The sequence below is a fragment of the Myotis myotis genome, unplaced genomic scaffold (genome assembly GCF_014108235.1).
Source record: "Myotis myotis isolate mMyoMyo1 unplaced genomic scaffold, mMyoMyo1.p scaffold_m19_p_2, whole genome shotgun sequence".
Classification (NCBI taxonomy): Eukaryota; Metazoa; Chordata; class Mammalia; order Chiroptera; family Vespertilionidae; genus Myotis; species Myotis myotis.
The window spans coordinates 7,720,838-7,844,529 of record NW_023416324.1 but is presented as its reverse complement, the minus strand read 5'-3'; the positions used below and the strand labels follow the sequence as shown (position 1 = coordinate 7,844,529).

General features: G+C 53.2%; 4 protein-coding genes and 1 long non-coding RNA gene across 13 annotated transcripts; 1 reads left to right on the top strand and 4 right to left on the bottom strand.

Annotated features, from left to right (window-relative positions):
• Positions 1-41,012: 41,012 nt before the first annotated feature.
• On the bottom strand, positions 41,013-63,116 carry FBLIM1 (filamin binding LIM protein 1). 4 transcript variants are annotated; one of them, XM_036351964.1, is made up of 9 exons: positions 63,031-63,104; positions 62,245-62,392; positions 58,650-58,917; positions 52,889-53,073; positions 51,643-51,760; positions 49,950-50,119; positions 48,337-48,515; positions 46,965-47,103; positions 41,013-42,498 (listed from the first exon to the last, which is right to left on the bottom strand). In XM_036351964.1, exons 3-9 carry the CDS (start codon positions 58,897-58,899, stop codon positions 42,385-42,387), a joined length of 1,155 nt encoding a protein of 384 aa, XP_036207857.1. In that variant the 5' UTR covers positions 58,900-58,917; positions 62,245-62,392; positions 63,031-63,104; the 3' UTR covers positions 41,013-42,384. The 4 variants fall into 4 exon arrangements, with proteins under 4 accessions (XP_036207857.1, XP_036207855.1, XP_036207858.1 ...); XM_036351962.1 differs by lacking the exon at positions 62,245-62,392 and having other exon boundaries at positions 63,031-63,116; XM_036351965.1 differs by lacking the exon at positions 62,245-62,392 and having other exon boundaries at positions 46,965-47,082; positions 63,031-63,116.
• A 1,688-nt stretch (positions 63,117-64,804) lies between these two features.
• Positions 64,805-68,730, top strand: LOC118676646. The gene is made up of 3 exons (XR_004974174.1): positions 64,805-64,926; positions 67,302-67,409; positions 68,501-68,730. It is a non-coding gene; the product is annotated as an uncharacterized LOC118676646 (long non-coding RNA).
• Positions 68,731-70,877: 2,147 nt separating this feature from the next.
• On the bottom strand, positions 70,878-74,750 carry TMEM82 (transmembrane protein 82). Its single transcript, XM_036350871.1, has 6 exons — positions 74,627-74,750; positions 74,421-74,493; positions 74,044-74,218; positions 73,189-73,606; positions 71,758-71,945; positions 70,878-71,237 (listed from the first exon to the last, which is right to left on the bottom strand). The coding sequence occupies exons 1-6, from the start codon at positions 74,715-74,717 to the stop codon at positions 71,148-71,150; spliced, it is 1,035 nt and encodes a 344-aa protein (XP_036206764.1). The 5' UTR covers positions 74,718-74,750; the 3' UTR covers positions 70,878-71,147.
• Positions 74,751-75,431: 681 nt separating this feature from the next.
• SLC25A34 (solute carrier family 25 member 34) lies at positions 75,432-80,111 on the bottom strand. Its single transcript, XM_036352483.1, has 5 exons — positions 79,346-80,111; positions 78,125-78,190; positions 77,881-78,033; positions 77,419-77,553; positions 75,432-76,775 (listed from the first exon to the last, which is right to left on the bottom strand). The coding sequence occupies exons 1-5, from the start codon at positions 79,763-79,765 to the stop codon at positions 76,614-76,616; spliced, it is 936 nt and encodes a 311-aa protein (XP_036208376.1). The 5' UTR covers positions 79,766-80,111; the 3' UTR covers positions 75,432-76,613.
• A 1,245-nt stretch (positions 80,112-81,356) lies between these two features.
• Positions 81,357-116,833, bottom strand: PLEKHM2 (pleckstrin homology and RUN domain containing M2). 6 transcript variants are annotated; one of them, XM_036348184.1, is made up of 21 exons: positions 116,623-116,833; positions 96,506-96,612; positions 96,036-96,145; positions 95,391-95,490; positions 94,750-94,909; positions 93,811-93,997; positions 92,064-92,123; positions 88,886-89,111; positions 88,317-88,505; positions 87,375-88,220; positions 86,817-86,886; positions 86,603-86,693; positions 86,262-86,326; positions 85,845-85,933; positions 85,141-85,273; positions 84,821-85,011; positions 84,382-84,447; positions 83,496-83,655; positions 83,022-83,201; positions 82,827-82,943; positions 81,357-82,359 (listed from the first exon to the last, which is right to left on the bottom strand). In XM_036348184.1, the coding sequence occupies exons 1-21, from the start codon at positions 116,680-116,682 to the stop codon at positions 82,225-82,227; spliced, it is 3,342 nt and encodes a 1,113-aa protein (XP_036204077.1). In that variant the 5' UTR covers positions 116,683-116,833; the 3' UTR covers positions 81,357-82,224. The 6 variants fall into 6 exon arrangements, with proteins under 6 accessions (XP_036204077.1, XP_036204078.1, XP_036204079.1 ...); XM_036348185.1 differs by having other exon boundaries at positions 88,871-89,111; positions 96,023-96,145; positions 116,623-116,778; XM_036348186.1 differs by having other exon boundaries at positions 88,871-89,111; positions 94,750-94,837; positions 96,023-96,145; positions 116,623-116,778.
• Between the last annotated feature and the right edge of the window lie 6,859 nt (positions 116,834-123,692).

The following is a 123,692-nucleotide window of genomic DNA, read 5'->3' as shown; positions in this document are numbered from 1 at the left end:
GCCCTGGCGGCAGAGGTCCCCGGCGCCGGCCTGGAAGAAGAAAAGAGAAAGGGGTTGGTTGTGACAGGACTGGGCATCCCAGCGGCCGCCAGGCCCCTCTCCTCGCAGGGGCCGGGACACCCACCCCGCGCCCCCTTGGGCCAGCTCCTGGCGGTTTCCCGGCACTGGGATGCCCGCCTGCTCGGGAAAGCGTCAGAGCAAGGCCGCCCTTCCCACCGCCGGTTAAACAATGACTCCAGAAACCCAGCCCTCCCAAGAATCATTCGCTTGTGATGTTAAGCAACTTCATTGTACATAGGATCTTGCGAAACTTTTTGCAAGATCTTGCTGATCCTGATGGTAGACGAGGAATAAAAGTGAAATGAGATAGATGGTCACGTGTTTACTATTGTTCCCCTCAGGATTGACTATAATTTAATATTTAAGCAGAGTAAGGGACTGGACCTCTGGTCCTTCCAGGCCTAAGGACTTTTAAAGCCTACAGTTGAACTTTTAGATAAAGGCTAGTTTACAGAACCGTGGGGAAAACACACAAAATTAAGACAACTGTATTTGAGTTCAGAAAAGTTGAATTGTTTAAAACAGCAACTCAATTTTCTTTTCCATTTTTCATCTATATATATAAAATAGCAGGTGCTTCCAAATTTTAAACATTTGGTCTCATCCACTGTCTCTTAAATACAAACCATCTTACCAAACTTGAATTGGAAACTGTGATCACCATAATCAATAGCACTAATACATGGGGTCACCTCTGCATAATTAAATTGTTTCTTTTGCTCCAGGTGGTAAAGCTCTAAGTAGTTTTTGTTGTTTGTTTTCTGTTGTAATCTGTGTTAAGTTTCTTAATGATTGTGTCAGAGTCTGAGAGTCACATCAGATTTTCTTGTATTTGGTGAATAGTCTCTACACTGTACTTTATTAATGATCTCAGCAAGTCTGATCAGTTGAGATTCTCTCTCTTTCCTCCTCTCTCAGGACTTTCAGAAAGCCAAGCAAGCCCCCAACCTAGACAGTTGTAACAATGACAGTACAAGATGTGTAATCTTACCATCCTTTGAAATGCTTTTTGGGATTTTGACAAGTTACTTCTAAAAATTATAGATTCTGAATTTACCCAGGTAATTTGTTTTCTGTGCTGTATTCCTCATTTATGTTTACCTTATCCATTTCAACACACCTTTTAATTTTTTTGAGAACGCTAGTAAGAGGCAGAAACAGAGCCCGGCTGGTGTGGCTTAGTGGTTCAGTGTCCACCCATGAACCAGAAGATCACTGGTTTGATTCCTGCTCACAGCACATGCCCAGATTGGGGGCTCCATCCCTAGTAGGAGGTGTGCAGGAGGCAGCCAATGGATGTTGTTTCTATCTCTCTATTACTCTCCTTTCCTCTCTCTCTAAAAACCAATAAAATGGATTTCTTTTTTAATGTTAAGAGGCAGAAACAGAAAGAGGAGGTCAAGAAAATTTAGAAAGAGAAAAAGCACAACCACAATACTAGCACTCATTCATAATTTAGTTAAGGTATTTTTTTTTTAGTCACATTATTTTAATTCATCTCAGACAGTGGCTCTCAGCAAAAAGCTATTCTTTACATTTTTGTGATTTTTAAAATTATTTGAAAACATTATTAGCAGATAGAATTTTTGCAAGTAGAATTATTATCCTTACTGCTGGAGAAGTTTTTTTTTCTACTTTTTTTTATTGTCTAAAGTTTTATGTAAGTCTCCTTTTTCCCCAACTGACACCCCCCACCCCCGTCAGTTAAGGTGTTTAGTGCCACCCCAGAGGTTCACCTTGTCTTCATGCAAATCAGTTATTAAATGAAATGGAAAATTTTGTTTTGAAAATATTATGGAATTGATTCCTACCAGGTAGTTCAGTGGTTAGAGCGTCAGCCCAAGCAATGCAGGGTCTTGGGTTCGATTCCTAGTCAAGGGCTTGTACCTGGGTCGTGCAGGTTCGATGTCACATTGGGGTGAATTCGGAAGGCAACCAATCAATGTGAGAGACATGGATATTTGTCTTTTCTTTCTCTATCTCTCTCTCTCTCTCTCTCTCTCTCCCACCCCCTCCCTTTCACTCTCTAAAAATCAATGAAAAAAAAAATACCATCAGGTGAGGATTAACAACAACAAAGTAAAAACAAATCAATCTTTTGGACTTTTACATTTGGCCATTGTTCTGTTTCAGCAATGATCATAATAAGGAATGTCAGGCCAGCACACAATTACCTAAACTCATGAACTGTATAGTTCTGTATATGTGCCTGCAATTAGAGTTGAACTGAAGTGCATTTTCCCAGGAGACATGAATTTCTTTTCCTTTTTTGAATTTTTATTGATTTGAGAGAGAGAGAGAGAGAGAGAAACATGATTTGTGTTCCACTTACTTCTGCAGTCATTGGTTGATTCTTGCATGTGCCCTGACTAGGGATGGACCCGAAACCTTGGCATATCCACAGGATGCTCTAACCAACTGAGCTATCCGGCTGGGCAGCATGAATTTCAATATAAGCAACCACGATATGAAACATATTTTAAAATGTGATATAAATGACTCATTTAAAACCTCAATTAGCTGAAACCACTTGGGAAAGACCAAAATGTCACCATGAAGAACAGAAGAGGCTTGGCTCAATTGCATTAAAAGGGGCAACTGACAAAGAGGATTCAAAAAACATACCTTGCAGTTAGAGAAACACAGGGTGAATCTCGCCTTGAATGCAGCTGTCAGCTAAAATCAGGCTGAAAAAAATTCAAGAGCTGGGAAAAAAGGGGGGAGCCTTTTAGAAGCAAAATTATTAGGAGAGACTAGTTATAGTTAAATATGGTATTTGGTATCTGTGACTCCCAGGGAACAACAAAAGGATAAACTAGAACAAAATAACCAACTAATATGTACTTCTGTTCAAATCTTAATGTGCTCCTATAATGCCAAAAAAATATTACTCTAATATCTTCATAGCAGATTCATTTGAAAATAGCTCACATACAAATGCTGAGTTCAAAAGAGCAATTCAGGTGGGAATTCTATCCATCTCTATAAAGGATATTTGCAGGTTGAAAAAATGTCCATGCTCCTTAATGATTCTTTCAGCATAATAAACACTATCTGTCCTTGAACTTTGGAGGACACTGAAAAACACTAACTGTGAGAATGAAGAACATTAGGTATTCTAATAAAGGAAGTAACCCTGGGTTAAGAGTCAAAAATTCGCCGAGGCCGGTTTGGCTCAGTGGATAGAGCGTTGGCCTGTGGACTGAGGGGTCCTGGGTTCGATTCCGATCGAGGGCATGTGCCTTGGTTGCGGGCACATCCCCACTGGGGGGTGTGCAGAAGGCAGCTGATCGATGTTTCTCTCTCATCGATGTTTCTGGCTCTCTATCTCTCTCCCTTCCTTTCTGTAAAAAATCAATAAAATATATTTTAAAAAAAAAAAGAGTCAAAAATTCCAGTTCCACTTTAGTCACTGGCTATATGGCCAGGCAAATCAATTAAATCCCCCAAAGTCTTACTATCCTTATCTGCAAAATGAGGATAAAAAATCTGTTTTCTCTACCTAGTATGGTTGCCAGAAGTATTGAATAAGATAATATATGTAGCCCAGCTGGTATGGCTCAGTGGTTGAGGGTCAAACCACAAACCAAGAGGTCACCAGTTCAATTCCTCGTCAGGGCACATGCTGGGGTTGCAGGCTTGGTCCCCCAAGGGGGGCTTTCAGGAGGTAGCAGATCAATGCCTATCTCATGAATGTTTTTATTTCTCTCGCCCTCTCCCTTTCTCTCTCTCTGAAATCAATAAAAAAATATTTTTCAAAAAAGATAATATATGTAAAAATATTTGGAATAAAAATATCATGAATAATATTGACTATTAATTTCATATTAATATCAAAAGTATCCATTGAAATTAAAAACATACCATTATCACCCTAGCTGGTTTGGCTCTGGTGCATAGAGCGTCAACCTGCAAACTGAAGGGTCCCAGGGTCAATTCCAGTCAAGGTCACATGCCCAGGTTGTGGGTTCGATTTCCAGCAGGGGACGTTCAGGAGGCAACCAATCAATGACTCTCTCTCATCATTGATATTTCTATCTCTCTCTCCCCTTTCCCTTCCTCTTTTGCACAGCCCCAAATCAAGTGTTTGATTTTCCTCAGTGATTTTCATTTTTATTGGCAATGTATGAGGAAACACTGGAGAAGCTTTTTCTATTTCTGACCTTGTTACAAAAATATTTACAAGGGCAGAATTTCTTCATAAGCATTTATCTTTGTATGTTTTCAATAGAAAGGCAACTCTGTTATTCTCTGATTTTTAATTTTATTTTCAAAAATTATTAATTCTTGAAAGTAAAAGATAAATTGAAAAAGATTTTTAAAAAGGTGTGACCTCTTTTTTCCATCTATTATAACTAGATGTTGAAGTGAATTTTCTCATTTGAGTATTAAAGATAATTCAGAAAGGTGACATTAAAGCAAAGCTATTTGCAAAGGAGAATTAAAGTAAATGTGTTTTTAATTAGGTCTTTTCGAAGACTGTGAGGAGCTCCCATATTTTGTATGCTAGAGTTCAGTCATGGGTAAGGGAAGCCCAGTTGGGGAAAGCACTAGAGCTTTGAATGCTAACCTAGCCAATAGAGCAGTGGTTCTCAGCCTTCTAGCCCTTTAATACAGTTCCTCATGTTGAGACCCAACCATAAAATTATTTCCGTTACTACTTCATAACTGTAATGTTGCTACTGTTATAAATCGTAATGTAAATATCTGATATGCAGGATGGTCTTAGGCGACCCCTGTGAAAGGGTTGTTCGACCACCCAAGGGGTCGCGACCCACAGGTTGAGAACCGCTGCAATATAGCAAATAAATCAATATCACCCTTTAAAGAGGAGAACAGGCCCTAAACCGGTTTGGCTCAGTGGATAGAGCATTGGCCTGCGGACTCAAGGGTCCCAGGTTCGATTCTGGTCAAGGGCATGTACCTTGGTTGCAGGCGCATCCCCAGTGGGGAGTGTGCAGGAGGCAGCTGATCGGTGTTTCTCTCATCGATGTTTCTAACTCTCTATCCCTCTCCCTTCCTCTCTGTAAAACATCAATAAAATATATTTTAAAAAAAAAACAAAGAGGAGAACAGAATAATTACCAAGTTCTGAACATGAATTTGGTTACAGATCAAGACCCATGCTACTAAAATTAAACTGTTTCATGAGAAAACAGACTTAAAAATATAAGCACCTAAACAAAAAATAATAATAAAATAAAATAAAATATAGGCACTTGCTCTTAAAGGCATTATGTAAAAATATATTAACTAGTTCTAAAATGATCAAAGCCTCTCCCTGGCCGGTCAACCAACTGAGCCACACCAGCCAGGGAGGATATAGATTTTTTTTTTAAGTTTTTAATACATATATATTTTTTATTGATTTCAGAGAGGAAGGGAAAAGGAGAGATAGCAACATCAATGATGAGACAGAATCATTGATTGGCTGCCTCCTGCACACCCCCTACTGGGGATCTAGCCCTCAACCTAGGCAAGTGCCCTGACTGGGAATTGAACTGTGACCTCCTGGTTCATAGGTACATGCTCAACTAACTAAAGTACAGCCACGCTGACTGGGCTAAAAGTTTTTATTCATCAATATTTTCTAAGCTTTTCTTTAACATGTATTGCTTTTATAATTAGAAAAAGTTATAATAAAGTGACTTTTGGAAGTCAGTATCTGGGTTACTTTATTTAAGGATTCCTTTGAAATGTTGATACTTGATTACATTAAATCAATACATTTATGTTAACTGACCCCACATGAACAAAATGTTATTATTCTCTATGTTATTATCCTCTATCAAAATACTGAGTTTAACTGTCTAAAGCCTTAAAAATAATTCCAGTGAAATTATTCTGGTTCAATGAACCAGATATTTCATTGAACCTTTTAAAACTATATTGCTAATTCTCATGTGAAAAAAACCTCTTCACTCTAAGTTATATACATTAGCCAAAACATTCCAGGTCTAGGAGATTGTAACTTTTAAACACCAGGAGGCAGAATATAAATAATATAAGTCAAGCTAGTGGTTACTTCTAAGACTATCAATGGAATCTGTTTGGTAACTTGTTACATATGCATTGAAATTTTCAGATTTAGAGTTTTTTTCTTTTTTCATGTTGCTTTGCTTTTATTCTTACCAGTTATGGTGTAATGAGATTTAGAGTTTTAAGTTCCCCTACCATTGCTTTCAAAGGCCTGGCTCTAGTTAGAAGTAGAAAATGCAAACAAAAAATTATTTATGTACTCATTCGAAATGTTTTAAAACTGTCTCCATTTTAAGTCAGTTGTTGCTATTTAATAGTAATGCTTCATTTATTTAATGTTTTTATTGCTTTTCAGAGAGAGAGGAAGGAAGACGGATAGAGAGATAGAAACATCCATGAGAAACATCATCAATTGGCTGCTTCCTGCATGGCCTCTACTGGGGACAGAGCCGGAAACCAGGCATGTGCCCTGATGGGAATTGGATGAGCGACCTCCAGGTTTATGGGTCAATGCTGAAAACCATTGGGCCACACTGGCCCGGGCAGTAATGCTTATTCAAATCACATAACTGCCTCAATATTTGACATTAATCTTCAGGATAGTAATGATTGCTAATTTTTTTTAATATATTTTATTGACTTTTTACAGAGAGGAAGGGAGAGGGATAGAGAGTTAGAAACATCGACGAGAGAGAAACATCGATCAGCTGCCTCCTGCACACCCCCAACTGGGGATGTGCCCGCAACCAAGGCACATGCCCCCGACCGGAATCGAACCCAGGACCCTTGAGTCCGCAGGCCGACGCTCCATCCACTGAGCCAAACTGATTAGGGCATGATTGCTAATTTTATGTAATATTCCATAATTAGACACTTGAACCCTTTGGCTTAAAATAAAACCACATCCTATTTAAAGACTATGATGGATTTCTGAATTAAATACTGGAATTATTTTTAAGGCATTAGACAGTTAAAATCAGTATTTTGATAGAGGAGATAGAGTTTTTTTTTTTTTTTTAAATATGTTTTATTGATTTTTTACAGAGAGTAAGGGAGAGAGACAGAGAGTTAGAAACATCGACGAGAGAGAAACATCGACTAGCTGCCTCCCGCACATCTCCCATTGGGGATGCGCCCACAACCCAGGCACATGCCCCCGACCGGAATCGAACCTGGGACCCTTCAGTCCGCAGGCCGACGCTCCATCCACTGAGCCAAACCGGTTTTGGCGAGATAGAGTTTTTTGAGGTCATATATTACAAAGGGTTGGGGATATCCCTTACACTATTTGGAAAATATTTTCACTGAAAAGATGGACTGTCACAAGATAACTCTCTATAAAGATGCTGGATTAACTTAAAATGGTTTTTCTAAGAAAACAGAACCGCCAAAAGTGATAACTAAAGATTCACTGTATAATGTTAGCTGGTGAGAGGGGCATGGTGAGATAGATTTCTATTTTCCCCACCCCCACAACATAAACACACTCAAACCTTTTACTTTAAAAAAAATCACCTGAAAAGGTGGCTTTAGGCCAGGACACTTCTGTCCTTCATAATTTTCAACTTTGTTTCCCTCAAGATCAGTTTCCAGAGAGTCTATTAGCACATAAGAACTCCGATTTTATTTTATTTTATTTTTTTAATATATTTTATTGATTTTTTACAGAGAGGAAGGGAGAGAGATAGTTAGAAACATCGATGAGAGAGAAACATCGATCAGCTGCCTCCTGCACATCTCCTACTGGGGATGTGCCCGCAACCCAGGTACATGCCCTTGACCGGAATCGAACCTGGGACCTTTCAGTCCACAAGCCGACGCTCTATCCACTGAGCCAAACCGGTTTCGGCAAGAACTCCGATTTTATATCTATTCAAAATTATAAAACGTACATACTCTATATTTTCTTTCCCTTATCTAGTAGTGTTATCCTTGCTGTTGGAACTTTGACTTTAAAGACTCTCATTCACCATAATTTGTTAAGACAATCTCTAACAGAAATTCTGTCAATTCCAGGGACAGTTGATATGGTCATTTCCAAGCTTCAAATTATAGTCCTGTTGCGGGGGAGGGGGGAGAAATTGCTTACTTGTACTTCAACGGCCTCCAGATAACTTTTATGTACTGAGGTTCCTGTTGACTCTAGCACCAACTCGAAATTCCCACCAGGAAGAAAAATCTCCCTTCCTTGGGAGTGGCTCCACCCAGGGTGATAACCTGGGCTGACCTAGATTCCCCTGGGGGAGCCGGGACGGTGCTTTGGCACCTAGGGACAGGTGAGCACCACCAAACAACTTCAGAGACAAAAATTCGGCTCGCGATTATCAAATTGCAACTGCCACCACGTAAGTCTTTAGGAGCCCCCAAGGTGCTTTCTTTGCAAACTGGCTCCCTCTTTTAAACCCTACTTCCATGAGGGTCTAAAGGTACGCCTGTATACAGGCTAACTAACATAGGAAAGCAGTCACTCCGGAGCGAGGAAGGAACTTAACAAAGAAGGGTGGCTCAGGCGTGGCTCCGTGGTTGAGCATCGACCTATGAACCAGGAGGGCATGGTTCCCTTCCCCGCCAAGGCACAGGCCAGAGTTTGGTGCTGGATCCCGTGTGGGGCGTGCAGGAGGCGGCTAATCAATGTTCTCTCTCATCATTGATGTTTCTATCTCTCCCTCCCTCTCCCTTCCTCTCTGAAGTCAATAAAAGTATATATATATGGAAGGGTGGCAAGGAAACAAAGCTCAGACTGGAGAAGAGGCCAGCTTCTGTGCCCTGCCAAAGGAACCTTAATCAACCTGCTGCATTTCAGAAGCAGGGTAGGAGAGCAGTGAATTACTTGGCGAGGTAAAGCTTTGGGAAAGGGGGCCGGGGGTGGGGGTGGGGGGGTAAAAGAACCCACAACCCTGCCAATAATGGCCACCGCAGTCCCTAAAGGACGGAGGGAAAAGGCACCTGAGGAAGGGGGAATAAAAAAGAGGAAACACGGTTACTATGGTTACCACTCTTCAAGCTCAATTCTGCTAAGGGAGACAGAACTGTCGCCAAGGCCCTTTCTTTGTCCGCATCCACACACTGAGGACAAACCTAGCGGCCAGCCCCGCCAACCCGAGCAGAGGACCAGGGGCAGCTTTCCAAAAATAAAAATAAAAAAAAAGGACACCTTTATTTTGGCTTAGCGAGAACTGCAGGCAGCGCCTCATGGAAGCCAGCCTGGCCAGCACCACGCAGTCCCTCGGCCATTGGAGAAAGCGTCTCCACACTCCAGACACCGAACCCCGGCAGGAGCTTCCAAATATGACGCGGGGAAGGGGGCCAGCCAGACACGGCCCAGCCTCGGCCCGGAGGCACAAAGGGCAGGCTCAACTCCAGGAAGCCCGCGGGAGAAGGAACCACCCCTCGAGCAGCGGCGGACTCCGCGAGCGGGAGGCGAGGACACAGTAACTAGGGCACCACGGCGACGGCCGGGCGCACCGCACATCAAAGACGCTACCGCACACACCGTGGAAAAGGCCGCCGGGCGAAGGCGACCCAGTGCGCAGGTGCGCGGAGAAACGACGGGCGCTGGCGGCCCGCCCCGCCCCGCTTCTCTCAAAGGCCAGGGGAGTCGCCCCAGTGCGCTTGCGCAACGACAGACAGTGGGGGGAGGGGAGAAAAACCTGTTCCCTTCATTGTGACCACACCGCCCGCCCATCCCGGCGAGCGCGCACGCGCGCGCACGTCCCACTCTCACACGCGCGCGCCGAGCTTGCCGCCCAGTCTCTCGCGCATGCTCTGGGAGGAAGGCGGTGGCGGAGCTTGAGGCTTTTTGCTGAGTTTCCCTGACAAGTTTCTAGAAAGACGGAACCCTGGGGAAGCTGGGGGATGGGCGGCGCAGGGAAGCGGCATATGAGCGAAAGAAAGCGAAAAATCCAAGTACACCCGCCACCGCCCTGCCTCCGGCCATCAAGCCAGGGTTCCAGCAAAGTCCAAGGCCATCAAGAGCCTCACGCCGAAGGGAAAAGCTTGGGGACCTCGGCAGCCGCTCCTCCTTTTGTCTGTGCCCAGCCCCAGGCCCCTTGGCACAGGGAGAGGGCGTTGGTCATGGGAGGGTGGCGATGGAAGGCCTGAGACGACCACTGGATGTTCGCGTGGTGGAGTGGATGCCCGCGCGCTCCTAGGCCACCGCACGCTTCGGCTGCGCTCTGCGTGTGGGCTCAGGGCGTTGGGATTGCACGCGGCGGCCGAAGGACTGGCCTTTGGGCTCTTGGACCCCATTTTCTTTCCTTTAACTTGGGTAGATCGTTTGATGCCCCCCCCCTTTCCTGTCTTCTTTGGTGACCTGGAGCTGCGACTGTGGGCATCCTAAGGAGGCACGCTTTTTCCGCCTGGCCGTGAGGTTCTGGGCTCAGTTCCTTACAGTTTTATCCTGTTCGCAAGCGCCTCCTGGACATGGGGGTACTTGGAAGAGGAAAGGCAGCGCCCGCTGGCCTGCGAACTGAAGGGGCTGGTGTGGGAAGGCCGAGGATGGCCGGGCAGCTGGTACGGTGCGCAGAGCTGGAGGGGGCCACCACCAGGGCGCAGCTCGGGCTGGCATGGCCGCGCCGAGGGAAGGAGACCGTGGCGCCTGTTTTGTCTCGGCGAGCGCCCGCTCGTGACCGTGCCCGGCTGCCATTTTGTGGCGTGGCCGCCATTTCGCGCCGCCGAGGGGGGCAGGACGACGGGGGAGGGGCGGCCGCTGCCCGCGGAGGTGTGGGGGCGGGGCGGCGGCCGCGCCCGGGCTCCCCGCCCCGCGCGCACCGGCGAGCGCGTCCCCTTTGTTCTTGGCCTTTGGGCTGGACCGCGGCCCGCCCCGGAGGTGCGCTGGTGGAACCCCGGAAAAGCCGCGGAGAGGCGCGCACATAGCCCCGATCTCTGTCCTCCACGCCCTCCCCAAAGTGGGATCTGCCCGCCCCACCCTGGCTGTGTGAAAGGAACACATTTTGTGGGGGAGGGCTCGGAACTCCACCGTGGGAAGCTGGAATGTCACCCTGAGAAGGAAGGCGCGCTCTGCCGCGCTGCGCTGGTGGAAGTCGCACCGCCCTTTGTGTCCGCTGCCTTGAGCCATGATGGCGCTCTGCACCGAAGTTACTAAGCAGCTTCGCCCGCGGGAGACCAACAAAGGTGCTAAAGCTAAACACTGGTGTGACCGAGAGGTCGGTCCCTTTAAAAAAAAAAAAAAGTGGTGCCTTTGAAGTGCTGTCAGCCTAGGGGAGTGGGGCGGCGGCTTCTCATTGGCTGGCCGCGAAGCTCGCACTGCGCCACTGTTTTCAGATACGGTTTTATAGTCCATTATTTATATCTGAGCCATAAACTGGAACAATAGTTGAGAGTATCTTATTTCTGTCCGTTGAGGACTTCGGTTTAAATTCCCTTTTTTAATTCCCTTATGAGCATGTAAATAGCAAGTTGACTCAATAAAATCTCTATTATGTGCCTTCCAGTGTCATTTCAAATCGTGAAAGAGCTATTGTTTTCCTGACTTCAGGGGAAATATTTAAATGGGAATCTTGGCATTTTGATGTTAACTTTGCGGCTGGACTCCACAAAGCCAGGAAATTCAAGAGTAATGCCGCTAAATTTGTCTTCCAGCCTTGCTTCTTGTGCAAGCAATTTTGTTTTGTTTTAATTTTTTTCCTCACAGCAGCATATGTTCATAATTGAGCCAGCCTTGTGTGTGTTTGTGTGTTTTGGGGGGTGTTTTTACTACGTGTAATTATTGGGGGTTGGTTGTCTGTGTCAGTAATGGGGGAGATTACACTCATAATGATGGGATGAAAATGTAAAAATATTTGTTGTTGAGGACACAGATCGGGATTTAATGACTTCTAGATAAAACGTCTCAGGAGTGTTAGAGTCCAAATTTTGTTTTTGTTCAGTTGGACTAAAAGCATTGCATAGTTTTAATATTTTTACTCTCCCAAGATTCTGTAAAGCACAATACTGTGCATTCTTTTACTAGTGAAAGTTTGTGAAATGTGCTTTTCTGCCTGCACAACCAAAATTAAATAATATGAAACTATTAGTTTTATTGGGAAATGAGGAGATGTTATTCTAATACAGACAAAATATTTTGCCCCTAATGAGCCAGGCACTTGAAATTCAGAGGATTGCACAATCCATCTTTCACTTTGTACAGATGGAGAAGGATCTGTTTAAACAATTCTAATTACTAGCATTTGTTTTTATTTATAAAATGTATACTTAATTCACACCATTATTACATTTAACACAAAAAGCACACCATTTTTTTGCACAAGAAATGTCTGCAATATGTATTTTCTTAAGTGGAGGTGGTATTTTGCATAATTCACCTCTCCCTTATGACTAGTGTCATACATTTGCAAACTAGCTGAACAGAAATTTGTAAATAGCCTACCTCCCCCAGCCTAATGTTGGCCTCAAAACATTTTCCAACTTCTAGGCCAAAAGCCCAAACACTTAAACAGGTGGACTTTAGATGTGCAGAGAGCCACGTTCAAATAAACAGATTTTGAAATAACCACAATCTCAGATTTGTCCCAGAAGTGAAAATGCTTTTGTGTATGTAGTCCAGTTTGTCAAGCCAGGCAGGACTAGTGAATTCCAAGATTAGCAGTAGTTTTTCTTATTCTAAAACTGAGGTTCTGAATTAATTTGTACCAGTTTGTGTTCCTTGAAAAAGATTAGGTATTAACCAAACCCTTTAATTATCACCAGATTCTTAAGGCAGCCAGTGTAAAATAGAAGTGGTATGTGCTAGGCCCCTTTGGCTCATGCCTTTGATTTCATTATTTTTTTTTCTTTATTGCCTTTGATTTTGTTTAGTTTTTTAGTGTTTGGTGAAGCTTATATGTACCTTTTCCTAACAATATATAGAAATCATAAATATCTCTTTCCATTGTTCCAGGAAAGGACAGCTTTTCATGCCAAACCCTATAATAGGAGGGAATTTAATGATAACAGTCACCTTTTCCTGGTAAAGATAAATGAGCTCCCTTAGAGACTTTAGCAATATGGGAAGTCCTTCAAAACGTTTTTGGCAGCAGCTAAGCACTCCCACATGCTGTAATAGTCTTTTCCCCTTTGAGCCAAACTCAGAAGTTCAGCACTTCAGAAGTATTGCAGTTCAAAGAACAAATCCTTTCAGCCAATGGCGTTCCTTGGAAAAAATAGAAACACCTATAAAAATAAAAAAACACTCCTGGAACAACCCAACATTTGTTTGTCCTACCAGAGTACAAATGGTCTACCCTTAAACAAAATTTAATCCTGACAATTGTGCAGATTATGTGAAACCTGTAAGTTTATAATTTTGGCATCATGGTTTAAATGGCCTAGGTAGACAATACATTAAAAAGACTTCTTAAAGTCAAGATCTTTACATGTTTAACAAATAATTTTTGAGCATGAACCTTGTGCCAGTTCTTTATTTTTTTCTAGGAAAAAAAAATTTTATTTAAAAAGAACTTTAAATTTTATTTTTCAATTACTGTTTACATTCAGTATTATTTTCAGGTGGACAGCTTGTGCCAGATCATATTCCAAGCACTTGGGATACACCGCTGAATAAAACAGATCCCTGTTCTCATGGAGCTTATCTAGTGGGAGGTGGGGGGCAGGGTTTGTGATGGGAGAGAGAGAAGAGACAATAAATATAAGAAAAAGTAAATTATTAGGAGGAGTAAGTGCTATGGTGAAAATACAGAGAAGAGAGATGAAACATGTTGCAATGTGGTCAGGGTAAGCTTCATTAAGAAGATATTTGAGCCGTAACCGGTTTGGCTCAGTGGATAGAGCATCGGCCTGCGGACTGAAAGGTCCCAGGTTTGATTCCGGTCAAGGGCATGTACCTGGGTTGCGGGCACATCCCCAGTAGGAGATGTGCAGGAGGCAGCTGATCGATGTTTCTCTCTCATCGATGTGTCTAACTCTCTATCCCTCTCCCTTCCTCTCTGAAAAAATCAATAAAATATATTAAATAAAAAAAAAAAAAAAAGATATGTGAAGACTTGAAGGAGCTAAGGGCACAAACTGTGTATCTAGGGAAGAGGTTCCAGGGAGAAGGAACAGCAAGTGCAAAGGTCCTCAGATAGGAGCATGACTGGCACATGAAAACCAGTAAGGAAACCAGTGCGGCTGAACCAGAGCAAGGGGGAAAATACAGAAGACAATGGATGTTGGGTAAGGGAGGGGGAGTCAGATCTACAGAAACTGGAGGACTTTGGCTTTTCATTGGCACGGAGACATTGATGTGAAATTACTTTGGTTTTGAGAGGTATTGAGAGCAAGAGGCCAAGAATAGAAGCAGGAGCTCAGTGAGGGAGACTATTTCAGTAATCCAGATGGAAAATAAGATGGCTTCCATGACTAAGGGATCCTTGACATTTATTTTGAAGGTAAATCCAAGAGGACTTTCGGATGGATTGAGTGTAGAGTTGATAAAAAGAGCCAAGGATGAGCCCAAGGTTTTTGACGTGGGCAACTAGAAGATCGATTTTTAATCAACAAGTAGGGAACATGGGATAGAACAGTTTTCCAGGGTGATATCAGAAGTTCAGTTTGAGATAGTTATTAAATATTCAAATGGAGATATTTATTAGATATTCACTAGGTAAGCTGTTGGATTTGAGTCGAGTTCAGGAGGAAGTACTGAAGATACATATTTTTTTTCTTAAGATATTTTTATTGATTTCAGAGAGGAAGAAGGGAGAGAGAGAGAGAAACATCAATGATGAGAATCATTGATTGGCTGCCTCCTGCACACCCCCTACCAGGGATCAAGCCACAACCCAGGCATGTGCCCTTGACCAGAATCAAACCTGCGACCTTTCAGTCCTCAGCCACTGAGCCAAACTGGCTAGGGCTAGATACATATTTTTACATGAAATTCGGGGTCCCTAGTGGCCGGTACTCCCTCCCTTACCCCCCCCCCCCCCACCGCCCTGTTCCCTGGTCGAACTCCCAGTTGAGTGTGAGTTGTCAGCATATAAAAGTCCAAACTGAATGAAATCACCTAGGGAGTTAAGTGTAGATACAGAAAGAAAGAACCAGGAAAGCCCTGAGGCACTTCACACTTATAAGATCTCAGAAGTGAGGAACTTGCAAAGCAACAGAAAGAGCAAACAGTTAGGTGGGAGGAGAACCAAGCAGTGTCTCAAGGCAAGTGAAGAAAGTGTTTGAAGGAGGAGGAGTGACTAACTGTGGAATGCTGCTGAGAGGTTAAGATGAGGCCTGAGAATTGACTGTGGGAGCAACATGGAGGTCATTGGTGACTTTGACAAGAGCAGTTTGGTGGAGCATGCGGGCAAAAACTTGATTGGACTTGGTTGAAGAAAAAAATTAGTGACTCTTTGGAAAAGTGGAGTTGAGCCGAAACCGGTTTGGCTCAGTGGATAGAGCGTCGGCCTGCGGACTGAAGGGTCCCAGGTTCGATTCCGGTCAAGGGCATGTACCTGAGTTGCGGGCACATCCCCAGTAGGAGATGTGCAGGAGGCAGCTGATCGATGTTTCTCTCTCATCGATGTTTCTAACTCTCTATCCCTCTACCTTCCTCTCTGTAAAAAATCAATAAAAATATATTAAAAAAAAAAAAAAAAAAGTGGAGTTGAGGAAGATGCCAGGAACTGGAATGGTAGAAAATAACCTTCAGTTGAAAAAAGTTCCTGGATCAGCCCTAGCTGGTTTGCTCAGTGGATAGAGTGTTGGCCTGCGGACTGAAGGGTCCTGGGTTTGATTCTAGTCAAGGGCACATGCCCAGGTTGAGGGCTCAATCTCCAATAGGGAGTGTGCAGGAGGCAGCCAATCAATGATTCTCTCTCATCATTAATGTTTCTATCTCTCCCTCTCCCTTCTGCTCTGAAATCAATAAAAATAAATAAAAAGTATTTTTTAAAAAGTTCCTGGCCGGCCGAAACCGGTTTGGCTCAGTGGATAGAGCGTCGACCTGCAGACTGAAAGGTCCCAGGTTCGATTCCGGTCAAGGGCATGTACCTGGGTTGCGGGCACATCCCCAGTAGGAGGTGTGCAGGAGGCAGCTGATCGATGTTTCTCTCTCATCAATGTTTCTAACTCTCTATCCCTCTCCCTTCCTCTCTGTAAAAAATCAATAAAATATATTAAAAAAAAAAAAAAAGTTCCTGGATCAGCCCCACTGGCTAGCATGGCTCAGTGGTTAGAGTGCTGGCCTGCACACCAGAGGGTCTCAGGTTCCATTCCAGGTTAAGGGCACATACCGGATTGCAGGTTTGATCCCTGCCCTGTGGTCAGGGCACATGTGTGAGGCAACCAATCAAAGTGAGAGAGACACAACTCTCTCACATCAATGTTTCTCTCTTTTCCCTCCCTTTCCCTTCCCTCCCATTCTCCCTAAAAACCAATGGGAAAAATATCCTCACTTCTCCTTGGGGGTGAGGATTAAAAATAAACAAAAAAGCCCTGACCAGTGTGTTCAGTGGTTAGAGCATCAGCCCAAGCACCGAAGGGTCCCAGGCTTGATTCCCAGTCAAGGGCATGTAGCTGGGTTGCAGGTTTGCTCCCCACTCCTGGTCAGGGCCTGTATGGAAGGCAACCAGTTGATGTGTCTTTCTCACATCGATGTTTCTCTCTCCCCCTCCCTCTCTTCTTTCCACTGTCTTTCTGAAAAGCAATGGAAAAAATATCCTCACAAGAGTATTAACAACAACAACAAAAATAATAAATAAAAACTAAAAAAATAAAGAGAAAGTTCCTGGATCAGCCCTTACCGGTAGCTTAGTTGGTGAGATCATGATCTGGATTTGCCAATGTTGCACATTTGATATTCGTTCAAGGCACATACAGGAATCAACCAATGAATGCTTGAGTGGGTGGAACAACAAATCAATGTTTTTCTTTCTCTCTCCCCCTTCCTCTCTAAAATAAGTAAATAAATAATTAAAATAAAATTTTTTTTAAGTTCCTAGATCAGTGCAAGAATCAGAAACTTGAAACCTTTAGGCTTCTGGAAGAACTGTTACACCCTCAGGATATGGTCTGTTTCAGCCTTGTATCTGTTCCATCATGACATGAATAATAGACGATTTCTTTGGAAAAGAACACTACTTCCTATAAAACCTGAAAATTCTGAACATGGAATTTGGTCAGTACTTGGAAGAATTTGGTCAGTAGGACAAAGAATCTAGTACAGAGATTCTCCTGGAATTGAAATAACCCTCAATGCTCACCAGTGGTCTGAGGTGATTCAGCCAGGCCTGCCGTGCGTAGAGAGGCAGCAAAGCAGACTTTGTCCTGGTTTCTCAGATGTATACCTCAGTAATCACTGAGGACTTGGCAGCCTTTGTTGGACTTCCTATAAAAATATTAGAACCATGGGCCCTGGCTGGGTAGTGCAGTTGGTGAGAGCATTGTCCCGATACACCAAGATTGCAGGTTTGATCCCCAGTCAGGGCACATACAAGAAACCAATGAATGTATAAATAAATGGCACAATAAATATCTCTCACACACAAATAAAAATTAAAAGTATGTATTTAATTCAAATATATACATATACATATATATATATACACACACACATATATCTATCTACACTAATAAAAGAGAAACATGCAAATTGGTGTCACTCCGCTATGCCCACCAGCCAATCAGGATGAGTATGCAAATCAACCCAACAAATATGGCGGTTAATTTGCATATGCAGGCTCAGAGCGAAGACTGCAGGCTCTGGCCCAAGCGAAGACTGAAGACTGAAGACGACTGAAGACTGAAGAGGCTTGGCTTCTCTGCTGCGGCCGGAGCAAAGGCCTGCGTCCCGGGTGTCGGAGGAAAACGGGTGCCGGCAGCCAGGGGAAGGAAGGCCTATTGCACGGACCTCTTCATGCAGTGGTCCTCTCGTGTATATATATATTAGAACAATAATGGCAAACTGACTGCATCACAAGAAAGGTAATGCCCTGAGAGTGAAGACCCCAGATGTTTCCTTTTGACAGGTTTTTATCACTTGTCACTATCAGCCTGGTCTAGTGCCACCAATCCCCAGTGAACATCAGGTAACTAGTTTGCCTATACAGTATACTTCATTTGAAAGTGTACTTATCGCCCTGGGTTCAAGCTCCGCCTCTGAATCCTGTGTACTGATATAGAAGTTAAAGTGTTTTTGTTTTGATTTTTTTCCTGCAAAAAGCTTTATTGTCTCATTTGGTCCAATGTATGGGAGAGGGCTCCAGGGTGGTCAAAAGAATGACTAGTAGTTTCGGGGAGAGGCTCAGGTAAAAGCCAGAGACACCAGGGGGATGCAGAGGGGGCCTCTGAAAGGCCTCTGGGCTCCAAAAGCTCCTAGTTGTGCTTGAGGGTGAGCCTTTCAAAGAGACAGTCGCCCAGCCCAGCCTGAGGCGGTAGCCTGCGGACGTGAGTCAGGTGTCGCCCATCTTTTTTTTTTTTTAATATATATTTTATTGATTTTTTTACAGAGAGGAAGGAAGAGGAATAGAGAGTTAGAAACATCGATGAGAGAGTAACACCGATTCAGCTGCCTCCTGCACACTCCCTACTGGGGATGTGCCCGCAATCCAGGTACATGCCCTGGACCAGAATCGAACCTGGGACCCTTCAGTCCACAGGTCAACGCTCTATCCACTGAGCCAAATCAGTTAGGGCTCGCCCATCTTTTTGATGAGTTTCACCTCCTCATCCAGGAAGTGGTTCTCCAGGAAGTCACAGAGATGAGGGTCTGCACGGGTAGAACCCAGGGCATGCAGCTCCAAAAGGGCCTGGTTCAGGTTCTTCTCCAAGGCCAGGGCGGCTTCCATGGCGTCCTGAGTTTTGCCCACTCACCTTGGGAGGCTTCAGTATGTCCTGGAAGAGAATGTGGCCGTTACAACGTTAAGAGATGTTCAGTGCCCTCGTGCTTCTTCTCCGCCAACTCGCGGAAAAAGTGGCCCACACCCTCCAGAGCCACATCGTCAAAGTCGAAACAGTAGCCCAGAGGTGGGTGTAGGAGGCCCGCAGATGCAGGTTGGCCAGGCGATTGACCGCAGCCTCCACCTCGGTGGAATAATTCTGACGAATTTGGGAGCTCATGGTTGTTCTGCAATAAGGAGTTAAAATACAAAAAATCCATTGTGTTGGCTGGTCCTGGAGGTGGTTCTGAAGGTGGTGACTGGCTGAGACGCAGGAGAGTGGATGGAGGCTGGAAGAAGGGGTGTCCCTGGGTCTGTTCCGTCCAAACACTGTTGAAGCAAGAGGCAGATCCAGGACCGAGAGGGCACTGCCAGAAGTTAAAGTTTTTTATCTTCAATTGTATTACTTTATTCTTTATGGAGCAAGTGATAAAATACAGTTAGAGTATCTCATGTATTTTATCTTGAAACATTGAAACAATCTTTATTTTGAATACCAATTTGGATGAAGCCTTTCATATTATGTAAAGTTTATATATTTTAATTACTCATGAAATATTGCTCTCTCCAGCTAATTTTAGACTCATTTTTAACTTTTTCCCTTGACTCAATACTCACTATACTTCAATCAGTAACTCTCATACTGGTAGTGATTCCTTTGGGGATTGAAGAAGACTTTCTCCCTGGAATGGAATATCAGATGTCCAGGAGAGCCCTGGCAGGTGTTCTCATGGGTTAGTCCGCGGCCTGCACACAAGAGGGTCGGGGGTTTGATTCCTGGTCAAGGTCACGCACCTGGATTCCAGGTTTGATCCCCAGTAGGGGGTGTGCAGGAGGCATCCAATCAATGATTCTCTTTCATCATTGATGTTTCTATCTCTTTCTCCCTCTCCCTTCCTCCCTGAAATCAGTAAAAATTATATATATATATATATATATATATATATATATATATATATATATATATAATCTCTGAGGAACAAAAGACCTTTTCCTTAATAAGCCAGTTAGCTGACTTGAGATGTATTTCTGATGGTATGAATGTATCAATTACCAGTGTGATGAAAATTCAACTTCCTTGAGAGGTCCAAGAATGCTACATTTTGAAAGAAAATATCTTCTCTCTTATTTGAAAAAATGTAGCATCCATTATATTGGATTTGGACAAATTGAAATTATTTATACAAATATGCTGAATGTTTATAACCATTGGTTATAGTTCTGCCTTTTGAAGAAATATAGAACCAGTTTTGTTTATTTGTCTGTTTTTGATGAGAAGTCCTCTAAATATTTGAACTTAGTTATCTTTATGTGAAACATCCCTGGTTCGTTTTATTAAGCATTTGTTCAATATTTAATTTAACTTAATTTTTAAAAAGTATTTTTATTGATTTGAGAGAGGAAGTGAGAGGGAGAGAGGAAGAAACAGCAATGATGAGAGCGAATCAATGATTGACTGACTGTCTCTTGCACGCTCCCTACTGAGGATCAAGCCCGCAACCCCGGCATGTGCCCTGACTGGGAATCGAACTGTGATTTCCTGGTTCATAGGTTGATGCTCGACCACTGAGCAACACCGACTGGGCTGCTGAGGAGTTCTTAATGTCCCCAGATATACTGGATTATATTCATGGTAAATCTACATGGTGTTCCCACATATTATAGGACTGATCTGGACCAAAGTTCTGGCTGAAAAAAATAAGAAAAACAAAACCCCATTCAGTGCATTTCCATTTTCTTAGCATTCCAGGGACTAAAGTAAGTAATGTAGTTAATTGCTGGAGTTTGAGAGCAATTTCCAATAAGCTGAGGTTTTATTCCTAGGAGAAACCTTTATCTTTGGACCTGGTGGAATACCTACAGGAAGTGAATCCACTCACTCAGGCCATCATTTTCAAGTTTTCATCATTATCACTGGCAGTTAGTACATAATTAACCGAGGTCATATAAGAGGATTCGGTGGAGCAATTTAGGATTAAATTTAGGAATTATACATTAGGAGCTCATTGGGACTCCCATAAGTGTTTTTAAGTGTTGCAGTATGGGGACGCTTAATTAGGCAACCAGCCTAGTTCCTGCTGCTACCCAGCACCGGGTCTTTGAGGATTACTTAGGAAAAATACTCAGATCTCGGAAAACCCCAGAAGTCAAGCTCAAGCTGAGGAAAGAAATTTGCTGAGTCATGCAACCCAGCCCCCTTCCTGGTAAGGCCGGAAGTGCCATATGTGTTTTTCTAATTAGGCCCACAAGACTTCTTCTAGGTGTGATTACGTGTCATAAAGCTGTTAACGTAAAAAAAACAATGAAACCTGTAAAGAATTTTTGTGAGTTTATTTGAGCCAAACTGTCGACAGATGCCGGGAAGCAGAACCTCAATGAATTGAGATAGTGCTCCGGAGAATGGAGGGTTACATCTATATTTATACATTGCAATCAAAGGAAAGGGAAGTAGGTTGGTTACATGAAATCCATTGGTGATAGACTAGAGAGGCGGGAGAAAGCAAAGCAGGGAAACCCCTGGGATTGGATAAAAAGTAAAATGATAGACACATACTTAGGTGGGTGCAGGAACACTTAACATAACAATGAAGGAATTTGTGGTATCTGTCCTGGAGCCCAGGCACATTAGATTGTGCCCCAAGGGGTCCAGAAAAAGGAAAGTTACAAGTTACCCAGACATTTCAAGGATATGTTATCATAGATGCAAAAAGACAGAGAGGCTCAGTTAAGGTAAAGGTTGACCTTGTCAGTGAAGATACCGGCCTAGGATGTAACTGCCCACCATAACTGCTTTTAGTTAAAGTTTAATTTCAGACCATCCTTTGTGATTACTTTAGGTCTCTGAGTTTGTAAGACCGCCATGCGGGCCTTCCCTGAACTTGTCAGGTCAGCATGTGGCCCCTTTCATCCACATAACTATTGTGCCTGGGGGGATGTATGCATTCTCAGAGAAATTGCTCTACACCGGCTGATGTGATAGTCTGCCTTTTACAGGTTTCCTGCAGCCCAGTTCTAGGTCATGTCGAAGGGTTGTGCCAGCCGGTCTTAACCTACTTACTCCTCCTCGCCCCCCACTGACTCAGTAAACAACAACAGTGGTGACACCCACAAAATATATCTGCCCTCGCAGTAACACCAGTCCACCTTGCATCTTGCACAGAGCACCTTTTAATCTGAAGGATCTCAAAAGCCCATTGCAAACATTAATTATACTTCATAAATCACCTCATTGATACGAGGCTGCAAGCTCCACTAGCCCCATTTTATTATTAGGCACCCCAAATTGAAGAGACCAAACCCCCTTCTCCAGCCCACACAGAACAGGAACAAATCTGGGTCATGAGCACAGCTCCAGTTCACCTACTTAGGAAGGTCCCTAGCAAGAACTAATTTCCTCTCCGTGTTCTCCCAACACTCAGAGAAGAGGTGTGTTTTTTTAAAGATGTGGGTGCTTTTGTCTTAAATGCCCAGCTTTCTTTTGTTGCTGATTTGGCTTCTGTACCTCCCATTCTAGCTAGATGTGGGGATGTTTGGGCTTGAATTCACCTTTGGCATCCAAACAAAACAAAAAAATTGAAAGTATCTTACATCTACACTAGTGTTTATACAGACCATCAAAACATCAAGAGTAATTCAGGCCCAGTGCTGTCTCTCTCCGGGGCATGCCCGTCCCCATTCTCTTCCCACCAAGTGCCTTCCCTTTACCTTACCTTAAGTTCCCATGACCCTTCTTTTGCCTCTGTAATTTGTTTCTTGAGCCCATTTCTTTCTTTTTTTAATTTTTTTTATTTTATTGATTTTTTACAGAGAGGAAGGGAGAGAGATAGAGAGTTCGAAACATCGATGAGAGAGAAACATCGATCAGCTGCCTCCTGCACATCTCCTACTGGGGATATGCTCGCAACCCAGGTACATGCCCTTGACCGGAATTGAACCTGGGACCTTTCAATCCGCAGGCCGTCGCTCTATCCACTGAGCCAAACCAGTTTCGGCCCATTTCTAATATGACTCACTACTTCCAGCTCAGTGACTTTCTAAATAAACTTTCTCTTATTATATATATAAAAAAAAAAAAAAAAAAAAAAAGCAATTCAGGCCCTTTATTTCTTTTTCTTTTTTTAGGCCAGGACAATATGTCTATTGATTCTATTTTGGTTGTCCCTCGGATAAGAGGTTGCACTCTGGAGTCACCCTAGTCAGTGCTGCCCTCTGCAGGTGACAGATGCAGCCGCCCATTCTGAAACCTAGAGTAGGCCTGTGTGTGAGAATGAGCAGAGATAAAGCATATTAAAGGACCAAGTGGTCATTGTCACGACACACTGAGAAACTTGTTTATCTGCTTCTATGCAGTAGTGTAGTGAAAAGAGCACTCACAGGGCACCACAGAGTTCTCATTTCAGCCGCTGGCTGGCTGTGATCTCAGGACATTTTCTCTTTGTGCTTCAATTCCCCAATTGAATAGGAGCTAGTCCAGGCTTCAGCCAACTTTTTCTTTAAGAGGCCAGATAATACTATTTTGGCCTTGTGGGCCATATCGTCTCTATGGCAACCACTCTACTCTGCCGCTGTAACTCAAACGCAGCCACAGACAAAATGTAATAAGAGACTGTGGAGGCGTTCCAATAAAATTTTATTACAGACACTGAATTTTGAATTTCATATAGTAGTCATATGTCATGAAGCATTATTCTCCTATCAGATTTTTAAAACCATTAAAAAATGTAAAAAGCATTTTTAGCTCTCACACTATAGAAAAAAAAAAACAGGCAGTGAGCCAGATATGGCCTAGGGCTGAAGTTGGCGAACTTCTGGTCTAGGTAATTTCAGAGAACCCTTCCAATGTAATTCTCTACAATTTTATAAGTTGATTTAACTGTAGGTCCTTTTCATTAACTTTCCTTGGCAAACGACCCAGTCCAAGCTTATCTAGTGTGATATGAGGGACATTAGAAGATACCTTGCCCCACTTTGGCCAGGTAGTTAGAGCATTGTCCCAAATGCGAGGTTGCAGGTTCGATCCCCAGTCAGGGCGCATACAAGAATCAACCAGTGAATGCATAAGTAAGTGGAACAGCACATCTGATAGTCAGCTCCAAGGGAGTGCCTCAATGGGTTAAACCCACATACCTCATACCAGTCACCATACCTTGCAATGTAATTCAAATACGCACGCAATGCTTATTCCCACCACAGGACTTTGTCTTTGCTGTGTCCTCTGCCTGTAATGAATGCTTTGCCTCAAGATTTGCATATCACCCTGGCTGGTAAGAGTGTTGGCCCTCGCACAGAAGAGTTGAGGGTTGCATTCACAGTCAAAGGCAAGGAAAAATTAGCCTACGGTGAGGATTAACAACAACAACAAAATTAAACCAGCAAAGGATTTGCACATGGACGTCTTCTTGACATTGATCAAATCTCAAATAGTACTTCCTTAGGCTCTTTGTGACCATCAAGAACAGCCCCCCCCCCCAAAAAAAAAGAACACCCCCAGTACCTATATCTTTCACTTGCTTTATTTATTTATTTTTGCCCTTGTACTCATTTCTGCCTGCAACTGTTGGGGTCCAACCCCATCAGGTCCAGGGGTTACCAAAGGTGTGGACGGAGTCGGCGAAGAAGGAATGACACGGAGACAGCATTCAGTTGATCAGCAGCCTAGCCAGGTTCTGTAGCCAGGATCTCCAGCCAAGTTCTGTCTTTTATTGTCTTACTACATCTGTATTCATACCAGTTTATTTTAATCCTATCAATTTCTATTCCAAAGGTTAGGGCGTTTCTTATCTCCATTCCAGGGAGTAAAGATTATGTAGCTTAAGCGTGATTGTTCGTAGTTAAAGTGATTAATTACCCGCCTGGCACTTAGTTAAGGGGTTTTATTCCCTCCCTAACTTCAGGGAAAAATCCCTACCTGGGGAAACAACCTTTCTCAGAGAGGTGACCTTGGTTAAAACACAGCGCCAAGAAGGGGAGCAAACATATTAAGAACAGTATGCCATATACGCCAGGTCCCTTGAAACATATGCTGTGCAGATGTTTCTTCCCTGCAGCGACTGTCAAGCAGCAAGGATGGACCGGCTTCCGGCAAGCAACCTCTTGTCTCCTTGTTTTTGTCTACACCTCGCACTGAAACATAGGCTCCATCCAGTGCCTAGAACAGCCGTGGGCAAACTACGGCCTGCGGGCCGGATGCGGCCCGTTTGAAATGAATAAAACTAAAAAAAAAAAACAAAAAAAAAAGACCGTACCCTTTTATGTAATGATGTTTACTTTGAATTTATATTAGTTCACACAAACACTCCATCCATGCTTTTGTTCCGGCCCTCCGGTCCAGTTTAAGAACCCATTGTGGCCCTTGAGTCAAAAAGTTTGCCCACCCCTGGCCTAGAAGGTCTGGCAATAGGCACCCAGTTCAGTGAGTCTCCCCAGCCTTCATTCTCTCGGCTTCGCCACCGCCCTCCCCGAGCCAGACCAGCCTCAGTGCTACCCCAATGGGGGTGCCTGGGGTAGGGCGGGGCCTCTTCAGGGTGCCCAGTCACTACTTCTATCACCATGAAATATACATTTTCAGTGATCCATTTGTTAGATGCTATATTAGTCAGAACCGTTAGGAGAACCAGAATATAATCTAAGTAGTTCAAATAGAAGTGGCTGTTCTGTAGACAATCGGTTGCAAAAGGGTGGAAAAGGCTTGAGGAACAAAAGGAAGACCACTCTTGTCACGATGCTGACAGGCCACCCGGGAGCCAGGTTGCCAACCTCAGGGGATCACTGCCCTGAAACAAAGAACAGGCCACTTCGTTGCCCCTACAACCAGCCGGTTGCGTCTTGAAGGAAGTCACTGGACTCTAACCAAGATGGTATTTCAGAATGTCTTCAGGAAAAGAAGAAATCCGCCCCAGAGATGCACTCAGGAAATGGCTGTTGCGTTGAATTCCTAGTGTCTGCTGATGTTGCCTGTTGCCACTTCCCACAATGTATTCTCTCTTCCCCTTCCCCCTTCCAATTCTGCTCACCTGGCCAGCTCCACCTACAAGAAAGCACCCCTCTCCAGCCCCCACTGGCCTCTGAGGTCCTGTAGCATTTTCTCGACGTCACTCATCTTGGCCTTTTTTTCTACACAGGTTCCTGTTGTTCACGTCTTATCTTCCTAACTAGATGGTACACTTCTCGAGGGCAGGGAGCCTTCCACACAGAACTTCACACTAGGAAGGATCTTAGTGTTCCTCTAGTCCAGGGGTCCTCAAACTTTTTAAACAGGGGGCCAGTTCACTGTCCCTCGGACCGTTGGAGGGCCGGACTATAGTTTAAAAAAACAAAACTATGAGCAAATTCCTATGCACACGGCACATATCTTATTTTGAAGTAAAAAAACAAAACGGGAACAAATACAATATTTGTATTTGCACGTGGCCCGCGGGCCGTAGTTTGAGGACCCCTGCTCTGGTCCAACCTCTCGTCTGACGCCCGAGGCCCACTCCCGGCATCTCTGACAACTTCTGATTTGGTCACTTGAAGGCCTCCAGTTGTGGGCCTCTCCCTCCCCAAAGAAGCCTGGCTCAGCGCAAGGGGGTAAGAAGACGCTAAACACAAGGCTGCTGGGTTCACGCTCCTTCTCCCTGGAGACTGAGGCAGCCCTGGCTGGGGGTGGGATGCAGAAGAGGGAGAACGCCGAGGCCTGAACAGCTTTTTGGCTGAAAATGTTGCGGAACGCTTCCAACGAGCTCTGTCCAGGCTGTAGTTCCTGTGTTGTGACTCAGCCCAGTGTTATTTGGGGTAAGTGAGTTATAAAACTTACACTCAAATGCCTCTTTTTTCCTCCCTTTGCAAAGACCCTGGGGAGTAACCGTGGGGGATGACCTGCATGTAGAGGGCTAGGCAGACATCCATGGAGCAAGCTTTGACAGGAGCTTTGCAGCCTACAGAGCCCTTTCCAAAAGCCGGCTCATTAGAACTTTTGACGGAAGCAGCATTGCCCTAACTTTGTAAAAGAGGACACTGAGACACACAGTGAGGCCTGAGGGCAGCAGACCCAGCGCTCAAACTCGGGTCTTTAGGGCTCAAAACGTCTAGTGCTTTGTCCATTTTCACTAACGTAGACAACCATTCACCTAAAAGTAATAAACTAATAATAATTCACCACTAGAGTTCTCCCTGCTATATTAGTTTCAAGGGCTGAATGTGTCCCTGGAGAAAGAATCAGGGTCAACCAGTAGGGATGGATGCAATTCCCTACCAATGGTCGGGAAGCTGCGGCTCGGCAAACTATGGCTCGCGAGCCACATGCGGCTCTTTGGCCCCTTGAGTGTGGCTCTTCCACAAAATACTGACTTCTGCACATGGGCCATGAAGTTTCAATCGCACTGTACGTGCGCGCCCACATGTGGTATTTTGTGGAAGAGCCACAGTCAAGGGGCCCAAGAGCCGCATGTGGCTCGCGAGCCACGGTTTGCTGACCACGGCCCTAGACTCCAGGAATCCCGAATAAATGGCAGGGGCCAACCCAATACTTCTCTAGTCTTCCCCTCCCCAGTCTCCCCCTGGTCCAGTAGAGAAATAAATAAATTCCTCAAATTACCCGTCCCAAATGCTGTGAAACGTGGACCTGTGTGCCAGGACCAGGGGGTGGGTCCAACAGGTGTACCTCCTGGGTGGCATGATTTCAGGGGCCCCTCCACGATGATGCTGGCCTCCTCCCCCCTCCTCTCCCCTCCTCCCCCCTCCGTGGCTGCTAGCTCAACTGAGATGTCACTACTAGCCCTTCCCTCCTTTTGCTTTACCTGCGAACCCTGTTACATTGGAAAGACACCTTGGGAGTGATATCATTTTAACACCATCAGCCATCACCAATCTGAGTGAGTGAATTCCAGAGGTTTTCCCGGGAGTAGGTCCGTTTGTTTCTCACAGAAAGCGGAACGGATGACACGAGCAATAAGCCATTATAGAAAGAGAAGCCTCCCTGGTAGGACAGGAGAGTCCCGGAGCAGATCCGCACCGATGGGAAACGTGACTGCGACGCGTGGCACTGCCACCATGGCGAAGGGCGAGCCGGTGAGGAGACGGCACTGGGATAATCCCTACCCGCGGGGAAAGACGTGCGATGGGTCTCCTCTCACTACACTGGGGGAAAAAGCAATCCAGATACTAAGTATGAAAGCAAAACTCAGAAAAAATATGGGTAACTGTTATGAGCTCAGTGTAAAGAAGGGTATGTTAAGCACAGGCCGGTGGGTTCAGTGGTTAGAGTGTCTCTGGTTCGATTTCTGGTCAAGGGCATGTACCTGGGTTGCAGGTTCGATCCCGGCCCCAGTTGGGGCACGTGCAGGAGGCAACCAATTGATGTGTCTCTCTCATCTAGATGTTTCTTTCAATGGCTGCAGGTCCCAGGCAGGAATGAAAGATATCCATCAGATGACCTTAATCTTGCATCCCATTTCCAGGCCACTCAGCCTGTGGTCTGTCATGCATGAATATTTTTATAATTCCTACAATCTCGTGACTAAGCTTAATTGCATTGTGATTTGTATGTGTCTTAAAAAGTTTCATGTGTTTAATGAAGCATTTAAAATGTACTGATAGTCCTGGCCGGTTTGGCTCAGTGGATAGAATGTTGGCCTGCCGACTGAAGGGTCCCAGGTTTGATTCCGGTCAGGGCATGTGCCCGGGCTGCAGGCTCGATACCCAGTAGGGGGTGTGCAGGAGGCAACTGACCAATGATTCTCTCTCGTCGTTGATGTTTCTATCTCTCTCTCCCTCTCCCTTCCACTCTGAAATAAAATAAATAAAATGTACTATGATTTTTACAAACCTATTTTAGCATTGCTTCATTTGGTATTGTACTGGGGACCCCAGAATGGAAGCATTCCAGGGCCCTCTTAGTCTCATAGGACCCTCATTCGGAGGCACTTGTCTCTTTTAAATTGTGACTATCCATTGTCAACTTTTTGAAGGCAGGAGGCAGTCCTAATGTTCTGGCCACAGCTGCACCGATATTCGTCGGGGAGGTCACTGTCAAAGGAGGTCACCACCATGCCTGCGGCCTGCGTGGGATAATGAGGCAGGTATGCCACCTACCAGAGAGAGCCGGGCTTGGGACTTGGGTCTATTTCCCCACAATGCTCAGAGAACACCCCCAGCTCCCCACTCAGGCATTTTCTTTCTCCTGTCCTGACCGTATGGCCCATGAGCCAGAGACCCCAGCATCCAGAGACAAACTCACATGCTGGGAAGTGACAGGCTGAACTGAGGGACAAGCCTCTGGTGTTATTATTATTAAGGAACCAGCATAGAGTTGGGCATTTATGAAAAATATTTTTTTAATTATTCTTATTCTGCAGTTCATTTTTTAAAAATATATATTTTTTTATTTATTTCAGAGAGATAGGGAGAAGGAGAGAAAGATAGAAACATCAATGATGAGAGAGAATCATTGATCGGCTGCCTCCCGCATGCCCCGCACTGGGGATTGAGCCTGCAACCTAGGCATGTGCCCTTGACTGGAATCGAACCTGGGACCCCTCAGTCCGTAGGCTGACACTCTTTCCACTGAGTCAAACTGGCTAGGGCTACAATTGATTTATTGATTTTAGAGAGGAAGGGAGAGAGAGAAACATTGATTTGTTGTTCTGCTTATTTATGCATTCATTGGTTGATTCTTTTTTAAAAAATATGTATTTTTTTATTGATTTCAGAAAGCGAGAGGGAAAGAGAGATAGAAACATCAATGTTGAAAGAGAATCATTGATCGGCTGCCTCCTGTATACCCCACACTGGGGATCAAGCTTGCAACCCAGGCATGTGCCCTGACTGGGAATCAAATCATGACTTCCTGCTTCATAGGTCAATGCTCAACCACTGAGCCACACCAGCCAGGCCATTGGTTGATTCTTGTATGTGCCCTGAATGGGGATCAAACCTGAACCCTTGGTATATCTCTAACCAACTGAGCTACCCGGCCAGGGCTAGAGTTGGGCATTTGGTCTCTAAAGCAGATCACCTATTTCCCACTTCCGGTCGCAGTTGTCAGGTACTGTTTCCACCGCTCACGTGTCGTGGTAGGAGGAGAAAAGACTAAGAGGCTCAGCCAGGTGCAGTGGCACCTGGACTGTGGGCCGGAGGGAGGCTGCCGCTGGCCGCTCTGTGTGGTAAGCCAACCAGCCTACACATTGCCCTCTTGTTGTCGTCGTTTCATTTAAACAAATACACGTTTGTCTTGGTCCCTTCAGGCTGCTGTTACAAAATACCGTAGACTGGGTGGCTTATAAACAAATAAAGCTATTTTCTCATAGTTCTGGACACTGAGAAATCCAAGATCAAGTCTCTGGCAGATTCGCTGCCTGACCAGGGTCCTCTTCCTGGTTCACAGGCAGATGTCTCTTTGCCATGTCCTCACCTGGTGGAAGGGGTGAGGGGGCTCTCTGGCATCTTTTTTTTTTTAATTTTATTATTATTATTATTTATTTATTTATTTATTTATTATTGCTTCAAGTATTACAAAAGGTATTACATATGTGTCCTTCTCCCCCTCCCCCCGACCTTGACAATCCCCTGGCCTCCCCTACCCCCCAGTGTCTTATGTCCATTGGTTATGCTTATATGCTCTCTGGCATCTGTTTTAAAAGAGCAGAATCCCAATCGTGAGAGCTCCGCCCCCATGACTCATCACCTCCCAAAGGCCCACCTCCAAGTACCATCACCTTGGAGGTTAGGATTTCAACATAGGAACTGGGGACATAAACATTCAGTCCATTGCAATGTTCACTGTAAAAAATTTAAAACATATTTTAAAGTGGGCAAATGGTCATCTCCAATTATTTCTGCCTCTATAAGTAGTGCTGAAATAAATATCCTTTTATACCCATCCTTGCATACATCAAAAGGAATCTGGATGATTAATTTTTTTGTCCTGGTTGGTGGGTAGCTCAATTGGGTAGAGTGTCATCCCGATACCCCAAGGTTTCAGGTTTAGTCCCTGGTCAGGGCATATACAAGAATCAACCAATGCCTGGCCGGAGTGGCTCAGTTGGTTGAGCGCCATCCTGTGCACCAAAAAGTTGCTGGTTTGATTCCAGGTCAGGACACATACCTGGGTTGCAGGTTCAGTCCCAGGTAGGGGACACACTTATGAAAGGCAACTGATCGCTGTTTCTCTCTCACATTCATGTTTTTGTTTTGTTTTTTTTTCTCTCTCTCCCTTCCCCTCTAAAATCAATAAAAATATATTTCTCTCTCATCGATGTTTCTAACTCTCTATCTCTCTCCCTTCCTATCTGTAAAAAAATCAATAAAATATATTTTAAAAAAAATATATATGTATATATTTTTAAATATATATTTTATTGATTTTTTACAGAGAAGAAGAGAGAGGGATAGAGAGTGAGAAACATTGATCAGCTGCCTCCTGCACACCTCCTACTGGGGATGTGCCCTGCAACCAAGGTACGTGCCCTTGACCGGAATCGAACCCGGGACCTTTCAGTCCGCAGGCCGATGCTCTATCCACTGAGCCAAACCAGTTAGGGCAATAAAAGTATATTTTAAAAAATCAACCAATGAATGCATAAGTAGAACCACAAATTGATGTTTCTCTCTAAACTCAATTTAAAACGTTTAAAGCATTTATTTTTATTATTTCTAAAGAAATGTATGCACATAGTAAAAAGGTCAGAATGAAACCATGAAAAATGGGAATCACTACACCTGATCAACAGTCCCAGTGCCCGAGATAATTAATAGCTGGTCTTACAAACTCTTCTCTACCTGCATTCCAACCTTTTAAACAAAAACAGAATCAATCCATGTATGTGCCATTCTGCAACTTGCTTTTTCCCTCGCGATCTCAGAATATTTGGGTTCATTCTTTCAAATGCAGTGCTCTCAGGAGATAAGGGCCCAGCAATGGTCTTGCCTTCAAAGGATTTACATGCAGGTGGAGGAGACACAGACAGAGAGGAGAAACAAATCAACAACTAGTAATGAAAACCAAGAAAGAAATGGCAGGTGACCAAAGTTCACAGGAAGGCGGCGTGTATGGCGTCCTGTCATCTTTTAGTAATTCCAAGGCTTGCCATGGGGTTTCCAGCTTTTCTCTGTCATAAATCATGCTCCGAGGAACATCTTAGTCATCTTAGTAAATTTGCATGTCTACAGGAGCAGATCTTAGAGCTTCGATATCTGACACCCTTTTTCCACCTGGGCTAGCAGCTGTTGCCATGGCCACAGCTGAGGGGTGGCTCCCCTGAGCAGCAGGGGCTCAAGCACCGGGTTTGGAGTCAGACTGGAGAGCACCCCACAACACTGCCATTTGCCACAGAGGGACAGGACAGCCTTCTCACCTCACAGGACTATTGAAAGGGGTAGGTGACCCTGTTTCTCCTCAAATGCTTCGCTCATCTACTCATCAACAACTCTGAGAGATCCATCCACATACATGCAAGAGGGTCAGATTTCCCTCAGAAACAATGGCAAGAACTGGGGGCCCCTGGGTAGAAAAGCTAGAACCCTGCTATTTAAATTTCCGGTCTCAGCACCAGCAGCATTGACGCCGGCCACGGGGCAGCTGTTAGAATCACAGAATCTCAGGGCCCACTTCAGACCTATTGGTTCAACATTTGCATATTAACAAGGTGCCCGGGATTCTGTGTGCACATATTAGGCAGAGAGAGAGAGAGAGAGAGAGAGAGAGAGAGAGAGAGAGAGAGAGAGAGAGAGAGAGAGAGAGAGAGAGATAAATGGCCCATAGAGTTAAATAAATAGCGATTCATCTCTATTAGGGATCGGAGAGGGTGTGACCTAAAGCATTCTGGGTTTAATTTGGCCTTGTTGCCTAGAGACTACCAATATTATGGTATTTATTCTTCAGGGAGAGAAGACAAGATCATGTCCTTCATCTGCCTCTCTAACCAGGTGTGGAACCCACCTGCCTCCAGAGCCTGAGCTGTCAGGGCTGGGAGGGGCCAAGTGGTCTTCATTCCAGCTCAGCCCTCAGAGGCTGCCCTGCCCACCCCGGCCCGTCTCCACTCACAGGTGGGGCTCTGAGAAGGGTGGTAATTTGCTTAAAGTCACATACCAACCGGGTGCTGGCCTCCTCCAGCCCCGGCTCCCAGCTGGTCCTTATCTCTTCCCGATCTCAAAATCTGGGCCATTATTTTTTTCTATGGATTCTGCTGATCTTTTCAGAAAAATTATTTATTAGAAAATGGGCATATAGTAAAATAAGTATGTGCTAATTATAAAAAAATTCATTCCAATTCATAACAATGTAAATATTGACCCAACAATTCCACTCTTATGACATACCAAGAGAAATAATATGTCCACACAAAAACCTGAACATGAGCGTGTACAGCAGCATTCCTCACCACAGCCCCCAAATGGAAACCACCCAGGCCCCTCAGCTGACAAACGGATAAGCAGAATGCGGTAGGTTCAGACAATGGGACAGAATTCAATGATGAAGAGGAATGGAGAGCTGACACAAGCCACAGCCTGGAGGAACCTTGGAAAGGCATTAGGCGAAAGAAGCCAGCCACAGAAGACCAGGTCTTGTATGATTCCATTTCTAAAAATGTCCAGAATAGGCAAATCCATAGAAACAGGAAGTACATTAGCGGTTGCCAGGGGCTGGGGGGAGGGGACCTGGGGAGTGACGCTCATGGGTTTAGAGTTTCTGTTTGAGTCAATAAAAATGTCCTAAGATTAGATATAGTGATGACTGTACAACTCTATGAATTTACCAAAAACTACTGGTAAAAAAAAAAAAAAAAATTTAAAGTGAATTTTGTGGTATGCGAATTATATCTCCATAAAGTTATTTTTTAAAAAAGAGAGAAAATAAAACATCCTTTAAATCACCCCACCCCAGATTTCCCATGTCGCCATTCATTTACTCGATGAATATTCACTGAGGGCCTCTGTGTAGCGGCTACACGGAGGCAAACTCATTAGTCAACAGAACCAAATATCAACAGTACTTCTTCAAAATAGACTCGCTCAGGCTGAAAACCGACTTCTGCGCATGGGCCACGAAGTTTCAATCGCACTGTACGTGCGCCCGCACGTGGTATTTTGTGGAAGAGCCACACTCAAGGGGCCAAAAAACCGCATGTGGCTCGCGAGCTGCAGTTTGCCGACCACGGGTGTAGACCATCCACTGGGGACACAAGCAACATGAAACAAACAACTCACATCCTAAGCGCAATGGCACCCCAATATTCAGAGCCCCACGACCAGTGCCTGCACTGCCTGACCACTGACCCTCACCTCCTTCCTTCTCTTGACTCCGTCACCTCCAGCAATCAGGGGCTCACTGCTGTCGCTGTCCCTCAGCCCCTCATTCCTCACCGCCATTCCACTCAGTCGCTCGCCGCTGCCACAGCCCTCTTCGTACCTCGCATCCCCAATCTCACCTGACAAAACCCCCACACTGGTCAAAGGCAGCTCTCCCCCTGCTCTGCACTTGCACCTGGGTGGCCGAACGTGGCTGGAGAAAAACACTCCATCTTGCCCACCGTCTCACTTTAAATTCACGACATGCGTCTCGAGTGGGTCCTTAATGCTGCCCGATGTCCTGGTCATGGTCCTTCACTCTCCCCAGGTGGTACGCCCTTCTCCCTCTATAAAATGGGACAGTAACGTTTCTGTACCCTGGGGCTGTTGGCTGCATTAGCACTGGGCACACAGTAGGGCCTCAACCACTGATAGTCACTGGGATTATCACCTCTGATTCTCAGTCCAGGGGCCCCCTGGTGGCCCGGTCTCTGAGCAGACCCACCCTGCGGTCAATTATTTTGTCCACTGGCTGGGCAGCCCTGGGTACTTTGCCATATTGGGTGCGGAGGGGACGTGGCACAGGGCAGCGAAACGCATGGCCACGCTCAGTGGTAAGACAGGGAAGCTTATGACTTCCTGCAGCCGATGTCCCGTGTGATGGGCCGAGCCTGAGTCAGACCACAGGGCCCAAGCGGAAAGTTACCAGGGCCTCCGAGAGGGAGGGTGGAGGCTCGCGGGGTGCAGCCAGCCAGCATGGCAGTCTGAGCAGAGCAGGATGGCTGCCCCCAGGAATCCAGGCTGCACCTCCCTCGGGGAGCCGAGATCAAAGCCCAGAGGAAGGAGGAAGTGTGAGCCCCAGTGACTCACTTCTTCCATCTGGGGCGAGTCACCTCTCACCCCTGCAGGCAGCCTGCCGCCTGCCTCCGCACCAGGCGGGACCATCCGACCTGGGTCTGTCTATTCATAACCCTGACCTGATTCACCCGCCCGCCCCCTGTTCCGCCACCTCCGTGTAGACCTGCTGAGATGTTTGCAGGTGGCAGAGCCTACAAGTAGGTCTTGGAAAACGAGAGAGAGAGAGAGAGAGAGAGAGAGAGAGAGAGAGAGAGAGAGGGAGGTGGGAAAAGCCCTGCTCTGAAGGCAGGACACCTGGGTCGTGGTTACTGACCGCTGTGTGAGCCTGGCAGGTCTCACACCCCCTCTGGGCTCCAGTCTCCACTTCTCCAAGAACGGGCAGCCCGACTCCGTGTCCTCCTGGCTCCTCGGCTCTGGAATTCTACCAGGGCTTGGGGATCCTCCCCTCACATTGCCCTCTGGGAAACAGTCCTACAGCCTAAGAGGCCCTGGATGGTTTGCTGCCGCCACACCTGCACCTCATCCCTGGTGATTCCCGCACCCCCAGCAGCATTCAGCGGTGCCGGCTCCGGCTCCGCACGCACAGCCCGGCTCTCCACGTGGTGCTTCAGCCCGGGCTGAGCGCTGTCCTCCTTGGGGCCCAGCTCAGACGTCACCTTCCCCGCTGCCTTCCTCTTCCGACCTGCCAGCCGGGTGTGCCCCCGGCAGAGGCCGTTTTGTTCCTCTTCCTCATTCAACCGAGCTCTGGGCCACGGGCAGCGACTGGCACACAGAAGGGGTCAATAAATACGTTCCGAATGAATGACCAAGTGGAAGCTCCCAGGCAAGCTGGAGCGAGCCATGGTTTGCTTCCCTCACGTGGGCCCTGGTGCGAGGCCACCCCTGAGCGCTGCCCTCCGGAGGTGGGGGTGCTGGTGGGAGGGGTGTAGATTTCCGAGGAGGTTCCAGCTGGGCTCCAGCCATGCCACAGCCCCAGGCCGCCTGGCCCATGACTCACAGGCCCCAGACAGCTTTCCTAACCCTCGCTGGCCTCCGCCAAACTGCCGGCTGGTCGGGCCTTCAGGCTGATACCTCTCCGGTTTCTCTCCAGCTGGGCCAGCCTCTCCCTATCGGCTTGAAACGTCCAACTGCTTAAAGGGCCAGCTCCAGACTCCTGGGCTGTATTATGTCTTCCCCAGAATCCTTTCTCTGTTTACCGAGGGGGGAAAAGTTGCCAGCTACCCTGGCTAGAAGTCATCCTGATTTTCTGAGACCCTTCACCACCTACCTCCTAGTTGGCATTTGTCTAGGGGTTGCGGGGGTGGAGGGGAGCCCCAGCACTTCCCCCACCCCAGCATTCCCACGCTCAGGAGGCCCCAGGGTTCGGGAACACCAGCCCCAAAGCTCTGGTTTCCACTGGCAGCCTGACGTTGGCCATCGGGGGCCACCAGGGGCTTGCTCCAGTCCCGGGAACAGTCAGGAACCCGCAGAAACTGGCTGGGTCCTGCATCTCCCCTTCTCTGCCCTCTCCTCCCTGCGTGGACCCCCTCCCCCGGTTCCAGACATTTTCTCTCCCGTGTCCCAGTTTGCAGATAAGTATCTGGTGGCCTCCTCTAGTCCTGTGTCTTCGAATCAGTGAGAGACAGCGTCTCCTGGAGATCACAGGCCCGCCCCTTTATCCCGTTACTTTTTATTAAAATAAACTTTTAATTTTGGAATAGTTTTAGATTCACAGAAACGTTGCAAAAGGTCACACAGTTTCCAAACACCCTTCCGCAGTTCCCCTTCTGTGACATCTTACATAAGGACGCAGGAACCCCAGCTGCATTGAGTCAGAAGCTGTTGAATCTCTTCCCATGTGTTGATAATGGTAATTATCTCAGATGAAGGAAAGAGCCTGGGAGGTGAGTGCCTTGCCATAGGCGAGGGCCAGAGGCACGAGGGGTGTGACCTCGAGCCCTGTCTCCCAGCCTGAAGGGTGGATCAGAAGCAATTTCTTCAAGGACTACATGAGATCACGTCTACGGGCATCTCCCTGCCCCCGAAGTGGCCGCTGTGGTCATTGCTGTCGGCATCATCATGACTAAGGAGCCTACATCACTTAAGGGTTATGTTTGAATAAGCCCCCCGTCCGGGCCCCTTCGCTGGGGAGCAGGACGGGCCATTTCAGACCTTGCTCTGACCAGGCCCTGAAGACTGAGCGTTAGGAATCCCAGGGTGCAGTCCCATGTGGCCACTGGCTGTGGGCGAGTCACAGCCTCTCCCTGAGCCCCCGTCTCCTCACCTGCAAGATGGGGATGATCAGAACCTCCCACGCAGAGGTGTTGGGAGGGTCCCGGGAACCAGCATGGAGAAGCCGGGACCAGCCCCCAGCAGCTGTGAGTGTGGCCCTCGTGCCCCCTGAGGGGCAGGCAGTCTGGGTACCTGAACGGGCAAGCTACCCAGCCCTGCTGAAACCTGCTTCTTGTCAGGAAGAATCAATCAGCGGACTGCTCTAGCCTCACCCCACACAAGAACTCAGGAAATAAAAGTCAGTTTCTACTGTCCTCAGGCCTAAAGGGTTGTCTGAAGGTCAGGTAGCTGGTTACAGGCTCAATCAGAGAGAGCGCCTAGGATGTGCTAAGACCTGTGGCTCCCCCTCCCCCTCATTCCCCCTCTTTCTTTTTTTTCCTTTTTTTAAAATATATATTTTATTGATTTTTTTACAGAGAGGAAGGGAGAGGGATAGAGAGTTAGAAACATCAATGAGAGAGAAACATCGACCAGCTGCCTCCTGCACATCCCCTACTGGGGATATGCCTGCAACCAAGGTACATGCCCTTGACCGGAATCGAACCTGGGACCCTTGAGTCGGAAGGCTGACGCTCCATCCACTGAGCCAAACCGGTTTGGGCTCCTTTTTTCTTTTTAATATATTTTTATGGATTTCAGAGAGGAAGGGAGAGAGAGAGAAACATCAATGATGAAAGAGAACCATTGATTGGCTGCCTCCCACATGCCCCACAACTGGGGATCAAACCCACAACCTGGGAATCGAATCGTGACCTCCTGGTTCATAGGTCTATGCTCAACCACTGAGCCACCCGGCTTTTGTCTGCTGCTTCTCCAGGCTCCTAAACACCACCTCTTCTGGCCTAAAGGAGCCACCCATACACATCCGATGAAGGAAGCATCACATTTTTCACAAAGAGGTAAAACCATGACTCCCACACGGATATAAAATCAACACATGTTACACATTTCCTTTTGCTCCTGAGACAGAGGTGGGGAACGTCCGGCCCGAGGGCCACATAAGCCCTCGAAATCATTTGGTCTGGCCCTGCCAAGGCCACCACAGGCGGGACTCGAAATTCAATAAATCTAGGAGCTTTTTTTCATAGCAACAAACATGAACATTAAGTGAATGATGTTAAGAGGACGATGTTATAAGTGTCCAAATGGTCCCTGGCAGAAGAAAGTTCCCCACCCCTGTCCCAGGGGAACCGGGTGGACAAGTTATGAATGACCAGCTCCAAAGGGCGACAGAAGAACACGCCGTGTACAGGTCAGGAAGGAATATCGAAATGAACGTGCAGATGGGTTGAAAGTGATTCCCCCACAAGGGGCTGAGGGCTGCTTCCCAGACGGGACAGAACTGACCAGTGGCCCGCAGTTTACATTGAAACATAGCTCAGAGGCAGCGCCCGACTGGGCTCCAACGCCCAGGAAGGTCTGCTGTGGACAGCGTGTAGTTTTCCACTGACGTGCACGCTTCCTTGGCAGCAGGAAGGCCACCAAGAGGGTGCGCTCCGTGGCCTCTAACCTGATGACCGCTCACGAGGTCAGGATGACTCACACTCTGGGTACAAAGTCCTTTCCGAAGGAATTGGGGAAGTTCATCTCACGGGCAAGCGGGAGGCCTACAGCCTAAAAGCAGCAGCATTTAAGAAGAAGGGTGCACGGCAGTTATGTTTTTTCAGCTGGATGTTGGCATCTGGAACATTCCGGAAGGTACGTGTTTGTGACCTGAGTTGGTGGCAGAGGCCTGTAGTTTTCACTGCGCAGCCCTGGGTGGTTACACCACTTCTCTGATGTGCCCTGTCCCTGTCTCTGAATCGGGGTAGTGATGGTACCTACATCATAGATTGTGAATATTTTTAATGAGCAGCTATTCACCTTATGAGAAGTGTATTTTTACATTGATCAGACTAACCACATTTCTTTGACAATGTGGTCACTGGGATATTTTCAGATCAGCCCAGCCTCCTCCTGTCCCCTGTGGGCTCCCCATGAAGTCCTTATTTCCATCCCCTGTGTTCCTAGCCGTGTGGGGAGCAGCATTCAGCTGCCATGGACACATGCTGGTGTGAACTACACCTTCGAACACCTGGGTGTGGCCTCAGGTAAGGGGGCCCTGGGCAGGGGTGACAGACCAACACAGGCCTCCCTCCAAGAGGGTGTATTCTGGCTGCAGCAAGGCCACAGTTTTCGTCTCTCATCCTCATGGCAATCGCGCACAGTAGGCGGGCAGGAAGTATTCCCCTCTTGCATCTGGAGAAGCCTGCCCAGTTCGCTAGCCCACGCTGCCCTCTAGTGGCTGTGCGCGGTAGCCCAGGTCAGCCGGCAACACCTCCCTGGGTTTGCAGGCTGCATGACCAGCCTTCCTAGGACCCCAGTCAGGGGTACCTATCTCCCCTCTCAGGACTCCTACATCACTTTATCAGCCCCTCTCTGTCCCTGAGCATTAAATATACATATTTAATTGTCGTAAAATATACATAACAAAATGTAGCCTCGTGACCATTTTTAAGTGGCATTCGATTCACACTATCGTACAACCATCTCCCCATTCATCTCTAAACTGTTAATCGTGCCAATTGAAACTCTGTACTCCTTAAACAACTCCCCAGCCCACGCCGCCCCAGCCCACCTTCCGAAGGGCTCTCCACACAGGACCGTCTACTTTCTGTCTCTATGAATGTGACTACCCCTGATGCCTTATCTAAGTGGAATCATACAGCACATCTTTTTGTGACTGGCTTATTTCTCACTGCAGAAACCCCCCTAGAAGTGTCCCCTCTATGAAGTGGTGTATAAATGTGCAGCCTGGAAGACAAAAGCACCCCCCAGATTTCATCCAGACCACATCCCTCCAAAACCACCAACCGGGCACAGGCTGGGCCATAAGCAATCACAGCACAAGGGTATAATTTAATGGCAGGAAAAACCAAGCCAGTGGCCCGACAACAGGGAGCTGGCCTGGCCCTCAGAGTTGGGCCTTGGTGGGCTCCAACCTCACAGCTCACTGTGGCCACCTCTGGGCCCGCTGCAAAAATGACCAGCACCCCATCCTCCGAGCACTGCTGCTTCCCCACCAAGCACAGCTGTAGGGCCACACCCTCGATATAAAAAAAAAGCTTCTCAATCATAGCATTACCCCTGCTTCCGGAGAGCACACACTCAGAGCAAACCCCCACTTCCTTAACTCCTCTCCCAATTCCTCAGCACCTGCCCAAGTCCTGTGAGTCCCTCCTAACGCGGGCTGTGTGCCGCAGCAAGCACAATGAACCCCACTTTATTGCCTGGGGCATGTCTCTGATGGATGGGCCTCAACAGGGTCATTGAGGAATGCTGATACAAGGAGTAATGACCAAGTACTACTGGCCAGTGCCCCAGAGAGAGCAGGTGACTCGGTTAACTAGTCAGCAACCCGCCAGCCCAACATTCTGTCCATCACAGCAACCTTATATGATGGACAGTAAAGTTGTTCCCATCTTACAGATGAGAAGATCAAGGCTCAGAGGATTCAGAACTAGTCCACGTTGTTGAGTGTCAGCACCAGGTCTGAGATCCGAGTTGCTTGCTAGGCATGAGTCCCCCGATCTGCTGTGCTGAGCACCTCTGCAGGGAAGGATGCACTTACACTCGTGTCACTGTGAACAGACGCCCAATGAGCATCGTCCCAAGGCTACTCCAAAGGTTCGTGTCTAGCTAGGCGAGATCTTAGACGGAACACAGATAGACTTCTAATAGTTACGCATTTATTTCCATGTATAATAGGAAAAAAATAGAACTAGCACATCAACAGTGACTGCATGGATATATTGTTTAGCACAAGACTAAAGTTGGGAGCAAAAAAAAAAAGTATGTTGATGTTTAAAGAGAATATTAAGGAAACGAGAGGATGTAAGGTCTTTGATGATCCCCGTTGTGGCCCTGGAGTCTGGGACCCCTCCTCCCAGCTTCAGGCAAGAAGCTGTGCTCTGCTCTGAAGCCCTCAGGGCTCTACAGACAAGCTCTCGGAGCTGGGGGCCCGGGGCAGCCTCCTAGGAGCCTGTGGTGCATCAAGACCCCAGGGAGCAAAGCACGTCTTCATCTGTTCATGTTCTACAAAATGCCTCAGGTTACAAAGCAACAGAAGTGATTTTCCTCAAAAGGGAAGATGGATCTTCTAGGTGTGGCCTTGAAGAGGCAGTGGTCACAGGGCAGCCTGTGGGAGGGTCCAAGTGGGACTTGGGGAGATAACCAAGGGGCTGAAGGGGCAGCCCCCCCTGGCACTGTCCTGAAGGAGGGTAGGTTTTGGGGGGGGGTGCACAGCCTCCATCAAGGCTGCAGGAGGAACACGCAGAGCACCTGCACCCTGTTCCCCTGCAAACAACAGGCACCCGGTCAATGTCAGCTGACTGGCACACAGGAGCACCAGGCGGCAGGGTGGAGCATGGCCAATGTCCTTGGGTGTCGGCACATGTCACCCTTTCCTTCTGCCCCCGTCCTAGGTTCACAGCCGGTCCTGGGCCCCATGTCCCCCGGGTGAGAAGGCCACGGCCATGCACCACCATTCTTGTCCATTTATGAACAAATGGGAGACATTTCCTATTAAGATACAAGCACCCCCAACAAAAACAAAATCCAAAGAATGTTTCCCATCATTTAACTTTTTTAAAAAGCGGTTTTTAAGGAACCTTGGAGTTTTACTCAAATGGCTCAGTCCTGCAAGCCAGGGCTGATCTCAGCACCTTATGGGACAGCTAAAGTGTCATTGCTAGGGACCCAGGGTGCCACCCGAAACTCGCCCCAACTCACTCCTGGAAATGGGGGGTCAAGGCCAGCACACAAGAGCGACCAGAGCCTCGGACGTGAGCACCCAGGTGTGATGCTCATGGTATAGCGATGCCCCGTGCCCAGAGGATGGAAGGAAGAGGCGACAGTCTGAGGGGCACCGTCTACAGCCACCCATCGCTGAGCTAGGAGGAGGCTGGGGCTGGGGTGGCTCAGCCCTGCACCCCAGACGGGATGGGCTGGTCCCTGTAGTGGCTCGGAAGGGAACTGTGCAAGAGCAGGCCAGGATGGGAAACTGAGTCAGGGAAGGGACCCCGACCGGGGCGAGCGGTGGGTGCTCTCAGCAGCACCCCGCAGCGCTCCGCTTCACGTGGCACGGCTTACAGAAGAGACGGTCGTTCAGCGGGTAGCAGCCTTGGTCCGTGGGCTCCACGGACAGGAGGATCCTGCAGTCCTGTGGGGACAAGAGACATGCGGGTGGACCCAGGCCTGAGGCAGCACGGAGCCTCCCCAGGGAGGGGCTCAGCCAGTGAACAGACTCCCTGAGGGTGAGGAAGGCGGCGGCTCCTCCTTCCTGTGCCCCCAGCACACCTGGGCCAGGTCTCCATCAGGGAAGACAAGGCACGCGGCGCTTCCCCCCACGCGGGGCTGTGAGTGATGAGCAGCATCAGTTGAGGGGACAGCTGAGGACACTGGGTGACGTCCCTTGAGGGGTTACGGAAAGAGCTAGAAGAGGCTTAGCCACCACCCAGCAGCCCTTTAGGATGTAACCTCTGTGAAGCAGTAACCCTACTTCCTGCTGGATCCCGCCCAGCCCAGAGCCTGGTGCGCCGTGGGCTCACAGTAAGCAGGTGCTGAGTGAATAACTAAACCAGCCCCGGCCTTCAGCGCACAGGTGGGGACACTGAGGCCCAGGGAGGGGTGGGGCTGGCCTCAGGTCCCAGACTCAGGGTCCAGAGGGCTTTCCATCGCTCCACTTCCTGCACAGCTTCAACACTGGCACATGCTTTAAAACCCCAATTTTTCAAATCACCGAAGGATGTCAGACCAGGAAGATGGGGGTTTGGAGCCCCGCCTGCTCAGTCCACCCGGCTCGTAAGCCCCTACCCCATCTGAGCTGCACCAGGGCACATGCTGGGGAGGAATGGGGACGATGAATGCCGGCGGCCTCGGTTCGGGGCGTGGCTGGCATCCCCTGGAAGCTGCATTCATCAGTTGGTCCCCACAGACAACTTTGGGCACATGGGTGCCCTTCGGACCCAGCAAGGCCAGCAGAGGGCGCCCTCGTGCGTCACTTTTCTGCAACTGCACCTGGAGTCTCTCAAGGACTATTCAATGCCGGGCGGGAGCCCTGTTATTCCCGTCTGCCGCTTGTTTGGCACTCTGAGAGCATCAGTGCCAAACACGCAGTCCCCAAGGGGCACATGTGACCTCTTCTAAATTAGAATCAAGTGAGGAAACATCTCCACTATGACCGAGTCACACGGCCTGGGAAGGAGCTTTGGGTGGCAGACAGCTGGCTAGACCTGGTCCGGGCGAACAAGGATTGGAACCCCTTTTCTCAGCCTCAGTTTCCCCATCTTAAATGGAGACAATAACTCCCTTCTCGCAACATCGTCATAGTTGATTAAATGAGGCGACGTCCACGAAAACATTTTATAAACTAAAAAAACACGATCCAGGTACAAAAGTATCGTTCCCCTCCCAGCAGTGGAAGTAACGGGGACCATATTGAACAGGGCTGACGAGAGGAGCGTGGACGGCACCTCGAAACCCGTTTCCCTTCCTGGAGAAGCAGCACCCCGATCAGCTCCAGGCCGCCGTGGTCTGAGCCTTCCCATCTGGAGCGTAACTGCTGGAGTCCCAACTGACGTTCTGCAGCAGCAGCCCGGGACGCCCGGCAGCCCTGGCCATGCTGACCAAGGGCATGCAGGGAGGGGTGTTTGCTCACTGACCGGGCCCAGGGAGATGAGAATCAGCCCTGGACCTTAGGAGGGCTGTGGGGGTGATAACAGCGCTCGACTTTCCTCATCGTTCTTTCAAGATGCGTTATCAGTCGGACTTTGGACTCTAAGCAGCAAAGACAACATGATTATGCAGCGATCTGTCAACTTTCGGACCAAGCTCCCTTGTCACACTCCGTGAACACAGCCTCTTGGTCCCATTATCTGCATGAACGAGAATTACTCACTAGCTGATTAAGAGGTTTGCCCTGGGAGCTCCCACTTAGGTGACACCCATAAAAGCTGCTACCATTTGGACCCATCACCGGAGAAGACAGACACCTCAGTGGCATGGAGGTGACCGTGGAAGGAAGGGGGGACTTTTAGAGCCTCCCCAACAGGACTGACTATATAGTTTGCAGGGCCTGGGGTGGGGGGGGAATGAAAACTCACACCCCTGCTCAAACATGAAGCCTGTCATGGATGGTAACAGCAGAGCTTCAACGTGTCTGAGTGTGGGGGCCCGTGCGACTCCCTGGGCATGTCTCGCTGGGGCGACGGCACTAGCTTCCAGACAGCCTTCCGTCTCAGCCTCATCCCTGCCTGCAGCCCGAGGCCCAGGCTCCTTAGCCTGGAACATGGGGTCCTTTCCTTCTCCCTGACCACACCCTCCCACACGCAGCACTCCAGACACAGCCAGGAACTTCCACTTGCTCCGACCCTTCAGGCTTGCTCACGCCAAAGTGGGTTTTTACAGGCCTTGCCTCTTTCTGGAGGTCCTTTCCCCTCTCTGAATACCTGACAAACTCTTATCCCGCAAGACCCGCAGTCAGCATCACTTCCTCTACCACCACCCTGGTTAGACGCCATCGCTGCCTTTTTAGTCCCCATGCTTATTGATTTGTTTATGTGTTTTTAATTTTTTAAAAATACATTTTTATTGATTTCAGAGAGGAAGGGAGAGGGAGAGAGAGAAACATCAATGATGAGAATCATTGATTGGCTGTCACCTGCACACTCCCTACTGGGGATCAATCCTGCAACCCAGGCATGTGCCCTTGACCAGAATCAAACCTGGGACCCTTCAGTCCGCAGGCCGAAGCTCTATCCACTGAGCCAAACCGGCTAGGGAAGTCTCAACGCTGATTTAAACGTGCTCTTTCCCAGCACCCAGAAGGGACATCTGTGGCGTGAGTCTGCCCTGCTTCCCTTTCTTCTTCCTTCCTACAGTTGCATCAACTCCTGTTTCATATGGTTCTGCCTCTGGCCCCACAGCCCCTGGCCAGTGATTGTGTCAGGGGCAGAATTAGAATATTAGGGACTCGCTATAATTGTAAGAAATATACACCATGCTCTGGTGTCCGTGATTATTCTGATCAGAGGAAACACGTTCTCACCTGGCTGAGAGTAGTGCGCCCTGGGACATGGGGGCTCACATCGGAATGCAGTCCAGCCTCCTTTCCCGAGAACCGCCTCTCGTTACGGAAAGATTTACAACCTCGTGGCTGAGACAATCTAGTCCCGGAGGCGCCCGCCCTTTGCAGCTCCTATTGCCTGTATTCCTGTTTCTGAGGTGCCCGGAGGCACCCGCCCTCTGTGACCCGCCAGCCCACATTGCCTGATACCTGTAACCATTATACCTTGCCTACTTCCCACGCCTGTAATTCTTACTCTCCCACGTAATCCTTGTCCTGCCCTGTATCAGCAGCTGGCTCACGGGGGTTGCAGAGCAGAGTTCTGTGGATGACCCTCTGCTCCCCCGAGCTGCTGGCAGTATTGGAATAAACGCTCATATATGCTTCAACCCTGTCTCTGCTTAACTGGCTCAAGTAGTGGCAGGCAGCCTGGACCCCCTGAATGTCCAGTTACAATTGGTCCAGAATAGGCATGTGACCCACAATGAGCCTATCAGAGGCCTTCTTGGGGCTGAATGGGATCCCGGATGTGGTTTCTAAGTTAAAAGGACATAAACCTGGCCCATGCACTGCATCCGCGTCCTTACAGAGGATGCCAGCCCACAGGAAGAGAAGATGAAGCAAACACATAAAAAAGGGCAGAGAAATGGAGAGAGAGAGAGAGAGCGCCCTAACGATATCATTAATGATGTCACCATGAGCCTCCCCATGGTTCCCTTTCTTTCTTTCTAAAGTTTTTCGTTGATTTTTAGGGAGAGAAGTAGGGAGGAGAGAAACATCAATCATGAGAGAGAATCATCAATTGATCAGCTGCCTCCTGTGCAACCCCTAGTGGGGATCAAGCCCACAACCCGGGCACGTGCCCTGACCAGGAATTGAACCTATGACCTCTTGGTTCACGGGTCAAAGCTCAACCACTGAGCCACCACAGCTGGGCCTGTGGTTCCCTTTCTTGCGGAAAGCAGATTTAGTTTCTATCATTAATCCAAAGAATTCTGATTAATAGACTCTATTTGTAACTATTTTCATTCTCTTTAAAAAAGATATATATTTTTACTGATTTCAGAGAGGGAGGGAGAGGGAGGGAGAGAGAGAAACATCAATGATGAGAATCATTGATCGGCTGCCTCCCCCACGCCCCCTACTGGGGGTTGAGTCCACAACCCAGGCTGGAATCAAACTGGGGACTCTTTAGTCTGCAGGCCAACCCTCTATCCCAGGGGTGGGCAAACTTTTTGACTCGAGGGCCACAATGGGCTCTTAAACTGGACTCAGAAGAAGGAGCTGCGGCCGTGTTTCCCGACGTTGCCATGTGAACACTGCTGCTGGTGAAGGAGCGGAGGGGAGAGCAAGAGAACCCTCCGCTCTTTCGGCTCCGCGGGCCGGATAGAACAGCCGACGGCTGCTCTATCCACTGAGCCAAACCAGCTAGGGCTTATTTCCATTCTTATTTATTTTTGCTATTGGGCAGGGGGCCGAGCCCGACCCTGACCTGTCCCAGCCCAGGGCCCGGGCGGTGGCGGACAGAACCCACAGCGTCGTTAAATCACCGCTCTACTCACCTCGCACCTGTAGCAATTTTCATGGAAGTTTCTTCCCATGCACTCGATTTTAAAGGCATCCTTCCCGTCTCGGGGGATGATGGGATTCTCACAGATGCTGCACACAGGGGCGAATTTCCTAGAGGGAAAGGAACCCACGCTGGGGAGGCGCTCGCGCCAACCACAGAAATTAGCTGTCAGAACGGGGGCTGGCTCTCAGTCAGCTCCCAGTGCTATTTCAGACCTGTTGCTATGTGACTGCACCTGGAGTACAACCGCAAAGGCCTATTTCTTCCTGGCAGGAGCGGCGGAGAGACGTGTGTAATTAGACCCGGCTTCCCAGGGTATAATTAGCTGGAGGCAAGGAAGTGACTAGGGAATGTCAGCGTTTGAGAAAGCAGAGACTTCTCACGTGAGTTGGGGGGGTGGGCCAGGGCCCATTTCATTGGTCTTGTATTATAGGACACTACTTTTTCTTCTCTTCTTTCTTTTTTTTTAAATGTCATTATTGATTTCAGAGAGAAGAAGGGAGAAGGAGAGATAGAAACATCAATGATGAGAATCACTGATCGGCTGCCTCCTGCACTCCCTCTACTGGGATCGAGCCCTGACCTCCTGCTTTACAGGTCGACACTCAACCGCTGAGCCAGCCCCTGGGGCTCGCTGCTGCTTCTTAAGGCTCCAGCTCCGAGGGAGGCACTGTGATCTGGAGGTTGAGGGCAAGGCCCCAGATTCAGGCTGACAGGCGTTTGTTGCAGCTTCCATACCCACCAGCCAGGAGACCCTGGGCACTTACCTGCTGCGTGCCTCAGTTTCCACATTTGGTAACATGGAAACCTGAATAGTACCTGCCCTGCAGGAAGTGATGTATTTGTGCTTCGTGGCCTGATTCAAATGGAGCTTTCTGTTCTTAACTTACTCCTATATTAGTTTTGAGGATGAAATAGCCTAACCCGCGGGCAGTGCCCGGCACAGTGTAGGTGCTCACAAAGCCAGCTGCAGCCCTGGCTGGTGTGGCACAGTGGATAGAGTGTCGGCCTGCGGACTGAAGGGTCCCGGGTTCGATTCTGGTCAGGGGCATGTGCCCGGGTTGTGGGCTCGATCCCTAGTGGGGGGCGTGCAGGAGGCAGCTGATTGATGATTCTCTCTCATCAATGATGTTTCTCTCTTTCCCTCTCCCTTCATCTCTGAAATCAATAAAAATATATTTAAAAACAAAGGTAGCTGCAATCAGGTACCTGGCCAGGTAGAGGGTGTGGACCAGGCAGACCCGGTTCCTGCAGGAAAGCTTGGACCCAGGACTCAGGCTCAGTTCTGCGCTTCTGCCCGAGTCCCACCTGTCCTCCCTGCCCCACCCAGAGCCCAGAGCCCAGAGCCCAGAGCCCCCTCGTACCGATAGAAGTCGTCCAGGCAGTACACCTCGTTCTGGCTGTCCAGGGCGAAGTTCTCATCCCCGATGCACCGGGCACACATCACACACGTGAAGCAGGCTGGGTGGAAGGCCCGGCCCAGGGCCCTGATGATGTGCTCTCGGACCACCTCGCCGCACTTGCCACACTTCTCCAGGGTGTCCTGGGACAGAGGGCCCATGCCTCAGAGCCATCCCACACATGTGCCCACGCCTTGCCACAAGGGGCTTCACACCAACTCTGAGGCTGACCCAGGCCAGGGGTACAGGAGAGGAGCTCGAATCCATGCAAGTGACCTATAACTACGGCCCACTATTCCCTAAATGGATCAACAAACCTCCACTATTCCCTAAAATGGATCATGCCTGGGCTTACAGTAAGGAATCCTGCTACGAAGCGATGGCTGCAAGTTTTGTTACTAGGAAATGCTGAGGCCAGGGTCCATGAGGGCCCGTAGAAGAAACTTCTCTGCAACCTCAGAGTCAGGAAAAGGAAGGCCGAGAGAAACTGGTGTGCTTTTTTCCCTTATGGACGATAAACCTTGAAACTCTTCCCCTTTTCCCTTTGGCCACTCGGAAGCTCAGGGTCAAATGCCATGCTCCACTTTTAGGAACAACGAACTGTAGGGGTCTTTTATGCATATATGCAGATTACCAGGTGCTGCCAATTCAGGAGGACAAGGTGAGGCCTCCGCACATCCAGGTGACGCGTCTGTGAGTGGGGTGCACACCACACTGTAACCACCACCACACCCCCTCGCAGAGTCAGCAATTCCAATACCTTGGCACCCAAACCAGCGCTCCCAGACTGTATTCGGTGCCCGGAGGTGACACCGACTCCCCCTTTAAGTCATGCAGCAGCACCTCATGGCTCTCGGTAAGAGCGGCCAGACCACAGGCGGGCCCCAGAACTGGATGGGCCTGGGTAGGACCCCAGCTCCACCGCCGTCTGGAGCGTGACCTGGTGTGAGAGGTGAGTGACAGCCCCCAAGACACCCAGGTCCTCGCCCCTGGAACCTGTGACTACCTCGAACGGCAATGTGACTGAGTTCAGGCCCCTGAGATGGGGAGAGCACCCAGCGTTATCCAGGTGGACCCCAAATGCCATCGTAAGTGTCCCCGTCAGAGGGAGCCAGAGGGAGACTTGACACAGGAAGTATGGTATTGAAGCAAGATGCTACCCTGCTGACTTTGAAAGTGGACCAAGGAACCCAGGAATGCGAGGAATGTCAAGTTAGATGCTGCAAAGGGCCAGGAAACGGATTCTCCCCTAGAGATTGGGGCATGGGGGTAGAGCTCAATACTGATTTTTGACTCAGTAAAACTGATTTTGGACTTCTGATCTCCGGAACTGTAAGAGGGTAAGGGTGTGCTGTTTGGTGCCACCAAGTCTGTGGTGATGTTATATTAGTCACAGGAAACTAATATACCTTGGCTGAGCTCCTCCCCGCCTCTGAGCCTCAGCTTCCTCATCTGTGAAATGGGTCAGTAGTGCCTACCTCCCAGGGTTGTTGTGAAGGAAATAATATAACGTCTCCCAAGCGCCCAGCTCAGTGCCTGGCACCGGGGAGCTGCTGCGGGCGGGGGAGGGGGGGTACCTGGTAGCAGGGTTCGCAGAGGGGCCTCCCGTCCTTCTGGTAGAAGCGCTGCCCGGCCAGCTGGCGGCGGCAGGTGCGGCACGTGAAGCACTGGGCGTGGTACTGCCTCTTCATGGCTTCCACGGCCAGCTCTCGGGGGGACACAGTCTTGTGGCAGAAGGCACAGACGTCTGGGGTGGAAGGGACACAGGCCATGACCCGCCCAGCCTGGGAGCGCTGTACCCGTCACCACCCACACGTGCCCGAGTGCCAGGTCTCTGCCTCGAACCCCGGGGGTCCTGGTGTGACCTCGTTCCTGGGGAGGGTCATGAGGATCAATAGAGAGCAGGGCGAATGGCCTTTGGAAAGAGACACAGTGTCAGGGCAACTGGGTTCTCATCGGCAAAAACAGTAAAGTGGGGGGAGGCCTCCCTCAGGACACCTCACACCCGGATCATCCCAAATGTGTGGAAGATGTGGAAAGTGAAACCCCAGGACACTAGGAGAAACCAGAGGAGATTTAGTTCAGAAGCCTGGAGTGGCGAAGGCCTTCTGGTGCGTGGTAAGCACTGAATGCTGTTTATACAGTGGGGCCTTGACTTACGAGAGTCCCGACTAACGAGTTTTTCAAGATACGAGCCGTCTCTCGGCCAATTTTTTGCTTTGAGTTGCGAGCTAAAATTCGGGTTACGAGCCAGCTTCAGATACCCCACCGCTAGTTGGCGCAGCAAATGTCACAGTGAACGCACAACATCAGCCCAGCATCACCTGTCTCACTCGTTCACTTTTGATTTGACATACGAGTAATCTGAGTTATGAGCTCCGTCATGGAACGAATTAAACTCGTTAGTCAAGGCCCCACTGTAAAGTGAGTAACACCCAGCGCTGGAGAGGCTGTGGGCAAGCAGTCACGCAGACCTGCCGGCAGGAGTGTAGATCGGGCCGATCATGAAAGGCAATTTGGCAAAAATATCGGAGTTACAAATGCACCCCTCTCTGGCCACTGCACTTTCCCAGGAATTTATTTCACAAACTTGCACACAGGCCAAACGACCCACGTGCAAGACAATTCATCTTGGCCTCGTTTTTTACAGCAAGAAGCCACCTCGGCGCCTGTTCATAGGCGACTGGTTCAGTGCACATGGCAGGGCCACGCTGAGGAATATTATGCAGCCAAGAAAAAGAACAAGGAGCCACTTTCCGTTCCGATGTGGAATGAGCTCGAAGATGCCCGAAGGAAAGAAAGTGCAGAACAGCATGGAGTTTGCTCCTATTTGTGGAAAAATGAAGGGGGGGGGAGGTGGATACATATTTGTGTTTGCTTACATACACATAAAACATCTGGAAGAATATACAGATGTTAACAACAGAGGCTGTCGGGAAGGAAACGGTGATGCAGGGATGGGGCAGCGGGAAGAGCATGCTGTGTACCCTCTTAAGGTGAGGGTCTTCTGTACTCAAAAAATTAAATAGTGAGAAAAATTCAAGGTATTTTTGCTATCAGAGCAAATCTGGTGACCAATTTTAAGTGGGTTTTAGTGCTACAGGAGAAACAGTTCAGGTAATAAAAAAAAAAGTTGATGTACAACTATCAGGCCCGCACTGAACCGTGAGCTGGAGAAGACACCGGTGGTCCCTGCTGTCCTAGTTCCCACGTGGAAGCCCAGGCCAGCCCCCCGAGGGCCCCCCCTTCCCCCCAGCCCTGTGCCCTTACCTGTGGACGCCTCTCTCTCCGGGAAGCCAACAGGCTCCTCTGGGGGAGGCGGCAGCTCCTCCTCTGCAGGCCTGAGTCGACTGGGCCCAGGCTGGGATGGAGGCCCCTCTGCCAGGGACTGTGGGGACACAGGGGTGGGGGGTAGGAGAGAAGTCATCCGGGGGGGACCCCACGCGTCCGCCCTCGCAGTTCCGCTCCTGATCTGGTGGCTCCAGGCACCATGAGCCCAGGGACAGAGGAGGAAGCCGAGGCCCAGAGGAGCGAGTGGCCCAGCTCAGGCCACGCAGCAGGAAGGCCACAGGGGCGGCTGGAGCCCAGGGCCTCCAGCTCCTGGTCTGGGTTCCCCGGACCCGCAAAGCCACTTCCTTCTCCTTCTAAGGAAGCTCCTGGAATCAGGATTTTCCTTGGCCCAGAGCACCTCCCATTTCTACAGTGGCCTCTGTTAAAGGCAGAGGATTAAAAATGGGTTTCACATGGAACAGAGTGCGGAACCTCAAGGGAAGGCAGGGAGGGTGGGTGGGAGGGAGGGAGGCCTTGTGTGCATATATGCATAACCCATGACACAGACAGTAGGGTGCTGAAGGCCTGGGATGGGTTCTGGGTGGTCCCCAGAGGGACGGGGGCGGGTTGGAGGGGGCCAATGGGCGGGGGGGAGGGACATATGTAATACTGTCAACAATAATTATAAAAAAATAAAAATGGGCTTCAGCCCAGCCAGGGATGCCTCAGCGGTGAGCATCCACCCAGGAACCAGGAGGTTACCGGTTCGATTCCCGGTTGGGGCATATGCCTAGACTATAGGCTGTCACCAGTGGGGGGTGTGCAGGAGGCAGCCGATCAATGACTATCACTCATCATTGATGTTTCTCTCTCTCTAAAAATCCCACTAGATGATACAGCTCAAAAGAAAGGCAAGACCCCGTGTAACACATTCATTCTCCCTTCCTCTCTGAAATTAAAAAAATACACACACACACACACACACACATTTTTAAAATGGGCTTCATATGTAGCATAAGGGATGTGGGTTAGACCCAGGGGAACATCTTCTTAGAGCTGAAGGCGCCTGATGGGGAAAAGGGGGGCACAATCACTTTTACAGCCTCAAAGAGCTTCAAAGAGGGGCTGTCTTCTAACAGGAGAACGGACCGAACAATCTCCAGGCTTAAAATCCCTAAAGGCCCAGGAAACTCAGACCCTCCCTCCCCTGGCCCATGGGGCTCCGCCAGGGTCAGGGGTCGCATACCTGTGATGGTGGTGGCGGTGGGGACAGGTGTAGCTGTTCTAAGTCAGAAATGAGCGCGGCCCCCACGGGGGCTGGGAGCTCGTCCTCAGGAGGCAGGTATGCTGGTGGGGGCGGCGGAGGTGGGAGCAGGTCCAGGTCCGGGAGTGCGTCCTCGCCATCCCGGGAAGGAGGCGGAAGAGAACGGCCTGCAAGCGGAAGCAGGGGTTATGCATTGTGGTGGCCGAGGGCTCAGGCCCAGGGGCACCCAGACCTGGGGTCCATCTGACTCTGCCACTGGCTTGATGCGATGTGTCCTCAGGCAGAAGCCTTAGTCTCTCCGGGTCTCAGCTTTCTCAGCAGGAAAATGGGTATCAGTTGCCAAGGATTGTTATGAACACGATGAGATGATGCAGGCAAGGGCTTGGCATGTGGCACAGGCTCAGAGAACAGCAGCTGTCAAAGCAGCCTCCCCCACAACCTGGGTGCTAGTGTGCCCCGAATCCCTGCTAGAAGGCCTTGTGGGGATACAAGCAACACCAACCCCGAAGGCTGTGGTTCTCAAAGACTGGCTCCTGGACCCACAGCACCTGGGACAGCGAGACTCGCACCCACACCACAGCTTCCCTCCTGACCCCCCGGTCAGTGTGGGGGAGAGGTCTTCTGCAGAATTAAGACACTTTAGAGGAAAAGGGCCACAGAGAGTGTTTACACTTGTCCTGTCCTATGACGTTGCCTCCAGCCCACACCGAGATGGGCTGGGACACTCAGGACAGAGAAAGGAATGTAAACTGCCTCATAATCACCTTTATGATCACACGCTGAAATGACAGTCTTTATATACTGGGTTGCATAATGTATTATGAAAAGTAATATCACTTAATTCTTTTACTTTTTTTCAATGTGGATCCTAGAAAAATTTAAATTACATACGATGCTTACGTTTGTGGTTCACTATATATATAGATATCTATATATAGATATATAGATATATATTTTATTGATTTCACAGAGGAAGGGAGAGGGAGAGATGGAAACATCAATGATGAGAATTATTGATCAGCTGCCTCCTGCACGCCCCACACTGGGGATTGAACCCACAACTGGGGCATGTGCCCTGACCAGGAATCAAACCGTGACCTCCAGATTCACAGGTCGAAGCTCATCCCCTGAGCCACACCGGCCGGGCACACGTTGTTTTTATTGGATAGCTTTTGTACAGACCTTGTTGGATCCTGATTCAAAGCATGAATCATCTCACTTAATTCTCCTCATTTCGCAAACGAGGAAAAGCTAAAAATCCCGCTAGATGATACAGCTCAAGAGAAAGGCAAGACCCCGTGTAACGCATTCATTCCACTACAACCCAACAGCTAAAGGGCATTTTTATGACAATTCAGGGCAAATGAGTTATGGATTGTGTACTAGATAATCATAAGGCATTCCTGCTGATTTTGTTTGGCCACGTGGTTACATTAAAAAAAAAAAAAAAGCCCAAATTTAGAGATGTATCCTGAAGAACGGGGGCTGAAATGACCGGATAACTGGAGTTTCCTTTAAAATACTTCAGAAAAGGAAAGAAAGGGATCGATATGACAAAAGTGGCGAAGTCTTAGCAATTGTTGCAACAGGATGTGGAGTACACAGGGTTCCTTGTGTTGCTCTCTCTACTTCTGTGTGTCTGAAAGTCTCATTAAACACACACACACACACCCCCTATCCAACAGCAAACACGCAGACACACGGGACAGGAGTGACATCGAGGGTGTGGTCCTCAGTCCATGCGCACAGCCCTGGCAGGGAGGGGGGAGGGGGCTGGCCAGTCACAGAGCTCCGGTCTCAGCCCCAGGCCCTCCCTGTCCAGCCATCCCTGAAGAGGGGACAGGCCAGGAGAAGCTGTGGTGGGGGGCTGCCGGACATGCCCATGAAAATCCTGTCACTGCCCCACAGTGTCCCAGCCCTCAGTCGGCTGGAGCATCATCTCATATACCAAAAAGTGGCGGGTTCAATTCCCGGTCAGGGCACATACCCAGGTTGCTGTTCAATCCCCAGTCGGGATGCAAACGCAACCGATCCATCTCTCTCTCTCTCTCTCTCTCTCTCTCTCTCTCTCTCTCTCTCACTCTGTCTCTCTTTAAAAAAAAAAAAAAAAAAGTGGCCCTGACCAGTTTGGCTCAGTAGCTAGAGCAGCCGTGGGCAAACTACGGCCCGCCCGCGGGCCGGGAAATGAATAGAACTAAAAAAAAAAGACCGTACCCTTTTATGTAATGATGTTTACTTTGAATTTATATTAGTTCACACGAACACTCCATCCATGCTTTTGTCCGGCCCTCCGGTCCAGTTTAAGAACCCATTGTGGCCCTCGAGTCAAAAAGTTTGCCCACCCCTGAGCTAGAGCGTCGGCCTGTGGACTGAAGAGTCCCAGGTTCGATTCCGGTCAAGGGCATGTACCTGGGTTTCGGGCACATCCCCAGTGGGAGGTGTGCAGGAGGCAGCTGATCGATGTTTCTCTCTCATGGATGTTTCTAACTCTCTATCCCTTTCCCTTCCTCTCTGTAAAAAATCAATAAAATATATTTTAAAAAAAAAAGTGGTCCTAGCTGGTTTGGCTCAGTGCATTGGTCTGCAGACTGGAGGGTCCGGGGTTCGATTCTGGTCAAGGGCACATGCCTGGGTTGTGGCTTGATCCCCAATGGGGGATGTGTAGGAAGCAGCCGATCAATGATTCTCTCATCATTGATGTTTTTTTCTTTCTCTCTCTCCTCCTTCCTCTCTGAAATAAAATTATATATATATATATATATATATATATATATATATATATATATATATATATATATATATACATATATATATATATTAAAAAGTGTCCTGGGAGAAGGGACACAGAGGCACTCTGCCCACCTCCTGTCTCGGAGGCACAAGGAAAGCCAGCCGCAGCAAGGCAGGGCCGCCCTGTGCCCAGCCTGAGACACTCATGGAAAAGAGGGAACGTGCCCAGGGCCCTGCCCGTAAAGACCTGGGCTTGGTCCAGGCTCTGCTAATTCCCCGGCTCCTCCCTGGGCTTCAGGATTCCCGTCCATTGGATGCAGATCATGAAGCCCTCTCCTTTGTCCCAAGGGCTGAGGGGACTGTACAGATGGGAAGCTTGTTCCAGCCCTGTGAGCACCCCACTACAGACTCAGGGGGGCCTGTTCAACTGCAGGGGGCTGTGCGTCCCCCCGGAGCTCCTGACCCAGCAGGTGAGGGGTCCGTTCCCCGAATTTACATCTTCTGCAAAGCTCCCCAGGGCTGGTTCAAAGGCCACACGCTGAGAACTGCTCTGCTAGCCCCGCATCTCACCTGCTCCATGCCTTCGGACCAGACCATAGTTCTCAAAGTGTGGTCCCTGACCGGAGTGTCAGCATTGCCGGGAAATGCGGAAGAAATGTGAATTCTTGGGCCCCACCGCAGACCTGCTGAATCAGACACCCGGGTGGGGCCCGGGCCCAGGAGGCTGTGTTTGAACAGGCCCCCAGGGATGCTGAGGTGGCTGAAGTGTGAGAACCTCCAGGGGACCTGACGTGAGTCAGGAGACCCAGCAGGAATGCTGCAGCCCCTCCCAGGACCTGCCTTAGGTTCTAATCTAGACAATGGGCCGGAAGGTGGACAGGTCCTGGCGGGGGCAGGAATGAGGAGAAGGCCCCAGGCCCAGGGCAGGCGTGCAGGAAGGGGGCCAGAGAGCGGGAGGAGGGGCAGCAGCCTTTTAAAGAGAAGCCAAGAGAGAAACTGACTTAGGAATAAGAGACTGGTGGGGCCGACCTAGGGCGGAGAGGGGAGGAGGGGGAAAGGGTGGGGCTTCTGTCAGGATGAAAGGGCTCCAGAAATTCGGGCGGATTCCTGCGGGGACACCAGATGACAGCCTGCGGTAGAGGTGGCTTGGAGCAGCAGGCAGGGCCCCAGGGCCGCTTTGGTGTCCGGTAGTCAGACCCGACTCATGACCAAGCAGCTCACTTAGAACTTACCTCACGTCTGCCAGGCTGAACCCCAAGGTCGCCCAACCAGCAAACAAGGTGGCTGAGCAGTCCCTGGGAATCCCCTCCCCCGCTAGCCACCCCACCCCCCACCCCGACCCCCGCTTCCTGAGGAAGGTCTGGTTTTATTGTCACACTCCCGGGATCTTCTGCCTACAATTCCCATAACCCATGGGAATGTCCAGGAAAATTTGGCATCTACTAGTAAGTGGTATTTCTGTCTTTCTTTTTCTTAATTCTCACCCCAGGATATTTTTCCACTGGTTTTTAGAGAGAGTGGAAGGGAGGGGAAGAGACAGAGACAAACTGATGTGAGAGAGACACATCGAGCCGTTGTTTCCCACACGTGCCCTGACCAGGGCTGGGGATCGAGCCTGCAACCGAGGTTCGTGCCCTTGACTGGAATCAAACCCAGGACCCTTCAGTCTGCAGGCCAACGCTCTATAAATGATATTTCTTGAGCTCCCTCTCCTACCCATAAGGGATATATTTTTTTCCCATTGGATCAAGTGTCCTGATGTGTGAATCTGGGTCACCAAGGTCCTGGCTCTGCTATTTGGAGAAGCAGCTGAACAAGGCTGTGTGGTTAGGCTGTGTGGTTGGGATGGAAAGATCAAGGCAGGAGGTTGCATCCTAATGAAGACGCATGCTACATGAATGTCCACGTTCTCCCATGTGTGTGCTCGTGTGGCCCCTTCTCTGGCCCCTTTCTGGCCTCCTGTACCAGTAATCGGCATTTCCTATTGGTCTCTGCGTGGTTTCCATGGTGATGGCTGCCCAGGGCTGCCCTAGGCTAGCAGGATGCCTGACTAGGCACCGGGGGATCCTGAGGGGTTCAGCTGCCACCCTGGAACATGGAAATGACATCTTGTTCCAGCTGGTGCCCTGACAGCGAAGGAGCCGCCCCCCTGCCTTGGGTCCCTGGCTTGTCATCCTTCATCGCCGCTACTAGGGCCACCTCAAGTTTGGGCAAAAAAACAGTCATTTACCAAGTATCCGTTCTGCAATGGATGCGTCACATACACGACCACATTTTCATTTTCCAGAGGACACCAAGCGAGGAGACAGCTTGTCTAAGATCACGAGACAGCGAGAGAACAGCAGAGCCCCAGAGAGAACATCGCCACCTTTCAGGTCTTCTGCCTGCCAAACCCATCCCTGCCCCAGGGCCTTTGCACTTGCTGTTCCCACTGTCCTTCAAGCTCTCCTGTCCCGCCCCCCCAAACTTCCCCCCAGCTCCACCCTGTCACTCAGGCCTTAGCTAAATACCACCTCCTTGGAGACTCCATTCTGACCACCCCATAAAAAGTTACACTTCCTTACCTCTTCACCGTGTTTTATTCCTTTATAGCACTTGCATTTTTATTATCTGTTTTCCCCACTAGGACAGAAAAAGTCTCGTGCAAGCTGACAACTTTGTCTCTTTATTCATGTCCCCAAGTGTCTGGCCCAGAAAAGTAACAGCAGCTAACACTTTTTTAATATTTGACACTTTCTATGTGATAGGTGCTGGGCTAAACATATGAATCAACTCATCTAATCTTCACAACAAACCTTTGAGGAAGGTACCGTCACATCCCCATTTTAAGCGGAGGAGCCAGGATTCAAACCCAGGCAGATGGGCTTCAGAGTCTGCCCGGCACATAGTAAGTGTTCGATGAATGAATAAATGAATGATCCATCTCAGAGCCCACCCTCTCCCCCACCCCGGTGCACCTCTGACCGGGTCTCCCGCCCAGGCCTCACCTCCCGCCCAGGCCTCACCGTCTTACCTCCGTTGGGCAGCTGAGAGGGGGCAGCTGGCCCCGTGGCTGCAGCCCTGCCAGGCGGTGTCCAGGGGCTGGGCCTCCCCGCCGAGCCAGCTCCAGGTGCCTTCGTGGGGGCAGCAGATTCCCAGGGGCGGCCAGGCCGGGCCTCGCAAGCTGCCCGCCTCACTTCCTCAGCCACAGCCTCATCCCGACGCGGGGGTGCCAGGGTGATAAAGACAGACGAGGCGACCCGCTTCTCAGGCTGTGAGGCCATTGCCTCGCTCCGGGGGGGCTGGGGGGGAGTGGAACGCGGGCTCAGGGCACAGGATACACTCCTCCTGGACACAGACCCCTCCCCGGGGCATGGAGCCTTCCTCCTCCTACAAGATGGCGCGGCCACCCCACCGGCCACCGCACCAGAGAGCCCAGCCCAGCTAAGGAAGGGGCTGGGATGTCCTTGGGGGCGGGCAGGTGTTCACCAGGTGACTTGGCTACAGGGTGGGACCCAATAGTCCTGACTGCCCCTCCCCCAACCTACACACCTGGGAGGGCAAAGGGCAACCCTGCCCTGCTCACCTCCCGGTGATTAATCTTCCTCCTGATTAATTTTCCTCCACGGAGAAGTGAGGAAGGAGCAGCTCCTCCAGCTCCCACCCAGCAAGCTGACTGCCCTCCCAGCCCAGGCCACACCCCCAGTTCCCTCCCTCACCCGGTCCGATTCCTGGGAGCGCTGAAGTCCCCAAGGGTCAGGCCAGCTCCCCGGTGGGAGGGAGACAGCCTGATCCGCTCAGAGCATCGGGGCAGCGGGGACAGAACCATCAGGCCGAGACCGACTCTGAGACCGACTCTGTGCCGTAAGCGCTTGCTGCCCATTAACTCATCAATCCCCCAACGCTGCTGGGGGAGGGGCACTGCTGCGATCCCCACCTTCCACCAAGAGGTGAAGAAAGTCACTTGTTCAGGGACATGCAGCAGCAGAACCTGGATTTGAACCCAGGGCCCAAGTTCTTGGCCACTTGGCTCTGCTGCCCTCTCCGGCCCAACCCACAGGCCAGCATCCTCTTCCCTACCATCAGTCTCCATATTCAATCAAAGCTGATTCTATTGCTGGAATCATAGCACCCTGTCCCATTTCCAAAGCTGCAGGTGCCCCGGTGGGCTCCAATGCTGCCTCCTACCCACTCCCTGGAGTAACCTTTCTAGAGTGTGAGGTTGTTTCTCCCCGACTCAAAAGCCTTCCACGGCTCCCGACCACCTTGAAGATCAAGTCCCCAATTCCCCTGGCCTCAACCTCTTTTTGACCACCTGGACCTCTCACCCTTCCTCGACTCTTTCTCCCTCACCTGCCTGGGAGTGTTTCCCACCACAAGGTGAATTTCAGTTTTCCTTAGAGGCTCAGCTCTAACATTACCTCCTCCCTGGGCAGCTGTCTGCTTCCATGGGGCGAGGACAGCCCATCCCAGGGCACGCTGGCTCACCGTCACCATGCCTGTCTCCCCCTTCCCTAAGTGACCGCATGTGCCATCAGCCGTGTCCGGGATTTCTGTGGGAGCCGAGTCCAGCGCACGGTACAGGCATCAAAGCATGAACCTGGGAGCAGGGCGGCTCCCCGACCAGGGAGAGCCCACCTTTCATTTCTTGGGTGGTTTTTGCAGACAGCAGCCTCCACGGCCAAGGCTGAGCTGAGGCCCCAGGGTGGCAAACCAACCACACTCAGCTCACACTCAGCTGCACTTGGCACCCTGTGGAGAACGTGCCCTTTCTCTCTCTCCAGCTGGGTCACCCTGACAAGGCCTCAGAGCCCAGCCCACAGGTTCGTGGGGAGGAGAGAAAATAGGGACCCAGAGAGCAAACCTCGAGAAGTGGGGCTGGGCGGGCAGGGCATGAGCACCGAGGGACCCTACCGGTGGCCTTGGAGCCCACGGGGCCACTCAAAGGCCTCCCTCCATACACAGTCCAACTGGCCACCGTGGGCAATCTTGGCGACTGACGTAGAATAATAATAACGAAAACAACACCATATGCTTGGAAATTCCTCTTAAATTGGTTTATGTGTTTGGTTAAAATGTATCGATCAGTCTGATAATAAAATAACCCTTCCAAAAAAGACACCAGTATATGAAGAAATCTTCAAAGGTTCTTTAAAGCACTTCCCTTTTGTTTCTTGCTTTGTATGCGCTGTTGGGAAGTACACTGAGTGGCCAGATTATTATGACCACCCTGTCAGTACAATGAAGTGAATTAGTTATGCAAATAATAATAATAATAATAATAAAACCTTGAGAGTATTTGCTTAGGAAGTTTTCAATATTCAGTATTCTTGGAAGTGTCAATGGAGTACTGATGGGGTGGTCATAATAATCTGGCCACTCAGTGTATATATGCTTATATTGGCTGTCATCGTCTTTGGTTTTACACCTTTCTACAAATTCATTACCTATTTTTATAAACAAGTTTCAGAGGGCATCTGAGATTTAAATCCAAGAAACGACAACAAGGGCACTGGCGGATAAAGTGCCCGCTGTGTGCCAGCCGCTGGCTGAGCTTTCTGTGCCTCAGCTCACCCAATTCTCACACAGCCCGTCCTGCCCCCACTTGACAGATGGGCCAGTGAGGCCCCACGAGGGTAAGTGACTTTTCCAAGCATCCGTGGCAGCCTCGGGATTCTAACAGAGAGAGCACCATCCGACGCGAGTCCACGGGGCATCCTTGGGCCTGACACACACTTTTCTTTCCTGGACGTCATGGGGGCCCCCAAATTCTCAGGCCCGTTCTCACCCCAGAATGGCCCAATCCGGGCCAATTATCTCGAGGCCGGGGCACTCTGGGCCGTCCCCAGAGCCTGCTGTGGATGCCCTCGGCCTCCTTCCCACCCTGCTCTGACCCCCATTCCACCCCAGGAAGTTGGATCTGCTGGTTTCTCAGAAAACATCCCAGGCGCACGTCCCAGTGCTGAGGCCAGATGTTCACAGCTGGGCACTCCCACCCTACACACACACACACACACACACTGCGGTTTCTGTAGGGACTTCAGGCCCCAGGGGAAGGGGCCCAGCTGGGGAATTGCAAAGCCTGGGCAGCGGGGCCAGCGAGGCCCCAGGAGAAGGCTCGCTCTCCTCCAGTCCCTCTGCCCCTGGACGGGGGTACCTGGGAGACAGCTCCCTGTGGGCAGCGTCCCGGCCAGCTGACCCCAGACCCTCCACCCCATCCTCCCTCCCGGCAGGATCTGAGATCCAGTTGGGTAAGCGGAGAAAGTGGGAACAAAGGGAAGGAAAGTCATTTCCTGTCAAGAGGAAGGAAGGAGGCTGAGATCCAGCCAGCCAGCCACCCAGCCCGGCGGAGGCTGCAGCCCAGGGCAGGGCCTCCAGGGGATGAGGGCCTCCAGGCAGCACCCCCTCCTGGGTCCTACTGCTACCCCCCTCCCAAAACTCTGGACCCCCCTCTAAGCTTTGTTCTGTGCTTGGTTCAGAAGTAAACTTCCTTAGCTGGAGGTGGGGGAGGCACTGCACCTCTCAGCCCCTGCAGGGGTCCCAGCAGCCTTCCATAGGGGTTCCCCCTCCCTCTCTCCCACCCCAAGAAAGGGGAGCACACACACAGGCTGGGTTCACAAGGGCCCCACCTCTTTCCTGCTGGGTGACCCTGAGCAGGTCACTGAACCTCTCTGGGCCTCGGTTTTTTTCCTAAAGTGAGAGCAATGAGGTCTGTCCTACAGGGTGGCTGGCTGAGCGGGTAAGAGAGAGGGCGCCCAAGATCCTGGGTCCTGGGTCCTGCGGGCAACAAGGACAGCTGGTTACTCAGCCCTGGAAGCGGAGGGGGGCCTGGGGGCTGGGCTCCTGGGGGCGAGGGGGGACCAGGACTTCGCTTCCCAGCTGACGAAGAGCCGGAATCTAGGCGCTGCCCAGCCTCTGCCCGGGTCCTCGGGTCTGGGCTGGGGCAGGACCCGGGCCAACGGGCACACACCTTGGGGACCGCGCAGGCTCGCCCCTTCCCAGCCCCGGACGGGGACCGAGGCCCACAGAGGGGCAGCCCTGCGCCCTGCCCTCCCTCTCCGACCCGGCAGAGTCCGGGCGCCGGGCGGGAGCGGGTCGCCGCGGGCGCCGGGGCTTTAACCCGATCCATGTGCGGGACGCGGTCCTTTGTGCGGGAGCTTCCGCGGCCCACCCGCCTCCGGCGCCGGCGCCGGCAGGGACCCCAGCCCTTCCCCCGCCCGGGACAGTGACCGAGGGGCCGAGACGGAAGGACACCCGCCCCCCCGCCCCGCAGGCCCCCCGGAGCGGGGGCTGGGGTCCCGGCTGGGGGCGGGGTGCGCCCGGCCCGGGGCTGCCCGCTGTCACCTGTGTGTAGCGGGGCCCGGGCGGCAGGACGGCAGGGCGGAAGGACGGGACCCCCACCCCGCTCAGCTTACCTGGGCCGCCGCGTCCCGCCGGCTCCGATCCGATGCCGGAGCCACAGAGCCCGGAGCAGCGCGGGCCGCCCGCCCCTCCGCCCTCCCCGCCCCCTGGCTCCCTCCGCCCCGCGCCCCGGCCGCCTTACCATAAAAGGTGAGGCTTGGGGGAGGGGGCCCGGGGCTCCCGCAGGGCGGAAGCCGCCCCCCTACCTGCCCCCCCACCTGGCTGGCCTCGCCCCGGGCCGCCCTCTCCCCTTCTCTTTGTTCCCGCGACCCCTCCTCCCTTCCCCGGGCCCAGGCCTGGAGGGGGGGGATCTCCCCCGCTGCCCACCCCCGTGTCCCGTGTGCACCCCGAGTGGTCTCTACCCTTCCCCTCCCTACATCCCTTGGGCTGGTGACCCTACCTGCCCAGCACGGGGGAGGGGTACTTACCCCTCAGTGTGGCCTGGAATTTCCCAGGTTCCCAAGAGTCAGGTGATGGGGTCCCAGGGCCATTCGCTCACCCCAGTGGCCCTGGGCCGTCACTCCATCTTCCTGAGCCTCAGTGTCTCGGTCTGTAAAACGGGGGTATGGCTGCCTTTCAGGGTCAGGCTGAGGACAGAAGATGCCAGTGGCGGCGAGGAGAACGCAGAGAGTGGGCACCACATGCGGGGCGTGGGCCCCCGAGGCAGGCCACCTGGACGTGTGTCCTGAGCGGGCACTGCCTGTCGGGACCCTTACGCAGGTGGGCCCCAAGGTCCTGGGGACAGGCCCCCCCAGGAGGCCCGGTAGGCAGGGCGCAGTTGGCAACGCATCACCTCCCTCCTCTCGCTCACCTTCGCCCAAACTGGAGCGGGTAGATAATGGCCTGGGGAGGGGAAGCTGAGCCGGGGCCCTGGGGCCGGAGATGGAGCCGGGATGGGCTGCCCGGGTCCCTGGAGGCCTCGGGAGCATTGCTGGGAAAAGGAATCTGGGTCTGATTCAGAGGCAAACAGATTGTTCTTTTGATTAAAGCCACAGTGGCTGGGGCCAGAGGAGCACTGGCCCCAGCGCCGTCTGGGGGGAGGCCAGGCAGGGCTGGCTCTCCTGTGTCGGGGAGCTACAGTCCACCTGCCGCGATGGCTCTTGGGCTGCTCAGGAGGGGCTCACGCTCCAAGGGGGTGGGAAGGGGGTGCCCACGACACTGTCCCATGCTCCTCCACCCCCACTACCACCTCCCTAATCCCTCACCCACTCTTTGTCATCCTTTTTCATTTGATCCTCACAGCTGACACTGAAGGTCCCTATGACTTCGATTACACTTAGTTTTAAACCCTAGAAATCATACACAGCTAAGAGACCTCGCCCCCCTTCCTCACCCCTCATCATCCGCCACCTCCAGGCAGCAGAAGACAGTAGCCAGGACTGACTAATGCCACACAGCCAGGACACAGGCGCAAGTTACGTTTCATCTTGACCTAAGTTACGTTTCAGCTCCTGAGCCCTCAGGTGGACCGACCCCTCTAGCCTTTCCCAGGAGACAGAGAAACACAGCGAAAGATCTCGGAACTGTCCTCCAGACCCGAAGAGATGATTTATTGCCCTGCCCTCACTCCCCACCAGCCAGCTCCCAGCACAACCCATCCCACAACCCACAGAGTCTTGTGATGGTGCCCCAAATGGTCTGGAACCGACACACCATTGAGGAGTCAGGTTTTTCAAGCATTGGCCAATTCAGTATTAACTATTTTTCTTTCTATGCAAACTCCTGCTCACGTGTGTGTCTGGGCCAGTGCGGGCAGGCAGGCTGACAAGGAGAAAACACTGGGGTTCCGGTAACAGGGCCACGCTGCGATCCCAAAGCAGACACAGCTGTTGCCGTTTGTGGGGCTCCCATCAGCCGGTGCCTGGCCTCCAGGCCTCCTTGCCGTTTGATCCCCAGGAAATCTCTGTGAGGTGAGACTGCTTTATTTATGCTTCACAGACGAGGAAACTGAGGCTCAGAGAGGCTCCAGGCTACACAAGGGGCGAGTGGCAGATCTGGATTCCAACCCAGACCAGTAGCCCCAGGGTGCACTGCTCTGCGGGTGCCAGGGCTGTGAGGCTGCCACCCTTCAGACTGGGGAGTGGAGGCTTGGAGAGGCGACCAGGGAGGGAGAGTCAGACCTCAGAAGCCTGAGCCTCTGGCCAGCTCCTTCCTGGCTGAGCAACAATGCCTCCCGCTTTGGAGTAAGATCCCCTGGCCTGGCTGGTGTTTCCAATGGTTAGAGTCTTCAGGACTCTCGAGTGCCAGCCCGCACACCGAAGGCTCGTGGGTTTGGGTCCAGTCAAGGGCACATACCTGGATTGCAGGCCTAGTCCCTGGCCCTAATCAGGGAGCATGTGGGAGGCAACCAATCGATGTATCTCTCTCACATGGATGCTTCTCTCTCTCTGTCTCTCCCCCTCCCTCCCAATCTAAAAATCAAAGGAAAAATATCCTCCCATGAGAATTAACCAACCAAACAAACAAACAAGAAAACAGCTTCCCTCTGGGACACCGGAGATGGGAATGACCATGGGAGGAAGGTGAGAACCAAGGGTGTTCAGACACTTTTGGCTGTAGAACCCCCTTTTCAAGTGCTCTGGGGCCCAAAAGCTTTTATTTATTTATTTTAAAAATATACTTTATTGATTTTTTTACAGAGAGGAAGGGAGAGGGATAGAGAGTTAGAAACATCGATCAGCTGCCTCCTGCACACCTCCTACTGGGGATGTGCCCGAAACCAAGGTACATGCCCTTGACCAGAATCGAACCTGAGACCTTTCAGTCTGCAGGCTGACGCTCTATCCACTGAGCCAAACCGGTTAGGGTCCAAAAGCTTTTAAAACAGAAAATGCAGCTGCCCTCCTTCATCTCCATGATACCCCCCAAGCCACCTCACTGCACCCCATGGGGGGACCATAAGGCACCAAAGGGTTGATTTGGGGCCTTGTCCAAGGTCACGCAGACTCTGGGACCCGGGCACCCTCACATGTGCTCTGGGCTGAGACTGGCTCAGGATGAGGGAAGGTCAGAGGGGAAAGTGGGGGTCCAGCTGCCACCACTTACCTGCCGCCCAGCACCCCTGGCCACCTGTCTCACCTCTGCCGCTGCTCCCAGGCGGAGGAGCGTCCTGGCCCAGGGTCCCCTGCCCCACCCCAGGTGTCAGTGTCACCTCAGCAAGTGCCAAGCTTCCTGCAATGGAAACCCAGGAAGTGCGCTGAATGAGAACACACGCCCTTTGTCCGCCGGCTCAGAGGCCCCGCTCCCCTCCTCCTTGCCTTCCAGCCTCGGACCAGCTTTCTTCCAAGCAATTCATGAAGGGGCTCCATCTTCTATTAGGGCTCAGGCAGCTGAGACGCTGGGTGGCAGGGAAGGGTAGAAGAGAGGTGTGGGGGCAAGACCCAAAGCAGGGGGGGCACTGGCTACTGTCCAGTCTGCGGGCAGCACGGTACCTGCTGCCGCCAGCAGGAGGAGGGCTTTGATCCAACAAGCATTGATGGGCACCGACTAGGAGCTCGAGGGAATCAGGTCAGACACAATCCATCCTTGTCCCCATGGAGCTTACAGAGAGGTGGGGGCGACCAACACATAATACCAATTAATGTAATTACCAGTGGTGACGTGTGCTCTGAGGGGATGAACAAGGTGCAGGTGAGGGTAGGGGTGGCCTCTGGGGGGGAGGGGGCGGCTGACATTTAAACGGAGATGAGGAGGGGTCATAAGAAGGTCAGGGAAGGGGAGGCAAAAGGGAAAACATGGGCTTTGAGGTCAGACTTAGGCTTAGCTCCCAGCTCTGGTGCTGGCTGTGACCTTGACCAAGTCCTTCCCACTGCAAGGCTCCCTCTCCTCACCTGTCACATACGGAGCTGGGCCGGACGCCCTGCAGCGGGGACATGAATGCTTCCCTTAGCAGAACCGCCGGGCACAGAGCCTCACGCATGGCGGGAGTCCCACTCTGTGAATGTAGCACTGGCTTTCTCCCCGCACCCTCGCCTGGTTCCGGAGCTCTCCGCCCACGTGGTCCACAGGCTCTGCAGCTAGATCCCAGCACAGGGACAGGGTTCCTGCGCTTAAGTCCTCGGGGCCCAGAGGCGGAGGAAGGGAAGCATCTGTTCAGCAGCCCTTCCCCTTGACAGGCTCTGCTGGGGCCAGGTCAGAGCAGATGTCAAGCCCAGCCTGGCGTGCCCAGGTGTGCAGCTGCAGGAAGCTATACATCCAGGTCAGGTGGGGGTTACCCACAAGTTAGCAAACACACGCCCCCCCGCGTCTCCCCAACCAGTTAAAAGCATGTTTCTTTTGCTTACAGTGGAATCGTGATGAAGACGGGTGAGACTCTATGGGTCTGGATCACCTTCTCCTGGCAAACTCTGCACCTTTATCACCGCCTCTGAGAAGCCTGCCCTGATTCCTCCAGGTAGGCTTAGGAGTTGTCTCCATCCCATGGCTATGTCCCCAGGCTGCGGGGTTGTACTAACATGCTTTCCCCATAGAAGGGGGACAGAGCTGTGTCTGATGACTCTCCAACTCCCAGCTCAGTGCTTGGCATATGGGAGGGGCTCAGTAATTCCTACAAAATGCACAAGTAGGTCTTAAGCAGCTGATATGCAGATCACGTGAGAAGTCTGTAAAATGTAGTGAGCTGGGCTTTGGGGTCAGACCCACTTGAATTTGGATCTTGGCTCCCTCACTTATTAGCACTGTGACCTTGAGCAAGTCACTTCATCTCTCTGAACTTGAGCTTTCTCCTGGGGAGAAAACAGTAATCAACTCCTGACAAGGTTGTTCTGAAGGCTGGGGGGTGTGGGCGGGGAGTAATGCAAGAAAAATGCGCAGCATGGGGTTGTAGCTCCTCAAGGAGGGTTGCCTATTGACAGCTCTCTGCAAGTGAAATGCAAATGTGCTCATCTTTCTCTGCCTGGGTGGGGACACACCGCCCCCACCCCCCACATCCTTTCCTGCTCCATCACCTGCCTGAGCCAGTGCCTCCTTCCCTGTCTCCTTACTCACATCAGAAAGGTGTGGTTGAGGCGGAGTTCCAGTTCCTTCTTGGGTGAGGGGCACTAGAGGCTATGGACAGGCTCTGGGTTAAGTGCCCTACTTCATCAGAGAGCAACTTGCTCAAGGTCACGTCCATTAGTAAGCTTCATTCAAGCCCAGGTGGTCCACCTCCAAACCCCCTCACTGAACAGGTCAAGTTTATAAGAAATGTTCAGAAACCCAGGGGGATCTAACTGGGCCATGGTGAGAGCCTCAGCGATAGCCTTTCCGTGGCTGACTCCCTCTGTCCATCCAGGCCTCCTCAGTGAAGCCCTCTGTAGAAGGCAGCTTCTAGGGTGGCTCCCAGGGATCCCCACTTTCTGCCAAACCCTTGTATAACCCCCTCCTCTCAAGGATGACTTGCTTCTAACCAACAGAACACAGCAAAAACAGTGGGAGGTTACAAAAAGATGGTGACTTTTGTCCTGCTGTTCTCCTCTCTCTCCCTCACTTGCTTGGTTGCTGAAGGGAAGCCAGCCATCAGGTTGTGAGCTGCCCTATAGAGAGGCTCCTGTGGGAAGAATGGAGGGAGCGCCCTGCCCAACAGCCACAGGGGAAACCAGGCCCACCAGTAGCCCAGGAGAAAGTGAATCCTGCCAACAGCCATGGGTGTGAGGTTGGGATTGGATCCTTCCCCAGTCGAGCCTTAGGATGACATCACAGCCTCCGCCAACATCTTGACCGTGGCCTGTGAGAGACCCTAAGCCAGAGGACCAGTCAAGCTGCACCCAGATGCCCAACACACACAAAAAGTGAGACAATAAATGTCTGTTATTTTAAGCTGCTTGGTTTTGGGGTCATTTGTTATGCAGCTGTAAATAACAAAATACCCTCCCTAGCCCTGTAGCCCCCCCATCACTCTATCCCCTTACCAGATGTTCAGTAATTATTTGTGAATGAAAGGAATGCGGGACACCCTGAGGGACAATGCTATAGCTCAGAAAAGCCAGAAGTGTGTGTGTGTGTGTGTGTGTGTGTGTGTGAAGGGGCTCAGGAGGGAGGTGGCTGGCTCGCCCCAATCCCAGCTGCCCCAGGGGTTGCCATCATGCCCAGGTAGCAGGGAGTGGACGCTCTGGTCTCCCACCTCCTTAGGACGCTGGTCAGGGCCCAGGCGTGGGCTCTCGTGGGCTCTGCGGGATCAAGTCTCAGAGTCATGCCCCAGCTCCAGGCCACCCCTTTGCATCTCCGCTGCCCTCTGGACCTCAGCCCTATTTCTCTTTGTTTGGAATGTAGATTTGCTAAATGCCTCTCTTGAGTGATCTAATGTTTATACCCTTGTTGGACTTTTCACAAAAATAATTGAGTAGATAAGAAAAGAATCCCATTCCAGCCCACTGGCCCAGGTTTTGTTTGGAAAATGGTCCCTGTGCCCATAAAAAGGAAAGGACCTCGAGTCCAGTCCCTCCCAGCCCGTCCCCACTGGGTGCTAGGCTATACGGGGCCAGAAGGTCAGGGAACCTTCCAGCAAAAACATCAGAACAGTTGGAACCTGGTGCCCAGTCTGGGTCCAGCAAGGAGCTGGCCCTGTGCCCACCTAACTGAGCCATTTCCTCCTAGACGGGGGCAAGTTTCCTGCCCAGAGGGAGCTGAGCGCACTCCCAGGCAGAAGGGGGCTGGGTCCTATATTGGCGGTGGAGGGGCCCATTGCCTTGTCCCCACCTCAACTACTCTGGGGCCGAGAGGACCCTTCTGGGGGCAGGACAAAGCAAGGGGTCAGAGGTGGGGCTCCAGCTGTGAGTTGGGTGGCCACTCCTGGAGGAGGCAGCATTCAGCCTGGGCCAGCCTGCCCTGTATCCCAGGGGTGCCCCAAGGTGGAGGGTGGAAAATCCTAGGCCGGACTGTCTGCTCCAGTGCAGCCTTTGGGTGACCGTGGCGGCCTTTGCTGAGAAGCCAGACCCGTCGGAGCCAGGAACCCTCCAAGAACCTTCTCCAGCCTTCAATCCCCAGAGCTGCCTCATGACCCCTTGGAAGCCCTGGCTGGCCGTCTCCTTTGCCCCATGGGGCCCCTGCTGGGAAAGAGCCCCAGCTCAGTCCTCAGGGAGCCAAGCTGCCCTATGGGGCTGGGAGTCTGGGCCAGGAGAACATGACTGTGATGGAGCCTCAGGCTACCCCGGGCAAAAGGTGGCCAGAGCCACATTCCAGAACCTGCCAAGAATGGACCTGCCATATTTTTCATGCCCACCTGTTAGTTTTTCTGGCTCCAATTCTTCACCAAGAAGAGGGTAGCAGGAAGCATGCAAAGCACTTGAGCTCTGGGGGTAGGCCACCTGGATTCAAACCCAGACTTCACCACTAACTAGCTGTGTGCCCTTGAGAAAGTTATTTAACCTCTCTGAGCCTCAGTTTCTGAATCTGTAAAAACTTGGGGCTGATGTCAGAATGAAATGAGATGATTAAAAAGGCATACAACCCATGGTAGCTGTTCTGATAGGCTCAGAGGGGGACAGCAGCCTACCCAAGGGTGCACAGCAGGCCAGCCGAGGGGTCGGTATTCAGCCTTCTGTACTCGCTGGAAAAGCAGGGACATGAGGCTGAACGGAGCTGAGACAGGAAGCATCCTCATGGGATTAGACAGGCCAGGGTGTGGTGGGGACCGAGAGGCCCTTCCAGCCTTGTGTTCCCTTCAGCTGTGCCTCAGCCTCAGATGGGACAGGACAGCACCGTCCCCCCAAGATGCAAGTGGGTGCTCGTGCATGTGTCCATCCGCCGCACCCGACCGCCTCCTCAGCCACCTCAGTAGCCGACTCCTGACACATATCCCAGGAGCCCGCCTGGCCAGGAAGCTGTGTGGTGGGAAAAGCCTTGCCCCTCTGCATGCTCATGATTCTAGCCACAGGGTGAGAAAAACACCTTTATTGTCTGAGGAGAGGACAGAAGGCGGTAGGGGGAGGCCCTGGGGCAGGTCTCAGGACTGTGTGCCCCTGTCCACCCCAGTAAAGGATGAACCCAGTGGCCCCAGGTGCCCCCTCCTAACCCCAAATCCTCCCCTCCCTCTCAGGGGCTCCAGTGCGAGTTCCAGGTGGGGCCAAACCTGCCCCCTGCCTCCGGGCACCGTTCTGGTGTCAGGCCTCCAGGTGAGCCTGGGTGGGTCCGGGAGTCCGTTCTGGGGGGCAGGTCAGGAAGGGGCCGTCCCCTGGGTCTGGGCAGGTGCCGAGCGCTGGGGCTGGCTTGGAGCTGACACAGTAGGCCTCTGGGGTGGAAAATCCTGAGGGAAGGCGGGGAGGAAAGGATGGAGGGTACCCCACCAATGCCCGTCCCCTGGGGGGGCTTCAGGCCTCCATTTATTCAAGGCCTTCCTCCTATTCAGGGCCTCTGGGGCACAGGTCAAAGGTTAACACCAGGTGAGAGAGGGGACCCGAGCTCCTGCCCCCACCCCAAGAGAGGTTTCCCCAGCTCACCCAAGGATATTTTTTCCATTGATTTTTAGAGAGAGTAGAAGGGAGTGGGGGGGAGACAGACAGAGAGAGAAACAGCCATGTGAGAGAGACACATTGATTGGTTGCCTCCCGCACGTGCCTCGACCGGGACAGGGGATCAAGCCTGCAACCGAGGTTTGTGCCCCTGACTGGAATCGAACCCAAGACCCTTCAGTCCACGGGCCGACACGCTAAGCACTGAGCAAACCAGCGAGGGCCCAGCTCTTCTTACACTCGGGCCCGTGGAGGCTCCCCGGCTGTCAGGAGCAGGCGTCAGTGTGTAGGGGACGCGCGGGGTTGGGTGCCCACCTGTTTCTGGCAGAGGTCAAGCAGGGTGCGGACGCCCACCAGGCACCAGAGCTCGCCCAGCAGGGAGATGAGGACGCCCAGAAGGTCCAGCCAGCGGCCCACGGTCAGCAGCAGCACGAAGAGGCCACCCATGCGCACCAGCACCGTCTGGACCTGGCTCTGCAGGCCAGGGTGCTGCCGCTGCTCCTCTGTGGGACACACCGCCTGTCACCGCCCACCTGCCGCAACCGGCACCCCAAACTGAGGTCCAGCTGGATCAGGCCTGGGCCTCCCTGCTCCGCCACCCCCTCCCAGTGAGAGCCTTCCCCTCCCTCCCCCTGCAGCCCCTCTCCCTTGCTTCTGGCCCCACCCCCACTCTTGGAGCCCCACAAGGCACCAGGTCCTCTGCCTCCCAGGCCTCAGTGCTCACCTGCGCCTCCTGCTGGTGTGCCCCTCCTGCGCTCCGGACAGAGCACGCCAGCCTGCAGCCCGACTCCTCTCCTGCACGTCTACGTCTCACCCCTCAGTAAGCCTGTCCACTCTGCCAAGCAGATCCCCACCCAAGTCGCCTCGCCACTGCACTTCCCACCCCGGTCCCGGCCACCTTCATCTCTCCAAGCAGCCTCCTTACTGGACTCCTGGCTTCTGTTCTTGACCCTACAATTCAAGTGTCTACTCAACAGCTCATGACCTTCCAAACGCACCAGTGAGAGGACGTCATTCCTGAGCGTGTCACCCGCCAGCACTTCCCGCCGCATTCGGAATGAGCTGCACACGCCTCACCTTGTCTGTGAGGCCCTGCTGGATGTCCGGTGCCCACGCCCAACTCATCTCATCCCTGACTCGCTCCCCTTTACTCAAACCCACAGCCACTCGGGTTTCTTTGCTGTTCCGCGAGCACCCCAAGCTCACTCCCACCCCAGTGCCTTTGCACCTGCTGCTCTCGGCCTGACTGCCCTTCCTTTTCCGGCCACCCTCACTTTGTCCAGCCCATCCCCACTCTGCAGCCAGGAGCCTCTTCCTAGAGCCCAGATCTGATCAGAACCACACACCCCGCCCCCCGCAGCCCTGCCCACGAGGACTCTCCATCAGGCCCCAGTGAACCGCGTCAGCTTCAGCCCCTCTTGGAGTGACAGCTACACTCAGCTTCTTCCAGTTGTTTGAGGCTGCCATGCTCTCTCACCTCTGAGCCGTGGCGTACAAGGTCATGTCCCCCTCGCCTCTCTCAGGGGCTCCTGCTTACCCTTCAAGGTCCAATTCCAGCACCATCTCCTCAGGGCACGCTGCACCCCTCTCTGAGTTGCCCCACCACTACGTGGCCTCTGCCACAGGCTAGGCGCCCTGAGGTGGCAGGGGTGGGGGCTAGCTTGTCAGTCTCCCGGGATCTAGAACAGTGCTGGGCCGCCAGACAGCAAATGCCCAGCGGGTGCCCAGCCCCCCTGCGGCCCTCACCTTGCATGTAGATGACCAGCAGGGTGTAGCAGATGGTGAGCGGCGTCCAGAAGCGCACAGCCTCCGAGGTGGTCATGAAGTCCCGGTTGATGAGGGCCACGGCCGCCAGGTCGCCCACAGCAAAAGCCACGACCAGGGCGCGGCCCAGCAGGCGGGGCAGGTCACACGCCCCGGCCAGCAGACCCAGGCAGACCCCACAGTAGTGCTGGCTGCTGTGCAGCTCATAGAGGCGGCAGATGTGGCGGAGGAGGCGCTGGGCCAGCGAGCTCAGCAGCGCAGCCAGCCCGAGGCCCAGCAGCAGGTTGAGCGTGCGGTGAGAGGCACCCTCCTGCAGGAAGCTCAGGCCGCAGCTCAGCCCACAGCCCAGCGAGTACTGGCCCAGCAGGTACAGCTGCAGCCTCTCGGTGCTCCCGGAGCCCTGGGGGGGAGGTGGCAGAAGAGGGGCCGGGATGATGGTCCCCTCACCACCAGGACACTGAGGGCTGGCAGGGTACAAACGCTTCAGTCTACAGGAGGCTGGGCCCCAAAGGAACCCCTCGGATCATTCCCCAAGAGGGAATCCTGCCTCCCGTCAAGCCCTAATGGGGTCATTTCTTCCCGCTTAATTTCCATCCTGGTTGTTACTGGCACCCATGTGCTCGCGGAAGCACCAGTGGTGGCTCGGAGCCTTGGAGGCCTGGGTTTAAAGCCTGACTCCACTTCCTGTGGGTCACCCTCTCTGAGCCTCAGTTTCCCCATCTGTGAACGGGGCTCACACAGACTTTCCCCCGTGCTTGTGAGGACCATGGGATGATGCACTCCAACGATCTAGCCTGCGGGGACAGCAGTGCGCACCCACCACCTCCCGGGCCTCACCTTGCCCAGGGACAGCAGCGTGGAGACAGCCCTGAGGGAGAACTCCAGCACCACCAGGGAGGCCACCCGGGGCCCCACGAGGGTCAGGATCAGGGCCAGCCCAGGCAGGTGCACGGACTCCAGCAAGGCCCACCGGGCCTGCAGCCGCTCCTTTTCCAGCCGCCATTCCGGGTTGCTGTGGGGGCAGAGGGGGTGTAGGCAGAGTGGCAGAACCAGCAACCTGGGCCCTGGAGGGGCTCCCGGGTCCCCGGCCACACTCCCTGGCTCGACTGGACGGGTGGTCTCTTGCCCCCAGTCCTCCCTCAGAGACCAGAGTCACAGCTGGGGGTCAGGGGCCTGAAAGGGGCTGGGAGTGGGCCGGGCAGGTGGACACTCACTTGGCACAGCCCACGAAGAAGTAAACCTTCAGGAGGCTGTTCAGGACGGAGACTCCGCAGGCCCCGATGAGGCCTGAGGGGAGGGAGGGAGAGTGGGCGTGCTCGTAGGGTTAGAGGAGGGGCAGCCTAGGGCTGGGAGACCTAGGGGTGGGGTGCACCCTGCACCACCGGAGCAGGCCCTGGAGGGGGCGGGAGGAGGCGCTCACCTGTCAGAACAGAGTCGAGGAGGAGGCCGGAGCCCCACTCGAGGGAGGAGAGGCCCGGGAGCCAGGAGGGGAGGGACAGCAGGGAGAACATGGCAGCCAGATCCAGCCCAGCCTTGGCCTGGACTGCTCCGGAGAGCTGACGTCACAGGGCAAAGGTGCCGGGCGAGGGAGGGAGGTGGGAGGGGTCAAAGGCCCAGGGCGGGAGGGCAGGGAGGGGAGCGGGAGGGTTAAGGGGCGATGGGACCAACTTTGGCCCAGGTGTTCCCCATCCGGGCAGCACCAGGTGAAGGGGCATCTCAGGGGTTGGTCTCTGTCCCTGCTCAAGCCTGGTGCCCACTTTTCTGACCCTCCCTAGGGCTTGCCTCACAGTGGCTTCCTGAAGCCCAGGCCTCTGTCCTGTCATCCTTTGTCCCAGCCTTCGGTCTGGGCTCTGTCCTCTCAGCCCAGGATCTGGAGGGCGGCATCTATTCCCCTACATTCCCGAGGTCAGGCTCTACTCTCAGCCCGAAGTCTGGAGGGGGCGTACATCCGCCCCCAGGCTTGAGGCTGGGATCTAGCTCTGGGCCCCACCACCTCAGCCACTGGCAGCGCCTTGACTATCCTCTCTGTGTCCACTAGGTGGCAGGCTTTCCTGGGGCCAGATGGGGTGGGGCTGGACCGCCCAAAGCTTTTGGACCCTCCTTCCCCAGACTGAAGTAGCCAAGGAAAGGGGTTCAGGGGAGGGGGAGACTAAGGTAGAGAGCCAAAGGGGTGGGGGGCTCGGGTGGGGGAGACTGAGGCTGCCGGCAGAGGAGACTCATTGAAGTAAAGAAAATAGAAAACTTTATTGATTTGGAGTGTTGGTAGGCGTGCCCCGGGAGCAGCTTTTCCAAGACTCGGGTGTTGGCAGGGAAGGCAGTTCAGGCTGCTGGGCCCGGGCCAGACCTCCCCTTTCAGGGGCCTGGGCGTCCACCTCCGTGGCACAGAGGTCAGCGCGGCCTGAGGGACACCCACGCGGGGAGTGTGGCTGCAGCTTGGGGGAAGCGCCGGAGGAGGATGCCTGGCTCTGCTACTCCACTTGGGCCAGCCACTCCCCCAGCCTGGCCTCAGTCTCCTCATCTGAACCACAGGCTTCCCGAGGGCTCCTTTCCAGGGTCGCCATGCGGATCTGTGCAAATGCCCGCAGTGCTGGGCACGGGAGGGCCTCAGTAGAGCCATCGTTGACGTGACAGGCTGAATTGTGTCCCCCCCGCACCCCGATTCATTATAACGAAGTCGTAACCCCAGGACCTCAGAGGGTGGCTGTAGTTGGAGAAGGGTCTTTACAGAGGTGATTAAGTTAACATGGTGGCCCTAGTCCCAAATGACTGGTCCTTATAAGATGAGATTGGGGCACAGACACGCACAGAAGGAAGGACACACAGAAGTCAGCCATCTCAAGCTAAGGAGCGAGGCCTGAGAAGAAACCAACCCTGCTGACCCCTTGATCTTGAACTTCTGGCTTCCAGAGCTGGGAGAAATCACCGTCGATGGTTATAGTCGCCTGGTCTGAGGCACTTTGTTCCGGCAGCCCTGGCGGACCGCCACGGGAGAGGACACGCCTCCGGGGCACCCAGGGTCTCCTGTGTGCAGTGATCCCTTGGGGACACTCCGCCCCTCGTCCTGGTCCTTGCCAAGGGCACAGTTCTGGGCTGGGCAGGGCTGCTCCAGTCCTGGCTCTGCCATCTCAACGCTGTGTGGCTTTGATCAAAGCTCTTCACCCTTCTGAGCCTCGGCTGGCTCCTTGGTGAGAGGGTTTGTCACCTCCCACTGTTGTTTCCGGTTGAAGCAGCTGATGCAGGTAAGCGACCCAGCTCATGGCTGGGCTCGGGGCAGTCATTATAACGATGAGACCCGGGGCAGAGCCTGGGCCTGTGGCTGGTGAGAGATGGCCGTTCCCAGCTGGAGCGGGGTGATGGGCTGTGTCAGGCTGTGGGGTGAGGGACGCCCTAGATGCCCTGGCCCCGCCCTATCGGGCCAGTTTCCGGAGCTCATCCCAGAAGAGCATGCTGAGGATGGTGTGGGGGCCCAGGCGCAGGTAGGAGGGGCCCAGACCCTTATAGAGCGCCGGGGGTCCCTCCTGCCGCCAGATCTTCACCAGGCAGTCAGCCAGGCCCCGGTACAGCCGGCCCTGGGGACAGACACAGGGTGGGTGTAACTACAGGGGCCATGGGGCCCTGGCTGGCACACCAGAGTATGTCTGTGTGTTAGGGCTTCTGTGGCACCTCGGAAAAGGCACCCCCCCCCCCAATCTAGGGAAATTACAGAATGAAGGACCTTTACATGGCAACATTTTAAAAGGAGTCTCTTCCTTCAGGCAGCCCCAGCCCCAGCCAGGGGCTCAGTTTGGCTAGTGGCACACAGGTGGGTTTCATTCCTAACTCAGCCTGTGGAGGGCACCTGCGTGTTGGGCACAGCTGCACCAGCGTACACGATGGCGGGCACCTGTCTGTGAGGCCGTGGGGTCAGGCCTGGATTCCAGTGCAGGGTTCTCCACACATAACAGCTGGGTGACCTCAGGCAAGTCACGTGATATCTCTGAGCCTCAGTTTCCTCATCAGGAAAATGAAGGTGGGTGTGAGGATGGAATAAGTCCCAGATGTGAGACTGCTTAGCACGTGCCTGGGTCATAGGTGCTCCGCACACAAGCCGAATGAATGCGTTTGCATGTATGTCACATGCCTGTGTGTCTCGGCTGTGTGTGTGTGTGTGTGTGTGTGTTGGGACGGGCGCTCTCCAGCTCCCACATCCTCGCCACCTGGTCCCCTGCTCACCCTGCCAGCTCCATCCACGGGCTGATTGTACAGCCGAGTGCTGACCACGTCGAAGGGGGTCATGACCGCCACCACCGCCACACTGCTGATCATGCCTCCGGCCAGGGCCACCAGCCAGCTGTCCTCCGGGAGCCACTGTGGGGATGGCACAGGCTGCTGACACCTGCCGCTGCTCCCACCAGCCTCCCTCCACCTGGGAGAAGGGAGAAGACAGGGCCCCTCCAGCCACCCCCCACCCACATCTCCCCACAAGGTCCTTCACACCTTCAGGGTTCACTGCTGGCCCCCCATTCCTGCTGGGCCCAGGGGTCCTATGGGGCCTTGTCTGTCACCACCCACTGGGGTTCCCTGTGTGAGAGTCCAGCTGGAGATGCTGAGGTGTGACCCGGGCCCAGGCAGAGAGGGAGAAAGGAGGCAGGTGGCCCTCCTCACTCCTGTGTGTGTGTGTCCCTGGCCCCTCACCTGTCGCTCCTGCACCCAGGCCTTGGTAGAGGCGAAGGTGGCCAGCTGGGCAGCTGAGCCAACCATGACTCGGGGCACAGCCCCGCCCACACCCCGCCACAGACCTGCCAGGCCCTGCTGCCGCCAGATGGTCTCCATGGCGCCCAGGACGCTCTGTGGGGAGAGGGCACAGGGTCACTGGGCAGCCCCTTGCCCGCCCAGGAGCCCACCCAGCCCAGGGAACTCTAGGGAGTGACAGTCCCACCTGGTGGTGGTGCTGGTGCCCCACAGCCATCTCGGCCACCGTCTGGGCCTGCAGCTGCGTTTTGACCTGTGAGAGCAGAGGTGATGGAGGGCTTAGGGCCCAGCCTGGGGAGCCTGGCTGAGCTGTGTGGGTGGAGGGCACCCTTTCCTTGTTGACCAGGGCAGAGTGCAGACCCAGGCAGCGATGTTCCAGGGAGCAGTCCCACCGGGCACCTGGACCTCCAGGAGCCCACACCTGCAGCTTAGGGGGCGTGTGAAACAGGGCTGGGGCGAGTCTCCAGAGTTGGCCGGTCTGCACACACCTCCTGTGTCTGCTTACCTTCGAAAAGCTGTTCTGAGGGCCGGGGAGAGGACAGTGGTACCGCACCCAGCCTAGTGCCGGCTTGGCTCCAGGAAGCGTCATTCTTTTTTATAGAGAGAGTACTTATTCATTTTTTATTTATTTTAACTGTTTTTTATTGATTTTTAGAGAGAGAGAAAGGGAGAGGGATAGAGATAGAAACATGGATGAGAGAGAAACATCACTGATCAGCTGCTCCCTTTCCGCCCCTGACTGGGGATGGAGCCCACAACCTGAGCCTGTGCCCTGTCCAGGAATAGAACAGGTGACCTCTTAGTTCCTGGTTGATGCTCAACCACTGAGCTACACCAGACAGGCAGAGGAGCTTTATTCTTTTTTATTTCTTAATATGTTTTTATTGACTTTTTTTAAGAGAGAGAGAGGGAGGGAGAAGGATAGAGAGTTGAGAGAGAAACATCGAAAGGCTGCCTCCCGCATGTCCCCCAATGGGGATCGACCTGCAACCTGGGCATGTGCCCTGACTGGGAATTGAACCAAGGACCTCTTGGTTCATGGATGGATGCTCAACCACTAAGCCACACTGGCTGGGCTGGAAGCTTTATTCTTGACTTGTACAAGCCACACAAGTGCACACCTCCAGCACACCTGCTACCCTCTGCCCGGCCCTGGCTCAGGACCTGCAGGATGGGGGCTCCAGGGGACAGAGGATGGGGCAAGGTCCTGGGGCAGATTTCAGTCCTGGGAAGGGATGTTCCAGGGGGCAGCCCCACCTAGCCTGCCCCCACCCCCTTCACTGTCTACCCTCCCCTGCCCCCCCCCGCCCCTCCCCCCGCCCTGGCCACAGAGGCCAGCCCTGGAAGCTTCGGAGCCCTGGCGGGAGTTGGGTCACGGGATGGTGGAGGATGGAGACAAGGCACTCACCAGGTAAGCAGGGCTCCCCACGAAGGCTCCCAGTGCCCCAGCCACCGCACCTGCGACCACGGTGCCACCTGGCTGCTGGGTGAGGCCGGCCTGGCAGGCCAGGCTGTAGCAATAGAAGCGGACGCTGTTCATGAGGCCCTGGTAGAGCAGGCTGGCGGCCAGCCCCTTCTGCAGGCCACTCAGCCCATCTGCTCTGGCCACGGCGGCTATGGAGGCCACAAAGCCCCGGTAGTGCTGAGGGTAGGTGCCCGGGGCCTGCAGCTCTCCCTGCAGCTGCAGCCGAGTCTTCACCACCTCCAGGGGGTTGGTGAAGACGCAGGCCAGGCAACAGGCCGAGGCACCCAGCACCAGGTCCACAGCCGGGGCCACCGCTCCCGTGTCCTCTGTGGCAGCAGCCGGCTGTGCCCGGGTCAGGGGCATGGCACAGACCCTGGGGTGGTGGCGCTCAGGTTGCCTGTACCCCTGGAGGGTCACAGGGCTAGGGATCGAGGGGCCCGGGGGCCATGTCTGGAGGGCAGGGTCCGGTGGGACAGGCCTGCAGCTGCCAGGCCGTTGCTGATCTATCCCGGGAGTCCACCTGCCCGGCGCTCACGCCTGGGCTGTGGGTGCCTGGGACACACCCCTGCTGGGTTCTGACCAATCCCAGCTGCCTTTGTTCTCCACACCTCCCGGCTGGGCGGACCTAGACACTGGGATCTGGGGCAAAGGTCACCTGGACCAGCAAGAGATTGGGGGCGGGGAGAAGGTGCCAATCAGCTGCGCCTCCTTCTCCTCCCCTTGTCCTCCAGCCCTCCCTGTGGTCCCTGGGGCAAAGGGCTGGTGCTTCTGCCCCACCTTAGGCTTAGCCAGTCCGGCTGCAGCTCAGAGCCCTGGGCATGGGGAACTGCCCCGGGGGCTCCTGGCCACAGTCTGCCGGGCAACTCAGTCACAGCCCCACTCCTACCCCTGCCCCGTGTGAGGGCCCCTCCCCGGCCTTCCAGTCTGGCTCCCACAGTCTGCGGTCCCACCTTCAGGGAGGGCAGAGGAGGGACTGACCTGGACTCCCAGCTGTGCTAGAATGGTCACTTCCCCTGAGCTTCAGCTCTCCGTTTGTAAAAGGGGGGCGTCCATACCCACGGCAGAGCTTCTCTGGAGGGTCAGCGATGTGTGAAAAGCATCTAATAAAAGGTGGTCCACATCCCCCCTGCTGGGTAGGAGACCTCCAGGAGTGACCAGTGGCTTCGGCCGCTTACCTGGTAGGGACTTGTCCCTCAGCCCTACCCTCCTCCCAGTGGGAGCCCCTCCTGGGTTGTGGCTTCTGGAGGAGCCCCTGCAGGAAATGGCCCTTTGTGCCTGGTGAGAAGGAACCCGCCCCCCCCCCCGCCCCCCCACACTGCTGCCAGGCGCCAGGCTGCTCACCTTGACCTCTGCCCTCAGAGCAGTTCTCTCCTGCCAGGGCCACCCTGTATCACCCTAGGCGCTGGTGTCAGTGTCAAAACCAGAGGCAGAGCCGCCCTGCCTGGAACCCTGCCTCGGGGGCGGCCACACCCACCCCCTCCGGAGTCTACCCCTTTCCTCCGGTGTGTGAGGCCCTGGAGGTGGCAGTGGCGAACGGCTCCCCAGCCTGGTAGGCTTGGCATCCTCCAGCCAGCCCCTGGGGCAGCAGCTCGACAAGAGGCCTCGGGAACAGCGGGAACTCTCCCGGGTTTACCCGAGTGGCTGGCATCTACCCCCACGGCTGGGAGGCCAGGAGGCAGGAGTGTCTTTCCGGTAGTGGAGACCTGCCTAGGACTGGGGCCACCCCACCCCGGCCCCTGCAGGAAACGGGAGGGAGGGCAAAGGTCAGGCCGTGGAACTCCCAGGCCTGGGCTCCTCCAGACTCGAGTGCCCCAGGGCGCAGGGACTCTGGTTCCAGTGTTGGCACCGGCGGCTGATGGAACATTGTGGAATGAAGAACGAGGGTCGAGGGGCCTGAGGAGAGGGATTGGAGGTCCCCCACCCCATCCTGGTCAAAAAGGGCCAGTGACACGTCTTGGCAATATAACATCTATTTTATTTTAAAAAACAAAACCCAGACCCGACTCCTTCCCCGAGAGGGCCCTTGACAAGCTCTTGGGAAGGGCCTGGCTCTAGCCAAGCAGGACAGTCAGGAGGCTCCAACGTGGACCCCAGGCTGGTGGGCTCTGCCCCGCTCCATGCCCGCCTCCCTCCCCTCTGCTCCCGGTGCAAGGACACAGCCTGATTCCTGGGTCCACGGCACTGCCAGGTTCAGGGAGAGGCAAGAGCAGGGGCCCACGGACATGCAGGGCCTCCTGGCAGCCAGGGAGGCCAGTCCTCCCCGGCCCCGCCCTGGAAGGCAGGCAGCAGTGCGCGTGGGACGGGTTAGTGAGGAGATGACATGCACGAAGACCTCAGTGCTGCGCTTCCCTGCACGGCCGGGTATATGTTCAAAAATGAACAGGATGGCCAGACACTCCGGGCCCCAGGGCGGCCTGAGCATCTGCCCGGGATGGAGAGGAAGAGGGGACCCCCCCCCCCATCCTTCTGCTCCCTCAGGGTCGGTATTATTCCCATCGCCATCCTAAAGAGATGGCGTGGCTGAGGCGTGGCCCTGGGAGGAGGCTGTGCAACTACAGAGCCCATAGGGCTCAGACCTCTGCCCCTGGCATTCCCAGTGCCCACCTGCTGGGCAGGGTGCCCAGGGTGTTCCGCACCCGCTCTGGGTCACAGGGAGGGACAGACCCTATCTCAGCCCCGCCCGCTGGTTCTGCCGCCCGGGGTGGAAGTGGGCTGTGGAACGGGGGAGGCCCGGCCCCCACGCAGCGCGCCGCCGCCGTGGTGACCGTGTGTGCCCCGCGCGCCTCCCCGTCCTGCCCACCAGGACACCGGCCAGCTCCGCCTCAGCACCAGGGGTCCCGGGAGGCTCTGCCGCGGCAGAGGCTGTCGCTGCGCTGCCACGCGCTGTGGATGAGGCTCAGGGCGTCCTCGAACTTCTTGTGGGAGGCCTCCTGGATGGCCTTGTGGGGGAGGTCCACCTGTGTCGGGCGGCAGGGAACGTGAGGGCACGGAGCCCCCGCACCAGGGCGGCCTCGTCCGTCCCCTGAATTCTGCCCTTCAAGGTGGGGCTGAAGCTGAGACCAGGTGATGGCCCCGAGCCTCCTTCCGGGGCAGGCCTGGCTCTTGGTGGGCGCCCGCCTGGCAGGCCCTGCGCTCTAGCTGGCTGCACACCTGAGTGTCCTGCTTACCTGGAACAGCTCGGCCTCAGCCCTACTTCAGCACTCAATTCGCGCTATTCTATTGGAACCAACAAGGCCCTGGGTGGCCCCAAGTCTCAGACTCCTTGGGAGTCAGGGTTGCCCTTTGGTCCTAATGTTCATGTCTGTCCCAGAGCTACAGGTCCGGTGCTGCCCCCAGGCCCCCAACCCCTGCCTTGGTCTGTGCCAGGCAAGGCTCCTCTCTGTAGGAAACGGCTCGCGCCGCAGGGCCCCGGCCAGCTGGGTACCTGGTAGATGGTTCTCCACCCAGAGTTCAGTGCAGACAGGAACCGGTCCAGCTCAGATGTGCAGCTCAGGTAGACGACCCAGGGCGGGAGGGGCTGCTGGCCGTCCCGGGAGAACTCCTGGGGAGAGCGGGGCCGGTCAGCCGACACAGGGCTCCTGCGGCAGGGCCTGCCTCCAGCATCCCCCACCGGACTCACCAAGACACAGTACTCCCTGCCCGGTTCCGTGGAGACAGCGCTGATGTCGGCCAGCGCGGCTGTGCCCAGGGAGCGGAAGAAGCTGGTCTGGCAATCCTCGTGGCAGGTGAAAAGGCGGTCATCGGTGATCACCAGGCAGCAGGGGATGCAGGGGCTGGGAGGCACCCCCTGGGGGATGACCTGAGGGCATTGGCAGAGGGGCAGGAAGCAAGCTGGAGCTCCTGCAGCCGGTCTCTCCATCCAGGGGCCCAGCCAGCCCTTAGCCCTGCCTCCGGAAGTCAGGCAGGCTCCGCCCACTCAGGGCTATAGGTGGGGGTGGGGTGACCATGAGAGTTCCAGGGCCTGCTCCTGGGCTGTCCCTGGAGGAACCTGTCTTGGTCCCCGCAGGTTGCTCCATGACTGGTGTGGGTTTAGGGAAGGGACACGGAGCGGGGTCGGGAGGCCAGGTGAACGGTGGAGGCAGGAGCAGCTCACCCCTTTGGACACGGCCTGGCAGAGGTGTTGCATCCAGTCGGCCATCTCAGCCTCGCTCTCAGCGCTCAGCTCCAGGCAGGGCCGGTCAGCAAGGATGACCTGGAAGGCGTGGGGCCGATCCGTGGTGTTGGACCTCCGACAGCCACCGCACTGCTCCCCCCTGGGCCAGAGGAGGAGGGGTGAAACGGGAGCGAGGAGGCAGGGGTGGCTCGGGGTGGGAGCCCCTGGGTGTGGCTCAAGGCCTGTGGGTACAGGGCCGGCCCAGTCCCAGGGCGGAGGACACCGGAAGAAGTCCAGACCCCTCTGGCTCTCAGGAGAGGCTGAGAGCTGCTGGGCAGCCCCACTCCATCCTGTGTAACGCCGTTTATGTCCATAATCAAAGACCCTTCTAGATTCTAGAACCTAAACATGGCCAGGTGAGGGGTGAGAATCAGCTTAGCTCTGGCCTCTCAGAATCAGGGCACATCCTCATGTTCCGTCAGGGCTGACGCTTCCTCCAAGTATGTGTGCGTCCATCTTCCACAGCAGGGCAGGCGCTTCCCAGGGAAGGGACTGTCCCCCTGTGAGCCTAGGGACTGCCCCCTATCAGGCCAGGCGACTGCCTCCCCTATCAGACCCTTTCCTGGCAAGAAGCTCTTGCTTCCCTGAGAGGAGCTTTCCCTTCCCCCTCCCTGGGTCCAGCAGTCCTCAGAGCTCAGCAGGACCCAGGGCACAGGGTCAGGGCGCTGGATGCAGTGCGGTGAGGGGCAGGCGAAGCTGACAAGAGGGAGAGCCAGGAGCTGTCTCAGGGAGAATAGGAGTGCGGGCCCCAAGCTCAGCCAGAGCCTTGACCTTCAGGCCGCGATGCCAGACCCCACCTCCCCAGCCCTGTCACCAGGACACTCACCCCATGTTCACCGAGAGCAGGGGGATGACGTCGGTGCGGTCGGGGTACTGGTAGAGGATCCCGTTGCTGCAGGGACACACGTGGCAGGGCTGAGGCCTGTCCCAGCTCGGGACCAGGTGGAGCCCAGATCCCGGGGACTCCCACAGGCTGGAGCCTTGAACCCGAGGCCAAGGAGCAGGGGGCTGTCTTCTGTGGCAGGGAGGGTAAAGGACTGCAGAGGGGCAGCAACCTGGGAGCTCGGGGCAGCCCTGCCCAGGTCTTTGCCTGCAGCCTTCCAGGCGGGCTGCTTTGGGGTGGCCGGGGTGGGAGCCCGGGGTGGCCCCCAGGAGGCTGGCTTTACAGAGAAGCTCTAATATCCTAGGTATGTCTCCTCCTAAGCCCTGTGGGGAGGGAGTTTCCCCCTCGGTTCCCTTCAGTGACTTGCTGTGAAGGCTCCCACCTGAGCACCACGAAGCAGGTCTTCCAGAGCTCCTTGCCCAGGTAGGAGGTGCCCGCCTTGTAATGCAGCATGCCCTCCTTGGTGATGGCGCCCTCGGGGGGTGAGCAGTGGCAGGGGACGGGGCCCAGGGACTCGTCAGTGGGGTCCTCCCAGTGCACCAGCCCGTAGAAGCGCACAGTCACAGCAGCTGCCTGGGGCGGGGGTGGGAGGGGCAGTAGACAGCGGTGAGGTCCCGGCCAGCACCAGGGGGGCCACTGAGAGCAAGGACACGCCCCAGGCCCAGGCCCTCGGCCCCTGCCCCCGCCTCCCCAGCTTCTTACCTCACACTTAGATTCCTGGGCCACGAACTTGGCCAGTGCCAGCTTCTCCATGGTGGCATCGGTCAGGATGCTGGGGTACGGGGGTTCCCGACAGCCTTTGATCATGGCCGACTTCAAAGAAGCCAAGAAGAACCTGCATGGGGAGTGGGGTTTGCCGTCAGAGGCACGTGCCGCCCCACCCGGCCGGGCTCACAGACACTTGGGGGAGGGACCTGGCTGGAACCAGAGCTCAGGGCAGCGGGCAGGGCAGTGATGGGACTGCAGGCCACGGTCACCCAGTGGCGACTTAGAAAAGGCCCTACCCATTCCCAATGGCCAAGGGGCCTTGGGTTCTGACAGCGAGGGGAGACTGGCAGGGGCTGCAGCAGGACTGGAAAACCAGTGCCATCTGGCTACATGCAGGCTCCGTGTGGAGGCCTGGGGCGCCACGGCCCAGCAGCCAGGCTATGCTTTCTTCCTGCTGAAACTCATGCCACCCCTTCCTCTCTGCAGTCGCTTGGGTTGACCACGAATCAACCAGTCGGCATGTCTGTCTATTTCCTTGCCTCTCTGACCAGACTGCAGGGTCCAGAGGGAATATACCTCTGTCCCCACTTCTTCCTATGCCACTTCCCACCCTCTGCCCGAGGGCGGGAGTCCAGGGCAGGGCCACCGCAGTGGCCGAGGCCGATCCTCCAGCTCCGCGGAGGGCGGGTGTCACTCACTCAGCCAGAGCCGCGTCGGCCGTGTCCAGCAGAAACTGCTTCCTGCGGTTGGTGCACACCAGCCTCACCGCCTGCTGGTCCAGGCCCACCTGCCAGAGACCACACTCCCATGCACACGGGCCTGGCCGCTGCCAGAAGAGCAGCCACAGCCAGACTGAGGGCCAGGCTGGGGGGCGGGGAGGACGCGCACCCTGGGGTCGCCACAAGGTAAAGCTCCGGAGGCCTGGGACCCTGGCCCGAGTTAGGGAGGGACGGACGGAGAGGCACCCTCAAGCTCGGCTCCTACCCCCAGCACCATGGACAGAAGCTGCTCGGAGAGAGGAGCTGGCGCCCAACCCCGGGGCTGAGGCAGGGGCGTGCTCTGCTCTGTGTCTGGCTGGGCCTACAGCAAACAGCAGCTGCAGAGCCTGGACTCACCGACACGTAGTCAAGCTCGTTGTACGAAACAGCCTCTTCCACCAGGTATGGCTTCTCTGTGGCCCCTGAGAGAGGAAATGCCAATGCTCATTACCCACAGCAGCCTCTCTTCCCGCCCCTGCCCGTCTTCTAAGACCTGGCCCCTCTCTCCAGGAGTCCCGCCTGGCCCCGGGATCTGAAATGATGACATGGGTGTGGATGGCGAGGAGGCCCGGGCTCATGTCTTGGGGCTGCTGGGCCTGCTGGCAACACCTCCTGTGGTGTGTATTTTCATCGCCACACGCCAGGCAGCTGAGGGACACCCGGGGTGTGGGGGGCTTGGGGAAGGGGGCGGCAGGCACCTTTCCGGAGCAGGTAGACATAGCAGTCTGTGAGCAGCACGTACAGCAGCTGCAGGGTGCCCTCCATGTGCCCCGTGCTCATCCGGATCATCTGCGGGTGAAGCAGAAACCGGTCAGGCACGGTGGGTCCTGCCTGCCAGCCCCGGGCAGCGCGCCTCCCCTTCTGACTGCTCGGTGGCCCACCTCGCCCTGCCCGGGCTGTGCTGGGACTTACTTTGAAGAGCTGCTCTTCGTTTTCTCGAAACACATGGATCATCAGCAGGAGTAAGTGATTGTTGTCTACTCTGTGAGAGGAACAAGTGTGGGGCGGGCGCGGTGTCAGGCTGGGGCAGGGGCAAGAGCGGTGAAACAGGCACAGAGAGGAGACACATGTACAGAGTTGGCACAGGCACCCAGAGGGCACATAGGCACCCAGAGGCGGTGCAGGTACCAACAGGGCGTAGAGGCACCCACAGGTGGTGTAGGTACCAAAAGGGCTTATAGGCACCCAGAGGGCATATAGGCACCCAGAGGTGGTGTAGGTATCAGAGGTCGTAGAGGCACCCAGAGGTGGTGCCCCCAGAGGCGGTGCCCCCAGAGGCGGTGCAGCTGTCGTGGCTCTGTCCCCAACCAGGAGCCAAATGAAGGAGGGGAGGACCATACCCCTCCTACCTCCCAGCCCAGGTTGGGTCTCCTGGGAGTTATGCTTATTAGTTTATTGGAAGGACAGACCCCAGGGCCCCTGCTTCAAGGACTGGGAGTGTCTCTCACCAGCACACACAGCCTTGCTCACCTGAACTCAGCCGAGTGGGACATCTCAGAAGGGCTCCCCTGCCCCTCCTCCACCCCAGAGTCCTCGGCGCTGCTCAGACATGGGCTGGGCTGGTCTCGCTTGAGCTGACAAAGAGCCTCCTGGGTCCCAGACTCTGGCTCAGGCCCAGGCCCCTCCTTGACAGGGGGCACCTGGGTCTCCGGTGCCTGGGCCTCTGGCTCCTGAGCCTCCCCCAGGGTGGCCCCTAGAGGCGGAGGCGCCTCTCCCTCTCCTCCTCCTCCTCCCTCTTCTTCTTGGCCAGCAGCCGCAGGGCCACCAGGAACATGCAGCGGTTGGCTAGGCCCTGCAGGGTCATGGTGGCCGCCACCTGATGCAACAGTGCTTGGACTCTCGACGGTAAAGCGGTAGAAGTCCATTGGGGCTGGAAGCCCCTCACTAAAGTCACAAAACGGCGGTCTCTCCGGGGTGTCCCCCGGAGAGCCGGTCCGAAAGGGCTGGTCTGGGGGCTCGACGTGGGAGCACCAGGTGCGCGGGTCCAGCTGCCCGTTGAGCTGGTCGATGACTTTACTCAGGGGCTGCCCCACGCGCTCCATAGAGGTGTCCTTCATTTCAGGGATGAGCAGGCCCATCTGGCTGGGCTCTGAGCGCTCGCTGCTCTCAGCAGCGCTGCTGGGCCCCTCTCCCTTCTCCTGGGGGGAAGCCAAGGTGGTGTCTGGTGAGCCCCGCCCAAGGCCTGGGCTGCTGACCCGGCTGTCGCCATCCCCCCTCCTGGCACCCGTGTGCTGGGCGGAGGCTGGGCGAAGGGGACTGGCTTCCTCATCTGATCTGGTCTTCTTCTTCTTGCCAGTTTTCTTTTTCTTAGTGACCCTGGGAGAGAGGCGAGGGGAGAAATTAGCCTCTGAGCACCAGGCACGCAGGGACATGGATGGGTGGGGCCAAAAGAGGTGATCCTGGGTGTGTGACCTCTGAGGGCATGGCCAGAGCTTCAGTGGTCCCGGGCAGTGCTGGGTGCAGGGTCCTGGCTGGGGGCAGCAGCGGCTGGGCCCCTGAGGTCTCCCCCATGGCTGGCAGAGGCAGGGACCAGCCCGAGGAGGCACAGATGGCAGCAGCCAGAGGCCCCTGAGCAGGTCCTGCAGTGCAGCTAGCTGCGTTCTAGGGAACAACAGGCCATGGTTGGTCAGGCCAACAGTCCCTCTACTCAGCCCTTCCCTTAGGACATGGGCCATGGCCCCTGCGCTGGCCTCACTTCCCATCACGGACAATTCAACCAGAAATGGACTCAAAGTCTTTGGGTTCAAACTCCTGGCACCCACTTTTCGGTCCCATGTTGGCTGCGTGGGTCTGGCTAAGGGACCCTGGGTCTGAGCGGCTCAGGCTGCTCTGGACTCGGACCAGCCAGTGCCTCTGTCTTCCGGGCCTGCTATTCCTCTTGCTCAAGGCACCAGCAAGGGAAGAGGGGGTACTTCGCCTCCAGGAAGACACCCAGCTGCCTGCCTGGACTGAAGAGTGATGCTCACCCCCTCCCCGCTGACCTGATGACCTCGAGCTCCGTGCCGGCGTCCAGCAGCTCCGAGGGGTGCGGCTCCCTCCCCTGAGAGGCGGTGTGCACAGGGGTGGTGTCGGAGGAGGAGATGGCCTCTGCCTGCTCCTCATTGAAGGGGTTGTGGCGCTGGGTGGGACTCTTGGTGGAAGCCTTGCTGCTGGTCAGGTCGGAGGCAGTGGAGCGGGGCCCACTGACGGTGTCTGTGAGGTCCCCATCTGCGAGGAGGAAGAGCAGCAAGCAGGACACCGCCCGTCAGACACCCTCTGGGGCCCCCAAAGCAGCCTTTCCTCATGCGGAGGGCGGGCGAGTTCCTCCCAGGGAAATCTGATGGGGTGGCCCCATTTCAAGCGTAGAAACCCAGACCCAACAGGACACGGGATCTGTGCTTTCAGGGCAACTTAGAGGGACCACCATCACCACCACCACCATCACCAGAAGCAGGAGCCCTTGAGAGCCACGGCAACGTGGCCAAATTGGAGGTAAGAGCTCCAAGCTGAAGCCCCCGGGTAGTGACCTCGGTGCCCACAGAGGAGCGGGCCGCACGCCTCTCAGTCTAACCCTCCCTCAGCGGAGGCTAGAGGGGTGCCTGCAGCCTCTTCAGCGCCACAAGGCACTGGGAGGACTGAGATACCCCAAGTCCTCTGAGGGTCCCCACAGAGGCAGATAAGAAGGAACAAAAGAGAGGACAGAGATCAGAGACCATGAGGGTGCAGAGTGAAGAGTGAAGGCCAAAGGCTGAGGGGTGAGGAGCAGGGGGAAGGGCAGAGAGAAGGAGCCAGAGCACAGGAGGGAGGAGATGTGAAGGGGACAAGAAACATGGGCTGCGTGGCTGCCCCCACAGATGCCTCGTGGGCCCTTCAGTGGCTGCCTCTCTCCCTGACGACCCACATGCTCCAGGGGCAGGACCGGGGGCCCCTGTAAGGGGGGTGCTGAGAACTCCCTTTCATTCCAGCCTCAGCTTGCATACGGGTCCACTGTCACCCACCTCCACCCCGGGGAGAAGACGGGTGGGGACGCTGCTGCCCCTCCAGAGTGGACCTGGTCTACCCCCCCTCCCCCCCGCCCCAATCCATCCGGGTCACCAGAACAGGACAGAGAGGAAAAGCACACGGGACATTTATCTGGTGGCAGATGGGAGCTGCCCAAGCAGAGGCCGAGGCCTGGCTGGGGGAACAGCCTGGGTGAAGGTTAATGGCAGGGACACAGGCCGTTCACGCTCCATTAGCCACCTTGTACAACTTGTACACCTCTTACTGGCCATTATCTGCCCCGGAGACGGGCAAGCATGCTGCCCACCCTCAGCCTCACCCGAAGGGCCTGGCGGCCGTCAGCTTCCTAGTGGTTCTCGGGACCGCTGGCAGCTGCCTGCTGACATAGCACGCCATCCGTATTTTTCAAAAAGTACATTGTCTTTTAATATAAGGGCAAAGGAGGCAGCTAAAAGCAATTGCCAGCCCTGCCAGAAAAAAACACCAGCAATAGCCTGGCAGGTGTGGCTCAATGGTTGAGCATTGACCCATGAACCAGGAGGTCACGGTTGGATTCACGGTCAGGGCACATGCCTGGGTTGTGGCTTGATCCCCAGTAGGGGGTGTGCAGGAGAAAGCTGATCAGTGATTCTCTTTCACCATTGATGTTTCTCTCCCCATCCATGAAATCAGTAAAAATATATTAAAAACCCCAAAACCACCAGCAATAGATGAGAGTTTCTCCTGACGTCCTGGGACCACAGCGCCCTAGTTCTCAACGCAGAAAACCTTGCCCTTCGGTCTCAGAGAAGGTTCCTGCAAAGCCCAGGCCTGGGGACCTGCAGCTGCTCCTGGGAGGAGCCCGAGAGGTGAGTGAGCAGACCACCGGACGTGGTGGGTGTCAAGGCTGGGGTACCTCCAATCCTGTAAATGAGCCAAGGACCATGGGACAGCCGCCCAGTCCCCACCCCGGGGCCCACAGGGCGCTCTGCAGGGCCCTGCTCGTCAAGCATTGCAACAGGCAACAAGTAGCGGGTCAGGAGGGTTAGCGGTTAGAACCAGAGGGGAAATGTCGATGCCCAGCGCGCCTGCTGCGGGGAGAGAGGCTGAGAGGACAGGTGCTGTCAGGATGGAATTCTGGACTTCACACTACTCTTAGCTGCGAGGTGGGACTCTGAGGCTACGCTCCTGGCCAGGTGGCGGGATTTCCTGTTCCCAGTGCCATCTTATTTCCCTCGGACTTCAGCGGTTTCATCCGCACGTGACTGGGGCAAAGGTCATCTGTCATCCATTACTCAGGGATCACGGCTCTCATAACAAGGGGCCAGCTCCGGAGCAGTGGGAGGGCGCCTGTCCCTCCCCTTCAGAGGCTGCCCCCACCCCACCCTGGATGGAAGTGACCCACAGGGCAAGGGGTCTCTAACACGGGGCCTGGTTATGGCCTCAGATTTAAAGAGGATGAGTTAACGTCAGGAACATGCCCTGTGCTCTGAGCAATCACGGAACTGAACGTAAAGAATAGCTTCACGAATTCTCACAAGCCCAGAAGTGGGGCCCCCTCCCCGCCCAGCCGGAAAACGCCTGAGGATTACTGCCACCTAGTGGACACGGTGGGAGGGTGGGCTGAGTGAGTGTATTTTAATCTGCCTTGAAATTTCAGAGAATCTCTCCAGCGGAAGGTTCATCTGTATGGTATGTGGGCAATTTCCCTCAATCTCCTTCAGAAATGTCCGAGAGGGAGCCATTAAGAACGGACTGAAGGAATCAAGCCTCTGCCTTTGCTTCTTGATGCTTCTGACACAGGAATGCGTCTGACCTACAGGAATTTACAACCCACACGCTCCACGGCATCTCTCTCTAGAACGAATCTGCACTCGCGGGGTCAGGCCCCAGTGCGTGCCCAAGGCCAGCAGTTCCCCAGGCACATCCGGTGCATGGAGTGGCACCATCTGTGTGTCCCTGAAGCAGTCACGTGACTCCACAAGGCCACGGCCCAGCCCGCAGGCAGGAGTCCTGCCTTGGGAAGAGGCATTGGCCTGGGGCTAGAGGTGGAGCTCTCCTCCTGCAGAATTCCATCTATCAGGACACCAGGCTGGGCTTTAGTACGATCACTGACATGATTATTGTAAGTATCGAGCTGATTTTGAGTCATGCAGCAAGCTTGGCATGGAAACGAGGGTAAGAGCGGACTCTGCCCACCTTCCCAGTCTGTGCTGGGTACAGACGGCACTGCTGGAAACACATCTCCAAAATCATAATCTACAAAAACGGGGACAAAACTGACCATTAGAAACAGGAAGTGGAAGGACAGGGCGGGTGGGGGCAACAGGGCGGGGACATGGGAGACCACAAGAGGAAAAGTTAGACTTTCTACATTTTATCTCACAGCCAACCTCAGGGGACTTACTCGGACCCCAGTGGCCTCTGACCAGGGGGGAAGACGTCGGGGGCCGGGAACCTGGTTCCAGCAGAGAAGGGGGGCCCACGTGCTCCTGACCGTCTTTTCTATCCTGAGCCTTCCTTCCCTCCGCACCAGCAGCTGAGACAAGGGGGGCTGCTCCTTTGGGGCGCCCCTCTGCCTTCTCTGAGGCAGCCTGTGAGCCCTACCCTCCGTCCACTTGTACAAGGAGCAATGCAAGTCTTGCTAACAGCAAGTCAGCCAGTAGCTGCCCTCTCCCTGGCACGCATGGCTCATGGCACAATTAGAAATAAAGAAAAAGGTCAAGGCCTCAATGCTGATGCAATTCTAGGGAGTCCCAGGGGCTGAATGTGGGCTTGGATCCCCCAGCCAGTTTTATAAATGAACACAGCCCAGCCAGCGGGGCTCAGTGGTTGAGCATTGAGCTATGAACCAGGAGGTCACGGTTCAATCCATGGTCAGGGCACATGCCCGGGTTGCGGGCTCGATCCCCAGTGAGGGGCAATGCGTCTCTCTCATCACTGTTGTTTTTATCTCTCTCTCCCTTCCTCTCTGAAATCAGTAAAAATATACTTTTTAAAAATAAATAAATAGCCGAAACTGGTTTGGCTCAGTGGATAGAGCGTCGGCCTGCGGACTGAGAGGTCCCGGGTTCAACTCCGGTCAAGGGCATGTACCTGGGTTGCGGGCACATCCCCAGTGGGAGATGTGCAGGAGGCGGCTGATGGATGTTTCTCTCTCATCAATGTTTCTGGCTCTCTATCTCTCTCCCTTCCTCTCTGTGAAAGATCAATAAAATATATTAAAAATAAAATAAAATAAAATAAAATAAAATAAAATAAAATAAAATAAAATAAAATAAATAAAATAAAATAAAATAAAATAAAATAAAATAAAATAAAATAAAAAATGCATGAACACAGAGGCCCAAGGCTTGGAAGGAGCCAGGCTGTTTCGGTAAAGCTTTTGGATCAAGACATCACAATGACCCCCAGATGCGATGACCTTCTGTTTCAGCCTCTGATGCGATGGGTGCAGTCCTCGCGGACACACTAACAAGTGCGGGAGGGACTCATGAGAAATGCTGGCAGGTTTCCCCTAAGCTTTGCATCCACCTGGCTTTCTTCTCTTTCCAGTGGTTCCTTAGCCTCTTTCTGCCTAAAATCTGGGGTGGGCGCCCTCACCCCTGCGATGAGAGGAAGTCTCCTGGTCACACGCTAATCCCTCCTCACTCGGAAAACTGCCCGGGCCTGGGGCTACAGCCTTCTAGAAAAGTGTCTCACACCCCCAAGATCCGTCCCAAGACTGTTTCACTTTTTGTCTCCAGAGTCACTTTCTTTGCTTCCACAGGGGCTTGGAAGAAACGAGGACCTGAGAGACGCTGACCCTGTTTGACTTTCACTTCAGCCACTGGACCAGGACTAGGGACCAGGAGGAGCCGAGAGAGACGCCGCCCTGCCCGGGCACAAGGGGCTCTCGAATCGGTTTTAGCGCGGAGGCCTGGCTCCTGTCTGCCCGGCCACCTACCCTCACTGGACGGGGCGATCGCACTGTCGTCCCACTCCAGGTTGGTGGAGGTGACCGAGTTGAAGGAGTTGAGGGACAGGCTGTCGGAGCCGTGGGCCGAGCTGGGAAGGCGGTCCTCGAAGTCCAGCAGGTGCTGAGGCTTGTAGTAGTCGGGCATGTAGGGGGCCAGGTCTAAGTAGGGGGCGTCCTGAGGCGAGAGGAGAAAGACAGGTCTGGGGCCGGGTTCGAGAGCCACGGGCCTGCCTGTCACACCCTCCCCCGTGCTAGCGTTTCTCTGGGAAACCAACGGGCTTAAGGCACTAACTGCAGAAACGAGCTGCTAACGAGTGATGCGATGGGTGTGGCGCTGAGAGCCGGACCCAAGGCCCACAGAGAGGACAGGACCAGCGAGGCCTTCTAGTCCGTCTCTGACCTCTCACTGTTCGAATTGCTCGTTTCCCCTAATTCCTCCTCCTCTTCAGTCTGTGCCGACCGGGCAGGGACCCAGGAAGGGGATTGGATTCGGACGGGGCAGCTGCGTCCGAGGTGCCATGGGCCCCTTCAGCTCGATCTGGGCCGGCACTGAACGTCTCTAGTGTGTGAATGTAGGAGAGAGGCTGAGAGCCAGAGCCGGTGGCAATTCCAGGACCCCAGGAGGCATAGGGGTGCGTTGGCCTTGTCCCCCTCAAACACTCATGTCCTAACCATCCAGGCAGCGTGGCTCTTCTCCCAGGAGGAACAGAGATGGAAGGAGTCAGCCAAACCAGGATATCTGGCCTCAGGCCAAGAGAGAATCACACCCTTCCTCTCACTCCCAAGTGCCGACCCTGACCCGCCCTCACCTGCATAAACACAGAGTGGCTCAGGCCCGGTCACACCTGGAGACTCCCCAGAATGGACACCACGTGCCCACCCACCCACTCCTCTGCCCCGAGAGCGGGGAGAGCCACGGGGTCTCACCAGGTCCAGGTCGAAGCGGATGAACTCCAGCCCAGACACCAAGGTCAGGAAGAGAGTCAGGTGGTCGTGGCTGCAGACCAGGGCATTCCTGTGAGGCACGGAGGGGACGGTGGTGGTGCTGGGCTGGGGTCCAGCTCGCCCTCCCTCGCCAACAAGCCCGCTGTGTTGAAATGCGACATGTGACACCCCTCTCCCTGAGGGCACCTGGCTGGAGGCAGCTTCACCCACCCCTTCCCAGCCTCTCCTGCTGGGTTTGGGCCACACGGCAAGTTCCCGCCAGTGTCTTCAGATCCGGGGCCTGTGGCGTAAGGCCCAGCTGGCTCACAGCAGCTGCTATAAATACTCGGATCCTGCAGCGACCCCAGCAAAGGTTGCACATTCTAGTCTGGTCTGAGGCCCGGGGAGAGGATCAGGCGGGGGCAGAGCACCAAACACAGGAGCCCAGCCGGAGCCCTGAGCTCCTGGCACCAGCCGCACAGGCCGGGCTCGGAGGGCCCTGTGGCCGGCACTGACGTGTCCTCAGCAGGCAGTGCCAGGCCGGGCCTCTGAGGGGGCATACCACGGTGTCTGCATGTGGCAAGAGCCTGTGGGACGAGGCGCCAGGGCAGCTCGGGGGCTGCGGGGACAGACCGCGCACTCACTTGACGTAGTACTTGTGCAGCAGGCCCAGGTTCTCCTGGAACAGCCGCAGGTAGCTCTCCAGGGAGTTCTCGTTGAGGGCCAGGTACAGCCAGGCCCGGCCTGCAAACAAGGGCAGGAGTCACTGGGAGGAAGGTCTGCCAGGGCGCAGTGCGTGTGCCAGGCCTGGGCAGGGAGGAGAGACCGCGCTGGGGAGGGGACCACGCACGCCAACAGCCTCGCCTCCTCCTGGAGGGCCACGACCCGGAAATCTTTATTTTCCCGTAAGCCCCTAGCTTGTGGCTGCCCAGGAAGCTGGACAAAGAGGGCAGATTTTAAACTCCAGGGGGTTGATAAAGGCAAGGATTCTGCACGACCCTGCAGGCTAACACTGATCCTCATCAAGGAGGGAAGCGGGACCCATTATGTGCTCGGCTGGGGTTCTCTTCAGTATCCCACTCTCCTTCACCCCGTCCTCAACGCTCCCACAGACTGCCGTTCGCAGGGAGGAGGGGCCTCTGGAGGGCACTGGCATTGGGGGTCCCACTGCCTCTGGACATCACACGGGAACTGGCTCCCGGGGCTGACCAGGAGGCCGCACCTAAGCCCCGAGCCACCCACAGGGAGAGCGGAGCTGGCCCTTCCCAGCATCCACCTGCACTACTCACTGCGCCCCAGGTTGGTGGCCACGTGCTGCAGCACCTCGATCTGCTTGATGGCCTCTCTGCGGGTGAAGTGCAGCACGAGCACCCAGTAGCCAGAGGAGAGGTCCTGCAGCCTGAGGAGAGGACAGGAGCTGCTGTCCCTGGGCAGGGCTCCCGGGGAAGGTGCCGGCAGCGGGCCCACCAGCTGCGTCAGTCGTGAGCTCAAGGCCAAGAGCCATGGCTTCCCGGCGGGACCCACAGGCACCGTGCCTCCCCATTTCACCTACTCCTTCTCCCCCCTTCGTGTGCCTGCTCAGAGACAATTTACCCGGATAACCACAGACCGCCTGCGGCCCACCTGAGCGAGACACATTTCTCCCCGCCAAGGGAGGGAGCAACAGAAGGCGGACGAGGCCGGGGACTTCTCTCCGGAGGCCGCGCATGGCCCGGCCGTGCCCTGTGCTGCCCGCCGCCTCCTCCAGCTGCCCGCTTACCCGTACAGCAGGGCGTGGTCCAAGTGCTCACACAGGCGCTGCAGCACCTTGTCGTGGTTCCGGATGGCAGGGGTCTCATCTTCACACGCCGCGAAGTAGCTCTGCAACTGAAGGGGAACAGCCACCTTAGATCGGAGATGGAGACAGAGGAGGCCACAGGAGCCCGGGAACCGGGAAGGTGGCTGAGAAAACCAGACGAAAGGCGTCTTCATGGTGACCGAGAGGGGGTCCGCCTCCATCTGCCTGCACTGCTGCCCGTCCTGCACTGCAGGGTCCAGAGACCAAGGCTGTGTCCTTGCAGCTCAGGCCCCTCAGGCTCTGCCAGGTGCTTTGCATGCGGAGGTCTCAGGTGGTACCAGGGTCCGAGCCTGGGTCACTGAGCTACACAGCCCCAGGGTTGCTAGTTAGAATGTTATTACCCACTTAAACGAACCCCCGTGCCCAGTGTAAATGCCCCCCCCGCCCCCGGATTGTGCCACACAAAGGCCTTGCTCCAAGCTGCTCCTCTGGAAAAGCTAAGGGCTGATGGGCTCGGACACTGGCTGCCACGGTCTCCATGCCAGCCTCCGGCAAGGATCTGCCTGAGGAGCCTGACGAGGCTGGACACGGATCTGGGAACATGCCAGGCTCATGGCAAGCCCTACACCAAGGAGGACACTGTCCTCAGGTGGACTGATACAAGATGTGGACAGCGGGCGGGACGAAGTGCAGCTCCGAGCAAACGCCACCCGGCTGGCGAAGGTGAGGGCAGCTCGACCCGCTTAGTGAAGGCGAAGAAAGCCCAGATATTTGTGGGGGTTTATTTATTTATTTATTTTTAATTTGTGGGTTTAAAAAAAAGTCTTTATTGACTTTTAGAGAGAAAGCAAGGGAGAGGGAGAGAGAGAAACATCGATGAAAGAGAAACAGCATTGATCAGATGCCTCCTGCCTGCCCCCTACTGGGGATTGAGCCTGCAACCTGGGCATGTGCCCTGACCGGGAATCGAACCAGCGACCTCTTGGTTCACGGGCTGATGCTCAACCACTGAGCCACGCCGGCCGGGTGAAGCCCAGATGTTTGGACTGAGTTCTCTGCAACCAGTTAGGAGGCAGGAGCCCCTTTCAAAGAAAGCCCCAGGCACCGTCTTTGCACCTTCATTTCAGCCATTCTCTCGTGCTCTGCTGTTGCCCCTGCCATGGCCTGAGGGGGAAGGACACGATGGAAGAGCACATCCCTGTTCGCTCAGCTCAGGTTTAAGCTCTTGGCACTGGACAAACCTGCTCTCAAGTGTTCCTGAAGCCGCAGTGGAGGCGGCAGCAGGCGAGACGCATCAGCCACACCAGCAAGCACGCGCTCCTGGAGAGAGGCCCCCATCCGGCCGCACCACAGAGACAGTCTCTCCCCAGCGACCAAGTGAGCCGCAGGCCTGCGGGCCAGGGCAGGCTCGGTCCTTCGGGTCTGCCCTGCGTCCCGAGAGGCAGGCAAAATAAGCCCAGGAGGAGAGGTTTCCAGAACGGACAGGAAGAGCAGTGAGCCCGTGAAAACCACACGACTCCCTGGCAGCAGCGGCCAAAAGTCTTCTGTGCACTTGACTACCGAAAACCACACCGCCAAGGTCCGTGGTTGTGTTTTTTTTATTTATTTTTTATTTCAAAATCCAAGGAGATCTGAGGTCAGGGGCTTAATGTTAGAGCCAGAAGCACCCTCAGAGATGGAGTGTGACTCCCTAAGTAAAAGAGCAAAACAGGCCTATCCATCTTCTTCGCTGTGAAAGTAGCCATGCCCACTCTCCCACTTGAAAACATGGACAAGTTTTAAATTTTTACTCATTTATGTTTAAACAGAGAAGGTGACTGAAGCCACCTTCACTATGTGTTTAGCTAAATGAGGGAGCCACGGCTAGAACGCAGACTCCCTTCTCAGGTCAAGATACCTTAAAAAAAATTATTCCTCCCCGGCCGGCATGACTCAGTGGTTGGGTGCTGACCTATGAGCCAGGTCACGGTTTGATTCCCAGTCAGGGCACGTGCCCGGGTGGTGGGCTCGATCCCCAGTGTGGGGCGTGCAGGAGGCAGCCGATCAGTGACTCTCTCTCAACATTGATGTTTCTATCTCCTTCTCCCTTTCTCTCTGAAATAAATTAAAATATCTTCTTGAACAAAATTATTTCTGAGCCAGCTGCTGTCAGGCTGGGCTCAGGGGTGGGGGTGGTGCCAGAGGGGCCTGTCTGCTCCCCTGGCTCCTGGAAGTGCGAGGCCCGGGGACCCATGGAGGGAACCGCGGTGAGAACCGTGCCTTTGCTTGAGGGAAGGCGCTAGGACGCAGCCCGTGCTGAGTGCTATTTTGGGAGCAGCAAAGGCCTTCCACTGACGAGTGTGGGTAAGCTATAAGCGCAACGATTTCCTTTTAATGCACATTTTAAATCAAGCCAACCACAGAAGCTGGTGCTGTGCAGATTATTGTCTTTTCTACTGAAGCAAGAACAGACTCCTTGGCTCCTGCATTAGCACGGGCTGTGTCCTGGCGAAGCTCGGCATGTTTTATTCCACTAAAGTAGTCTCCTCACAGTAAAAAAAAAAAAAATTATTCTGGAAACAACATTTGCTCGTCCTAAGAATGCGAGTGACACAGAAGTGGATATAAATATGAAAGCCGCCTACTCCCTGTTCCTCACTGTCAACAGCTTGTGTGTGTGTGTGTCCTCCCAGCCCTTTCCCTGCATACACAGATTTTATTTAAAAAAAATATATTTTATTGATTTCAGAGAGGAAGAGAGAGGGAGAGAGAGATTAGAAACATCAATGATGAGAATCATTGATCAGCTGCCTCCTGCAAGCCCCCTACTGGGGATCGAGCCTGCCACCCGGGCATGTGCCCTTGGCCGAAATTGAACCCAGGGCCCCTTCAGTCTGCAGGCCGATGCTCTATCCACTGAGACAAACCAGCCAGGGCCATGCACAGATTTTAAAAAGTGAAATAGGATCATACTGTACTCATTGTTCTGAAAGCGGCTTTTTCTTAACAATACATCAGGTGTATATTTCCACATCACTACATCCACATCCACTGTGTTCTTCTCATAGCCACACTGTATTCTACCATGGGCGGCACCATGCTTTAACCATGGTCAGACATGGCTACTAGCTCCAATTCTCTGATATTGCACAAAATATTGCGACGAGCATGGGTGGATCCCTGTGTGGGTGATATGCCCGGTGAGTGCTCAGCGTGGAACTGCGGAGCTAAAGAACACACACGTTCACCATGTGGCTGGAGCCGGCCACTCGCCTGTCTAAAAGGTGGGTCAGTTTCCACACTGACCAAGCTGGCCAACACAGGATGGACCTAGTCTAATTTCTGCTGCTCCAACCGATGGAAAACAGTGCTTAACTGCTTTAAATTGTGTCTCTCTGATCACTAATGCGGTTGGGCAGCTTTATTAGCCATTTGTCTCTCACATTTCTGTGAAGCGCCTATTCATAACCTCCCCAATCTCCTGGCTGCTGGGCTTTGCTTATCTGCTGCGGCTCTTTTTTTTTTTTTTTTAAAATATATTTTATTGATTTTTTTACAGAGAGGAAGGGAGAGGGATAGAGAGTTAGAAACATTGATGAAAGAGAAACATCGATCAGCTGCCTCTTGCGGATCCCCTATTGGGGATGTGCCCGCAACCAAGGTACCAGAATCGAACCTGGGACCCTTGAGTCTGCAGGCTGAAGCTCTATCCACGGGGCCAAACCGGTTAGGGCGCGGCTCTTTTTAAAAAAAAAAATCATTATTGTTGAAAGTATTATATACGCCCCCCCCCCCCCCCCATCTGCTGCAGCTCTTTATTCGTTAAGAATTTAACCCTGTTTGTTGCACTGTTTTCTGTTTTGGGGTGTGTTTTTGTTTGTTTGTTTTTTCCCAGTCTCAACTGACATTTAAACTTTGCTTTTGGTGTGTTTTTTCCTATTGAGAAATTTTAATTTTTTTATGTAGTCAAATCTGTCAGTATTTTCCTCTATAGTTTCCCATTTCCCCCAGTTCTTCAGTTGCACTATTCACATTTCAAATGCTCAGAGACCACGTGTGGCTGGAGGGTACCCTGCTGGACGGAGCAGACACAGGCGTCCCATCACTGCAGAAAGCGCTGAACAGCACTGGTGTGGAGGAGCGAACGGTATAAAGTATGGAAAAGGCTTAGCACAGGTCCCAGTAAACAGCCAGTGCTCAACAGACATGAACCCAGATCATGAGGAATAATGAACTCACGGTCTTCGTCAAAATGATAAGACAGCACTTGGCTAAACGTAAGCTCAGGTAAGAAGACAGAAGGTGGCTCTGCTCTCAGGACTGATCTGCTCTCCATTCACGAGCAGGTGGCTCCAAGGCCTGTCCTTCAACCCATCTCACAGCAGGTTGATAAAGATTTCCCATGATCTCAGGGGACGAGGAGAGTCTGAATCAATGCTGCCACTCAGCAGAGTCCTAGAGAGGAGCAGGAAGAAGAAGGGGAACCCCTATGGATCAAGGTCAACAGCCCGAGCTCCTGCGTGGGGAGCTGGTCAGTGATGCATGACATCAAGGCAAACGGCAGAGGTATTCAGCAGGTGGCCACTCACTGCACCGGTCAGACCAGAGGCTCTGGAAAAGCAAGGAGTGGGAGGAGAGCAAGATGGAATGCATGAGGGCTCCTGAGCAGCAGGAGGAATGGAATGAGTAGAATGAACACAACTCAGCCTGGAAGTACAATGACCACCTCTCTTCCAAATTACTCTGCGGTCACACACACCGCCTCCTGGCAGAGCTGACACCGGCTACAATTACAACCACCACTTACTGAGCGCTTGTTAGATGCACTAAGAAGGAGGCAGATGGTTAAGAGCGTGGATTCCGGGGTCAGACAACTTGGAATTGAATGTGGGCTCTGCTACTCACTCACTGTGTGACCTTGGGCGAGTTAGCTAACCTCTCCAAACCTGGTTCCCTCATCTGTAACATGGGCTTAGGAGCAGGACCCTCCCATAGGTTGCTGTGAGGGTTCAGATACTCCCCATGTCATAGCAAGTGCATGACACCTTGCAAACCCTTCCTAAATGTAGCAGCAATGATGACTCACGTTACAAAGACTACTTACTGTAGTCATCACAGCACCCCCATAAAACAGGTCACAGAGCTAGTAAGTGGCAGAGCCTGATTTTAAATTGTTTTCACCTGTGCTGGGTTCAAGACCCCCTAAATGAATAATATATATAAAATGTTAGAGTCTGCTCTAATATGTGGTAGGAGAACCCAAGAGAGGCAGTCCCCTCTCGTACAGTCGCAGGAACTAAAAAGCGCCACAGCGGACGAGCTCTGTGTCCTCAGCTCTGCTTCTTGGAAGATGGAACAAGGAGAAAAGCCAGCGCGGCATCTTTAAGAAGACAACTTGGCCCGGCCGGTGTGGCTCAGCGGTTGAGCATCGACCTGTGAACCAGGAGGTCGAAGTTCGATTCCCGGTCAGGGCACATGCCCAGGTTGCGGGCTCGATCCCCAGTGTGGGGTGTGCAGGAGGCAGCCGATTAATTATTCTTTCTCATCATTGATGTTTCTGTCTCTCTCTCCCCCTCTCCCTTCCCCTCTGAAACCCATTAAAAATACATATGTATTTTTTAAAAGACAGCTTTCCCATTGCCCCCTCCCTCCTCTTGCCACACGCGGGCCCCTCCCCAGGGTCCCAGGGCGGGTGTGTGTGGTTTGGTTAACGCAAGCCGCAGTGGCCCGGGGAGCAGCTCCCCCACTTCTGGGAAGAAGTCCATCCTGCGGCTCAGGCTGCCAAGTAGTTTTGAGTGTTTCCTTCCCGTCCAGAGAATTTCAGAGCAGGGGTCGGCAAACTGTGGCCAGTGGGTCCACTCCTATGCTTGTAAATAAAGTTTTATTGGAACACAGCCACGCCCATTGGTTCTGTATTTTCTTCAGCTGCTCTCGTGCCATGTGCCATGCCGAGAGGGGAGCAGATGCAGCGGGTGCTGTATGGCCTGAGGAACTAACCTGTTTACTACCGGCCTTTACGAGTGAAGGAGGTTTCCAAAGGTGGGGATGAGCAGTCCGTCGGGTCACATTCCCACAGAAAGGGAGGCCACAGAGGGAAGTGACAAAGGGGGGCCTGGGAACCTCGGCGAGAGCAACGTGAGCGAAGGGGGAGGGACGAGGGCCTGGAGGGGCTGCCGAGAAGGGACGGGGCTTACTGGGATCCTGCTTCCAGCACATGAGGCATTTTTAAAGTGAGATCCGTGAGGCCACTGGAACTTGAAAACTTCGTAGATATTTGATGGTACCGAGGAAGGATTAGCATTAAAATTCTAAAGGTGTGACTGTGGTGCTGGCTTAGGTGAGGAAAGCCCCTCCTCTTTGAGCAGTGTTTACTGACGATGTGATGGGTGCCTCTGCTTCAAAACAGCGACGGGAGGGGGTTCCGCAGACATAAGACCTCGTGAGATGAGAAGAGCTGCCCGTGGACTTCTGTGAATTATAAAGTGTTGCCTTTTTGGTTAGGAGAGCGGGGCAGAGAGGAAGAATGGGGGAAGGAAGAAGAGGAGAGGACCCGGAGCAGTTCTGCCGAAAAGATGGCAAGATAATGGGGGTGGAGTGAAAGTGAAAAAGTCAAGTCCTTGGGCGGGAAAGACAGGATGGCCCCAATGCGAGCCCAGATGGGGGCGGGCCCTGCTGTGAGTGGTGGTGGGGGCATGAAAAAGCTCTCAGCGGAGGAGTATCTAAAAATACGCAAGGTCAGCCCTAGCTGGTTTGGCTCAGTGGATAGAGCATTAGCCTGCAGACTAAAGGGTCCCAGGTTCCATTCCAGTCAAGGGCACATGCCCGGGTTGCAGGCTCGATCCCCAGTAGGGAGCGTGCAGGAGGCAGCCGATCAGTGATTCTCATCATTGATGGTTCTCTCTCCCTCCTCTCCCTTCCTCTCTGAAATCATTAGAAATATATTTAAAAAATAAATAAAAATAAGCAAGGTCAGCTGAGGATGAAAAGGATTAAGACAAAGTAATAACCAGAAAAGAGCTGTGGTTCCCCGAACTCAGGCCTGTTCTCAGACCACGCCCTGGGCTGGCCCAGCTGCTCCTCTCCGCGCTCTGATGCTCTGGGTGCGCTGAGGCACCGGGCGGGGAGCTGGCCCAGCCCACCCGACTCTCTCTCGGAGCCAGGAGGATGGTGCTCCCTGCCCGGCATGACTGTGCCAGACCCCGTGGCTGCGGGGAAATGTGGGTGACAGCTCCAGCCAGCCAGAAATGCCTGACTCAGAGCATGTTAATCAGGGCGAGTCCCACTCTGTGCTCTGAGCTGCCACCGCCTGGCCCTCTAGGTCCTCCAGTCTCTTACAGACACACAACCACAAATCAATTCCTAGTCCTAGGCTGGTACTAAGGAATCCTTCCAGAATTCGTCCCTAATAGATAACCCCAAGGCAGCGGTGAAGGAGTGGAAGTGGCCACATGAAAATAAGACACTACAGGTGCCCTACTTTCTTCCTCCCTCTCGGCTGAGACTACAGAGGCTGTGGGGCTGCCCAGTAAGATTCCAGATGGGAGGCCTGGAATCTAACTCTGCTACCTACTCAGCGCTGCGCTGTGGGGCGCCCACGCACATTCGCGGAGCAGGATGGAAAGCGCCCCAGCGCCGGGAGCGTCTGCACACAGGGCTGGAGAGACGAGACACAGGGCTGCAAAGGCGCCTGTGCAGACGGCCGACCACCATGCGGCCCAGTGCTGGGCCTCCTCCATCGCAGCTCAGTACACAGAGGGCTCGGACCTCTGGGTGCTGCCGGGAGGCATCGCCAGGGAACAGCAGCCTCCCTAGTGGCTCCATGCCATCGGATGTATTTAAACAACAGGCAGTTTAGAACAGCTGCAGCAGGCCGAGCCTAGGAGGTGGAAATCCAAAAGCAGAAAAGACCCCAAATGAAGGAAAGGTGGGCTGCCACCTGACCGGAAATCAGCTCTTTAAAAAAAACAAAACACACACACACACACACACACACACACACACACACACACATTTAATTGATTTCAGAGAGGAAGGAGGAGGAAGAGATAGAAACATAAATGGCCCAGCCGGCGTGGCTCAGTGGTTGAGCATCGACCTATGAACCAGGAGGTCACGGTTCGATTCCCAATCAGGGCACATGCCTGTTTGTGGGCTCAATCCCCAGCGTGGAGCATGCAGGAGGCAGCCGATCAATGATTCTCTCTTATCACTGATGTTTCTATCTCTCTCTCCCTCTCCCTTCCTCTCTGAAATCAATAAAAATATTTTTTAAAAAAAGAAAGAAGCCCAGCCGGTGTGGCTCAGTGGTTGAGCGTTGACCTATAAACCAGGAGGCAGCCAATCAATGATTCTCTCTCATCTCTCATCGTTGATATTTCTATCTCTCTCTCTCCCTCTCCCTTCTTCTCTGAAATCAATAAAAAATATTAAAAAAAAGAAAGAAAAGAAAGAAACATAAGTGATGAGAGAGAATTATTGATCGGCTGCCTCCTGCATGGCCCCTACCTGGATCGAGCCCACCCTTCCTTCATTTTTTTTTTTTGCTGTTGGCTTTCCACCGCAGCTGGGCATGTGCCCTGATTGGGAATCGAACTATGATCTCTTGGTCCATAGGTCAATGCTCAACCACTGAGCCATACCGGCCGGGATGGAAGTCAGCTCTATTAAAAATTAAATCCATGATGGCACCGTTACATGAGCTCAGCTCAAACGCAGAGCCACCCTGAGCTGCAGGACCCTCTAGGCCAGTGATGGCGAACCTTTTGAGCTTGGCGTGTCAGCATTTTGAAAAACCCTAACTTAACTCTGGTGCCGTGTCACATATAGAAATTTTTGGTACTTGCAACCATAGTAAAACAAAGACTTATATTTTTGATATTTATTTTATATATTTAAATGCCATTTAACAAAGAAAAATCAACCAAAAAAATGAGTTTGCATGTCACCTCTGACACGCGTGTCATGGGTTTGCCATCACTGCTCTAGGCCAAGCATGTCAAACTCAAAGGCTAACATGGGCCAAATAAACAAGACATGCGGCTGTGAGTTTGACATGATTGCTCTAGGCCACCCAATCCCCGAGGCTGCCTCCACGGGATGCTGCTGCGGGTGCACGGCCAGCCAGGGACGGGCCTTGTGGGAAAGGCACCGCCTGCCTTGCCTTTGGGATTCTATTCAGACTGTGGCGACTGCGTGTGATACTACTGAGTACCTTTCTGGTTGGGATGTCCCCAAACCTTGATGCCTGGACTCCCTCAGGGAGCAGGACCCTAAGAGGGCCCACCCAGGTCAGTGGCAGCTGCCGGAGGGTTGGTGTGGCTGGAGCTCCCCAATGTCCCCGTCAGGTGGCCACCACATCAACGGACACAAGTGAACAAATACATAAACAAATAAGGCGGGCAGACTGGCGTCTCCCAGCAAAGCTTCTAAGAGCAATAGCACCTCTTTTCCACGATCTGAGGGCTAGAAGGCCAATGCCAACAGCGTTTCTGTGAAGATTCTCCACTGGAACCTAAGACAAGGCCGGGTGCTGACCGGGCTGAAGAATTTCAGGACCTAAGAGCAGAAGAGCCCGTAGAAACCACTGAGTTGCTAAGCGGAGTTTCCCGGAGGAAACTCATTCAGTGAGAATGCCCTGAGCCGCAGGGGCGTGAGCCAGAGACAGGCTATCAGCGAACGGAACTCTGACTTCTGATGGCGAACCTTTTGAGCTCAGCGTGTCAGCATTTTGAAAAACCCTAACTTAACTCTGGTGCCGTGTCACATATAGAAATTTTTGGTATTTGCAACCATAGTAAAACAAAGACTTACATTTTTGATATTTATTTTATATATTTAAATGCCATTTAACAAAGAAAAATCAACCAAAAAAATGAGTTTGCGTGTCATAGGTTCGCCATCACGGGCTTAGCCAGACCCGCATTTTGCAGGCAGGGAGACTGGGGCCCAGGGAGGTGAAGCAGCTTCTCACAGCTCCTGGCTGGGCCCCTGGGTCCTTCTGCTTCACTGCAGCCTTGGCCAGGTGTGCGCAGACGCCACAGAGGGAGCTCCCCTGCTTCCAGCCCACCTGGGGATGAAGCGAAGGCCAGGGCACCTGCTGGAACCATGTGCAGAGTGCTCATCCCACACCTTCCTGAGGAGGGCAGCGCAGTGGGCCCGTGGGCCATTCCCAGGGCTCTGTAAAATGCCAGTGTCCTAATCGCTTCCTTCCTAGACAACGTGAGAGGGTCAGAGGCTTTGCCTGCTGGGTGCCCACTGCCCCACCAACCCAGGCAACCACAGCGCTCCTGACTTACTGACCTAATTTTAAGATCCCTGAGATCCCACCCCACATTAGCCTGGAAGATATTTCACACCCAGAGACAATCAATGACAGTAGGTTATAGAACTAGAAATCTCAGAAACCACCCCTGCACGAGAGCCAATCAGAGGTCCTGGTCATGAAAAACACTGCCCTTCGGCCAATGCCCCTGCCCAGGATGGACTCGTGCCCAGGCTGGGCGACATGCTGGGGCTGGCTGGCACCCCACACGTGGGGTCGTCACGAAGCATGTGCTGTTGTTTACCAGGGGCCCGCTTTGTTCTTTAAGCAAGTCGGGTGAAATCAATGCTTCGTAACCATTCCTTCGCCACTCATACCCCCGTGTCCAGCTTTCTTTCCCGCCCCCCAGGTCACTGGGCATGAGCCTGTGGCTGGGGAGCTGGCGGGCCCTCTTTTATTGGCAGCTCTGTTGAAAGACATGCAGGGGAAAGGCCGAGAAAAGCAGGTACTTGGATTTCGTTCTTCTAAACTTCCTCTGGGCGCCGGAACAGCGACAGCAGAAGGGGGCTGGCTGGCTGGGCACAGATCTCTTGGGTCCTGTGACAGAACGTGGAGTCCAAAAGCAGACAAGTGCTTCTCCTTCCCGGAAGGGGCATGACCAGCCCCAGGTTCTAGGATTGCTCTGCTTCTGAACTCCGCAAGGGCCTTGACCTCTTGTGGAGGAAGCAGGACTCCCTTCAGAGTGGGGAGGGAACGGCAGGGGCTCTGCCAAGAGGCAAACACCAGGGGCCAGAGGCCAACCCAAGGCCTGAAAGAACACGCATGCACGGCTCTATTCCGGTCCCACCCCGTGCTTTTGCCGCTGGGGTGGAAGCAGGGGCTGGCAGAAACCCTGCGCGCGCTTTCTAAGCGCTCCATGTTGTGCACTCTTGGCATTTTTTTGGCAGGGGGGGAGGGGGGGTTCCCAAAGCCTCATTTTAATCAGTCTTTCGAAGCCTGGAGCCTTCACTGGTTCTGTGTTCACCTTTCACTTCCCCCTTCCCCTGCTGCATCTACTGCATGATCGTATGCGTGCTTCCCCACCCAGCAACCACTCTGCTGCTCAGGAAAATGGCCACCCAGTCTCTGTCTAAATCACAAGATTAGATGGGAGTGGTCAGAGCTGCCCCGTGGACACGGGGACCCTGGCCTGTGCAATGCAGTCCGAGACTTCAGAGGTTGAAAATGTAAACACAGAGTTAGGAGGCACAAGGAAAACCCCACGGGTTACCAGGCCATCATGGTGGTTACAGGACACGAGGGCCCGGGGTTTACGCCAAAGACATTGTGATCTGTTTAAGGTCAGTATCTCCTTCCAGAGAGTAAGCCGCCAAGGGGGCAGGGACGTGGTGGGTTCTGTTCGCTGATGATTCCTGGGACTAGAAGAGAGCTCAGCACAGCGCAATCACTCAACAAAATATCTGTTCAATGAAAATGGAGGACTACCTACAAGACTGGCCTACGGTTATAATTTCAAGACAAACGTTATGGAGATGGCAAAGGGTCAGAGAAACGGAAAGGTATGAGCCAGACCATGGTTCAAGCCCGGCTCTGCCCCTCAGGAAGCTATGGTCTTGGGCAGGTTATTGCTCTGAAGTTCCTCTCCCTCAGTATTAAACAGGGATCACGACTCATCCGGGAAATGTGCTGTGAGCCTGATGGAGGACATGGGTATGAGCAGCAGGTGCGTAAGCAGCAAGTCAAAGTGAAGGATGCTCTGGCATTATTACCGCCCCCTCCCCGCCCCTCTCAGTGTGTTTGGACATTTCATGCCTCCGTAGTTTAAGACCAAAAATAAAGAACGTAGGGTGAAAGTGTAAATGGAGATTGACAACTTACAAAAATTAAGATTTGAGGTTTTTGTGGATTTCAACTCTACAATAGTCTCTTCCTTGTTCTCAAACATTACTGGGTTTCTCAGAATCTCTTAGTTCCAACGACAATGACCCAGGGAGGAAGGGAGATTATAGGAAACGAACACTTTCTTCCTTGTGTATTTCTACAATGTTGTCAACACTTCAAAGCAACAGGGGAAAAAGATAAATTACAAAGACATCACACGGGGAGAACGTCCGTGTGGCCGGGCCAGCCACTTTGCCAGGGAGAGAGAGGAGGCTCCAGGACCCCAGGCGGTTATAACAACCGAGATCGATGACCTGACCTTCCGGCTCCAGCCAAATGGACTCACCCAGAACCTGTCCTTACTCGCCACTCACACAGTTCTAGGACGTTCTAGGACATTCTAGGTCACTCGCACCAGGAGTGCGCAGCCGCAGGAGGAGAATGGGGCTGGGAAGGAAAGTCCACCCAAACCAAGGATGAGAGCCCTGGGCCCAGCGGTGGTCACTCCACCTTGCACTTGGGGCTCCAGGTCCCAAGCGAGACACCGGCTTTGGCAGCAGTGAGGCCACCAGCAGAGCTTTTTATCCAAAGGGAACAGAGACCCGCTGCCTTCCTCAGACGTAAGGGCACCGCCAGCTTCAATGGCACCATTCTACTGCCAAGCTGGAACGTCCTCAGGCCTGAGATGAGCACCAAAGACTCGAGGGGGAGGAATGACCCACCCAGGAGCCCACAGTGAGTACAAATGCCAACCTCCTTCTTCCCTCAGTGCTCACTCCCATACCAGCTCCTTTCTTTCCACATAAAAACATGACTTCGCCACTCCACCCCTTACTCAACATTAGTTTCCAGGCCTAACATTTTTTCCACCAGCAACAGATTTTCAATTTTGCTGGGAATTTATTTTCATAACTAGAGGCCCGGTGCATGAATTTGTGCACCAGTGGGGTCCCTTAGCCTGGCCTGTGGGGTGGGGCCGAAACCAGCTCTCCAACATCCCCCGAGGGGGTCTCAGATTGTGAGAGGGCACAGGCCAGGCCAAGGGACCACACCGGTGCACAATCAGGACCGGGGAGGGACATGGGAGGTTGGCCAGCTGGGGAAGGATCCCAGGAGGATCTCCAGGGCGTCGCTCAGTCCCAATTGGCCAGACCCCAGCAGCAAGCTAACCTACCGGTTGGAGCATCTGCCCCCTGGTGGTCAGTGCAAGTCATAGTGAGCAGTTGAGCGACCTTAGCATATCATTAGCATATTACACTTTGATTGGTTGAACAGCCGACAGGTCAATCAGACACTTAGCATATTAGGCTTTTATTATATAGGATGGGCTCCACCTGGATGAGTTTGGGCTTTTTTGGGGTGGAGGTGGGGGGTGGGGGGAGGCTGTGGGACTCGCCACTGCTCCACCTGAAACTCCGAGTGGTAACTGTGACTACAGAGAGACAGCTGTAGCCCACCCCGACTGACAGGGGCCACCTGTCTATGTCCAACCCCAAGTGCAGGTGAGTTTCTGCTGGGCCTCCAATCATCTGGATGGGCCTCACGCTAGAGCCAGGCAACAGAGAAAGAGGGAGGACTGCCCTAGCCTATTTGGCTCAGTGGGTAGAGCGTCGGCCTGCAGACTAAAGGGTCCTGGGTTTGATTCTGGTCAAGGGTACATGCTCATGTTGTGGGCTCAATCCCCAGTAGAGGCATGCAGGAGGCAGCCGATCAATGATTCTCTCTCACCATTGATGTTTCTATCTCTCCCTCTCCTTTCCTCTTTGAAATCAATAAAAATATATTGAAAGAAAGAAAGGAAGGAAGAAAGGAAGGAAGGAAGGAAGGAAGGAAGGAAGGAAGGAAGAAAGAAAGAAAGAAAGAAAGAAAGAAAGAAAGAAAGAAAGAGGGAGGACCACAGTCACAAGGCTTCAAACAGAAACCTAATGTTAGAGAAGCATTTTGTAAAAGGAGAACCATCTTAAAATGGAATGGGCAGGGCCGTTCACACTTCTCCCCTGGCATCTAACACCAGGCCTGGGTGGGGTCACCATGGGGTCAGGTGCACAAGCCTGGGCCGCCTGGTTGGGGGTCTCTGGCCCCTCGCACCCCTCACTAGACAGCCTCCGTTCAGCAAGAGGAGAGGCGCAGAGAAGTAGCTGCTGCCAATGTCAGGACGCAGGCAGGGAAAGAGGAAGCGAGGAGAGGCAGCCCGACGCTGCGCCTTCAGTTTATAAAAAGCGTGTGTAGATATTCTTTTCTTTAGAGCTTTGCCCAAGTGACTTTTTTAAGATTCTTAAAACTCTAAATAGAGTTTTTCCATGAAACCAGAGAGCACAAAACTATTGATTGAAACCAAATGGTCAATATAATTCCCACATTTATCTGACTACCAGGCCTGGTCTAGGAATGAGCCGCCCTAACGGTTCATTTCTGGCAGATCTAAGCGTCTGAAGGAGTGGAAAAATGGGAACGGGGAAAGCCCACGCCCCACACAGCACTGACAGGCTAGATTGGGAGATGGGAGAGCTGCTGCTCATTCACCAGCTGACCGACGGGGAGACCCCCGGCCCAGGAAGGCTGTGCCTGGTCAGACAACCTCGCTCTGGGCGGGACACTGGTTGCCCCGGGCGAGGGAAGGTTGCCACAGCCCAGCAACATTCCCTGAAGGGCGTGACTTTATCAAAATTCATTTCTGTACCCTGCCCAAGGGGAGCAGACTTGGGGCTGAGGAGACGGAGGACAGGGGTCGCTTACTTTTCCTTTCTTACACTTCCGAGATCTCTGGGTGCTTTTTAAAACAGCTGCTCATTCTCTAGTCCTAGGCAGTGCCCCTGCTGGATGCAGTGTCACCTCCTTAGGCAGGCCTTACTGACACCTCATCCACAGCACACTCCCTGGCCAATTACTGATCACGTTCTCCTGCTAAAGACTTGTCGCCGTCTGAAACTATCATTTTTTTTAAATATTTTTTTTTATTGATTTCAGAGAGGATGGGGGGAGAGAGAGAAAAAAATCAATGATGAGAGAGAATCATTGATCGGCTGCCTCCCACATGCCCCGCATGGAGCCTGCAACCTGACATGTGCCCTGACGGGAATAGAACGGTGACCTCCTGGTTGATGCTCAACCACCGAACCACGCCGGCCAGGCTGAAACCATCTTTGTGGAGGTTTGTCTACTCATTTCTCCTTCTCCTGCAATATCCACTCCATGAGGCCAGGATCTTATCTGCCTCGCTCGCTACTACCCTCCCTCCTAGGGCCCAGGACAGTGGGGACAGATGGAAGTGATCATGTTTGAATGTATGTATGTATGTTTGAAAACCTGAATACACGGACATATGATGGGACTGACAAGTGTCCACATTCATTCCACAAGCCTCACAAAAGGTGCTCACACACAGGCACAACAGAGGTTTGGTTAACTGGACCAGTCGCACCAATGTCTCTGAACGGGACCCCTAACCTACCCCCGCGAGGACTTCTCCATGTGAACACACATGTGCACATACAAAGGACGGCCTGCCCACTCCAGCCTGCTGCCTGGAGCTGTAGCGAAGGTTTACTGGGACGCAGACATGATTGGGCTCTCTGAGGCTGCTTTTTTTTTTTTTTCCTACCAGGGGAGACCTGAGTAGTTGCGCCAACGACTGTATGTGCTGAAAATACTTACCATCTGGGCTTTTAAGAAGTTTGACAGACCCTGAGCTTGCAAAAAATAGGAAAGTGTAGTGTTACGACTCTGCCTGCCCAGCTGGTGTGGCTCAGTTGGTTGAGCGTTGTCCTGTGCCCTGAAAAGTCACCAGTTCAATTCCCGGTCAGGGCATGTGCCCGGGTTGTGGGTTTGGTCTCCAGTCAGGGTGCAGAGGGAAGGAAACCGATCAACGTTTCGCTCTCACATTGATGTTTCTCTCTCTCCTCCCCCCCCCCCCCCACTTCCTCTCTCTCTAAACTCATTAAAAACATTTTTTTAAAAAACAGTTTTCCTGGCCCTGGCCAGTGTGGCTCAGTGGATAGAGTGTCGGCCTTCGGACTGAAGGGTCCCGGGTTCGATTCCGGTCAAGGGCATGTACCTTGGTTGAGGGCACATCCTCAGTAGGGAGTGTGCAGGAGGCAGCTGATCGATGTTTCTCTCTCGTCGATGTTTCTAACTCTCTATCCCTCTCCCTTCCTCTCTGTAAAAATATCAATAAAATATATATTTAAAAAAAATAAAGTTTCCCTGAAAACTGCATGAGCGTACGTGCAGAGCTGACACAGACACTCACCGGTAAAGATGGCAGCTGTGTTTTATTCAGGCCCCGTTGTGTGCTAGGCTTCTGCTGAATGCGCTCAGTGTGTTGTCTCCAGTAATTTCGCTCTCATTACAATGCCACGAGTAAGCTGCGACTGCTGAGGCTGGCTGAGGTCCATTTGCCGGGTCAGCATGGTCCGTGACAAACCCAGAATTCAAACCCAGATCCAGGTCTGTGCCCTGACACCTGGTTTGTATCCACTGTGCTGGGCAGCTTCCAGGGAGAGCACTTTCCAGCCCCCCAAGCCGCGCCCTCGGACACCGGTCCGTCTCCTCGCTGTCCTCAGAAGTCCCCCGGACACCCCCACTTCCTTGGGGGTACTTAGGCCGCTCCTTCTATCATGAATGCCAGCTTCCTCTCTTTCTCTGAATTCCACCCATTTGTCAGACTCAGTTAAGTCCTCCTCTGGGGCTTCTACTTCTGTAATGATTTTTGAAATTCTCCCTCCAACCAATGTACAGGCTGTCGGGGCGAGGAGATTGGGTGCGGGGGACAGAGGCTGCCTCTCACAGCCAAAGCCTTCGCTCACATGGCACCTGCATCAGCAGACACGGTCCCCAACACCGCAGCAAACCTGCTTCCGCCCTGGAGGGGATGCTATTCCATTAGCACCACGGGCCGATGCAAAAGGCCTTTGATTCGGATGTTTCTCTTGAACTATGAACAAATCAGCAACCACAAGCTCTCTTATCCGCGCCTGGGATGTTTCTGCTACTCTCTCCCTTTTGAGAACACGTGGAACTTGCTTTCACTGTGACCATTCTCATTGACCTGCGCTCCCTATTAAACTCTTCTCTCTCTTTAATCCCCCGGGAACCCTGCCTCCGAGAACACAGGTTCCCTCGGATCCCGGTGGCTAACAGCTGCCTCACCTCTCTGGTGTCACAGTGTGTGTTCACCATCACAGAATCCAGGTGGGAAGATAGCTGAACTTACCAACAGGCCTGGGGAGAGGGGTGGTATACACTTGGGGGTGAAGCGGCTGGGAGGGGAACCTGGAACCGGAGAGGGGGGCTTCTGGGATGACGGCTATGTTCTGATTCTGGATCTAGGTGCTGCGTGTGTGAATGTTTCCACTCTGTGAGAACTCACCCAGGTATACAGGAGTGTAGGTATATTCTACTTCGATAAAAAGTCTAAACTACCCTCTCCCAACACAGTTATACACAATGAATCCTTAAACTTTTTTTGCAGAAATACACATCTCATTTTTTCTTTTTAAAAATTTTTTAACAACTATATATTTTTATTGATTTCAGAGGAAGAGAGAGGGAGAGAGAGACAGAAACATCAATGATGAAGGAGAATCATTGATCAGCTGCCTCCTGCACGCCCCACACTGGGGATGGAGCCCGTAACCTGGGCATGTGCCCCACCAGGAAGCTAACTGTGGCCTCCTGATCACAGATGGACAACCACGTACGCTGCAGACTGAGCCACAGCAGCGGGGCCACATCTCATTTTCTTTATGCAACAAGGATCCGGAGGCCGTTTCACTAGCGGTGCATGGAAGGAAAAGGTGGAGCCACTCTCACGGGCTGGACAAGTGTAAGTGACACTGGTGTTCCCGGGCAGATCTGCCCCCAAGACCGCAGCCCGCACCGCCTCCTGCTGCAACCGAACCAACCGATTCCTACGAGAAGCAGATCCTCAGGAAACCAAAGGCACCTCATGGTGCAAGAATCATAAAACAGTTCTCTGAGACACAGCACACGAAGGAAGCAGGCGGCAAGTCCAGAGGGTTGTTGTACAACCTTTAGGTGGCGAGGCACTAAGCCGTCTTCAGATCTTATAAAAGTAAGGAATTATTAACTCCATGACAAACAAACAGAAACGACCACTTAGCTACAGACTGAACGTGTGTCCCCCAGGTTCAGAGGCTGAAGTCCTGACCCCCAATGGGGTGGGATGAGGAGTTGGGCCTTTGGGAGGTGCTAGGTCGAGGGTGGCAGCCTTACCAAAGAAACCCCGGAGAGTCCTCACACCCCTTCCCCCTGTGAGGACACGGAGAGAGCAGTGGTCTTCGCCCGGAGGAGGGGAACTGTGACCTGTGACCAATAAGTGCATGTTGTTTTATAGCCACCCAAACAGACGAAGACAACTTACCCACTGAGACCGGGTCAAGCATCGTGCCAAACACTCTACATACATCCTCTCCTTAACTCTCCAAAACGACCCTGATTTTATCCCTGCTTTACAGGGGGACAAACCGAGGTGTGGCGAGGCGGCGGAACCTACCCAAGATTACAGGGTTATTAACGGGCAGGGCAGGGGTTCAACCCAGGCAGCTAGACTCCAGAATCCATGCCCGATGCCAGGATGCCAGTCAGTCAGGCCCTCCCTGGCGACGCACCCAGGGATGGGTTTCTGGGTTTCTCGTGTGCGACTTGCATCGTCTGGCGTTCATTACGGCTCAATAAAACGTGCCTGTCCCAGCCCATACAATGATAAGAACTTTGACAACTCCTTCACAATTCACTGATTTACGGAGGTGTCTCTGCCTTCAAAAATATCCATGTTTACACTGATGACAACGTGTCCCTGTCCGCCGCCTTGATACCTGGAAACCCAAAGACGCAAGGCCTGGCCTACCTGAGGCCGTAACCAGCCCAGATCAGATCAGTAAAGTCAGCAATCTTTCCCTTCCATTGCGAAAGGCGTATTGCGTTTTAACAGAGTCTTGGCTCATTCTGCATTCCTTGGGTAGGCAAAACCTACACCCCAATCGCCTTAGCAAAGCTGGGGGTGGGGGGGGGGGAATGAGAGAAATAAAACTTTGGTTGGATGCCTGCAATGGAACTTTTAGTTGTGCTTTTTAGAGGGATATGTTAGTAAGAGCATTTCCAATCTTTTTAAGCCACGCGGACCTTTACGAAAGGTAAAATTGCTTGCCTATGGTACTACTTTCGAGGCATTTAAATGGGGAAAAGCTATTTAAATATAACGGTTGACTCAATTAACTTCCTTCATTTGGTGTGTTGGAGTGGTCAAATCCTCGGACGACCCCTCCACCCCAAGTCACCCCACCCGCACCCTCCAGTTTCCGAGACTGAGACGGGTGATGGAGGAATTCAAGCCGAAGAACAAAATCCAGCGACATCCTGAAATGCTCGTCGCGTCTAGCCTGGTTTTACCGACCCGCATTCTACCTTCTAGACGGGACCCTTTCTTTCCCAGGAGCGGACTCCCGCCGACAGCCGCGCCCGCGATAGGGAATGCGGTCTTTCCGCCTGGAAATGGGCCCACGGTCTCAGGGGCTGGGAGCCCCACGCAGCGCGCGTCCGCGGTGTCGCTGGGTCCTGGGGGTCCGCCAACAAATGCACCCCAGGGCGCAGGCTCCGAGAAGCCCCTCCGAACTGCCGGTGATCGGGCGGCTTCCCGGGACCGGAGGCGATGCCCCGGAGCCGTGCGAGGCGGGGGGAGGCCGGGGGCAGGGACGCGGCGATGCCGCGCGGGGTCCCCCAGGGCTTCGCCGCGGCTCGAGGGGGGCAGGGGGCCCGGGGCGGCGGGGGCAGCGCGGAGGATGCTGAGCTCGACTCCGTCCTTTAAAAATAGCCCGAGGCCGCGCTCACGTGAGCGCCCCGCGCCCCGCGGCGGCCGGACGGGCGGGCGGCGGGCAGGGCGGGGGCCGACGGGGCGAGCGGGGGACCGGCCGGGAGCGGCCCGGGCGGGCGGGGCGGCCGGGCGCCGGGCCGCGCTCACCTTCTTCACCGACAGCGAGATGTTCTCCAGGATCCGGTCCTTCACCTCCCGCGGCTCCATGGCGCCGCCGCCCCGCCGCCGCCGCTTCCCGCGCCGCGGGCCCGGGGCCGCCGCCAACCGCTGCGGCCGGCCGTGCGGGGGCTCCGTCGTGCCGGCCGCGGGCCCGGCGCCCGCCCGGCCTCGCCTCCCGGCCCCTCGCTCCCGGCCCGGGCTCCGAGCGCCGGCGGGAAGGAGGCCGCGGGCGGCGGCGGAACTGATGTCAGCGGGGCGGCGCCTGGGGGCGGGCGCGTCCGGGCCGGGGACCCGGGGACCGGAGGCTCCCGTCAGCGCGCAGACCGGGGACCCGACACCCCGACACCCCGACACCCCACTCAGTCCGCTGACCCGGAGACTCCCATCAGCGCCCAGACCCGGGGACCCCGACACCCCACTCAGTCCGCCGACCCCGGGGACCCGACACCCCGACACCGCGACACCCCACTCAGTCCGCTGACCCCGGAGACTCCCATCAGCGCCCAGACCCGGGGACCCCGACACCGCGACACCCCACTCAGTCCTCTGACCCGGAGACTCCCATCAGCGCCCAGACCCAGGGACCCCGACACCCCACTCAGTCCGCCGACCCCGGGGACCCGACACCCCACTCAGTCCGCTGACCCCGACACCCCGACACCCCACTCAGTCCTCTGACCCGGGGACCCGGAGACTCCCATCAGCTCAGAGACCCTGGGGACCCCGGAGACACTCACATTATCCGTCCCGCCAGCTGAAGACTCAGCCCGCAGACCCCCCCAACACTCTCCCCTTCCTTTTCTTATAATTTTTTTTTTACATTTTTATTTATTGATTAATTGATTTTAGAGAAAGACAGACATCTATTTGTTGTTCCACTTATTTATGCATTCATTGGTTGTTTGTTTTTTTTAATCCTCAGCCAAGGATATTTTTCCCACTGATTTTCAGAAGAGTGGAAGGGAGGGAGGGAGACATCAGTCCCACAGGGAGAGACACATCAAGGGGGGCCTCCTGCAGGCGCCCCCAACTGGGGGACTGGGGCAGGGACCCACCTGCAGCCCAGGTACCTGCCCTTGACTGGGAATTGAACCCTTCCGAGCGCAGGCTGGTGCTCTAACCACTGAACTCGCTGGCCAGGGCCACAGAGACGGCTGCCATGCTGGGACCCCAGCCCCCCTCCAGTGCACAGGCCTAGGCCCCAGGCACTGAGGAGCCTAGAGACCCCAGCACCCCGACCTTGACCTGCCCACAGCCCCCAGCCCCCTGGCCCTCACTGGCCACCCTGGCCCTGCAGTCCTCAGTTCCTTACCCTCACGCTCAGTCCTACACTTTCAGGCCATGTCAGGTCCTTGGTGCCCCTCCTCACCCCAAACACCCTCTACTCCACCTGCAGCCCCAGCGCCCTTCCTCCTCTCACCATCCCACTGCTTCAGGGTCACACTCCCTGTGGGCGCCAACTCCCTCAGCCTGAAACCCACAGCACTGCTACCCCTCCCCCACCGCTCCCCTCCCCCTCAGACACCGCTCTCCTACCTGGCTCACTTCACTCCTTTGGTCCCAAATAAATATATTCCTTTAGTCTCTCCTTTTTATTCTTTTTACAAATGTCAATATATACTTATTTTTCACTTCCAAAAAATTTAGATATAGCTGACATAACATTAGTTTCAGGTATGCAACACGATTCAAGACATGTATATATTGCAAAATGATCACTCCCCTTTTTATGCTTAAGACACCCCATTTCTCAACTTCAGCTCCCCAGTTTTTCCTCTTCTCTGCTGAGGTTACCCCTCCCGCCGCCTCCCACACTTAGTCACCCTGGCACCTACCTGAAACACTGATCCTACAGCTTGTTCTAGTCATGGGTGGGGAGCCTTTTTCCTGCCAAGGCCCATTTGGATATTTATAACATAATGATTTCTCTGGCCTTATACAGCCCCGGTCCTTGCTGCCCCTCCCCACCTCCAAAACACCCTACTCCCCTCAGACATTCCCCATCCCTGTCCTAGATGGGCCTCACCCCATACACTCCCAAGACCCCCCACCCCTCAGTTTCTCCAGGGGACACCCAAGATGGCAGTAGTTGTTTTGTTTTGTTTTGATGTGACTGAATAGGGGACGAGTGTGTGTCAGGAAAAGGAAAGAGAACTAACTACTTGAGAAACTGGGCTCGCCGCATTCTGTCACCACCTCACGACCCAGGGCGAGAGCTGCTCATGGGAACGATGATGGCGATGATGACGTGTTGGATGCTGACTTGTACCACACACTGAACCAAGTGCCTACATTTGTCTCATGGGTCCCCCCAGCATTCCTGTACAGATGACATGGGCGGATGGGCTAATTTGCCTAAAACCAGACAGCAAATGGTGGAGCCCAGAAACCATTTGTATCCTTTTCTGACCTAAAGATCCCTTTTCATTTCTTCATGTTATTCTAGGAGGTGACCCCTTTGGCCTAACCAGTGGTCGGCAAACTCATTAGTCAACAGAGCCAAATACCAACAGTACAACGACTGAAATTTCTTTTGAGAGCCAAATTTTTTAAACAAACTATATAGGTAGGTACATTGTTATGAACTTAATTAGGGTACTCCTAAGGCTTAGGAAGAGCCACACTCAAGGGGCCAAAGAGCCGCAGTTTGCCGACCACGGGCCTAACCCTTTAGGGAAGGAAGTAAGATCTCTGAACCCAGGGCATTTTCTCATTAGTTTAAAAAAATAAAGAGATGGCCTCCGTGGAGGTGGGCAGGGGCAGAATGACAGGTGGGGATGGAGGCTGCAGCTACTGAACGGGTGGAGCAGAGGCGGACAGCAGAGGACACATCACTTTGAATAAGGAAAGAAACAGTCGGGTGTCTGAAGTGTTTGTGGCGAGGAGGAGGAAAGCCGGCTCGAATGGCCAGTCTCATAGCTGTGGTGCACTCCCTTCCTACTCCACCCGCGTTAGGGTGCGTACAGGCCCCAACCTGTTGGGTGCAACCCTAGCTCATGAGAAGCCATTTAACCCAGAGTGGAACCAACTGGCTTTGTCATTCCACTGTGAAGCAGCAAGCCCTCTTTGGGCAGCACCTTCTGCCGGGCGCCACCTTCCTGCCATGTTGCGTGGGCACTTGACAGCTTCCACAGGTGCGTGTTTTCATCACTTGGCTGTTCCCCTGTGCTGTGAGGTGATGGCATTTCTGCCCTATTGCTTTCGTCGTCGCACACTGGGTAAGGTTACAATCAACTTTTTACAACCTGCAGGAGCAGCATCCGGTCTCAGGGCCTATCAAATCCCTAAGGTTTGCATGGGTATGAGAGTGGGTGGGAGAAGAAAGTCTTAATCTCACAAGGCTTTTTTGCAGGAAAGGGGAGAGGGGGGCCCCGTGTGGGTGTCCATGTGCAGGTAAAGGTCCCATGCCTGGAACTTGAATGTGGAATCCATCCTTGCCTGTCAAACACAAGGCAATTCAAACGCAAACAAACACCCACAACCAGGACGCCTATCAATCCTGTTATGGGGAGTCATTTACACTCACAATTGAAGCCCAGTCATTTATTGCACAACCCTTGGCGGATCACATGTGAAGGGCACGAGACTCTGAGGCATCGGAATCAAAAGCTTCGACTGACTCATGCGAGGGCCTCGAGCAAATCACTGTCTTCGTTTCCAAATCAGTGACACAGGAACAATGATTTCGTTGTTGTTGTTCCTCTTCTCCCCTTCCTCCTCCTCCTTCTTCATTTAATTTTGTCCTCACCTAAGTCTCCGACTGCTGAACTACATCCGATGAAGGAAGAAGTTGGGGAGAAAGGCAAGATCCTAGAGAGACCATAGCCCTGGCCCACGTCTCCTTTACACTTCTTCCTGAAGCTGTGCTATGCCTCAGAGAGGAACCAGAAAGTAATTCTGGCACCTTCATCCTCACATCCTGAAACGGTCACTGGACAGGACTGTCAAAAAAGGTGCAGGATGGTTTAAAGGACTAATTCCTCTCTTTCCCCCCCCAACTCAAGGCAAATATATTTGTTCCCAAAGGAGGGAATAAATATAGGGTGTCCCCCAAAAATGTATACACACTGTAAGAGCTGAAAGCTCAGTTTTGAAAATGAAATGTATTTTTTAAAAATATTTTTTTATTGATTTCAGAGAGGAAGGGAGAGAGATTAGAAACATCAATGACAGAGTCATTGATTGGCTGCCTCCTGCATGCCCCCCCACTGGGGATCAAGCCTGCAACCCAGGCATGTGCCCTTGACCAGAATCGAACCCGGGACCCTTCAGTGCACAGGCTGATGTTCTATCCACTGAGCCAAACCAGCTAGGGCTGAAATGTATTTTCATAAACACTGCCTTTATAATTATTCAAATGTGTGTATACATTTTTGGGGGACACCCTATATTTACTCTCCAACAGGCTTGTGAAGCTGATTCCCATCTGAGAGAGGGAGGTAGGAGGGGCTGGTTGTACATAACAGCAGTGGTTCTGCAAGTGCAATCTACAGCTCTAGGACTGAGTAAACCAAAACAAGGCAGCTTTAATCTAGGTGATTTTATTTAAAAAATATTTTTTATTGGTTTCAGAGAGGAAGGGAGAGGGAAAGGGAGAGGGAAAAAGAGATAGAAACATCAATGATGAGAGAGAATCACTGATCAGCTGCTTCCTACAGGTCTCACACTGGGGATCGAGCCTGCAACCTGAGCATGTGCCCTGACCTGGAATCAAACCCGGACCTCCTGGTTCATAGGTCGACGCTCAACCACTGAGCCTCACAGGCCTGACTCTAGGTGATTTTATTTTAAAATGTTGAACAGCCGAAACCGGTTTGGCTCAGTGGATAGAGCGTCGGCCTGTGGACTGAAGGGTCCCAGGTTCGATTCCGGTCAAAGGTATGTACCTCGGTTGCGGGCATATCCCCAGTAGGAGATGTGCAGGAGGCAGCTGATCGATGTTTCTCTTATCGATGTTTCTAACTCTCTATCTCCCTCCCTTCCTCTCTATAAAAAATCAATAAAATATATTTAAAAAAAAAATAAAAAGTTGAACATCAGTCCCTTCCTCAGTACTGTCCAGTCAGCAAGATGGGGTTGGTGAAAATGGGGATATCACCCAACCTCCTGGCTTAAAAGCCTCCAACAGCTTCCTGTCATAGCATCTGGACTGACATCCATACTCTTTTCTCTGGCCTCCAAGGCCATAGCTGATTTGATCCAGCCTTCCTCCCTGACGCATGTCCGCTGGTGTGTGCCAGTCCCCACCAACCTTCTGTTTCTCAAACATGCCAGTGTGTACACATCTGAGGGCCTTTGCTGGCATAGTCTTCACAGCATGGCAGAGGGCCTCTAGCTGTTCACCCAAATCTGCTCTCTCCACAATGATGGCATTGTAGTCAGGCAGTGCTGGACTACATTTCCCAGCCTCCTTAGCAGTAGGCAAGACTCTACTACCAAGTTCTCCCCAGCACAGCATGAACAGAAATCATGTGATCCACTTCTAGACTGGGCTTCTCCATGCTGTTTCTTCTTCTAGCTACCAGGTAGGATGAAGCAAAGAGGATGTCGGACTTACAAGATGTAAAGAGCCTGGTTCCCTGAATCACTACGTGGAGGAGAGCTGCCCATCAATCAGGAACACTTGCCTTGGACTGTCATATAGGCAAGATAAAAACTTTTGTGGTTATAAATTATGGAAATTTTAGGCCTCTTTGTGCCCCTCAGCCTAACATAAAACACCTCAAATCCTCACTTGGCACTCAAATGTTAAAGGTTAGCTTCTCAGAAGACCTTCTCATTGATTACTCAACATTAAATAGTCTCTAGTTCCTTCTATCATACCAATCTAGTCAATTTTCATCATAGAACTTAGTATTAACTAGCATTTTGTTTGTCGTCATTCTTCAAAGAGACCGCTGTAATGTCTCTTTGGGACCGCTGTAATGGGAATAGGCATCTTAGCTCGGCTCATGCAATCTGGCACATGACTCAATGTTTATTGAATTAGTATCTTCTGATGAATTTTTTTAAAAAATATATTTTATTGATTTTTTCACAGAGAGGAAGGGAGAGGGATAGAGAGTCAAAAACATCAATGAGAGAGAAACATCGATCAGCTGCCTCCTGCACACTCCCCACTGGGTATGTGCCCGCAACTAAGGTACATGCCCTTGACTGGAATCGAACTCGGGACCCTTGAGTCCGCAGGCCGACGCTCTATCCACTGAGCCAAACCGGTCAGGGCTCTGATGAATTTTTTAACTCAAAGGGATGCAGAAATTTTTTTAGCCATCTAAAGAATTAAAAGGCCAGAAAAAACAACAACCAGGGACCGATAGAAGGTTGTTTCTCGTTGTACCTGATTTGGGTCTATTTTAGGAAGATAGTGGATGAAGAACTATGGCCAGTCTGTACAACCATTTGCAGAGAAGTGCAGTTTGTCGATATTTCAAATTAGTCTTACATTTGGATATAATAAAAAGTACTACTTCACATGGATACCTGCAAGCTTACTAACCTCAGAATGTCATCTGTCTTTTAAAACCTACATTAGCCCAGTGGGGTGCAGCTCAGTGATTGAGCATTGACCCAGGAACCAAGAGGTCACTGGTTCGATTCCTGGTCAGGGCATATGTCCGGGTTGTGGGCTGGATCCCCAGCAGGGAGTGTTCCAATCAATGATTCTCTCACATTATTGATGTTTCTATCTCTCCCTCTTCCTTCTCTGAAATCAATTAAAAAATATATTTAAAAGAAGAAAAATAAAACCTACATTATTCAAACTCAACAGCCATCCTGGTCTAGAATCCCTAAAACCTGCAAACTGACCTCAACAACCCAGTTCTGCTATGTCACCCTTAGGGCCTTTGAGCTGAGAAACTGAGGCAGTGTAATGGTGTTCATGGATTTATTCATTCAAAACCCTACTAGGCATCAGGCACTGGGGATACAGCCGTGAAAAGGACAGACGTAAATCCCTACCCTCATAGACCTTATGTTTTAATGGGGGAGGAAGACAATAAACTAGGTCAGAAATGACATGCAGAGTGTTGGGTAGTGGGGTCACTGCTGAGGAA

What these genes read in the sequence shown, in the direction of transcription:
- FBLIM1 (XM_036351962.1), bottom strand. Translation starts at nt 58,899, where the DNA reads ATGGCCTCACAGCCTGAGAAGCGGGTCGCCTCGTCTGTCTTTATCACC. An exon ending in CTCTCAGCTGCCCAACGGAG is followed by an intron (nt 53,074 to 58,649) that starts GTAAGACGGTGA and finishes TTCCGCTTGCAG; the next exon opens with GCCGTTCTCTTCCGCCTCCT. An exon ending in GGAGAGAGAGGCGTCCACAG is followed by an intron (nt 50,120 to 51,642) that starts GTAAGGGCACAG and finishes CTTCCACCCCAG; the next exon opens with ACGTCTGTGCCTTCTGCCAC.
- TMEM82 (XM_036350871.1), bottom strand. Translation starts at nt 74,717, where the DNA reads ATGTTCTCCCTGCTGTCCCTCCCCTCCTGGCTCCCGGGCCTCTCCTCC. An exon ending in CGCTGCTGTCCCTGGGCAAG is followed by an intron (nt 73,607 to 74,043) that starts GTGAGGCCCGGG and finishes CCTCCCCCCCAG; the next exon opens with GGCTCCGGGAGCACCGAGAG. An exon ending in TTGACCTCTGCCAGAAACAG is followed by an intron (nt 71,238 to 71,757) that starts GTGGGCACCCAA and finishes GCCTTCCCTCAG; the next exon opens with GATTTTCCACCCCAGAGGCC.
- SLC25A34 (XM_036352483.1), bottom strand. Translation starts at nt 79,765, where the DNA reads ATGCCCCTGACCCGGGCACAGCCGGCTGCTGCCACAGAGGACACGGGA. An exon ending in CCTGGGTGCAGGAGCGACAG is followed by an intron (nt 77,554 to 77,880) that starts GTGAGGGGCCAG and finishes CCATCCCCACAG; the next exon opens with TGGCTCCCGGAGGACAGCTG. An exon ending in CCGTGGATGGAGCTGGCAGG is followed by an intron (nt 76,776 to 77,418) that starts GTGAGCAGGGGA and finishes GTCTGTCCCCAG; the next exon opens with GGCCGGCTGTACCGGGGCCT.
- PLEKHM2 (XM_036348184.1), bottom strand. Translation starts at nt 116,682, where the DNA reads ATGGAGCCGCGGGAGGTGAAGGACCGGATCCTGGAGAACATCTCGCTG. An exon ending in TCTCGCTGTCGGTGAAGAAG is followed by an intron (nt 96,613 to 116,622) that starts GTGAGCGCGGCC and finishes GTTCCCCTTCAG; the next exon opens with TTGCAGAGCTACTTCGCGGC. An exon ending in CTGCTCTCGGTGAACATGGG is followed by an intron (nt 83,656 to 84,381) that starts GTGAGTGTCCTG and finishes CCTCTGGCCCAG; the next exon opens with GGGGGAGCAGTGCGGTGGCT.